Consider the following 138,269-nt stretch of genomic DNA (forward strand, 5'->3'; position numbering starts at 1 on the left):
TTTGCATCTTGCTTTACGTCGCCATGATCAGATATTAGAGAACTCATTTAGACTCGGCACATTGTCCCAACCGTACCATTGAGTAACTTGTTGCCATACTTAACGCGTAAATGTGCAGTCCTTCAAAAGATACTTAGTATTTTCATACGATATGGCGCACAGTTTGCAGCAATGGTCGTTTTGATCATCTATGCATCCCCTTTTCTCCAAATTGTCTATAGTAAGAAGCTTCCCTTGCATCGCCAACCAAGCAAATATTTTGCACTTTGGCTCTATCTTAACCGTCCAAATCGGTTGTGTTTGTAGATGCTTGACTGCCCCCATGAATTGGATTCTATATGTGCTTTTTGTGGTATACACCCCGTCCGGTGACCATTTCCACCTGATTTAATCCTCTGAAGCAGGGTCACACTCCACCCTCTGCGACGCGCTCCATAGGTCATTGAATTGTGCGAGTTCCTCATGAGTTGTTAAGTTGTGCAGGCTCCGAATCCAATTGACATCCTGTAGTTCTTTCTGCACTAATCTATGCTTTGTCTTTGCAAGCCTGAACAAGTCTGACGCAATTACTTTTGGGGTCGATCCATCAACCCAACTGTCGTGCCAAAACTTTGCCTTCTGGCCATTTTCGATGGTGACTACCGCGTATACCATGAATAAGTCCCAGTCTGTTTTGTCACATGACGCTTGAAGATGTTCCCATGCGCGTCTGTCCATTGGTACCACAACCATTTTACTCTCAAAGCTATTGCAAATTTTTCCAGCTCCAATATACCTAGACCTTCTAACTCTTTTTGCCTAGCTGTGGTGCTCCGATTTACCAGTGAATGTGCCCCGATAACCTTTTTTGGGACTTACCCTTCCAAAGAAAAGCTCTTCTAATACAATCAATCCTCTTGGCAAGCCATTCTATAGCGGGAACACTATAAGGTGATATGTCGGTTGTGTCGAGAGAACATATTTGACTAGAGTGTCTCTTCCCGCCAAGGAGAATAGTTTGCCTTTTCAGTTCGGAAGTCTACCTCCAAGCTTATCAATCAGTGGTTGTATGTCAAAAAAGTTGGTTTGTTTGCTTGCAAGAAAGAATGTTTACTGAACCAAAAAGAATCAAAGGTGAAAGAGTCATAATCTGATAGAGGTCCTACGCCTTAGAAGTAAATTCTATAGAACTATCCATAGAAAGACCTCTACGAAATCTTAATACATTCCGTCCTTCCATAATCTAATGGTACACGTGCAGGTGAGAGAAAATAGGAGGACATGTGCCCATTTGAGGTTAAAATATTTCCCCGATCAACTATTTGTTGCCAAGCAACCATTTACCTTGACTCTGAATTTGATTTCTCTTTTACAGTCTACAACACATGCAAACAACGAGAGCTCAGCTAGTAATCACCAAATTGCGATTAGACACGTACACTTGCACTCATCGCATCAGCCATATAGTACTCTCTCTGGTCATAAATACATTACTAGTCAGCTCTACAAAAGAAGTCAACGAATATCATCTCCATTTCAATTCTCACCAATCAGTCAACTATACACAACCATTCATTTCCCCCTTCTTTTTTGTTCAGTTTCCATGACTGCAAAAACTCTTAACCTGTGTTGCTTCCATGTACATCAAACTATATGGTGTAAAACGCATGTGCCCCTCTCCTCTATTCTTTCCTTGGAGAGAGAGGGCACCTGCATAAGAATCCCACAAAGAACTCGATCTGCCATTATTTTGTCGCTTGCATTTCTCATCGCCATTTCTGAATGAGCTGCTCGCAACGGATGCCAAGGAGACGGCTTGGCTTGTGCTCTAGCCTCTGACGAACGAGCCTGAGAACCACTTGGAGAGCAGGTGGTGTTTCAGTTTGATCACCAGTCTGAACACCACGTAGCACGGTATTTGCATGACCGCGGCAGCGAGGTACCTGCGCATGCCATCGAGATGCGAAATCTGTTAAAATTGCGATCGAATTCGACTGAGGATGGTGAAAAAGGTTGTGTGGAATCTATGAGAAATTGCTCTCATGATGAGTTAAGCGCCATTACCACAAAGGTGAAAAATTAGATGACAAGTCGAGGAATGGGTAAGGCCACCTGCCAACAAGTCACATGATGATGTTGGGTTAGTACAATGAAATGCAACAGTGCAAGGAGTACTCTTGGAACTGAAGCTGGAAAAATTACCAAATTGGAGATGCTGCATGGACAATCCATTGAAAAATGACGTAAAGAGCGGTCCAAAAGAAGAAGTACGCAATTCGGAACCAAGGGAAGAGCTGTAAAATCATGCAAAATTTGAAACGTCGTGAGCAAAAGCGTTCATGAACTTGGTTAAGTGATCATCAACAGTAGTCACTCGTGTGCTTACCAAGCTATTTAGAGCAGCTTCGCCAAGCAGGAAAACAGCATTAACTGAATGCATCCCTATCAGCAACTGTCAGAGGAGAATTAAGTGATCAATTAGCATCGATTTGGTCGAAATGTGAGATGCCATATGGGGATGACATGAAACATGTCCACTCACAAAGTTCATATTGTAATCTTTGATGGTAAGGAATGGGAAAATGATGAACCAAAACACACAGTCAGTTAGCATCACCGCGCCTGCATTTGTCTGTCAACAGTAAACAAGATATGAGACCTGTGTGGCTCAATAGTAGAAACATAAAAATAATCAATTTTGAATTAGTTGCTACTAATGGGATGGTAAAGTGTAGCCAACAGTATAGTCCAATCCTAATGGGGCTTATTCTGAAGCTATTCCCCCTAGGTTATCATCCATTCATCCTTGTAGTTATCAATTAATTCTTCTCAAAAAGCGAAAGGTAAGATTTCCACGTTGTCCTATGCCAGCTTAGGCAGACATTCAGTCACCATTTTGATACAGTTAGGCCTAGCAAATCAATCCAAAGGAAACAGGTTGCTTTTATTCTTGATGCCACCACTAAAAGAGTCAGCCCTACACTTCAGAAAAGGGGAAAAGTTGATTCAGCCCTTCAAGCAAGCAAGAAGATAGCATGATGCTGTAGAGATTAAACATTCGGAAGGGACCAGCAGCAATGCAGCTCATGTAGGAGGCTACAAGCCCTTGAGGTGTGACCAGACAAAGATGCTATGTGAGCACAGTATGAACACACTACTTTAGTCGTTAGCGCATGATGGTAACTACCCAGCACTAATAATTGCACCTGAAAAGAAAAATGAGACCCCTCCATGTATTCAACACCAAATCAGCAAATGTCAGTGTAGGCAAATCTGAAAAGGTTTCCAAGTGGATAATATTTGAAAGTATTTGGTGGTGTGGAATCCTCTTTTACCTGATAGATGATCTGGAGCAGGTACCCCCAGAACCCAGCAATCTCTCTGGAGCCATCTCCTTCGGCAAAGCTCGGCTTAGCAGCCGCGCCACGCGCAATGTAACTCCTGCCAAGCTCCATATCTGCCGTCGCCGCGGCGGCATTCTCATCGGCAAACTTGCTGCAGCCATAGATGGACAGCGCCGTGCCAAGCTGAATGAACAATTCACAGAACAATATTGTTTCAGATAAAGGTGGTGCAAAAGTCATTGACATGCATCATTGGAGTGAGAAATTCAGTGAAGAGATAAATTATTTGGTTGTGATTGTGAAAGAGGAAGGGCCTACCCCGAAGTAAACCGTCACCAGAATGAAGGTCCACCTGCGTGACAGACAGTTCAACAACCTCTTAGAGGAAGCTGGGGGTCAAGTACTACTTCTAAGAGCAGAGTTACAAAGTAGAAACACTAGTAGCTATTACATCTTTTGCAGAAAATTTCGGTGCTACCAACCAGTCACAATCTCAGGGTTTTTTAAAAAAAAGAAAAAAAAAAGAATGATACATATTTGTAAAATAAGATAATATCAAAAGGTAGGCGTTCATTTATAATTAGATTCATATCAGAAATGTTCAGGTTGAATGGAACAGAAAGTCTGCAGCCATTTAGTTGGAGTGGGTATTCTTACAACACTATCCACTTATCATGTATGAAGCATTGAGTAGCCTGGCCATACAAACAGAACTGCATAACCAACCCTCTGGCCACACAAAAGCGTTTCTTAATTGTAATACAGAAAAAAATCTACAGTGAGGCCCTTTTCCAATTGTTAAATTAAAGCAAAGCAGTACTTCACCTAAAAAAGTCTCTAAAATGTACTAAAAAATTGCACTGGTGATCCGTTTTAAAAAAATTGCACTGGTGAAGGGGGAAAACACAATAGATAGGGGTCGCTTGATGTGTAAGCCAACCAGCAAACTGTTGCTAGCCATCAATTGTGCACAGTAGTATAACAGAAAATGCAGTGAAATTGATTGATGGTTCCATTATTGTTTCCAAGAACCTTGCTCAAAACCAGTTGAAAACACCCTTTATTTCCCTAAAAAACTTGAAAATTTCAACAGAACAGAACAAATGCCAAACTTCTTGACCAAATTATTTTTTCATCAACAGAAAAAAGAACGCAATCTTTATCCAACTTTGCATCTACACCATCCAAACTAAAAAAAAAATCAAAACAAAAAAGGTAAGGGAAGACAGTAACAAGTCACTTACTGAGTGTAGTAGTAGAAGATGTTGCCACCATCGGAGATGACAATGACAATGAGCAGGCTGAGGAGGACGAAGAAGGAGATGAGTCTGTAGGCGAGCAGCCACGCCGGATGGATGTCCCGGAGGCACGGCCGCCACGCTTCGTCGTCGTATAGCACCCCGGGCCGCCTCCCCTTCCTGTCCCCCTCGCCGCCGCCTGCTCCCGCCGCCGCCGAGGACGATGCGCCGCTCGGCCGGCGCTCGGTGCCGGGGCCCTCGTGTCGCCATATGAGGTAGGCCGCGACGGACATGCATCCGAGCACCCAGAGCGCGCACAGCCCCACCCGCCAGTGCAGCCAGTAGCGCAGGTCCGTGGTGTCCGCCGTCGCCATCGGCTCATATGCCCGCGTCGAGGAGCCACCTGTCGTGAAACGCATGCCCAGCCGTTAGCCCTCGATCACCTCCCCCCTCTGCCCTGATCCCTCCAAGAACAGCAGCCTCTCGGAGCATGAACAACACACAGGCTCTGGTGTTCTTGGCCCCCCAACCAGAAGAATCGCTTCTTCCAGCAATGGCAATGCACAGAGCACACACACTTGAAACAGTAGCGCCCTATCCTATTCCTAGCTAGCAAGCGCTCAGATTCTTGTAGCTAAAGCAGAAGGAAATGCAAATGCAGGGACAGGAAGCGTATGCTTGCAGCCAGGCAGCCAACCGACGGCGAGCCCAGGGCACAAGGATTGCATGCAGGGGAGGCAAGGAAGGAGTGCATTGATGTGCAACAAACAAACAGAGGTGTGGCGATAGAAAGATGCCAAGCTTGGCGTCACGAGCTGTGCCTTCCCTTCCCTTCCCTCCTCTTCGCCGCGCTCTCGTTCTCCCGATCTCTTATCAAACAAGGCAAGCAACCAGGAAACAAACAAACAAGAAAGGAGCACGCCTGCCTGTCTGTATCAGAGGTTCAGAGCTAGGACTGACGCAGGAGCAGCAGCAGTGTGTGTATTGCTGTTACAGCGGAAGCTTGGCTGGGTGGCCAATGCGAGGAGGGGATGAAAGAGAGGGGAAGATGCTTGCACGCAACAAGGGGGGGAAAGCTACAAAAGCTAAACGGAGGGAGACCAACAGAGGTGAGGTGGGGGAATGAGATGCTTTGCTTCTTCCTCCTTTGGAGGGAAATCTCTCTAGTTTATATACATACACACATCATGAGGACACACTGCTTGGACACAACACGCATCTGATTTGTTTATCTGCTGTAGAATCTCCCTTGCCACAATCAACTTCTCTCTCTCTCTCTCTCTCTCGCCATTGTGGGACAGCGTAGCGTACAGTAAGCAGTAGCTTTTGGACTGACCGGAGTCAGCCAGCTCTCTCTCTCTCTCTCTCTCTCTCTCTCTCTCCTTGCATGGAACCAATGCTGCTTCTGTCCCCGTCAAATCCACGGTCACCCTGCACCGACACGGTCTGTGGGATTTCGTTTTCTGGCACACAACACAGCGCGTTTTTTCAAACCTTCACACTGTCCTGGTGGTGACTTGCACGGCTGTTTCAAGGAAAGAGAAGAGGGAACAGAAGTACTACATATGCCGTACATGTCTAAATACAAGATTACTCTGTAATGTGCAGTAAATCAGTTTCGGTGGCCAACAATTTTACTGAATTTCTTCACCGTAAAGTGTAAATATATCTTACATAAAAGATACGGATCAGTAGCTAGTTATTTGCTTTCATATGCTTATTCTTCAAAATGGCATGTCCCTGAATTTGCTGACATTTAGTTGCTATCTTGTAACTGATCCAACACGAACCGACTTCTAGCAGTTTTGCGACGAATCTAGGGGACAAGGTGATTTCTTGAACGTTTAGCAGAACAGGAAACCTTGCCGGCCAAGACTTGGAATATGCTCAAACCCAGATAAGACCACAGCCAAGCTAACCTACTCGATCTCTATCAGTAGCAGGAGAGAATAGAACGAGCATGCTGTCAAGAGAGAAGGGCTATGCAAGCATGATGATACTACCATTTGACAAAAACTCTACGTGATGCAAAAACTAGCATTAGCTAGGCTTAATGATGCAATTCTGACGAGGTTTTTTTAGTAACCTAGTGATCGAGTATCATATATAGATGGAGCCATGGAGAAAAGAGCAGGGGGAAGGGCAGGTGGCAAGCAGGACGACGGCCGCGATCGATGGTCCAATGAATGGCTTGTCCTCTTGCACTTTTGCTTGCACGCTGATGCATGCAGCATCTCTCATGTTCATCTATCTCACCATGGCAAGATGGAACAGCTAGAAGGATCAGAAAGGGTCGTTGCGGCATGATTCTTTGGTGACCCAGCTCATCGAACGGAAATTGTCACACGGAGCTGTTTGGTTTTCCCCCTCACAAAGCCAAACTAAAGTTGAGGTGATGCTAAGTAGTGTTTGATTTGATGTTTTGACGGACCAAAAATCGGGATAGTCATTTTAGACGCTAAAATCTTAACTAGATTTGCAAGAGCGTGGTCAAATTTTGTCCTTATCCAAACGGAAGCCAAATTTCCAAAGCGTGATCAAATTTTGGCTTAGCTTCTTGGAGGACAACAACCAAACAGCCCCATAACCTTACACACATAGCTTATTTGGACCATTCATTTACGTTCAGATTCGTGAGTAAGTGATGAGAATAAAAAATTTGATGAGTATAAAATATAAGGGATAAACGGCTAAAATAAACTATATATGCACAAATACATACGGCTTTACATTTCTACCTAGCTCATAGGCTTTTGAATCGGTTGCCACAAGATCGGCAAACAGATAGCTCACGGCTATGGTAATTAAGCAATTAGCCAAAAAGGGATTAGATTAAACGAGGTAGTACGATTAGGGCGCGTATCATGGTCATGATGAGTGACACAAGCCGATCTTTTTAGGGCGATGTGTTCATTAAGGGTTGGAGATTCTCTACGGCTGATGACTTTGTCATGGATCCCAATGTGTGCTTCATGATGCTATAGGACTGAGATAAACTAACATGTAAAGGCAAAGGCTAGTTGAAAGGCTGGAAGCAATCAATACAGCTTCATGTTCTTCAGCCAACACTTGCTCAAGATTAAATTCCACATATATTTCTCCCAAAAAAATTCCACATATATATCATGGCTAACTGGCTGATATATCGTGAGTTTTTTCATGATTATTTAAAAAAATTGTACAATATAAAACCTGTTTTAGGTAATTTAAAGCTTTCGTTCATTTTCATAAGTTAACTGTACAGTACAATAGTACCATGGAAAGCTGGAGGTGTCAGGGTCAAGAATTAATTTGCAATTTTCAGTGTTAGGAGTACTGAACAAATGGAAACTGGATACTACATTTTTCATTATGGATTGCACTCGATTAAGCTCCCCAACAAGCACATTCAACCGCTCAACACTCAAGAGTGAAAACAGTACTGTAACCTGACCAGGGCTTAGAGATGAGGCAACTAATCAGACCACAGAGGATCCTAGGTTCTAAAAAAAAGACACGTGTCTTACAAATCCTAACTATTTTTTTGCATGGACATAAAGAAACGTAGAAGAAGGTCAGACATCACTCTCCATAAATAAAGATCAAAGCGAAAAAAAATCTGAGAAACAAAGGGAGGGAAAAAAAGAGAGAAAGGCAAAAGGCATGCAAAGCAGCTCTCTGCTCAGTCAGCACTTCTTTCAGCGCGCCACTGCACATGACCTACCATAGAGCTGAAGTACGCATTGGCAGATATTTTGAACAAGACATGATCTCTTTGATCATTATTATTTTATTAAATTGTATTTACGAAATTTATTAAATTTATGATATTATAAAAGTATTTTTAAGACAAATCTACATATATAATTTTAAGTTTTCAAATTGAATATTTTGAAAGCTATTGTCAGTCAAATTTAAAAGTTTGATCGAATTATTTCTAAAACAACATATATTTATAACCAAAGCGAGTACTACTCCTACACGGTAGGAATTAACATACCATAACACTATATTAAGGTGGTATTAAAAAGAAAGTAGGAAGAAAACCATGTACGGAAACATGCACATGCAAAAAGTTGATAAAGTGCAATATTGTCACACACACTAATACTCCAATTTTTAAGGTCATCCTGACACAGACAGTGTGACATTCTGAAATCTAAAAATTGATCAGTAACTTTCTCACAAGAAAATTTGCATATAGATAAACAACAATAGAATAGACGAATTCGCAAAATAGGAAAGAAGAAACACAGTAGGTCAGATGGATGATGGATTGTGAAGGAATCTGGTACGGAGCACAGTGGCTACTGGCAGCAAAAAATCGATCCTGCTGGACCAAACGAAGATTAAAGGGAAGCATTATTGGATTATTGATGCAAGATGCTTCATTCATTCAGTTGGTGAGGCTACAGATATAAATTAAGAAGCGCATTGAAATGGGGAAGGTTTTCAGTTTGCCCCTGCCTGCATGCCACGGGAATGGAACGGGCAATGGCAGATAGGACAGCTTCGTCCGTATCCATGGCCATGGGATTGGGACGCAACTCAATGCTTCTACTGCTAGCTAGGCGTAGCAAGGAGAGTTCAGTGTCACAGCAGGGGAACCCCTCCAGCGGCGTCCTTTCTTTATTTTTTTCACAACTCCTAAATTTCAAACGTCCGCCTCTTTATTTTTCTACACCTCCTAAATTTTAGATACTTGAAATTTAGGAGACTTGCTCAGGGACGGTGTCTTTCTGACCACAGTTCCGACAGGGTTGATTAGGAGGACTTCGTTCGTCGCCAGGCTTAGAGAATATTCGGGGAGGAAGGTTGGCTTGACGACGGAGGACAGGCAGTGGACGGTGCTAGGGTGGGAGCGAGCGGATATGACTCGGTAGAGTCAGGTTAGTACAGCAAGGGGTGATGGCGGCGGGACAACTTTGTAGACGGGTGGAGGCGAGTGGGGGAGCGTGTTGCCAGCATGTCAGAGCAGACGAGTGTAGCGAAAATAGCCCTATTATGCTATGATTATGATTTTAGTGATTAATAACAATATAGTCAGTAGGACTAACATGTTTGTTAAAATATATGTTAGTAGAGTTCATTGATGCAATACATGAAGAAGTTACTATAGCTGTGCCAACATTGTATTGAATTGGAGAAGTTTGAGTAAGATTTGTCTCACCGAATGGTCCGGTGCTATGTGTATTTGAACTCACCGGAGTATACTTGTCAAATAGGAGAGAGGCCTGAATACATTACTATAAGGTCTGGTGTTTAAACAGAGTGCTCACCAGAGCAATTCTACACCTCCTAAATTTCAAACGTCCCCCTCTTTATTTTTCTACACCTCCTAAATTTTAGATACTTGAAATTTAGGAGACCTGCTCAGGGACGGTGTCTTTCCGACCACAGTTACGGCAGGGTTGATTAGGAGGACTTTGTTCGTCGCCAGGTTTAGAGAATGTTCAGGGAGGAAGGTTGGCTTGACGACGGAGGACAGCCAGTGGGCGGTGCTAGGGCGGGGGCGAGAGGAGACGACTCGACAGAGTCGGGTTAGTACGGCAGGGGGCGATGGCGGCGGGACACCTTCGGAGGCGGGTGGAGGCAAGCGGGGAAGCGTGTTGCCAACATGTCGGAGAAGACGAGTGTAGCGAAAATGATCTCATTAGGCTATGATTATGATTTTGTGATTAATAACAATATAGTCAGTAGGACTAACATGTTTGTCAAAAATATATGTTAGTAGTTCTCATGGATATAATACATAAAGAAGTCATCGTAGCTGGGACAATGTTACATTGAATTGGAGAAGTTCTAGAAAGATTTGTCTCACCGGATGGTCCGATGCTCTGTGTGTTTGAACTCACCAGAGTATACTTGTCAAATGAGAGAGATGCTTGAATACCTTACCGGAAGGTCTGGTGTTTAAGCAGAGTGCTCACCAGAGCAATTTTATTAGAGAACGTGTTGTGCTGAAGAATGAAAGTTAAGCCTCACCGGATAGTCCAGTGATCAGTGAGAGTTACACCGAAGCATTTCCGGAGAAAAGAAGAGAAGACTCAACCCACCGAATGGTCTGTTGTTGAGAAGGATAAATACACTGGAGCATTATTACCAGAGAATGATGTAACCGCTGAAGATTGAAGGTTCAACCCATCTGATGATCCGGTGTGAATGAAATGGACACCAGACAATATACAGAATAATGAACAGTGCAAAGAGGCAGAACAAAATTCAACGCATCGGATAGTCTGGTGTGAATGGAATGAACACTGGATAATACACCGGACAATAATATAGTGCAAAGAGGCAGAATGAAGTTCAACGCAACGGATGGTCCGGTGATTAAGTCTATGCACATCAGAGCATTATTTTCATAGAGGGTTATAAGGGCTCGGATGGCTGAAGTTAACTCATCAGATGGTCTAGTGATGAAGTGATTTGCACCAGATGTATACATCAGAGCAATTTACACAGAGAAGAAGGAAAGGTTCGGATGACTCAGGATAACTCACCGGATAATCCGGTGGTAGAGATGAAGTATACACCGAAGTGTATGGTGTTTAGAGAAGCTTGAGTGGGGTTTTAATAGCTAGTTTGTACTCACCGGATGATCGGGAGTTAGTACTATTGTTCTTGCTGGATCATCCGATGTTAACAACTTTTCAGAGCCGTTGGGTTAACGGCTATTGCGCAAGTTTGAGGCTATAAATACCCAATCACTCGACTATTTGAAGGTGTTGGAGTCCAAAGAAGTTCATGTATACGTGAGAAGACATTCAAGCCACCAAAGTGTTTAAAGTGATCATTCAATATAATTAAGCATACTATTAGAGAGTGATTAGTGCTTATAGACCTATAGAGAGTGTTGCTAGGTGATTGCTACCTAAAGAGGTGATTAATGAGTGATCCAACCGTGTACCAAGTGACATGCCGGCATCTTGGAATCTTGATGACTCACCGGTAAGCTTGCTGACCCTCCGACTTGGCGTGGAGCAGCGGTAAGACGATTATGCGGGGACGCGGAGACTCTAGCCTTGGTGGCTTAAGCTCCGAAGTGATCACGACAATAAGGAACGGAAGATAGGCTAGTAGTGAGACCTTGCCTTGTTCGCTCGATGGCTCATCCGGGTGGAAAATCTTGTCTTTGTAACTTGGTGGAGCCGTGACCGGTACCGATCGGGAGCATATCTTTGTAAAGCTTTAACGTGGACTAGAGTTAGTATTGATGCCATCGATGCCGCGGGAAAAATCTTTTATGCCGAATTTACTCTATCTATCTTATTTACATTTCCGCATTTACATTCTTGTAATTTACCTTTTTAAATATGTTACACACTAAATAAATTTAAAATATATTTAAATAGAAATTAATATAAATTTATCTTATATAGTTAAAATAGTTATAATTATCTTAATTCACCTATTCTGACCGATTCTTTCAACGAGACCTACAGTAAGGGATAAGAAAAACAGTAACACACTTCGAATGCCATTGAATTCGTCGCGGAACAAAAACTAAATTTCAGCATCACAGATAGCAACACTCTTATTTTCTTTCTCGTTACAGGGACAGCCAGCGCCGCTTTCGCTGCAGACCTGCAGTCGCTGCTGTCCCAACAGCTCCTGCGCATCGGAGGACGGGAAACGAGCACGAGGCCATGCAGGAGCAGGAGAGGATGAGAGAGTGGGACTGGGGTGCCTGTGCTCCACACTGCTCTGCATGGGGCTCCGTGCGGAGTGGGAAGCCCAATCACTCGCGCGCGAGTCCATCGGCCGGTGACCCCCACCCACGTGTACGGCCTCGATGCCTCCTGGATTAGCCCGAGGCTGAGCTGACCAAGTGTCTTTAATTTGCTCCGACCTCGTTCGTGCTCCGGGTTCTGGGTCCATAGCTGACGAAACTGATGATTATTGGGCAATAATGTTGGAACCTTCCATGTTCGATCAAGGTGATGCGATGCAAACGTCACAGATAAGTCCCTCACCTCACTGGTATAGCATCGATTAACTAGCATTTACTTTGTTGATTGTGCTAATTTTTTCCCCTTTCTTTTGGTTTATGGCATAGATATGTAGCATGCCTTGATTCTTAAAGTATGAACAATCATAGTGAGCCTGTGTCAGTGAGAAAACATAAGCGTTCCAACAATTTTGGCCAATTTGAAACTCGGAAAAGATTCTCCAAATTGAGGGTGTGTACGGTGGGATGATATTAGTTGTTTATAAAAGATACCGCATAGGAATTTAGATGATATGAATAAGAGAGGAGGAGAGAGATGTTTTCTAGTAATTAATAAACGGTCTATTAGACAGCTTGTTTGTCTTCTAAAGCACTGTATAGGTGGTTCTTGTTGTCTGGCATTACATGTAAGTCTTTTAGACAATTTTTATAGACTATTGACCATATAAGTTATTTTTAATACTATCTATAAATAATATGAATGTGATTTATAAACAACCGTTATTTAAACGTACTAGCTGGTAGGTAAGTTCTCATGGATCGTACATATGTTCTCATGGATCGGACCGCATCTATTATCCAATGAGAGGAACAAACATACTCGAGACACAAGGACAGTCCTACTACAGCAAAAGGTCCCAAGCTGAGACTAGTCTGTGATCTAGACACCCTGACTGCTGCTGAATAATCAGCAAATAGTTGGCTAGCTAGCCCTAGCCCAATAGCCAATAGTATCATCGCGAAAGAAAAAGAAAAGGAAAAAAGAAAAAAAAGAAAAGAAAAGAAAAGAAGAGACACTAGCCCAATAGCACAGTGCATGCATGCGACTGTGACAACGATAACAAATCTGTCTGTCTGTCCATCGATGGATTGATGGATAGGCCACCACTAAGCAAATGTGCTATTCACCCGCTAATCATGGATTGGATGTTTTGTCACATTCCCACGCATGTCAATGAGCTATAGATATATAGATCGAGAAGCTAAGGGTGCATAATGCACAAATGGCGCCAAAACGTCTGCACTGCATGCATGCAGGCATGGATGGACCATCTCCTCTCTCTCTCTCTCTCTCTCTCTCTCTCTCTCTCTCTCTCTCTCTCTCTGCATGCATGATTCGGCTGGTAACTTACGTGCCTCGTACCTTACCCGTTGTTACGGCCCAACGCCCGGGACGCCGGACCTACCCTGTCGCCCCCGGTGAATGAACCCTGAATGGTCGCCATCACGGGAGAGGGAGACCACAGCAAAAGGAACAAGAAATGCAAAATGGCTCCTTCCTGTCTGATGCAGAGTTTTTTATATTTTCAAATCACAAAAATTCAAATATATACATTCGTTTTGAAAAATTGTAGATGTAGACTCATGTCATCCGTTGGAAGAGCGGCATGTTTAAAAATAAAAAATTTGTTGCCTTCCAATTTTCTCAAAATTTAAAACACTATCGAAATAGTCATGAAAATTGTAAAACATTATGTAGTATAGAGGATGTTGTATCATCTAGCTCTCTAAAAATTTTCAACTCAAATAATTACTTGTGCAATGAGAAAAAAAAAAGGCACATTTCCGGATCTCTTTCCATGCATTGTGCAAAACCAAAGGAGAAAGCAATGTATTCCGGGAGAGTGGGGGGAGGGGGGGGGGGACCATGCATGCATGCGTGGCTGTATGTCGTCAATGGCGTGTTAGCGGCCATTTGGCGACAAAAAGATGATGCTTGTCATATTGGCTCTCAATCCAGGCTGTATGAATGAAGCACGTGACTGAACGGGGTTTGATTGCGATAATTTTGAATTCGTTTGGTGGCTGATCGACCAGCATGCATGGAAGAAATTCGGTGATGATGAATAATTGTGCTTTAATTTAGATTATGGATAAGACTAGCTGGAAGAATAATCTTTATAGTTTTTTTGACAATACTATCCAACTAGCGGTAAAGTTTTAAGCTTTAATACTAGCTGCTGAGTTGTAAGAGTCGAAAGAATAGAATCATCTTGCTACTTGGGGGTTAATTTCATGCTTTCTAGATCGATCCTGCTTTCAATTACTATCACTATAGCATCGTTTCTAGATAGAATTTTTTAGAGGTAGTCAAACTTAGTTCCATGAAATATTGGATCTAGAGCTATGAGTGAATTAATGGTATTTAATTGAGTTATCTAATTTTTATTTTGATCTTAAATTTTTTTGAACCACTTTATTTTATCATACTAATTTTAGATCCATTATGTACCTTGAAGTTAGAGTTATGCTAAACATCCCTATATATAGCAGTGTCATCATAGGCGAAAATATAAGTTAGTCTTATCCTGGTAAAAGAAAAGAAGAGACGAGCTAGATCACTACTCAGTGAGTCCTCGGTGAATACGCAGAGCGCGAGGACTGATCTGGTGCAAAAGGCGCATGATTTGGGGTGGCGATAGGCCGGCACCCACGCGCCCAAATCTGTCAAAGATCACAACAGGCTCCTCGTGCCACTCTGGCTGCCAGACAACCGGGGATGCAAGCCCGAGAAAGTAAGAATGGAAGAGACTGTGGTGGTACTGTACCTGCAAGCCTTCTCTTCTCCCAATGGAAGGATCGAAGGAGCACGCCAGCACGGGGAGAAGAAAGAATAGAGAAAGCTGACTGACTGAGTGGATAGATAATTGGGAATTGCTAGTGCTCATGTCCTCCTCCCCCTAGAGATTCTCCGCGGAAGAAGAGACAAACGCGGCTAGCCATGGCAGGCAATGGCCATGGGGTTGGGGACTTGGAGGAGGACCAAAGAAAGACGCGTGAATGGATGCGTGGAAGACGGTGCAGCGACAGCAGCAGTAGCTGCACTGGCATGCGAGCGCTGCGTGGTCTTGCGAGGATGTGCGGGCTCTGTCCTGGCATGTTTCTCCTCACCCTTGCTGCGAGCTCGACCTCCGGTAGTCCGGTTGACTTGCTTACATCATCTCTAATCGATTCTTGTTAGACTCTAATTTTTTTTTATCAAAGTATTTTCGTTTTTTTCAGTGTTTTAATAGTTTTTCTTCATAGTTTTCGTCACAGAAGGATTCTCAAAATCATTACGTCCAGAACAGGATTTACGAATCACTTAGAAGTAAAACTGTTGGAGATGAGGAAAAAAAAAATAGAAATGAAGAGAGGAATCGGGAAGGAAAATAAATGAAAGAAATACGGTAAGGATGATCTTATTTGTCGTATTGCATCCCACAAGGTTGCAGGAATTGACTGACGCGACCACATATTCTCTGGGAGTATAGTGTGGTCTATCTATCTTATAATCTTCCCCTGAATATAGTGAGTGCACAGCTCTGGTTTTCAACTCGTTTGGAAGGTAGCACTCGACTTGTAGGCAAGCGCAGTCGTCCGCAGAATCCGTGGTGGTTTCAGTCGATCTCTCGTAATCAGAGCACATCCATAGCCCATGAAGCGGGGGGGGGGGGGGGGGGTACTACCACTACAATACGTTGCATGCTTTTCTCTCCTAACCAGCTACGATCGTATGTACCTGTACGTGTGCCCCAAAAAACAAACTTTCAGCAAAGCAAGCAACAGCCTAAAATATTTTCAAATTTGTTTGTGTTCATTCGTTGCACAATTCATCGCACATGCGCCTAGCTACATCACTGTTTTTTTTTTTCAGTTTCTTGAGCTAGCACGGCTACTCTACACCGCGAGGTTAAACTTGGTCAGCCAGAAAGCAAGGACACTGGAAAAGGTAAAGGAAAAGGAGAAGCTGCCTATATAAATATGTACTGTATGAGCCATGAGCCCATGAGCATCGATCACGCCTCCCATTTTTGCCCAGGACTTGTCACTTCCTTCCTCACTTAGATTATTCACACTACGACCAGCATAAAAAAGAACAATCTAACCTTAACCCTCTGTAGCTAGTGAACAAATGAACTGAATTACTACTTGTATGATGCATGCAAGAGCATGATCATATTTTTCTGTGGCCGAGTCAACGTTTTTGTGCAGCCCATTTACAATGCGAAATCGTAGCCAGTTGCTTCTAGGCTCGTAGCAGGCCCATTTGTGAAGGAGTTTATTGGGTCGCTCAATTTGCTCGTAGCAAGCCCATTTACGCAAGTACGGGCTCGTCTGAGAAAAGAAGAAGAAAAGAAAAACTCAAACGAGTCTCAGAGCACTTCCAGAGGCGAGGCGTGAGGCGACTCGAGCGAAAGCGTCAGAGCATAAACGATTCAGCCAGCTCCCTCATCACCTCCGACGACGGCCTCCCGGCGTCGAAGGAGGAGGGTGGCCCGGCCTCCTCGTTTAGTAGCGTTTCTACTTTGTAGGTTAGCTTTGCTAAGTTAGGTCTTAAGTTGGTCAGTGGATTTAGTATGAGATTTACGGGTGCTTTTGTTGTTTTATGGCTCTCTAGCTATGTGAGGTATGTATGTGCCATGTATACGTATGTGTTTATGTATATATGTATATTATGTTGCATCTCTGTGATAGGGTGCGAGCTTCCAATTCAGGTCGATGACGTCGTCGGAGGCGCCAAGTCTCCCTTTCGAGTCATTGATGTGTTCGACGGCGTCGAATTCTTTTTTTGGCCGGTGAGTTTACCTGAAGTATTCATCATCTTCAATGCATCATGACTGTGGGATATTACTGTTAGTGGCTGAAAAATTTTATAGCCTTCAATGATCCCTCCTCGTCGGTGCAAAGTTCGGTGACGATGGATCAAAGATGAAGCTCGAGGCGCCGATGGTAGGACCTATGTTTTCTCTGTGTTTTTCTTTATCACAGGTTCTTACTTTGTAATATGTTTGCGCTACTGATCTAATAAAATCACCCATTCTAAAATAAAAACTCAAATGTATGGGCTACCTTCTCTAAACTTAGCGTGTATACTTTTGGAATTTTGTTATATTTTTTAAATCCAACTTGTCGCCTTTCTAACGGACGATATGGATATAGTTTTGTAAAATTTTAAAACATATACATATATTTGTAATTTTTAATCTAAAAATATAAAATAAAAGTTCTATATTTTTTAAGGCTGAAGCCCAATTAAACGGATCCTATGCATGTCGTCTTGCAGGCGATGGATTATCAAGTCTTTGTGAAACAAGCAGCAGGTGATGGAAGATTCAAGCAGGTGCCATGCACGGGCAGGCACGACGCAAGAACAAGGTTAACTCTGAATCACTCAACCAATCGACCAATCAACCAAACAGTCAGTCGATAACCAAGCCATTTCAAATAATCACTTGGCAGAAACCATCAATCATATCGGCATGCAAGAAGAGGTCAGTGAAGCAAATTAAGGCGCACAGGCACGATGGATTTCAAGGAACAGGCCACAGATCGGTAAAGAATTAGCAACGTATGCATCGAGATCCAAGCACAAGCTAAAATTTGCGGGAAAGCGTAGTAGTCGTGTGCACGTACCTCCAGGCAGTATCTCGGACTTCATACTGAACCCGCTCGGCGGCCGGCCGGCAGACCGGAGTCTTCTGAACCCGCTTGCGCCGCCGACGGAGAAAGCAAGAAGACGTACTGAGGAGGGAGAACGTCTCGCTCAATTGATCGACGAATCGAAACGAGATTATGAACAGGAGAAGGGAATAGCTACTACTACTAACTAGTGACGAACTGATGGATGGATCGATGATCCATGGTGCTAGCTACTTACCAAGCTACTCCGATCCAGCTGATTACCGGACCTCAGCTGTTGTGTTCAACACAGGCAGCCGCGGCAGAGGCGGCGGTGACGATCGATCGAGTTCGTTCCGCCGGGGACTGGGATGGGATGCTAATGCGGGAGGAGGAGGAAGGAAGGAGCGGCGGCGGCACCACATCCCTGTGAGGAAGGCACGGCACGGTTCGCGTGAGCGGTTCCTCCTTGCTGCGGAGTGCCTCGTTTTCCAGCAAGCCACATGCACGGGAACGGCATTTCGCGCTCTGGTTTTGCTGCAACCGTTTCTCCCTGCATGCATGCATGCGTTGCAGCAACAGCCCCTCTTGACAACTGGCCTGCCTTGGCCTCGCTACTTAAGAACATCTCTAATCATTTTTTTTTCGTTCTCTTCTTGATTTCTCTCTCCGTTTCTATTTCATTTATTTTTTCTCATCTTTAACGATTTCACTCGAAAGGATTCGTGAAGAAAAAGAGAATCTCATCTTAAAGAAAATGATCTTAAGCATCTGTTCATAACAGAAACCGTAAAGAGAAACTATTGGTATGTTAAAAAGAAAAAATCTATTTGTGAAGGGATTTATATCCCTGACGGGAATCTTAAAGATGGTCTTATAACTGGGGATACCACTTACTGTGCCGCGCTGCGTTTGGTGCTCACGAAATGCATCTGCCTGCCTCACTGCCTCTCGAGCTCACATGTACCGTGCCTCCATCCTTGCGTCATCCTCTTCTCTTCTCTTTTCCTTTTTTTTAAAAAAAAATCTTCGATAGCCACCAACCGGATTAGTGCATGCGACATGTTGCGAATATGAAATTATTCTGTGCATAGAAGCAATTTGCCTTGTTTTTTGTTTAAGAGAGAGGAAGTCAGTTTTTCTTTTTTAGTGGGAAGCCAGTTTTTTCTAGGGGAAGAGAGAGGAAGTCAGTTTTTTTTTCTTTTTTTAGGGGTGGCTTTGAGGCCAGATACTTGGCTGGACCCTTGCGGGTGGTTGATGTTTTTTCGTTGGCTGGAGTACCACGGTAGAGGTTCACTAGAGTGCTTATCGTGAAGTCACTGCTTGCTTAAGTGGTCGACGTCTCATGCTGTTTCAGCGTGGAAACCGGTAGTTTCAGCTCAAATAACCAGAGACTAGCATGAAAAATTAGTTGATCCATTGTACCTTAAGGCTCTTATACAATAGCATCATTATTCTCTCTTTAAACATCTATTTAAGCATACTTGTACTGTACATGCCATAAGACGCATAAGAGGGGACACCGCTAATTCGTGCGCTCGCGCGAGCAATCCAACTCGCACCCCCTCAGACAGCTCTTTTCTTTCATTTTTTAAAACCTTTTTACTCCGCATCTTCCTATTTTCATAAACTTTTTAAAAAACATTTCTATCAAAACTTTTAAGAAAAAAATTATCCATTACTTATGCTATTGTGGGGCACGCATGGACGCATGGTGCGTGCAGTCTGTTTAGGATCTTCGCATAAGAGGGATCCAGGCCGAACGAACTTCCTTGAGACGCTACTCAAGTTGGCCCCAAACCCACGAGACAGGGCCAGTCCTCTGGGCCCATCAGCAGTAGTGACGTGTCGCAGTGAGGGGAGGTGGAGTGACGTGGCAACTGGTGGAGGCGCTCTCCCAACTCCTCCTCACTTCCTTCCTTGTGCGCTTTAAGGCCCGTTTGGTTGAAAGGATTGGTTCAAAGAAATCTTTTAAACGTGTTAAAACGTAAAATGTTTCACTTTAAATTATTTGAGACGTTTTTTATTTTTAACACTACGAGAATAATCAACTAAAATAGCATTTTATCTGTTCTAATTCACTTTCATGTTATTTTTTTAAGAATCTATGTATAGAATTTCTGTCAAACATTTTTAGAAAATCGCTACAACTTAAAAAATACGTAATGATTTTCATACTATAAAAAACGTCCTGACTCCAGTCCTACAGACTATACTAAAACTCGTAGAAATTAATCATCTAATACCACTCAATCTCTACTATCCACCCTTAGAAATTCTATTCCCGCATTTCGTCTCTAGCTCGCGCGTCCATCTGCTCACACGTCAGCCGCCTCCCACAACTCTCGCTGACACCCGCATATGAGTGGATCCAATGATTAGTTAAGAAAGATTTATCATAAAAACGTTTTAAAAATCTAGACCAGAACGTTTTTGGAAGAAGTCCTAAATCACAAGCAACGCGACAATAAATTGCGGGATTCCCAACGCTCTCTCCGCGGACTTCCCGATCCAACCTCCCAACCCGGCGGCGAATCCGCTCCGGCGAGCTCGCCTTCGGTTTCCCAAGCCCCGCCCCGCCGCCTCCTCCCCCGCCCCCAAATCGCATTGCGGGTTTTAAGTTCCCGCTTCGTTTCGCCCCCCAACTCTTTCGTCTGCGTTATTGGAGCCGGGGATTGGGTTGATAAGGGTTGGATTTCTCTGGATCGGCTAGGACTCGTGCCCGATCGGAGCGCGGCGTCTCGGGGCAAGGGTAGCCTGCTGCGGCTTCCTCCTGGTATGGGGAAAATTTTCGAATTGTTTGATCGTTGTTCGCCTTGTTCCTCATAGTGATTGGAGGTGGGAATCGCTGTGATTTACCCCCCACTGCTTGTGTGTTCTTGGCTTGGCAGAGAGGAGCAGAATGGACGGGGAAAGGTTCGGGGTGGGTGGCCTCTTGGGTTCTTCGCCCGCGCCCTACCCCTCCAGCGCCATGGACAACCCCAATCCGAATCAGTTCTTTTTCGATGCCAAGTCCGCGCCGCTGCAGCTGTTCGGAAGCAGCACAGGTAAGATCGATGACCCGTTTGCTTACTCGTTCCTGCATTTGATCGGTGGCCTTGCCAGCGTGACCTTGCTGTAGAGCTAATTTTTCCTGAGTCCAACTATTTACTAGCAGATTTCTACGCGTAGACTACGCCAATTTGATGATTGGGTTTGCGTCCAGAAGGAAAACAAATTTGTGGATGACGAGTAGTGCAAATTTTAGTTGAGCCTCGACATTGTATTGCCAGAATGGAGCATTCGTTAGAGTTCTATGTCTTCATCAGAGTTCCGTTCAGTTATATCAGTATGAGCTAGTAATACATGTAATGCCAGCACAATTTCATCCCACACAAGTGATGATCAGAGTCATTTTGACATTTTAACAATGAAGACACTCTACTTGCTAGTAGTCATCGTATTATCCTGCGCTACCTTGCTTTACCATAGACTTGCACATTAGCATCTATAGCTTCAATGAAACTAGTTAACTGTACTATGTCTTATTGCCACATCACTAAATTCCCTTCCTATTTTTCTGATCGTAAACAGAAAAGTTATTTACCTTTGTTTAATTGCGAATGCAGTTCCCGCGGTTGGCCCTGCTGGTCACTGTAATCACACCGGAAACAACCACCTTTCTGTTATGAACCAAGCAAGAAATACAAACATTGATAGAGGGGATGAAAAACAGCTCAAGCTTCAGATGTCCTTGAACAACTATCATCAAGAGAAAGCTGATCGGTTAGCACAAGTTGGCAATCCAAGTGCTGTATCAACTGGTCTAAGGCTGTCCTATGAGGACGATGAGCGCAATTCTTCAATCACATCTGGTAGTGGAAGCATCTCCTCATTGCCTACCACGTTGTCTTTTGTTGATGATCTTAAGTCTGAAATGGACAAAGAAAACAAAGAGATTAGCTATTACTTGAGACATCAGGTAAATATTCAAGACACTATCATTCATTGACCAAATCTTATTTGTGGTGTTTGATGGGACATAAAGGTTGAAATATATCAGCTGATACTTGTTTATAAAAAGATTTTATTCTGTTATTCCATCTTGTGAGCACAACACCTAGCAGTATAATTCTGTTGGAATTGTTGGGTTATCCAAATATGTTGCTGTAGTTACATGTGGGCATTTGCGAAATATATTGGCAGGTTACAGGGTTTTGATTTTCCTCCTCTTGTCAAGTCCTACGCAGAAATTTCAATATCTGTTACTTCAGTAGGTTAGTAGCATGTTTTTTTTTATAATGTGCTGGCTCTCTATATTAGGGTCTGTTTTGTAGTACAAGTATATCACTTGGTTCTTATGTTCAAAGTAACTCCACCTTTGAATCATTAAGGTTTCTAGCGGTTATGTTTTTTTGCCTAAATCAATTGATTTTCATGTAACTCTCTTATTATCATGTGCCTGTAACTCCCTTATTATCATGTGCTAAGTGGAATTGCATGAACATTCTGCATTACTATGTGGCTCTTTTTCCCACAGGCGGAACAAATTGGTAAGCAAATGAATGAGGTGAGTCAGAGGCGGCTGATTTCATTTCTGGCAAATCTCGAACGAGCAGTAGGAAAGCAGCTGAGGGAGAAGGAACTCGAGGCGGAGGCCATGAACAGGAGGAGCAAGGAACTGAACGAGCAGATCAGACATGTTGCCATGGAAGTCCAGTCATGGCAGTCGGCAGCGCTGTACAACCAGTCAGTCGCCAACAGCCTGAAGAGCAGGCTCGTTCAAGTGGTAGCACAGAGTACCAACCTCACCAGAGAAGGCTCTGGTGATAGCGAAGAGGGGAACACAGCTTCCAGTCAGAACGCCAATGCTGCAGCCGGAGGCTTCTTCCAATCGAGCGTCCTTGGAAGCAGGGGCACAACCGTTGGGCTGGGGGCTTGCAGGTTGTGCGGGGGGAGGGAGTCATCGGTGCTGGTGATGCCGTGCCGCCACCTTTGTTTGTGTGTTGATTGCGAGAGGAATGCTGATGTGTGCCCTGTCTGCCGGTTTCCGATGAGTGGCAGTGTTGAGATCAACATGTCCTAACAACAATCATATGTACATTAAAGTGGACAGGCAGTATACTCAGTAACTTCACCCTCTCCCTCCTCTCCTTCTCTAGATAGTAAGCATCCTATTCCAACAGTGGTGTACATGTTAGCATGTTCTTCTTGAGAAGTTCTGGACTAAACCCAGCTGTAAAGTCACCTCACCCGTTTGTGGTTTCAGAAGCTAAAGGAAATCAGGTTTGCATCTTGCAGTCCATATGCTGATATGCATGCTAGTACATTGCACATTTTTCGTCGTGGTTTTACCAATAAGCATGGAGTGATGTACCATCAAATTATACCTTCGGTTGTACCGAAATTTGGTACCTCCCTAGTTATAATTTTATTTTTGGTAGCTGATGGTAAAAAGGCTCGTAAGCATGTCTCAGGTCTATAATAAAATGGTAAAAGGAAGTATCAGCTGTGGCCCTCTAGTCTAGTGTTTTGATATCACTTTGTTTAGCTCATGTTAGCACATCTGACTTGAGAGCTCAAATTTCATCAACACTGGGGGTAGCAACTAATGTCTTGTTTCTTTAGGTGCACAATTTGGGGATATAATGGTGAACCAGTTAATAGTTTAATTGTTTCCGAAAAGAAAATCGAAGTGCTGAGAAGCGAGAGGAATCTTGGTAGCTAGGATTGCAGTCGCGGCTGGAATAATGTGTGGAGCAAGCCCACCACCACACGCAATGCAATGTGGCAATCGCAGGGCAGGGGCAGGGGGGCCTTGTGCGAATGGACGGGTAGAGTGCATCTCAAGATGGCACCTGGACTGCAGATGCGTATGCACGCCGTATCTGGTTGATCCATGCTGCTTGGCAGTTGGCACCTGACGCAACAGGGCGTTGCAGCACGAAATGGCTAAATCTGGCATGACCTGATGCTTCGAACAAAAGCTCGGAAGGTAAGAAATGTTTTCAGCTCAACCAATTGGTGGATCTTGCGCAAAATTTAGGTGATATTATTTTTTTCATCCATCCACTTTTTTTTTTAAAAAAAAAAGATTTTTCATCCTATTTATATCTAGTAAGGAAGATAACAGGTACAAAACCCACGAGTAGTGCCTACACAATTTCATACCTGCAAGTTAATTTTTAAACCCGTGCCCGTATCCATTACCCGTTACGGGTAAAAAATGAAACCCAGGTCCGTCACCCGCTCATACCATGTACCTATGGGCAAGCCCATATGCCCGCTAACGACATAAAAGGTCCCTCGTATTCTAGTGAAAGGAGGATCGCTGCAAGCTCTTTATTAATGATTTTTCTTTACTTTTTTCGAAAACGACCCGCCACTCATCTCTCGTCTTGGCCTATAAATACCATCTCAAACTCCTTGTGATCCCATCAACTACTCATCTCTCCTTTTCTACTTGCTAGCCAATAACCATTTGCCCACTTCAAGAGATCAATTACATATTTCCATTTATGGATTAAGACGTCGAGAACTTGCGTGTATGATCATGGGTTCATGGGTGTGGTAACATTTTGGAAATGTCTTTAGAGAAATTAACGGGGAACATGTGAGATTTGCTAAGTGTAATATATGCAGCTATGAATTAGGTGATAGATCTTCAAATGGAACGGGATACTTGATGAAGCATATTAAATATTGTAAGCAAAATTATGGAGTTTCTAACAAAATCATGTAATTTTTGGAGCATAGTCATATGTTGTACTCTTTTTTTCTTTTAGTAGAAAGGTTTTTAAGGAGGCAACCAATCAATAAAGTTCTTTTTTTTTATTTTCTATATTTTTGATTTTTTTGAAATTTTGTAGCTATTATTTTTATTTTTTTTCTATTTTCAGAGTGCTCCGGGCTGAGTGTGCCTTCACCGTGCCGGCCCAGCCCGTCGTGCCGACCATGCCGTGAGCCGGCCCGGCACGACACTGTAAAAGATGGGACGAGGGCGCAGCACACGGGCCGACACGTTACGACCCGTTGCAGTAGTCAGACCTATCAGATCATGTCAAGATAGGCCTGTGCCAGACCGACTCAAGTGACCCATTTGATCATCTCTAGACGCAACCGAGCAGAGTACCATGTGCTCGGCTATATATATACACACACCTTGGTTTTTGTTTTGCCATCATTTGGTGGGTTCTCCAAAGGATTGAATTGAAGCAAATGAAGCCTACTAGCGAGTGATTGCAAGAATCCAGTTGAAGTTGGGCAATGGAGTGGCATTGTGGATCCGCAATCATGAACAGTTCATGGCACTCGCGCAATGCAGCCACCTGGTTTGGAGCATCAGCACTTAGACTTCACTTTTGGTTCGTGTGGTCCCTGAAAGAATACGCATGTCGTGGTCCCTGAAAGAATACGCATGTCGTACAGTCGTAGGCCATCAACATTCATAGAAAGGCAAAGCCAAACAAAAGTGCCCTTAAAGTCTTTTTGACCAAAAAGGGCTATTAGCTATGTATTCCTTGGTTGACATTAGTGCCTCCCCGGGGCGAAGCTATAGTAGCCCCGAGTGCACTTGCATAAAAAAAAAAAATCAGCTATTAGTAATTTAATTTTACTTTTTATACAACAATTATTTTCAAACATGTGCAATATCTAGATCTAAATATGTTAAACTGTGCATTCGGGTCTTTGGAGTTCTTGCTTCACCGCTGGTGCCTCCAACGGTGACAAGCAAGCTATGGAACAGACGGGCAACCCTTTTTTTTTTATCACAGTGTAATGTGCGAAATCTCATTGGCCACGCGACATTTCAGTGAGGTATCTCTCTTTGCTTCTAAAAAATGAAGATTATTGGCAATTAGTGAATTTATCAGAATAAATCTATGTGTGCACTATACGCCATCACAATCATGCAACGTAGCAATGCTTTCACGTCTTAAAATGTTATATGCTCTTGGACGTTATAGGCTCCACAAAGTTGGCCACGCGTATATTTTTTCGTGGTGTATATATCTCATCGAACTATTAGTATTTCCTTGCAAGAAATTAGCAATTAGAAATGGACACCATAAAATGATGGAAAATGCCAAGGGAAAGGGGTGCCTTCTTTTCTTTCCAGAGGATGAGTAAAGCATAAACCACACCTTGCTCTGTCGCTCACACACACAGTATTATTCACTTGCACTTCAAGTCCTCGTCCTCCTCGATCGTCCTCTCTCTCTCTCTCTCTCTCTCTCTCTCTCTCTCTCTCTCTCTCTCTCTCTCTCTCTCTCTCTCTCTCTGTGATCCATCTTCTCCTACCTTGTACTATAAATTTCTACACACTTGCAAGACAAGATATACGCATGCGCATGCACCCAATCACCTGCATGCCGCGCCATTAGACACCTTGTATAGACAACTGCAGAAGCTAACATCAACCAGGCGGTGCAATGGGAGCAGGGACAGGAAGAAGCACTAGAACCATGCTGTTCGTGGTGCTGGTGTTCGCGGCCGTGGCGAGGACGGCGGTGGTGGGCAGCGTCGGCGGCGATGGCGGTGGCGCTGGAACTGAGGATGCAGAGAGGTTCTTGAGGCTGTGGACAGACGGAGGTGGAGAAGCGGTGGATGATCTCTTGGAGGGGGATGAGGAAGATGATGATATGCAGGAGGATGACGACGAACAAATCTTGATGTGGGGGAGGGGGCCCGGCCGGTCGCCGACGGCGAGGAACGTGGTGAACGTCGACAGCTTCGGCGTAGCGGGGGACGGCAACGCCGACGACACCGAGGTGCGTGCGTTAATTAGTTGCTGCTGATCATCTCTGTATCTACACGTGCTTGGAGGGATTAAATTTCACCAAAATTCCCGGTTAATTTTAAGAATTTCAGAGAAAACGAAATATCTAATTTTGAAAAAAAAATTATGAATATGTGGGTTCCACGTAGTAGATAACGAAAAATGACTGAAATTTCGATAAATTTTTGTGATTTTCGACCGTTTCACTGATGAAAAAGAAAGTGTAAAATGAAATTCAAATCCCTGCGTGCTTGCATGAATCATCATAGTGCGTGGCACATGTCGAATGTCACGCGATGAGAAGGTCGGTGACAGTCAACAGTAACTTTTCAGAAGCGTTTCTAGTAGAGTTTAGATCTTTTTGACTCCCAAAGGTTCAACTCTCATACCTACATATCATTTTCTGGGGTGTCCTTTTCTCAAGAATACAAACAACTGATTAGAGCAGAACGGTCATCTGGTTACACAGTTTGATGCTTGTCTAATCAGTAGTACACTACTGAACAGAAATATGCCGGATTACCTCATGATACAAGAAAAGATGGGATTAGCCAAGTGGCGATTTATATCTGCTTAAAAGTCTCAATTTCTTTTGAAAACGAGATATAAAAATCTAGCCATCTGCGTGATGCATTCCAATTATGAGGCCTAGATAGGTACATACATTTCTCTTTAGTATATTTGTTCTGTGCTAGCGCGCCAAAGATGTCACCTATAACTGAGAGTTGAGGCCAAGGTTCAACAAACACGCAACTTATTTTTTTTCGCAAAAAAACTACATATGCTGTATGTTTGATATAGCTTGAGCACCAACTTGAGCGTTACTTCTGTCTGAATGATATTCTGAATCCTCCATTATACACCGAGTCGATTAGAAATGAGAGGGGAGATGAACATCTTGACGATGGCAACGTACAAAAGTAAGGATCTAGACGTTACGATTTCAGGAAGCCACACTTTGTGTGTGATGATGGGTCGATGAGTTAGGAAAGGTGGATCTGATGGCGATGCCTCCAGATACTCCCTCTGGCTGACAGTTGCTTAGCCTCATCACTCACTCGCGTTTTTTTTCTCATCCTTTCTCCTAAACTAGCAAGATAGCTCATAATAATAATTTGGCTAGTCTTGCTACAATATTTTTATCATGATAACATTTGATTAATTGTATTTTATATTGACTCTTTATTTAGATATTTATTTTTATAATAATTTATTTTTTCCTAAGATTATATTTGATATGTATCCTTCTTTTTTCTATTCTAATCCAATTTCAATTATTGTTTATTTTATTTTATTTAGACTCTTTATTAGATATTTTGCTTCTTAAACCGTATGGAAATCAAACTATTAATTTTTCATATTTTTTAATTCTAAATTTAGCTATTTCTTAATCGTATTTGATATGGACTATTTGATTTAATTTAAATCGTTAGATGTTCATAACAATGAGTGGTTTAAATTATTATTATTTATTAATGTGGTAATTTTATGATCTTGAGAGCGAATATGGTGACTCATTCACCCCTCAAATATTAAGATAATATATTATTCATCGTATTTAATATCGACTCTTTGATTTAATCTAAATTGTTAGAAGTTCATAACACGAAGAGGTTTACATACTTTTGTTTTTCTAATTAATGTGATAATTTTATGCCCTTGAGAACCAATATGATAGCTTATTTTTCTTTTCAAATATTAAGATAGTAGAAAATACGCGACAAATGATGCGTTCTTGCGTCGATGCGATGGATCAGTGTAACATGTCTGAGAAGCCTGGAGAGACTAGCACTGATGACTGATGCTGGTAAGATGTTGCTTGCTAGGCATTCTTGAGCGCTTGGAAGATGGCGTGTTCTCTGGACAACGCGGTGTTCTTGGTGCCCGGCGGCCGCCGCTACAAGGTCGGCGCGAGCAAGTTCATGGGGCCGTGCAAGGAGAGGATGATCATCCAGGTGAAGCCCAAAACAAAAACAAAAAATTCGGAGTTCAGAGGACAGGCTGGGTAGTAGCATGCAGTAATTCTTTTGCGTGCAGATTCAGGGGACAATCGTGGCGCCGGAGGAGCCGTCGGAGTGGGACCCTCGGAGCCCGCGGCTGTGGCTGCTATTCTCGGGGCTCGCCGACGCCCGCATCCAGGGCGGTGGCGTCATCGACGGCTCCGGTTCCAAGTGGTGGGCCAATTCCTGCAAGATCAACAAGTCCAACGTGAGTGCCCTGCTCGATCAGTCACTGATTCTTCAGAGCCAGAGCTCCATTATTGCTTGGCGTCACTGACTGACTGATCGTTTGCCCATGCATCCTGTTCTTGCCGGCGAGTTTGCGTGCAGCCCTGCAAACCTGCTCCAACGGTAAGCGCGAAAAGAACTCTCGTGGATCGATCAAGAATTCCGTTCGTGGCGTCGCAATCAAATCGAAGCTGATTCGGATGGCTGGTTGGTTGCAGGCCGTGACGATCGACTCGTGCAGGGGCGTGCGGGTGCGGAGCCTGCGCGTGCAGAACGCGCAGCAGATGCACTTCACGGTGTCCAGGTCGCGGGACGTGCGCGTCGCCGGGGTGCGCATCGAGGCGCCGGAGGACAGCCCCAACACCGACGGCATCCACGTCGCCGAGTCCACCGCCGTCACCATCCAGAGCTGCCGCATCGCCACCGGGGACGACTGCATCTCCGTCGTGAACGGGAGCTTCAACATCCGGATGAAGAACATCGACTGCGGCCCAGGCCACGGCATCAGGTGAGTCCAGTCTGCTCATGCATGCAGGGTGCTGTGCGTTGCTCTCGTGTCTGTGACGGGTGCATGAATGCTGCAGCATCGGGAGCCTGGGGAAGGACAACACGTTCGCGGCGGTGGAGAACGTGGCGCTGGACACGGCGAGGATCAGCCGGGCGCAGAACGGCGTCCGGATCAAGACGTGGCAGGGCGGCGCCGGCTACGTCCGGAACGTGCTCTTCTCCAACGTCGTCGTCGACGACGTGGACCACCCCATCATCATCGACCAGTTCTACTGCGACTCCAGGAACCCTTGCCACAACCAGGTCTGGTCTGGTTTGGTCTGATCATTCCCCTGTCTTCTCTAGAACTGTTCGCACGTGTCATCCGCTCACCAACGGTCCCTCTGTGTGCATGGATGGACGCAGACGTCGAACGTGAAGGTGAGCAAAGTGGTGTACCGCCACATCCGCGGCACGTCGCGGCGCGCGGAGGCGATCAAGTTCGCGTGCAGCGACGCCGTGCCCTGCAGCGAGATCGTGCTCAGCGACATCAACCTGCTGCTCGGCGACGGCGGCGGCGGCGGCGCGGGCGAGGTGCAGGCCGTCTGCAACTGCGCCATGGGCTTCAACGACGGCCGCGTTTTCCCCGCCGCCGACTGCCTCAGGAGCAGCACCTGCGGCGGCGCGCCCGATGACCACACCGACGAGGACGACGACCAGGGGAAAGTCGAGACCAAGGAGACGACCATCCTGCACACCGAGCTGTGAGCTGTATGTACTCAGCAATGGCCTTTTGACTCTGCTAGTCTGCTCAGTAATCTTGCAATCTTTTTGTGTGTACCCGAGAGGGACGTGTTGCGATCAAAAGCCGGTCGGTAAACGGGACACCGACCAGGGGTGGACGGTAAACGAAATACCGACCACCCCACGGGTGTTTCCGGGATGCCGAGGCGGCGGCCCAGGTGCTTCCGCGCGGCCCATTAGGATAGAACCCGGCTCGCTAATCTCCTCGGCTCGTTAGTTTCCTATCCCTCCAATCTAAGTATTACTCAAGGTAGTAGTGATGGTGACTGAGTCACTAGTTTCATTATCGCTATGATGTGAAGTTTAATCTACTACAATCTAGAGATGATGAGTTGTTGGTTTCAGTTCTCATTTGTAGGTTAATCTTTCTCGCTGGTGTGTTCGTCAATGTTGGTGTCCGCACTGAGGTTACAGCTAGAAGTGTCGGTTCGCTCCTTATCCGGTCCAAGATAACAATCGATGGCTGTTTTGCGTTGCTTGTTAGTTCAGTGATATTAAAGCTCATCTCTAATGGGTTGTTCCTTGTGTATAATTTTTTTAGCATCTTCATTTGAGGGAATGACTTCCGGCAACTACTTTAATGTATTTCTCTACCTAATTCCGACAGGACGATGCCATATGCGGATGGTTAAACCACTGGTGAAACATAGCTATGCGGATGGTTTAACCGTTGATGAAATAAAGCCTTTATTTGTATAATTATAAATGGTTGTAATTTTCATCTTCTATCAAAAAAATCTCAACCTGGTTCCTTAAAAGAACCCCGACCCAACTACTAACTACCAACGGACGGCTGAGATCTCCCCGACGTCGTGGGCGCACGGCTCCACGACGATCGGACGGTCGTGGACAAGCGACGCCGACCGCCAACAGTTTTTTCTGTGGCAGTGGCACGAGCACCGAAACGTTTTTTCTGCGTGGTGGCCGCCGCCGCCTCAGCGACGTGCGGCTTCTTCCTCCCCTCACCTTCCTTTCCGTTTCCCGTGACGTCACCAGCCACCACCACTCCGCCAAAGCCGCCTCCCTCTGGCCTCACCACAGCGCGCGTCCCAAGGCGGAGGAGAGGCGGGGGCAATGGCGGTGGTGGGCGTCCTCGCGCTGCAGGGCTCCTACAACGAGCACATGGCCGGTAGGTACCACCGACCGATTCCTTCTCATCTTGCGATGCTTGCGGGCGTTCTTGTTGTTCATTTGGCGCGGTGCGCGCGCGCGCGTGCAGCGCTGAGGAGGATCGGGGTGAGGGGGGTGGAGGTGCGCAAGCCGGAGCAGCTCCTCGGCATCGACTCGCTCATCATCCCCGGCGGCGAGAGCACCACCATGGCCAAGCTCGCCAACTACCACAACCTGGTGGGTGGGTCCTTCTCGTTCTGCTCTCCCTTGTTTTTTTCTCTTCGTGGATGATTGGTTCGTTGGTGACATCGCTCGTGGCTGTGTGTGTGTGCTCGGGTTTATTGGCAAAATCCAAGAGTTGGTTGTGTGCTGATATGGTTTTTGCTAACAGAGTTGGTGGTGGTCTCTCAAATGGGTCCATGAATCGTGATCTGATGCGATAGTTAATGGATGATGTAGATTGGATAGAAAAACACGAACTCACAAAATGATTGTTGAGTAGATAGGAGTAGATAAGGTACTTCCTGGTGTAGATAATCCAAAAAGGATCAAGTGGTGTAGTAGAAATTATTGGTTGCACAACCATGTTATCTGAAAGTAATTAACTTGATTCTGAGCAACTCACATTTGGTCAAGCTAGGATAAACATTGTTGTCAGCCAATCGATGTAAGCTATTCCTTATCGCAGGGAAAAAAACAATGGTTCCTTACATTGGTCAAAAGAAACGGTAGGAAAAATATACTAGTACGAAAGGACAACCATTTTGCAGATTTTCAATATTTATCCGCCTTACTTTAAAAGGTCCTCAAATCCTCAATAGAAACTGCGAGTATCCTTTTGCACCCACCTCCTGTGTAAGGAACAGGTGGTTGTAGCCTTGTGGGGGCAATGCTGGCTCCCTGTGATTAAGGAATTTTTTTATGTCCTTGGCTTCTCTTTGAGTATTTAGTTTACGTGCTCGGTGACCACCACATGTTCCCATGTAATTTGAAAAAACTGCTACTGAGTGAGATTGTTACTGTTAATTTGGCATCATATCTAGATTCGAACTATTTATATTTCAGTATATGCCTTATTAGTGGAGAGTGCCACTTCCTGAAATTCGTTATACCTGAGATTGTACATTTGCTACCTTCCTATTTACTTATGGCTTGCGAAATCTCACTTCCATCTGCCGTGCAGTTTCCTGCACTTCGAGAGTTTGTGGGTGGAGGAAAGCCTGTCTGGGGAACCTGTGCTGGGCTCATCTTTCTTGCAAAAAAAGCAGTAGGTGTGTGGGTCACCAAATTATAATTGCTTTGATATTTGGTTTTGTGAAAACCAGTTAACAGAATGTCATAATAGTTTAATTTACTTGCAGGGCAAAAAACAGGAGGCCAGGAACTTGTTGGAGGATTAGATTGTACTGTACACCGTAACTTTTTTGGGAGCCAGGTCAGTCTGAGGGCCATGTTGTCTGTTTGATGGCTAGATTAATTAGTTGGTCATGTTTAAAAGTTTTTGAGATAAATAAACACAAATGTGAACACCATGTTTGATTGCAAATTGTTTCTCTTGCAGCTTCAAAGCTTCGAGACAGAGCTTTCTGTGCCAAAGCTTGCGGAGAAGGAAGGAGGGAATGATACATGCCGCGGTGTATTTATTCGTGCACCTGCCATATTGGAAGTAGGTTCAGATGTTGAAATATTGGCTGATTGCCCTGTTCCCACCGACAGACCCAGCATCACAATATCATCTGGGGAGGGTGCTGAGGTTTGCATATTGCTCTCTTGACTATAATACTTGCAATGCTCTGCAAATGATGACATTCTGGTATCTTTCAAGCAAAATGGATTTGTAGGATGAGCATGATGGGCACTCGTTATTGCTTTGTCACGTTCATAGTTGCTGAGCCTGCTCTTACTAGTTGCCTGTAGTCCTTGAATGAGCAGTGAATGCGGTGTTTTGCTGTATATGTTTGCTCATGACGATATCTGAGAAAACAGTTCCAAGATGATGTCTATAATTAGATGAGGGCATGTTTACATGCAGTGTCCTGATACTTTAAGTGATCTCTGCCTTCTTGTGTAGTCTTTTGAAACATTTGAGTTGGTTTTGACACTTGACATGCTAATTCTAACTCATTGCAAATCAAATATTCAGAGTAATGAATACAGTGCACATTGGCTTCCTATTTGTTTGTTTAGGACATTACCGGTCTGCTTAAGCACCCGTTAGATGAACTTGCTTGTCACTGGTATTATCTTGTTCATTTGCTGCATGCCTGCACCATACCTGTTCGATTTTGGCTGACTTTATCCCTGTTGAAAAATGACGACATACTTATATTGCCAGTCTTGCAATAGTTTATTCCATATTCTGAGTTAGGGCTGTTTATCATCTGCCAACTGACCTGCAATACACTTGGCAGGAAGTAGTGTATTCCAAAGATCGAGTGATTGTTGCAGTACGGCAAGGGAACATCCTTGCCACCGCTTTCCACCCAGAATTGACATCAGACTCTAGATGGTAAGTGCATTCGTTCATACCATACCATGCACTTGTTCAGCATCTTAGCACTTTTGATGCGGACTCTGAAGCATATGCGCTATGCTCCTTTATAGGCATCGCTTCTTCTTGGACATGGATAAAGAATCTCATGCGAAGGCCTTCTCTGCGCTATCGTTATCGACATCTTCAAGAGATGCAGAAGACATGCCAAAGAATAAGCCTCTTGATCTGCCCATTTTTGAGTAACACTAGAAAGAAGACGGCCAGAACATTTGAATGAAAGAAGATGAAGAAACTGACTAATTTTTTAATCGTTCAGTTGGTGACAACAAAAAAACCTGTTAAGCATCTGTTATGCTCAGTCAAAATGTGTCATTGGTATCAAATTGTACCAATCAAAATAATGACGTTGTGTGTTGTACGAAAATCTTCAGATACAGCAAATGGCGTTCTGGAATTGTATTCTTGCTGTGCAAAGAAGTTGCTCATTTGAATATATTTCCCCCTTTTTCTACAGTTGAAAAAAAATTATGTCTCCATTTCGTACCACATGACATTCGTTTCTCTTCTTTTTATCTTCTTTTTATTTTGTGAGCTGCTTGTTAATTGAATTTAAATGTTTGCCAAATGAACAGATATCAAAGCACATAAGTGAAGGATATTATATTGGTGGTGTGAGTGTGTCTATGAGTTGTACTAATATTTATAAAAAAGATATTATACGGTTAAAATATTGTAAGTTTGTGCTTGAAAAGTGAAATGATTCGTTTAAATTCGCGCGATAAAAAGCCATAAAAACATCATAATGAGAATTGAGACTAGCTCACTTGATTAGAGTTAGAGGCTAACTGATCAGAATTCGAGACCCAGCTCTCACGCACAGCTTCTCGTAAGACTAGGGCATATTCTATAAAAACACCCTAATTTGCCACTGCTTACCTGTACTGTAGCATTAGTGTAAATAAAAGAAGCTCAAGGTCCTAGACCCAAAAAGCTCTCGCTCTTGGTCTCCCACCAAATACGAGCTCGAGTCCGTAACCCTAAACCACCAAAACCCTCGTCGCCTCCCCTCCCACCACACCACCCCTCGACGCGAGCACGCGCGGAAAGAGGGAGAAACCCCCACCCACGGCGATGGCGGCGTTGGCTAGGGTTTTCAGCGGGTCCCGGTTCCTCACGTCCTCGGCGGCGACGGGAGCCAAGAAGTCCGTTGGGGTGGCCGCGGGGGCGCAGGTGACCAAGGCGGATGCGACGGCGGCGAAGGCGAAACGCGGGATCATGCAGCCGGTGCCGGTATCCGACGCGCTGCGCAAGTTCGCCGGCGGCACCCCCGAGGTCTCCCGCGCCGGCGCCGTCAAGCTCGTCTGGGCCCACATCAAGGCCCATGGCCTCCAGGTGGTATCGCAAAGCCAGAACCACCGCTCCTCTCGTCGGTGGAGAGTACCTCTGGCTGTTTACTGCGCTGTAGCTGCTAATCTGGATTGTTTGCGCTGCTGGTTATGGCGATCCCGCACTTGTGCTGTACTAGATGATGTTGTATTTGGCTCGTTGGATTTGGGAAACCCCATTTTGGTGGGTTAGGTTAGGGTTTCGATTTGGCTAGCGATCCGATTGATAGGCTGGGGTTTGGGAGAAGGAAGTCTATTGGAGCTAGTGATAACGGATTTGGCGTGGGTAGGTATTTGGTAAAAGGTTGTTGTCATTTTGTGCCTTTTTGCTTTGGATGCAAGTGTGTTGGGAAGATGCCAAAAGGTTCAGGTCGACCTTTCTGGTTCAGAAGCTTTGGTGATCTCAGCAGTTCCTGGTTCATGTTTAAGAGCAAGTCTCTGATTCGTACCTGTGGTGTCCTAATTGGGTGTAGTTAGTCTGGGAAAAGACCTCCTCCAGGTGTAGCCAGTTCCCTTTCCTGATTCATTTGTTGTTCCATCTGTAGAATCCTTCTTTTAACTTTGCACACATAGTATGTCGCCCGATCTGCTAAGGCTGTTGAGGTGTACTTTTGTGTGTATTAGAAGATAACAAAGCAGGGCACATTGCTGTTCATTTTTGCCAGTTCAGATTCAATTCATTAGTTGAGCTACACCTTAAAAGCTGAACAGAGAAGCATAGTCTTTTCACAAATCTGTGGTTTTGCCATTCTAACATTAGAATTCAGACACTCGAGGGCAGTATGTTCTTGTGGAGTCATTATATGACATATCAAATGTGTTTTGTATGCTCTGACGGTTGCCTTATAAAGTACACAATAGATGCTTGTTTATCTGAATATTGTGCTTAACCGTGTATATTATTTATTATTGAGTTCCTATGACCTACTTTTCTGTATTTAAGTGTTTCTACAATAATTCCACTCTGCACTTGCAATTGTATTGACCACAGTATAAATTGTAAGAGTATGCCCTCTGAGTCTTTTAGTTGTTTATTTGCAGAGTACTCTGTAGCTTATGTACACTGGCAGCCACATTATACTAATGTGCTATAGACGTTTACAACAAACAGTTTGTGTCATGTACTGAGAAATCACTCTTCATGATTTGCAGAACCCAGCAAACAAAAGGGAGATCAACTGTGATGAGAAGCTCAAAAGCTTATTTGGTGGGAGGGATAAGATTGGGATGATGGAGGTCACCAAGTTACTGAGCCCTCACTTCGTGAAGAACTAACTAAAGCAGCAGTCAATGGAGCCAGCGATTGGGGTTTGCGGCTAAGATGTGTATCGGATAGCCTCTTTTGTGATCCATGTTAAGTCCAACTCCCACTAGGTAGTTAAGCCAAAGTCGTGTGGTGGCGTCGAGACTTCAGACTTGCTTCAGCATTTGGGTTCGGGGGTTCCGTGATGCTCCTGTAAAAAGGATTCCCATTGTTTCGTACTTTCGTTGTGTGTTGCTCCTGCAATCCTGCGAGGGCATCTGCATGCACATTGATGTGGGAAATGTTTAATCTACTAATTGCAGCTCTTCCTGGTCGTATATTCACGCTGATCTGGTTGCAGGGAGATGATTTGTGATTATGCATATGGTCACATGAGTGATATTGCATTCTGCTGAGTTTAACTCGGTTTGCCGCGTATTACATGCATGTTGACAATGATGGTGCTGCCCGGCTAAATGTCTTTTTTTCCTCCCAAAAAGGAGAGATTAACTGTTTGCTTGCATGCATATGTTCTGTGGCCGTGCTGACATTCTATATTTCTTGTCATCGCTGGATCAGCAGACCAGCTGCTTGCTTGCCTCTCGTTCTCTCTGTTACAAAATACCCCCTTTTTTGTGTTCCTCGTTCGAAAGCATCTGGTGAACCGACATGCAGAAGTTATAGAGGTGAATTATTCTCTGTACGTTTAGCGTTGTTGTACAGTAACAAATTCCAATGATCTATTAGATTTTGACAAACAGTTACGTTGTGTACAAAAATATTTGTATTACGCCAATGACCGATACTACAAAACATGGCATGACCAACAACACTACGCAACGTGGCATGACCGTCCGATTTCAGACCGTGAAAAAGGTCCCTTGGACGCAGCTCGACACAATTTCAGTTTCATCGTCGGTAGATAGCCCATGCATATATCAACTCAACTGAGAAGATGACGCATCCACTGCTTGAGGATTGCCGGAGAGCCATACCAGGGCCTCTGTTCATCATCAGAACCCACAGGAGAGTGGTAAACGCCGTCGAAGCTTATATTCAGTGCACCTTCAAGATGTGCTGACATTTCTGGTACAACACCATCGCCCCACACATCCGCACGGCCACAAACCTAGTTGAGAATTTAATGTCAGATGATTTTATTTTGCAATTGATTCACAAGGTTATACTTCTATTTCAACCGATTAATGGAGTCTCCCCTTCCATCGAAAAAGAAAGTATTTGTACCTGTTTGTACCCTTGTCCGATGAATCGGGCTCTCCATGTGGCGCCTGATGGAGTAGAATTGTCATTGGTACCGATCGTAACAGCTTCACCTACATCTGAAGCAGTGTCCACTGCAAGAATCTCATCTGGAGAGACTGCAGAGTTCCCCAGAAGAGAAGCACCTTGAATGTACCTGTCGAGACAATCTGAGATGGTATGATATATGAATGCCTTAGGTCATAAGACAAGGATGTCTTGCTGGTATCTGCGCCTGGCAAATTTGTTAACATGTCACAAAAAAAAAAGTGCTCTGCGGGACTAAACTTCAGGAGGAATTCGACAAGTTTAGTCAACCTAAGATCTACCAGCTTATTTTAGCCTAAATGCTCTTTATTTGGTGAAGCTCAAGCCTGACAGTAGCAACATTCCAGAACATTATAATAGGTTTGCTTTAGCAGTTTTGCATCATCAGGGAAACTAAATGCATTACAAATCATAACAAAGTTTAATAATAAGATCATTGCGGAAGCAGTATGCAGAACCTGAATCCTAGCCTGAAGAAAGGTACCTTCCAGCAATGCACACATATCTCAGTTCGGGTGTATAAACTGCTGGAGCGCAGTTCTTCTCGACGTAGTTCAGTAGTCCTCTTGTCTGGTCAATTACCCCAGGTACGCCCTTTGGAGGAGGCCTGATAATCAGAGAAAAGAACAGGCAAAAGGGGATGAAATCTAAGGAAAGTACGCTCTGAATTTCACTTTGACACTATTAATTTTTTTTCAAGATTTCTGACATGTTATCAAGTGATAATACTAATGTTGCAGAAGTTCGTAACATATCAAGTTTGATATAGAGTTAGATTATGTGCATGGTTCCACAGGTAGAAATGGGGTGAACACAGTTGAAGATCCTTAACCTAATAATATAGTCTAAATATATGAAATTAAAATCCGCATCCAAGTTCTTTTTAAGGCTGCAAGGGTAAAAGGCATATCCGCATGGTTGTAAGAACATAAATTTGGATGGGTAGGAGTTACAGAAAAGGCCAATGTTACGACCACAAGAAGTGTTAAGTTTATTTTCCTTAATTTGATATCTGCAAGGTAAGAAACAAAGATATTTTTTCGACAAGAAACCCAAAACTAAAACAGTAAGCCATAAGCTTACATTACTTTACTTCAAGGGTGAATTAGAAAAGGAAAATATCTCCACCACCGGGCTGCTAGTACAATTGCCAAACAAGCATTTTGATAGAAACCGTACAAGTGAGGCGTGCCGAGTGTGAGCAGTAAACTTATGTCAGAAGCCTCAAATTCTTCCATGTACACACGCGCAAGCCAGCCCCCGGCTGAATGCCCTATCAGTGATATCTTGCCGTCTGCAAATAGCAACCAGTTCAGAACTAAGACAAGTCTTCTTACTTCCACCACATTGACCGTCTTATTCTATGGTGTTCAGCAGCTTCACACTGGCATTAACGTTCAGAATTTAGTGGTAACTTCGAAGCATTGTACAGGCTTCAACAGCGTACTCCTAAATACCAAATAATTTCTCAAGAAAGACATGAACGCGATTTGTTTCTTAGGGTCTATTTAGAAGAGCTCGGAGCTATGAGTACACTGAGGGTAGTTATGTGAGACATCTTATTCCTATTTTAGACTAAAAATAGTGGCTTAAACCACTTTATTATAGCCTAAAACCTCAAATCTGACGTGTAGCCGGAAACTAGAGCTCTGTCGAACGGTGTCTTACTAGTAACCCCTAATCACTAGTGGATTAATTATGTTTCCATCAAAAGCTAACGAATTATTAGCAGACTTATGGTTGGACTGGGAAGACATAAACCTGGAGCGCACAGTTCCCTCGCTTGAGACACCGCTTCGTCCACCCTTTTCAGGTACCTGCAACGCAAGCAAGGTGTTCGGTGAAACGCCTCAACACTGACGGATAAGCATCGAGTTCGACGGAATGGTTACCAATCGAGGACGGGGCGGGGACGGAGTGTGCCCCGCCAGTAGTTGGCGTCGACGAGGCCGGCGGCGTTGCGGAGCCAGTCGGGCCTAGCGACCCGCGCCACGACGGCCGCCGGGAGGCCGTGGTCGTCCCGCAGCGTCGCCGCGAGCCGCGCGTAGTCGCCCGTGTTGTTCCCGAGGCCCTGCGCCACTACGACGACACACGCCGCGGGTCAAGCACGCATGCAGGCAAGGGATGAAGGCGCGCACGCGCGAGAAAGGGGAGGAGGGAGCAACTGGGAGGATGACGGCCGGGCGCGGGGAAGCCACCGTGGCGCCGGCGTCGGGGGCGGTGGCGCGCGGAGGCGGGAGGAGCGAGAGCATGGTCATGGCCCGGTGGCCGAGTGGAGTGGCGCGGCGTGCGCCTTTCGAAGCGATAGCGCCGCAGTGCACGCCTTCCTCTCCACCATCCACCGTTTGCCGCACCCGTGGCGGCTGTGACGACCAGTGATCGAACGCACGCGCTCGTGGCCGTTAGATCGCTAGTTGTGTGGCTTCGATTAAATTGCAACTCTTTTTTCTTCCGCACTGGCTAAATTTCAGATGCTTTACATTTAGGTTTGTTTGTTTCGGATCGTAAAAGCTGGATTGTGATTAAAATTTAAAATCTGAAATAAATAGCTGAATTGTAAAATTTGGATTATGATTATAATCCAAAAGCTGAAAAAAAAACTGATTTGAAAAGCTGGATTGTTACAGTCCAACACTTAGATTATAACAATCCAGCAATTCGTCTTTCATCAGATTATAACAATCCACAATTCAGTTTTTACGATTCAGATTTTACAATCCAGCTTTTACAATCTAAAATCTATAAGCTGCTTTTCACAATCTCTAGCTGAAACAAACATGATCTTAAAAGGTGCGGTCAGGCGACGGTACCAACGATGGTTTTTGGTGGAGGATTGATTGCAGGGAGCTTTTTTTGTCGGGCTTACAAGAGATAAGGGGACAAAGGCGTGCGTGAGGTGAGGCGGTGGGGCGTCGTTGGCTACAAGTGACAGAGGACGATCGATGAGTTAGTGCTAGGGTGGAGAGGTAAGGATGTTTGGTTAGCGCGGTAAAAGCAGGGTCAGAAATGGACGGAGGAGGGTCACAGTAGGAGCGACAGAGATTAAAGACGCTGTGAGCTGCCCATTCAACAGTTCACAATCTTCGTCTGATTTTTATTCAAATACATAAGCCTGTTTTTTTAGCATCGCTCTTTTTCTCCAAACCGGATTCCCCCGTTTCCACTCCAGAACGGAAATACTATTTGTGTGGCCGGAAGGTGCCTTAAGCCTCTGCCGAAGTGCGAATCGAACGCCGGCGTGTTGCCGAGTTCAACGTTCAGCCAGTGGTGCAGAGCACGACTAACCCCACCCAAAGGCCAAAGCTCGTCTCGTCCACCATCCATGGCTCGGCGCCGCGGCCACAGACGTCACCACCAGTAGATGGGGTCACTGCTGATGCCTCCAGCTCCCGTCCTCACGCCCAGGTACACTGAACCTGGACGCCTTTCCGACCCTTACCCGACTGATAAATACGGACACATCCATCCCCTCAACGACGGCCAAACAAGCAAGTGAAGCAACGCGGCTGCTCAAGAAGCTCTTCTTCTCCTTGTCCACTTGAGTCCGATCCTAGCTTCCATCTCGATCGAGCGAGGTCGAGTCTCAATGGCGCCCGCCATCTCCATCGGCATCGCCATGCCCGCGTCCGGCGGCGTCAAGAAGAGGAGCGTAGTTGGAGCGGCGGCCGAGGAGGCGGAGCTCCTGCGGCGGCGGAACGCCGAGCTGGAGCGGGAGGTGGCGGCGCTGCGCGCGGAGCTGGACGCGGCGCGGCGGCGCGCGGAGACGGCAGAGGAGGCCGAGGAGCGGCTCTGCGTGCAGCTGGGCGAGGCCGAGGTGGACGCCGTCGAGCTCGCGCGCGCCTACCAGGACCGCGTCGAGGAGCTCGCCAGGGAGCTCGCCGCCGCGCGCGCGCACAGCGTCCCGGCCAGATCCTATTAACAGCGGCAGGATGACTCAATTCAAGCGCATCTTGCGATGCACTGACTTCATCTTGGGTTCTTTAGCAAACAGAGGCATGTCACCCATATTGTACAAGTGTAGAGCTGGATCAAATAAATCGTACGGTATTACTACTCTTTCTCGCTGACCAATTGCATTCGATCATCAGTGAAATATTTTTAAAAAATTGCAAAGAAATTTGCACAGAATTATGTAGTGCCATTGGCATCTTGAAGCTCGCGATAGAGGCCACTCACATTCACGACGCTATGGATCTCATGTCCCACAAGTTGAGACCCACCTTTGTGTTCTGTTAGCCCTCCTCGAGGACCTCAACGGGGCGCTGATCTAACGGAATTTTTTAATATTATTATTTTATGTGTAAATTTTAAAAATAATATGCAAATAATGAAAATTACAAAAATAATATATAATCGCATCCTGGTCCGTGAGAAAGGGGTTAGGAAAAAAAAAGTTTTCGTGTGCCGAGGACTTGAAACAATCTTTTTTGAGCTCTGACCATGCGAAAATTTTCGCGTACTCAAACTTCGAAAATAGAGTTTTCACATCATGATATGAATTTGTTCGCATTCTAAGCACACAAAAACATTCCTTTTCAAGTCCTAACCACGAGAAAATATGATTTGCATGGTAGAAAATATTTTTAGCGCACAAAAATATTTTGCTTTTGCATTCTGCAAATTAACTTATTTGTTGTATAAAAAATCAGAAAATTTATTTAATATTATTGTATGCATGCAAAAACTATTCAGCGAAAATTTTATTTCAATCGCCTGGGATATTTATAATAGATGCTCTACCAAGTGCACATAGAATATTTACCCTTTCTCTGGGTATCAGGGCATGCCGCCTTGGCGTGCCAGGCTCTCTCTTGCTTCATTTCTCTTTATGCGTCACGTGCTTCAGCCTTTGCGCGGTTCTGCGCTGACTTCCTTATACGCTCCACCTCTTGCCGCTTAAGGTGTAGTTCCTCGTGGTGTCCTCGTACTCTCAGCATTCGTAAATTTGCCTCCACCACTGCATATTTATTTTAACCTAATGCTTCTGGTACTTATTTTGCTCAATATTCAGCTATTCTATGAAGTCACAGATAGGTGAAGGAGACTGGACAAATAAAAGAAGAGGGGATATTAGTAATAAAGTGCAAAAAAAGTATGAAAAGTGGCACCAGAGTGGTCTATACCACTATACCAGTGGATATTCATACGGTCCATATCGAGACGGGTTATACTAGTAGTTGGCACACATGAAGAAACATCTACCATAAGTGTAGGAGGTGTCCTGGGACTCACGAAGTCTACAAGAGTCGTCACAGAAACACATCGGTGTTTTGATCTCTTGGGGGATGAAAGTCCCTCAATGCTTCTTGGATGGGTTTGGCGGAGTTGATGAAGACATTACAATTGAGAAAGCTAAGGAAGAAGTGGTCTATCCATGGTTCAAGATGGGGCTATTTATGGTCGTTAGGGGCTGGTGTATGAACTGAGTACACGGGCATAGCTCGGAGCTGGAGGATGGAAAAATTACGCGCAAGGACAAATGAGCAGAGATTACTTATAAAAACTGGAAAAGTTGTGTCATTGATGATTGACAGAGATTCCCTGTGAAAACGTCGATAGACGGCATAGTCCTCGACGAATATGTCAAACACCAACTTCTTCCTCGTCATCTAAAATGTCGAGTCCCTGTAGCACAAGGTGGAGATCCCACGAACGGCAGATCAACAGAGCACCAAGTCAGAGGTGTATGATTCCCAAATGACCATCTCAAGCCACAGGTGGTTGAACTGCTCTATGAAAGCCTCGTATGTGGAACGAACTTGTACTCCCGCCCACTGTGGCTGCAAAATCATGGTTCCTCTAAGTTTGGAAATGACTGTTACACATACGAAATTTGCAGTTAGTTTGAAGGACGTACCCGTCGATGTGTCCAAAGTGAACCCATCGTTGGCTTGTTGATGTCGTCATCGCTGTACATGTCTGAGGTGTAGTGCATAGGCAGCACAAGGGGTCGTCTAACCTGAAATCGTTTGATTGACCACAACTAAAGTAGTAGAGGCATACCCGTAGAAAAGACCCTGGGCATGTCTTCACACATGCCTTGCATAAGCTGTGGTACGTAGCACCAAGAACTGCTGAACCCTAGGATACCTGACGAATGTCATCGACGTATGCGTTAGCAATAGCCCAGGCATAGGCTGTCCAACATGCATCCATAGTGTTGCCATGGGTAGATGTGAATATCACCTAACCGAACAACCATAGCAGGTAAGTCTCCAGGTGTTGAGCAACCTAATAATCCGTGGGGTCCTCGACCATTTCCTTCATCTATATAATACCATTCATTGTTAGTACCGATAATAAACTGACAAACCTTTTGCAATATGAAATTAAATACACAACTAAAAATTATTACTAACCTTGAACTGCTCCAGCCACTGTTTCTTCGACCCATGCTTCTAATTCGTTGCAATTGGTAACACATCCCCATCCAATGGCTCAGATAGAACTCCCTAGAACCTCTCGAACAAGTCCTGCTGCCAACCATGTGAAGTGATCGAAGGGTCGATCGCTTCACCAGAAATCAGTAACCTAGTGAGCATAGAGACGTCCTGCAATATGATTGTCATATCCCCAAATGGCATGTGAAACATGTGTGTCTCCAGCCTCCATCGGTCCACCAAAGCTGAAACCAGGGAATGGTCAAATAGTAACCCCAGTGACCGCTCCTCGTGGTCATCGTCGTTTCCACCCTCTACCGTCTGATGCGGACCCATGGCCTCATCTGTAGCATGCACCATCGGTGCAAGAGGAAAAAGTTTCGTGCGGTCTAACCTACAATACAAGACTTGAGTAGTTAAGATACAAAATGAAATATTGCTGTAGGGAAATTGAAATGTTTGTACAACCTGCTGAACCACCGAGGGTGAAGTCGCCAAGCCCTAAGAGGCACACGCATCGTCAACACAGGAACATACGTAGTGCCACACGTAGCCTGTAAGAAGTCGTGGTGACGCTGGTCCAAAGAACGGTCTAGAAGCTCGTACGATGCCTCCATCGCTGCAAATAATACACATATTTTATACCGATGATGTTACACAAATAATGTACAATGCGAAATACACATTAAAAATTGCAAATATCGAACACAACTATTACGCATAAATTATCACATAGTTCTTACATCAGAAACATTAGTACACAAATAATACAACTTAGTTCTCACATCACGAACATCAGTAGTACACTTAATTCCTATATAGAATATCCATCGTGGTCCGCCTTGGGCCCGTGCATTGCTTGTCCTCCACGGACACCTCTCCCACGTCGAGCACCAGTATATGGCCCTGCTCCAACATTGCCACGGTTAGACTGTAGGCAATCCTTTGCCTTATGACCAAACTCATCATACTCAATACACCTCCTCAGGCCCACCAACCTCAGCTTCATCCATGTCGTTGCGAATACACCTAGTCTGCAGTCGATCACCTTTCCCATACGAATGTCCAAGCAGCATCATAGGGGTAGATATATTGGTATATCTCTATCGTAAACTGTGAAGTCACCATATGCACTGAATCTATGAAACTCCTTAGTCCATGTTTAAACCATATTTTTCTTCAAGTAAAATTGTGACACATATAGTAAAGTTCCTACACCCACTTGTCACAATGCATCCAGCACGTGAGAACAGGGGACGTGAAAATGTTTAGGTTTGTTACAGGTGCATTAGAACCATCCATTAAAAACTTGTCCTACGTTCACCTCATGAGTAACAATCCTAGTATCGCTCTCCACCCCTCCTTTTGATCTCAGGGTTATCTTGAAATAGTGCTCATTGACGCCCATGCTACGAACCATGTGTTCCACTGCCTTCTCGTTTTTCTTTTGCAAGTGTGCCATCATTAGGCTGGCATACGGTGTATGCATTGTTGTATAGTGAATAACATCAGTAGCATGCCTCTTTTGGTAGTACATGATAATATCGTACAATATGCCCTCAACGATTACAACAAGAGGAAGTCCACACAACACTCTAATGATCCAATTGTAAACCTCTGCTATATTGGTCGTCATAACACCATACCTACCAAAATGCATCAAAACAAATATTTATCAACTTTTGAACATACTAGTTCATCCTACACATCAAAATAGCTTACGAATAACACATACCTAGCACCTCCGGTGTCGTAGAGCAAGGTCCACTTCTCCTCTGGCTCTGTCTCAATCCAGTGTGAGAAACATTTGATATTTCTTGCCGACCTTCTTCTCACATTATGAGGGTCAATGCTTGCTCCAAGAGGTGGTAGCGCCTCCGGTATAGTGTCATCATCAGTAGGCGTATTCTTATTCCTCTCATGGATGTGCGTCCTTGTGCACTTATCCAATTCATTTCATAAAGGATCAAACTTGTGACTTTGGTTCTGATTGCACAAGCTCTTAAACATGTCCATCAATACCTTGTTCTTGAATTGTTTGTAGAAATTTACTCCCATGTGACGCATGCACCTATGGTTCTGCAGGTCAGGCCATGAGAATGGCTCACTTGAATCCTCTTGCAATGTCTTTATAATAGATAAGATCCCAGCATGCCAGTTGTGTATAATACAAACATTGGATCGATCATGGACATTGAGAGGGGGCTTCCAAGCATATTTAACTCCAAACCTGTCAGGTCACTTACTGCTCTATTACTTATTTCTGTGCTTTCAATCATTTCAATTAGAGCACCCACAAGTTGGTTAACTTTGCTTGTCATATTACTTACATTTCATTCTCCTTGTTTGATTTCATTTTATCAGTTATCCACCTCCAAGGGAGAAATGTGCAGGCCATCATGCACAAACCAATACAAGTATCGTGGCTCCAAGACGAAGCTTCTTCTCTGCAACCTGGCATGCTACAAGGCTGTCCAGGGAAAGTGATGGGGGAAGCAAACATGATGAATTTGCCTAATGTGATTCAACCGTGACCGTAGGTAGGCTGGTAAATTGTATGTCAACATGGCCAACTATCTGATGCATTAATTTGATCTTTGAATGCATTTTGATTCTTAGATCATGGAAAACATTTTGACATAATTGCTCATTAGTGCTTAAAGCTGGGATCTGTATCAAGCATGCACTGCGATATAGTTGCCAGAATCAAACAGATCTATGTGGAAAAAAGATCAAAAATAAGTTGTTCGTTTTATTATGTCATGACCAAAATGTTTTAGGTGCTGCAGATCATTTTGGGTTATGAACTTGATCGATGGCTGACCAACATTACGTGGGCATTTTTCTTTGTGAACATCAATTGCATATTACCTTGTTTGATCTTCAATAGCGAAGTGCATAGTAGTACCATGTTTCTATTTGAATTGACATACAGATCAACAAACCATCTTAATCTATGGTGAGGACACATTCATCAATATATTTTGATTAGCTGTAATGAATTATATGAGAAATCAAATAGTTGGGTGTAAGATTTTGGGATTGTTGCAATGCATGGAAATCTTACTAGTTATATTAAAAGGAGGAACTTTTTGCTTAACAACATAATATGCTTAACAACAACTAGCTAAGAAAGACCATCAACATGCTATGCGTTTTGCAGTTCTACAAAAGCTGTTCTCTATGTCCTCCTTGATCTTGTATACGCAGGGATGCAAGTTTTATATTTTTTAAGTTATTAGGTTGACTCAGAACTAAAAAAATAAACTAGGGATTCACTCGCAACTATTTAAGTTAAAAAAATAATAAACTAAGTAGTGAACTAGAACTACCTATTAGATACCTACTTGCATCCCTATGTATACGACTTGTGTTCATAAAAGGGCTTCATTTTAGAAGGTTATCTGATTATGTTCCTTTCAAATATTCCACGTAGATGTTAGATGTTTCAACAAGCTTTTCATTATCTTAACTTGGACAATGCAATAACTTTTGCTCTAGGTCCAAAGCAAAAACTATCATCTCATCGATTTGGAAACGGGCCTGGCCCATCAGTAGTTTGAGCCTGTTACTACTTTTCACTTGCCCCACCAAGGACAAGCATTCCAGGCTTCCAGTCTGAACCCATTTAGACACCAGGGTTTCGGCCCAGCCATGTACACTTGCGACAATTGTTTCGCCCCTGTTGCACTTACCATTTACACATCTCATACCATCACATGCCTTCACTGAACCATGTTTTTGTCAGTAGGAACAAAAAGTATCGAAGTGAAATAGAACAAATACATAAACCAAAATTTGTCCTCTCCTCTAGAGACTTTTTTTTTTTTTTTTTGCATTCCGCATCTTGAACAGTGAACGCTGAGACGATGATAAGGCAATGCTGTTTTCTACCATACAACGAAGCATTGCGATTCCATGAACAATCTTGCTAAACTACCTGCGTTGTTCACGCCTATCGCAACATGTGGTATGCTATCTTTCGTAGTGCAGGCTATAAACAGCTTCGACAGCGCCTGCTGAATGGGGAGTAGAAAGACACAAATAACTGACATGTGGGAATCGATTGCCAGTGTAATCGAACTTAGCAATAATCAGGCAGCAAATAAGATTATCCGCCACTTGCTTCAACACTGGCTGAATTCCAAAACCAAGCTCCTTTCTTCCACTATTGGGCAGACATTGCCAAAGAAATTCAACCTTCTCCGTTCTGGGGAGCCTCCCCTGTGGACAAAATCAATTACACAGTTATGGATGCATGATCCTCCGTAGTACAGCTTAGCCATAACTAGAAATTGCATAAGTCAAAGACTCGAACAGATAAGTGGCTCAGCCATGAATACTATTAGGAAGTTAAAAAGTGACAACTGACACTAACCGTGCATACACTTGACAAAGCTACAAAGCTCTGAAAAGCAAACGTCTCTCTGCAGGAGTGGATGTTGCAGACGGTACACAAAGAATGAGGCGTGATGACGGTCAGGATCATTCCTAGGCTTTGTTGTGTCAAGGATCCGAGCGTACATCTCACCATCAAGACATGGAAGAGCGCTCTCTATACATAGAGACAGCCCATGGTCCCATGCTACATTCATTACCTGCGTGGTTTTTGTGTGTAGCTACATTAGACCAAGGGAACAGATGAAACATGCAATTGCAAACATGTCTGGAAAGAATTTAAAACATCTCACCTGCCAGGTTAAACCTTCTGGATCCGCAGATGCTTCATCATTCTCCTGAACTGTAAATTCTGGTCCATAACAAACAAGCTTAAGAACTACAGAATGCTTCTTGAGCATTTTGAAAACTGGAGAGTATCCATCTCTGTTTGTAGGATTATAGAATCCTGCTGTAAGCTCTGCAGCGTGGCTTGCAGTTCTGTACCACCAATATATAGAGGGAATCTGATGAAAGAAATGCGCCTTGTTATGGAACAGACAAACAGGCAAACAAAGGTTGCAAAATGTGTGGAACAACTGCGCTGGACTTATAAATGCAGTATATTAGAAGCTTTTAATGTGATAACAGGTAAAGCATCAGGTTCACGCACGCTGATGATTTCACAAGTTTGCTCAAGACTAACAGATTCAGCTTCTTTTCAGTCTGTGAACTAGTTCCATTAACAGTTCCCTCCAATCTAATGAATAGCAATCTAAATAGCTACTAAAGATAAATATTTCTTGAGGAATTAGTACAAGTAGAATGGTGTTTTAGAGTCCAAACAATAACTCTAAGGACCAGCACTACGCACCTTGACAACTATTTCCGCTCCATCAAATGCAAGAGTAGCAAGCGAGAGCACCTGATCCACGTGATCTATGAGGACCCCAGAATACCATTTAAGAAAAAACCTTCCATAGTAGCTGTCATAATCTCCCCCGTCACGAAAAAAGCCAGTTTCATGTGGTCTTGAATTATAATATCCAGCATTGTCAGGTCCACGGGCCCAAAACAAATGTCCCCGTGATAGTGCTGATTGCCGTAGGTTCTTTTGCATGTACCTGTCGTAACACTGCCAACGATACAAATCAACAAAAGAAATGCAGCCGATGTATTTGATAGAAAATGATGATGTCGTATGCAGGCAGCACTATTATGCATCAAAGATATAATCTCACTCTTTCGGATTCTTGTAGTAACCCAAGAGTTAAATTCCAGTCATACCCCAAGCAGTATACAATAATTAATAAATCAGAAAAACAGAGACAGAGTGGTATTATATAGCCACCAAATCTGTTGCAGTCTTCAATAACCCGTTTTTGAGCATGAAATGTGGTTTTCTGACATGTTTTAAGAAATTTATTGGGAGGTACACTTTTTTATCCTAACGCCAGAACTCAAAGTTCCTTGTAAGCCACAACAGCTTAAGCACACCCCATGCTCACCATGGTGATGCAACACAAGCCACATTGGTATTCAATAATTATGACACATACTGAATGCTAATAGACTTTGTTCAAGGCAGAAAGAAACCCTACTTATACGACAATGAAACCTTGCAAAATACTAGTGTTCATACTTCTTATGTATAATTTATAGAATGAAGAGGTTCCAAAGGGGGAAAATGAAACTGGCACATTATTCCTGAAAGAACTCCCTAGCAAATTTAAACGTGGAATTTAAGTGCAAGTAAATACCTGAAACTCACCAATACCAGGATATCTCCATCCCATTCTTTCTGGGCATGAAGGGTATCTTAGCTCCCCTGAAGCACCCAATCCAATTTCGATAGCAGAAATAAGACCCTCTTCAGATAAGTTCCTGAATTCCATATGGAAGCTCCTCATGAAATCAAAATAGACCTGTAGACAATCCCATTAAGCCTCGGTATACTAGTTCTTCCTTCAATTAGAGTATGACATAAAGAAAAGATGAATAGAAGGTATCATAAAAGCTTAATGTAAGTAGAGTGGCCGCTCCTATTTCTTATAATAATTAATAAATACAGATGCTAAGGAAAACAACAAAGAAGAGAGAAGAAAATTTACCAAGGATGACCCAATACCTCAATGCCGGTTCGCCCTCGAAGGACCCGTTCTTTGTCAATTCCCCAGGAAAGGCATTCGGTATTTCTCCTACCTTCACGATCCGTGAAAAATATATCTTGGTTCTCTTTTGCAATTTCCATGATCCACTTTGGGAGAGAGATTAAAGCATCACCAGATCCAGCCTCTCCAGACCCATGAAATGACAATAAAACCTTGAAGACGTTGTTGAAGAATACTCATTAGTCAATGTAAGTCAGGTCTGATAAAAAGGAGAAACGGGAAAGTTTACCAAACTTTTTGAAGGATGTTAAATATTCTGCAGCATTGAATGATTCTTTTAATTGAAAATACATCATATAAACTCAGAAAAGGGCTAGATATGTTATTTCCTTGACTTTGGAGGTCATAATTATTAGGAAAACTCTTATTACACTAGGAGAATTAAAGTCCCGTATGTTTTCATAGTTTGTTTGGAATTCGACCGTATATAGGTGTTAGGACATCAAGCATAGACTGCCAATGATACAACCAATTATCTTTAACAATATCTGGACGCCTTCTGTCCAGATAGATGCTTTATATATCCAAGTAAACTTCAGTATCAGTCCTAATAAAACAGTAGATTTAGACAGGTGTGCCTAACCTGAACTTTCAGCTTGAACTCTTTAATTATACCAAAAAGGTCCCTGTAGCCAGACCACTCATACTTGCGAGGAGTCCAGGCTTCCACAATCCCCCACCAACAATCAACAACAACCCCATCCACATTCAAAGACTTCAGATGCCTTAGTTCAGTGCGTACAGCCTCTGGCTCAACCAATTGGCAGTGACTATTGATAATACCCATCTGCAGCAAACAGGAACACCGCTCAGGTAGGGTATGATGGATAGGTCATAAATATGGAAATTTTGAGAATATATGGATGACAGAAAAGTAATGCTGGCCTTCCCAGTTCTCATGATTTAATTTAAAGGCATATGAACTGAACAAGGATGGAGCTACATATGAGATACTGGCGAGCCAGCTTAATAGGGACCTTATGAACTTTGGTGCTACATTACAAACTCAAGCTACACATCTATCTGGGCACAGGATAAGTCACAACCAGCAGCAATAACAGTAAAAATAATTCAGACCTCTGGCCACGCAATATACAAGAAGTCTCCAACTATTTTATATATTGAAAATGATCAGAAAAGTAAACAAATTGACACATCAGATTATCATATTACTATATTAGACATCAAATCAAGAAGTTTGCCAGGAACTTACAGGCAGAGAGGCATAGACTGGTATATATGGAGTTCTGGTGTAATCACCCGCCAGCACTGTTGATGATCTCAATAACTGCTACAGATTGAACAATCAGAGAAACACTGTCAGTCTAGTCTAGTCTCTAAAAATGGTAGGGTACTACAGAAATTATTGTATGATGTTGCAAGCTGGAACTAGAACATTGTGAATGCTAATATGGCCACAACTGTGGTTGACAAATGAGAGGACACATAGACCTTGAGTTATATAAAGAACAATAGACCTTGAGTTCCTAATAGCAGGAATGCAGGATGAAATGAAATTTGATTTTATCGTTTTATGTCAAATCAACTATTATTTTCTAGTGACATACTGACATGTGAGATATACTTGAGGTACAAAAGCTGTTACTTGAGTTACACAAAAGAGGATGTTGAGCTTCTCGTAATGGCAAGTACTGTAGAGGCCATACATCAGCATAATGGGCTTATTCAAACGCAAGATGTAGCTCACCTGATCATTGTCCATACTATGCAGAGAATTGGCCGAACTTGAATTCCCGTAGTTCTCGTTTTTTATGCTTTGCTCTGCCACCACAACTGAGTCCAACGACGATGGTGACAGACTATCATCTGTATGTAGGACAGAAGCCTGAGAATCTAATGGTGTTCCAATGGCATAACTGTTCAGAGTGTTCGTCAATGTTGGGGTTTCCACAGAAGTAACATGAAACGTTCCCTGCTACCAATAACACGGACAATGATCCGTTAGGATAGCATTGGTAAAGCTTTCTTGCAAAACCTATGCACTGGCGTAGCATAGGAAACTAATAGAATGCTAGAATGAACATCCGGAAAGTGCAATTCTTAGTGATTAGGAAGTCAAAAGTAAACTAAAAATTGCAAGCATCTAAGTAACAGAAGCGAAGAAGAAGAGTTGAGAGGGTGCACGGACCAACTGGGGAGGAGGGGAGAGTGCTTGGGGCGAGGAGCGGAAGGTGGTGCCGTCGGGGTGTACGGTCCACCCGGCGGCGCGGGCGAGGGCGGCGAGGACGTCGTTCATGTCGGCGCGGGCGGGGAGCGGGAAGTTGCCGTGCTGCCGCAGCCCGGCGAGCATGCGGCTGGTGATGGCGCGCCGGTGTCGCTCCCTCAGCTTCGTGCGCTCCTTCTCCCTCTCGCGCTCCCGCTCTCCGCGCCGCCGCGGGGGAGTCGCCCCGGCGGAGTGGGCGGGGGCGGTGGAGGAGGCGAAGCCGCGCGGGCGGCGGTGCGGCGGCGGGGGAGGCGAGGCGGTCGCCTCCTCGTCCCGCGGCGGTGGGTGCGGGTACTTCATGCTCATGGCTCGCCGCCACCGGCGCCGATCTGCGGCCGCGAGCGAGAGGCACAGCAGCCGCTGGTGCGACTGATGAGTGGAAGTGGACTTCAGCTGCAGTTTGACAACTACTGTAGTGGATCCATTTGCCACGTGTTCCCAAATCGTGGCCGTTGGTTTCCAATCTAACGACATTTTTTAATTTATACCATTATAAATATCATGATTTTAAATTATACTATTACATTTTCAGTATTTAGAAAAATATTATTATAATTCTCCTAAAATTAGATCATGTCATTACGAATTTTATAAAATTAAATTTTATACTTATAAATCTTCTAAGATTGGATCTATACTATTCCAAATTTCTTAAAATTGGATCTATATTATTACAAAATGAGCTGAGACTAAGATAATGATATGGATGCAATTTTTAAAAAAATTATAATGATATTTTTTAAATACAGAAAGTGCACTGACATATTTCAAAAATGTAATATTTATAATGGCATAAATTAAAAAAAAACTTTATCGTATCATGGGAGAGGAGAGAGCACGGCTTCTGTCAGTTCTGCGGAGACCTGCATCTTCACGGATGCTGCGCGCCTCTTTCCACTCTCAGATGCTTCTGAACATGCTAAGAAGCTTCCAGAACCTTCCACGCCTGCGCCGCAGGTCCCGCCGCGCTTCACTTCTCCTCCACCGTTTCTACACCCGCGCACCGCCGCACCGTACCGGCGACATCGTCCGGTGGAACTCCGCCATCACCGCGCACCTCCGCTCCGGCAGGGTGGGCGCCGCGCGCCGCCTGTTCGACGAAATGCCCGAGCGGAACGTGTTCACGTGGAACTGCATGATCTCCGGCCTCGTCAGGAACCGGATGCTCGCCGACGCCCGCAGGGTGTTCGACGCGATGCCGGTGAGGAACTCCGTCTCGTGGGCCGCGCTGCTCACCGGCTACGCGCGGTGCGGGAGGGTGGCCGAGGCCAGGGAGCTGTTCGACCGGATGACTGACCGGAATGTGGTTTCCTGGAACGCGATGATATCAGGCTACGTGCGCAATGGGATGGTCAACAGGGCACGTGAGCTGTTCGACGTGATGCCATCAAGGGATGACATTTCGTGGCTGACAATGATCTCCGGGTATATGAAAAGGAAGCACGTCCGTGAAGCAAGGGAGCTCTTTGACCATGCACCTTCGCCATCGACTTCAGTGTGCAACTCTTTGCTGTCAGGTTATGCTGAACATGGTTTCCTGAAAGATGCAGAGGAGCTGTTTTGTCGGATGCACAGACGGGACCTTGTTTCTTGGAATGTCATGATCACAGGCTATACGCGGGCTGGGATGATGGAGGTTGCACAGAGTCTCTTTGATGAGATGCCTGAAAAGGACACAGTGTCTTGGACAACCATTGTCCGCGGGTATTTGCAGAATGGAGATGTCGATGCTGCATGGAAGGTGTTCCAGGACATGCCTGACCGTGACGTCCTTGCTTGGAACACAATGATGGGTGGTTTCGTAATGAGTGAGAGGTTGGATGATGCGTTGAGATTGTTTGCTGACATGCCTGATAGGGATCCAGTATCATGGAATATAATCTTGCAGGGGTACGTCCAACGAGGGGACATGGATAGTGCAAATACCTTGTTTAGGAGAATGCCAGAGAAAAACGAGACATCATGGAATACTCTGATCTCTGGGCACAAAGATGAAGGAGCACTAAGTTTGCTGTCAGAAATGATCCGAGGAGGATACAAACCGGACCAGGCCACTTGGAGCGTTGTTATTTCTATCTGCGCCTCTCTTGTTGCCCTCGGATGCGGAAGAATGGTGCACGTTTGCACAATCAAAACCGGTTTTGAGCATGATGCTTTGGTGATGAGCTCATTGATATCTATGTACTCCAAGTGTGGGCTAATCATTGAAGCTTCCCAAGTTTTCCAGTTGATTTTGCAACGGGACACTGTGACATGGAATGCCATGATTGCGACATATGCTTATCACGGTCTGGCTGCTGAAGCTCTTGAACTCTTTGACAGGATGACTAAAGATGGATTTAACCCAGATCATGCAACTTTTCTGAGTGTGTTGTCTGCTTGTGCACACAAAGGCTATCTATATGAAGGTTGCCACTATCTTAGAAGTATGCAAGAAGATTGGAACTTGATTCCAAGATCTGATCACTATTCGTGCATGGTTGATCTCTTAGGAAGATCAGGTTTTATACACCAGGCTTATGATTTTACCAGCAAAATCCCTTCTGATCTTCAAATAAATGCATGGGAGACACTGTTTAGCGCATGCAATGCTCATGGGGATATCCAGCTTGGAGAACTTGTAGCAAAAAATGTTCTTCAGTCTAGACCTTCTGATGGAGGAATGTATACACTGTTGTCAAACGTATATGCTGCCAAAGAGATGTGGAGCAGTGCTGCCAGTGTTAGAGGTCTCATGAAAGAGAGGGGATTGAAGAAGGAGACAGGGTGTAGTTGGATTGAGCTGAAGGGGGATGTTGTTTCCTTCTCATCGAATGATAATGCACATCCTATGATTGAGCAGATATGCCGAGAAGTTGATAATATTTCTGTCTTGATAGAAGAGGCAAGTTGAAGGGCAACATCCTTTGATCTACCATCCTTTGATTTGGTTGTCAAAAGGAATTCAGATGGTGTCTTTGAGATCATTAACAACCTTCATGACTTCAAACAATGATATATGGTTGAAGCCAGGAATGCCCAAATTGGAAGTCCTTTAAAGAACTACGAGGTGCTGGTCTGCTAGAGCTCATTCAATTCTTTTGTGGAGATTCCTTCAAGGTCGTAATCAAGAAATTCAAAACAGCATCATTGTAACTTCCTTTGAAACCTTGGCTGGTGGCCATGGTTGAGAGTGTGAGGCAAGGTGAGGTACTGGACCCTTAAACTGTCAATAAACAGTATCCTTTCAATTTTCTTTCCAGTTAACAGTTGTTCTTTTTTCTGATAAGCTGCTACGTGCAAAAAATACTAAAATTACATCCCAAATCAAGATCTTTAAAATATGCAGGGTAGGGGAAAAGTCTACTTCTTATGAACCAGCAGCAGCATGTTCACACAATACATGTAACTGTCATACAGACAAGATATTCCCCACCACAGCAACTGGAGACCACACAGTAAGGCCCCACAAACAGATTCCTACTCAATTTTTCCTTTAATATTAGCACACATCCTTCTCTTTCTCTAACCCCCTCTCCCTCTCCCTCTCCCTCTCCCCACCCCAGTCCTCACGAACATATCCATCCATCTCAGGCTTCAATGGCCATGACAACCAGTTATGGCTCCATCGCCAACCCTCCAGTTACCTTCAAAACTTCCCTTCCCAATAAACAAGTACACTGTCCGAAACAAACGATATCTTTTGTTCTTTCATCTTTGTTCACTCTTAGTTTCTAACCTTTTCATTCTTTTTCTTGATCTTTTGAAGGCCTTGAATTGGACACCTGCTACAATCAGCAATGGCAATGGTGGTATGTTCACTATGGCAAACAGAAATTTGAGAATTGGGTTCCAAGTTCGTGCTGTCACTGGAGACTGGGGCTCTCGCAATGTGTCTGATGTGAAGTTCCCAAGTGATTACACGGAACTTCTAGTGCAGGTAATTTGTGGGGGAAGTTATTTCTTGAAAATTTCTTGCTTTACGGGGTGTGCTCGAAACTCTATCCTGTGATGTACTCATGCACTGCCAGTTTTGCATGCTTATCTTAGTCGATTTGCATGTATGTGACTTTTTGCCAGAACTCAACAGGAGATAGGGTCCCCACCCGAACTTTTCATTTATAACTTTTGGCTCAAGTATGTGAACTTCACTTTTCAACTGTAATCAAGATGAACTCACACATCAAATAGTCGAAGGCCAAAACTTTTGTCAGTTGTGGTGGAATGATGAATATATTAGTGATGCCATGCACATTTCAGTTAATCTTTTCTTCTAAAAATGGCTACTTCGCTTTACTGTATTTGCCTAGATCATCACAGCAACAAGGTATGCATTATCTTGCGTGTTACATGTTTAATGTTGTTCTAGATGGGAAAACAAGATACAGCTTTTTGATGCAGAATTCTTTGCACATATTTCGAACTATTCCATTCTCTGTTGCAAAGTTACTGCTGTGGATAGTTGTTAGAGAGAAGGGGCAGTTGAAATTCCTTCCCTGCCCCCGGGATCTTGACACAATACAATCATAAGGGGGTAATGTGGTCCTTTCCCCCTTCTACCTGAGCAATACTAATATGGGGGTTATGACTGCCTAAACACTCCGCCGTACATCATTTAAACATCCAAGGGCTGGGGTAACTTCCCCAACAGAATAACACCCAGCCACCCAGAGAAGCCTGAAAGCATGTTGGATGCTACCTTTTGACTAAAAGCTACGTAAATCTCATTTGCATTTAATTGTACCTTTTATCTGACAGCATTTATTCGTACTTTTGGTCATGCTTATTTTGAAAAGAAACTAGATAATTGGATGGCTAATGGGATATACTTGTATTGATTTCAGGCTAAAGAAGCTGCTGAATCAGCTTTTAAGGATGGAAAGCAGCTACTGGTCAGCCTCAATCTGATCATCGAATTGGCTTCTTTTTTTGTGTCAAAGGGATTATGATGTAATATATTACAGGAAATTGAGTTCCCTACAGCTGGACTACAAACTGTACCAGGTTCGACATATATGACCTTTTTGTATACTTACTCCCTCTGATTCCAAACATAAGTCATTTTATACTTGTGCACAGGAACTAAGAAAGTATTGAAATGACTTTATTGCCCTGCAATTATTACACATTGCAAAAGATACCTCATATTCATGAGAGGTGATATCATTCAATTAGCAAGGACATAAGGTACAAAAAATGTGAACAAGTGCCTAGACGCTCTATGATGACTTACATCTAAAGATGAGTAGGAAAGTCTAAAACGATTTATATTTGGAATCGGAGGGAGTACCTTGCTATAAGTTTTACTTCAGGTGAAAAATGCTCTAGTTTGCTTGTATTCTTGCTTTTAGGTGATGGCGAAGGAGGAAATGAGATGACTGGAAGCATGCTTCTCATTAGAGAATTTTGTGATCGCTTTGTACCTGCAGAGAAAGTTACTCGAACCAGAATTGTATGTCCATGTTAGGATTTCCTAGTCGTTAGGATATATATATACTGGCTTGCTAACAATTATTGCCTCATTTAGAAATACTGAAATAGCAAAAAGCAGAGTTAATGCATGGTTTGTATTCGGCAATTTTTCTGAGGGATTAGTGCAAATTGGTGTACTTATTATGCTCAAGTGTTATCAACTGAAAGTCTGAAACTCCTGGTTGATTCTATTGTTCCTATTTCTCATGTTTCAGTTCTTTCCTGAGGCAAATGAGGTTACCTTTGCAAGACAGTCAGCCTTTGAAGGATGTTCATTGAAGCTAGATTATCTAACAAAACCATCCTTATTCGAAGATTTTGGTTTTACAACAAAGGTCAAAATGGCAGACCGTGTGAAACCAGAAGATGAGACATTCCTTGTGGCTTATCCATACTTCAATGTCAATGGTTTGCATTGCTCTTTCACTTAAATTTGAGCTACCCTCCATTAGTAATATGATGGTGATGTTTTACAGAAATGCTTGTGGTCGAAGAGCTTTACAAGGAAGCAGTTGTTGGCACCAACCGGAAACTGATAGTATTCAATGGAGAACTAGATCGAATAAGAAGTGGATGTATCCTTCTTCTGTATATATGGACGTTCTCTTCTGCATTATTTTTATCTTTTGTCAAATAAGTTAATTAGAATGATGTTTGCTGCCTATCTAAACCAGGTTGTCCTACATAACCTATTATGGTAACATTTTGCATTGAAAGGCACTTTTCTCAATAGAAAATATTTTGTGCTGGCTACACTTAAAAATGTATGCTTGTGAACCCTAATTAGTAATCACTTTTTTATGTTACTCTACTTCCTTGACAAGCAAAGACTATCCATCATTCTTCTACCCAAAACTAGCAGAGCTTTCCAAAACATTTCTCCCAAAGCTGGAGACAGTTTACTATATTCACAATTTCAAGGGACTCAAAGGGGGAACACTTTTCAGGTTTGCATTCTGATCTGTGCTTGTTTCATATGCTTTATGCCTTTATATACCGAATTTTGTTAATGTCATTCTGGGATTAGTCAAAATCACTAGTAGTGAAATGTTAATTCTTGTGACGTTCAAAATTTTACTCTGAAAGGCCTCATCTGTCATATACTTCACAGAGGATCCTACTTATGTTGCTAACTGTAATTCAGACTTAAAACAAATTTGACTTCGTAATACGATTTTGTGATGGAACGAAGACCAAATCTTTTTTGTAACTAAGCCACCTAAACATCTTATTATGCCAAACAATGTTATATATATGGCAGGTGTTACCCTGGACCTTGGAAGGTCCTGAGAAAAGCATCGTCTGGCAGCTACATCTGCTTGCATCAACAAGAGGAAATGCCGTCATTGAAGGAAGTTGCCCTCGACATTCTTCCTTCTGCCTAGCCAGGATCTTTCAAGAGTTACATCTCAATAAAAAGTTGACAAAAAAAGGCATAAACTATTACATGCAAAATGATTCATGGAATTTTTTTGAACTCCATGCGCCCATAGGACCATTCCTCAACTGCTTTGGTTTATACTTCTGCACCGAATGAGTGGATGGTGCTGACTAGTCTGATGAGGTTTCAGGGTTGTGCTTTTCCACTTGCTACTATGAGTGGTACATGCATGCAGAGGCGGCAGAGCTAAAACTTGTAGGTAGCTGTTAATTAGAAGTTACATCTCAATATAAAACCAATTAAAAAAAAGAGCCTTTAACTGTTATCCGTGCAGTACATGATGCATTTTTGCTGTACATGTATAGGATGGTAGGATGGATACGGATGCTCCTATAGCTCCATTGCTTCGACTAAGTTGGTCTACGTTTCTGCATCAGGCGAGTGCTCCATCTAGGGTGCATTTGCACCGTCAGAAAATCGTCCATGAAGCATTGTGCCTGTGCTCCTTCTATCTGCTGTTTGCCGGACTCTCTCAGGCTTATCCACAGCGAAGGGTCAATAAAATGGATCTCCACCACGCCCCGGAGTCCAGTGATGTTGTCAGCAGCTATATATGGACCTGCGTGATGCATCGGCTGAAAGTTCGGCAATGTGTTCGGGTTTCACTGCTTCGATTTTCTCGTACAGCTGATATGCCCTACGCTGGGTGGTTTGTTCTTTTAGGAGCTCCACATTTCCCAGTCGCTCATGTTGTCGTGATGCATCTTAGCCATAATCTTGACATTGTATAGCGAGAGCATGTACCTGTGCTAGCCTTGCAGTAGTGCTAGTTTGTATGTGGTCGGTTGTTGATTAGTGAAGCACGGAGACGTGCTGTGTATTAGTTGGATCATGCATGGAGTGCCTAGAGACTAGGTAGTGTAGTTAGTGGCGTAGATGTGTGAGCTAAGTATAAATGTGGCACTTGAGTCAAGAGTATAGGTGTGGTCAACGGCGAATGGTTGCGGGCCTGTCGTGTGGCTGCCAAGAGTTAGTGGTGTGAGTTCATTTTGTAGTAGCCGGCGGCAGGTTGCAGAGGAGTAATGTTGGGGCTGCCAAAAGAGTTTCGGAGTGAGTCTCCATATGTACATGTGTGTGTGTGTTTGTGCTATGCGTGTTAGTGTCAAACACGTGAGAGTGTGAGAAGGAGTTGATCGAGTGGATTAGCTCCAATAATTGACATCAGAGTTGCGTTGAGGTCCTGCGATAGGGATGCCTCGACAAGCTATGAGGTCCGCGACACCGTCGAGGGAGCGGTTCAACGGAAGTGCCCAGCGTGATGTTGGCGAGAGCTACAGCCGGCAACTGGTGGTGCAGCGTGTCATCAAGGAGGTTGGGGGAGCGGTCGTCTACCCCTTGTTGATACGGAGGCATACAAGGTGACGACGGAGGTTTGGGTGGCCATCGCAAGGTTGGTTGTGTGCCAACATCGCAAGTGACGTGCGCACCAGCGGAAAGGTGATATGGCTCGACGACAAGGAGAGTAGCAGTGACACACCAACGACAGACTCCATGAGAAGTGGAGGATGCAGGTGGTGGCAAACTCCATATGGAATGGAGGCCTGTGTAGGTGGCTAAGGCTATCGTCGTAAGAAGGGTTGACGTGAAGCCGATGGTGAGCACAAGACCAGTCGGTGTGATACCGATAAGGGTGCGTGTGTCACGCAAGTTGTTGTTGCGTGTGGCAACAGGAGGCCGTTGTTTGCGGCAAGACGATGTGGTGATCGGCGCTGTGAAGGCGTCATCTAGGAAGCTACTGTGTGTGGCTACAAGCAAGGTGCAGTGTTCCGCAATGGTGAGTTGGAGCAAGTCAAGATTAGGGGGGGGGGGGATGTTAACCATAATCTTGACATGGTATAGTGAGAGCACGTGCCCGTGCTAGCCTTGCAGTAGTGCTAGTTTGCATGTGGTCGGTTGTTGATTAGTGGAGCATCTCATGAGGAGACGTGGTGTGTGTTAATTGGATCATGCATGGAGTGCCTAGAGACTAGGTAGTGCAGTTAGTGGCGTAGATGTGTGAGCTAAGTATAAATGTGGCACTTGAGGCAAGAGTATAGGTGTTGTCGACGGTGAATGGCTGAGAGCCTACCATTCGGCTCCAAGAGTTAGTGTGATGTGAGTCGATTTTGTAGTGGTCGGTTGCAGGTTGCAGAGGAGTACTGTCAGGGCTACTGAAAGAGTTTTGGAGTGAGTCTCCATATGTATATGTGTGTGTGCGTCTGCCAGAGAGAAACAAGGAAAGAAGAGCATGTGTGTGTGTGTTTGTACTATGTGTGTTAGTGTCAAACACGTGAGAGTGTGAGAAGGAGTTGATTGAGTAGATTAGCTCCAATAATTGCATTAGAGTTGCGTTAAGGTCCTACGATAGAGATGCCTCGACGAGCTGCGAGGTCTGTGACTCCACCGAGGGAGCGGTTCGACAGAAGTGCCCAGCGCGATGCCGGCGAGAGCTACAGTCGGCAGCTGGTGGTGCAGCGTGTCATCAACAAGGTTGGGGGCGCGATCGTCTACCCCTTTTTGACACGGAGGCATACAAGGTTACGACGGAGGTCCGGGTGGCCATGGTGAGGTTGGCTATGTGCCAACATCGCAAGTAATGTGCGCACCAGCGGGAAGGTGATATGGCTCGGCAACAAGGAGAGCAGTAGTGACACACCAATAACAGACTCCATGAGAAGTGAAGGTCGTAGGTGGTGGCAAACTCCATATGAGATGGAGGCATGTGTAGGTGGCCAAGGCTATCGTCGCAAGAAGGGTCGGCGTGAAGCCGATGGTGAGCACAAGACTAGTCGTTGTGATACCGATAATGGTGCATGTATCACGCAAGTTGTTGTTGCATGTGGCAACAGGAGACCGTTGTTTGCGGCAAGACAATGTGGTGATCGACGCTGTGAAGGCGTCATCTAGGAAGCTACTGTGTGTGACTACAAGCAAGGTGCAGTGTTTCGCAATGGTGAGTTGGAGCAAGTCAAGATTAGAGGGAAAATGTAAGCCATAATCTTAACATTGTATAGCGAGAGCACGTGCCTGTGCTAGCCTTGCAGTAGTGCTAGTTTGCATGTGGTCGGTTGTTGATTAGTGGAGCACGTCTTGAGGAGACGTGGTGTGTGTTAGTTGGATCATGCATGGAGTGTCTAGAGACTAGGTAGTGTAGTTAGTGGTGTAGATGTGTGAGCTGAGTATAAATGTGGCACTTGAGGCAAGAGTATAGGTGTGGTCGATAGCGAATGGCTGCGAGCCTGTCGTGTGGCTGCCAAGAGTTAGTGTGGTGTGAGTCCATTTTGTAGTGGCCAGCGGTAGGTTGCGGAGGAGTACTGCTGGGGCTGCCGAAAGAGTTTTGGAATGAGTCTCCATACGTGCATGTGTGCGTGCGTCCACCAGAGAAGCAAGGAAAGAAGAGCATGTGTGTGCGTGTGTTTGTGCTATGCATGTCAGTATCAAACACGTGAGAGTGTGAGAAGGAGTTGATCTAGTGGATTAGCTCCAACAATGCCTTCCACACCTAATTTTTTTTTTTTGAATAGGAAGCTTTATTAACTCCTGTCGTTATATTTAGGCGATACAACCGCACAAGAGTTTTTTCTCGATTTTTGCATAATAAAGATGCACACATCCTAGGTATAAAACACACCAAAAACACATAGATAAAAGATAAAGTATAGCTAAACAAGCTGGAATCTGATCCCCTCCGGTATGGTTATTATGTTTAAGCTTGGATGCGGAGTCTAGACTGTCATTCAAACCGGATGAAGGATTTCGTAGCCACTTTCTCCAAACGAGTGCATGACGAAGTAACCAGCTCACGATGCTATTGCTATTGTAGCATAAACCACGAACAGAATTAGTATGTATAAGTAAAAATAACCTACAAAAGAGATAATGATTTTTCTTATTAAAGACTATTATTCCTGTATAGCTAAATGGACCAACAAAAAGTGGCCGTTGTTGTCAGTATATTTGCTTTCAAATTTTTACTAAGATCATCAAATCAATCCCAAACATATTTGGTGCATTTCGTGGTCGGTAAAGCTTTGAGTCTACTTGGACTATAAGCCATGCATAACGTGCAAAGCGACAATTAAAGAAAATATACTTAATTGTCTTCGATTTGTGACAAAAGCAACACTTCTGATCACCTACCCATTGTCTTTTACTTAGGTTGTATTTTGTTAATAAAACTCCTTTGTGTATATACCAAAGGAAAATTTTAATTTTTAGTGACATTTTTAATTTCCACAATTAGCTTTTTTGGATTGGCTTGCACCTTGCACCAGTACCCTATAAGAGAATTGAATGAAAACTTTCCAAATTGATTTAAACTCTATCTAATTTCGCCTGGTTCCTCGGTCAAATACAATGTTATTAAACACAGCTGCCTTGTGTGTACTTGCATATATAGAACAAGAAGCTAAATAAGAGAAATTTCATTCCTCTCAAAAAGAAAAAAAAGAAAAGGCAAAAAAGCAGCTAAACATGAGCAGTAAGTTACCGGGTGTTCACTGTTCAGATGATGGGGCCTACGGGTTCCCGGTGCCTCCCATGCCTAAGCTCAGACACGTAGAGACAGGAATATATTGAGCTGAATACTGAATCAGATGTAACACAGACTGGGCAGCAGGAAGAAAAAAAAATCTCTCTCTGCTGCAGTTATGAATGCCATCAGCCTGCCATGAGCTAATACACTCGCTCACTGCCACTGTACTCGAGCTCTTCAAGGCGAGCAATATACTCACCTTGTCTTTGTGATTTGTGTTCCTTGTTATCGACAAAAATTTAAAATTAGATAATATATATATGAGTGTATTTGTTGAAATAGACAATATGTTATCATATTTATAAATTTAATATATATATTCGGCGTATCCTTTACTAAAAATAGATTTTCGGTAGACCATACATTGAAAAAACTATATTCGGCATACCGTATGCTGAATACGGCACTGTAGCCCATATTCGACACACACGGTTGATATTCGGCATATGGTGTGTCGAATATATGTTATATTGTCATATTCGGCACACGGTGTGCCGAATATGATCGGATCTACGGTTTTTCGGCGTACAGTGTACAAAAATTTTATTTTCAGTAAATAACGTGCCGAACACGAATGCTAAAATTGTAAATACGATAATATATTGTCTATTTCAGTAAATACGTTTATATATGTTGTTTAATTTTGAATTTTTGCCCCTTTGGCCTTGTGCTGTGACAGGACGTTTATACCCTGCCGGCCGGCCTTTGCAGTCTTGCAGAGTGAAGGCAAACAAGTTTCCTTTAATTTCTCATGGTCGACCGACCTTGGGTGTTCATGGCCTTGCTCATCTTGGTGATGGGATGCTCCTCCTCTCCCTGGAGCTATGAATCGAACGAGTTGCGAGACACTAATAAGTTACACGACTATCTTGTTTGTTTCACGTACAAAACCATGTTCAAAAATCTTTTGTTCAGATTTGGTCTTATCTGTTTGGCTACGACATTGATGCACACATATTCTTTTGTCTAACATTTCAATTTGAAATCTGAAACCGTCAAACCAAAACCAAAACATTAGCCCTAACCAACACCCAGCACACACTCAAGGCATGGTTTCCGCCAGGGGTATTTCAGACAATTCGTCCTCCAGCTACAATTGGGGCCACCTGCCAGAGACCCGCTGCTTCTCTGCCGAGCACCTTCGCAAACCAACTGCTTTCGACAGTCTCCATCTCGCCCAAGCAGGGCTCGTGGAAACTCACAATTTTGGCCCTTGCGCGCATCATTTGTGTAGAAACAAGCAAGCTAAACAGGGGCGGCAAGTAAACCAGTGCTGCCAGTGGCCTGGCGGTGGCAGAAATTTTAGCTAGCAGGGCCGAACTTGTATCTTAGAAATTAAAAAGGCACTCGGCGTTTAAAACAAGTAATGGTTCAAATCACATTTAATTTCACAAGATCTATGTAAAAAAATAGCAACAATACAGAACACGTATAAAGTCAGTAAGTTTTATTAAGACAGATTCGTAATGCTTGAACCACTCATTAGATGCCCTAAAACTCTTGAGAATTAAGAAAAAAATATATGAATTCAGATGCTAGTCACAAATAGTACCTATAACATACAAGATAACATAAAAAATCAAGTATAAATAGTTACAGAAATAACACATCAATACAATACTTATCCTTTAATACTTATCATAGATGAGCAGATGTCTAGAACTTTACATCAAACGACCGATACTACACTATATCAATTGTGATTTGGAGGCGTCAGTGGGGGAGGATAGGACATTGGGCGTAGGGGATCGGGTGGCATCGGGTAGGGTAGTGTCTGAGCTCCTCTCCATTGCCGCTGAGCAATCGGTGGCTTGATGCTGCGCTAGCGTCACCTACTCACGGGATGGATGGGATCATGACCTCACAGGAGTCACCCTCACCGCCTCACGGGAGAACGGGATCACGGACACAGAACGCCAGATGGGCTCGACCACTCGGGGATCAAGCTGTCATGGTGTCAGGTGGACCAGCCGCCAACGGACCACGGATGGACGCCGGCATGTCGTGCCGCACTGCCACTACTGACTAATGTCCTACTCGATCTAAGGAGCACACTACAGCTGTACGTGGACCACTCGGGAGTTGACAAGCAATTTAGGCCACTCCAAAACGTTGGATGTATGGACTGGGCAACTCAAGCCCACAAGGAGGAGGCTGGACCAAGACAATGAGCAGAGTATTTTAGGTTTGGCTCAGAGACCCAGGGCGGCCGCCCCTGCTTACCCCTGTAGTGGGTCCGCCCTAGGAGCTAGCTCTGCCTGTGTGCTTCAGAAGATGGGTCGCTACCGTGGTGCTCTACAGATTCCTGGTGCCTCCCATGCCTAAACTCTGATGCAGAGAGACGAAGAACGAGACGGGCACTGAAACAGAAGCAAGCAAGCAGGGTGGGAAGAAATGTTCTATCATTCCTGTGAAGAGCATGTAGCTTTTGAAGCATCAGCCATCTGCTATTTATAGCCGGACCTGGCCTTGAGGCAGCAGGTCCAGAGCAACGTGATTTTATTTCGTCGTTCTTTTTCTTCTTAGAAATGGGGAAATTCAGGTTCTTTGCAATGCGTGCAACTTTTGACGCTTCAGGCATCTCGTATTTATAACTGTTTGGGCAGGTACATAACAACTCAAATTTGATTTCACGGAGAAAATCAAGTTGTCGCAATTATTCAGGAGCGGGATCATGAAGCCTTTTCAAGTGCAGCAGCATCAGCATGTGCTCCCCGCCGCATGCATGTCAAGCTCTGCATTCTGAGTGCATTGCTTCAGTTATCAATATTGTCGACCTACCACGAGCTATGCTACGTGCCACTCGTCGGCTCGTCGCTCAAGCTCTACGGCGCACGTCCTACCTAGGTCATAGGTGCCATACCCTGGCAGCGCAGCAATGAAGAAGTACATGAACTCGACCAAGAACCCGGCTGCTGGGATCATCTTCCATGGCACATCATTCCGCGAGCGCGGCGTCGCCGGCCAGGTGAACCGAACGCTGACAAACGTCGACGACGCGTCAGGAAGGTACAGGGTGGATGTTTGCTTGCCCGGCGGCGGCGTGGCTGAGGTGTCTCCTTCCATTCCGTGCTGGAGTTTCGCAGGACGGTGAGGCCGAGTTGGGACGCTGGCGAGCCGAAGCACGTAGAGGGGAGCTTGAAATGGGTCTGAAGCATCAGCGGAAGTACCACCGCATATCCATGTGTACGCCGAGTTCCTGATGCCTCCTAAGCCTACAACTGCACCAAGGCACGCAGCAAGCATGCCAGACAAAGCCAAGCCTTTTTCCATGGTAGTTGCATATATTCAACCTCTGGATTCTGGAGCAGCATGCATGCTGATATGGTATACCTATAGGCTGGCTATATATGTATATACTTGGGTGTTGATTATTTTTTTGAACACGTGTCCGGTTTATAGAAGTGGGTCACTACGTGAAAAAATAATTTAAGACATTTCGCACTTATCACTTCGAACACGTCATTAATAAAAGATCATTAATGATGAATTATAACTATAATCCGTCATTAATGACAAAATATTAGTGAATATATGTAATTACCCGTCACTAATACGGATCGTAATCTTAACTCACGACTAATAACTGATAAATATTTTTCGTGTTTTTTATAAAAAAATTTAAAAATATATTGTTTTCACCCGAGCATCTCAATGTAGGCCCATCGTATATACCCACAAGCCACACTATTTTTCACACTGTTTTCAGTTTACGTTCCGAAATGGGCAACCTCCCTCTCGCTCGTGTAGCCCCTTATTACCTCTCTTATCACATATTTGTAATAGAAATCGGACATTTTATTCTTTTAACCTTCTTTGTCAAAGGATATTAGTGACAGGTTCGAACTGTGATCCATCACTAATGACTGAAAATTAGTAACGGATCATAATCTTGATCCGTCACTAATGACTGATTTTATCAAATTTCGTCAAAGGTTATAATTTTACATATAATTTTTTTCTTCATCCAAATTTATATTAATATTTTATGAATTTCTTAATATCTCATGCAAACTACCGCAATTTGATATGTGACCTGGAGTGCTTTCGGTAAAATGGGTATAACTTTTGCATACGAACTCTAATTTTGATATTTTTTTACTCTACAGTCATCTATAGAAAGAGTTACATCCGTTTCTCTCCCACTATGTCGGGTTCGAAAAAAAAATGCAAGGCCAAATTCGGCCTGGAAGATTGAATTCTTGCCCCTGAAGTTTCTGTACCGTTTTCAAAACTCTTGCCCTCTGAAGTTTCTGTACCGTTTTTGAAACATGCGTTTATGTCCATAACCTTTATCCCTTACATCAAATTTGAGCAGAAATGTACAATAATTCCTATTCTAATGTTAGTGAGGTGAAAAAAATAAAAGAAAAATAAAAAATTGTAAATAGCCTATTGCATTGCATCTATTCTAAAATGAAATGCTATGTAAATCTAATTAGTTTGACTTTCTTTCTTCAGATATTGGTAGTCTTAACTAATCAAAAGAAACAACAATGAATCCAATCTAATCGATTAAAAAGAATAATAATGAATAATTAGGATAAAATAAATAATCAATTCCAATCTAATTAATCAAAATTAACAACAATGAGTATCTTAAGTGTTTGGCAAATTCTAGGTGTTACGAGTATAACATACGACTCTATATTTTTTCTTTTTTTTCTTTACAACCTTGTTTCATTTTCCATTTAGTGTTTCCAAGGTAAAAAGTTAAGAGAAAATAAAAAAAATGTCGTCATTAACGACGGGTCACAACTTGATATGTTACTAATAATTGACCTAGGATAATCTGTCAATAATGAGTTGGTCATTAGTAACAGATCATAATTAGATCCGTCACTATTGTAATCAGTGATGGATCATGTTACGACCCGTCACTAATAATCACTAATTAGTAACGAGTCTATGTCAGGTCCGGATCAGATGGTATATTAGTGGCATGTTGTAGTGGGATCGTCACTAATTCCGTGTCTCGTTTATCTATTTTTTATGTAATGAGTCCTGATTATAAGCACACACAATAGTGATGGGCACAATATAATGCAAACATTAACGAACACGAAAATTCCACTAGGGTATGCGGATGCATGGTTTATTATGATTATTTATTTGTGTTGAGATTTCTATTGAAAGAACAGGTCAGAGAATCAACGAATTGATGAGTATTAAATGGGAGAGATAAATAGCTAAGCTGTAGGTGTACAAGAACATGTAGAATTGCATTTCCTATCGGTGCCCCCATGAAGGGCGGCAGAGCTCGACATGTGCACAGCACTGCTGCAGCCATTTACACTAATTGGAGTGCATATATTATTACTACGGTCCTACTTGTGTTATACTTCAAAGTCCTAAGCATGAAAAATCAAGTCTTAAGCATTCACCTAGCTACTAATTCAGTCCTCGTTGCGATCTTGGCTTCACAAAATGTTGCTCAAATTAGATCCACCAGCATGAATGGTGAGCGCCTCGTACAGATAGTCTGATTCACCAAGAATTAAAGCTTGGCAAAGGCAACTTCCATGAGGGTTGGCCAAATTGTCCAAGAAAGGGACAGTCGAGATCAAAGTGGATCAAATGCAGATCAGTGGCTGAATGGAACTTTGAGTTGTTGCAAATCGACAAGGCGATATACGCATGGGAACACGGAATTTCTGGCAGGGATTAAAACTTTGTTGAAATTTCGGCAAAATTTTACAAATTTTGGGAATTTCGAAGAGGAATTTCTTTCACCGAAATTTCAACGTAATTTTATGAATTGTGGTCTTTTTGTCGGTGAACGGAAAAAAATTGTAAAACAAAATTGAAATCCCTGATTTCCTGTGCCTCCCAAGCCTAAGCGCAAGGCTAAACATGCCGAAATGTGAGCCCGACCCCGACCGGAAGCAGGAATTCTAGTGCAACAAATTAGAGGGATAATTAAATTGATCTTGGCAGCTCCATAGCGACATGCATGACATTAAGCTTTCCAGATCAGTAGAATAGACTCATACTCTTAGTTAGTTATTGCGATATCTATAAAAAAGAAATCTATGTTTACCGTATCGAACAATAATTTAGTAATTTTGAGCACTTTAAATTCCTTTATCTTTTTTATGAAAAGGAGAGAGATGTGATTCCGGGCTGTTGCACCTGCTTGACATGATGCTGCATATGATCATATTCTTGAACCAGTTTAATTTCCTTTGGATCATCTTATTGGCAACAATAATTAGTGAAACAATGTATGGTAGCCAGGGCGGAGTCGAAAAAGCAAGAGGCCGAGAACACTTCAATTTTGAACAAAACTCTACAAAATCGTAAGGGTCCTTAATTGGCTCCTACTATTCTCTCCATGTCTCTGCCGCTATTTGTAGCCACGGTACAATCCGTCCATGGCCATTGCAAACAGATCTCAGCTACAGACATCAGTCCAGCCAATCTGAATTACACGTATGATTGTATGAGGCAGATGTTTTTCTTTTTTTCTTTTTGACGAAGAATGTAAGGCAGAGATCTTGAGATCCAAATAATTAGGAAGCACATATGCATGCAGTGTAAATGTTTAGCAGAGAAGTATATAAGAAGGATATATAAAAAGGTTCAGGCATCACGGTTCTGCCTTATTACAGCAAGGTTAAAAACTAAACAAATCGTTGCCGCTAAAAACGCCCCAGGCAAAACAGCAACTTCAGAGCATTGCATTGCTTGACCGCATTGTTACCGCAAGAACAGTAGCAGGAAGTTTTTTCATAATAAAAAACAAGTGACGCCTACTTCTTATTCCTTCTATTAGGTTAGCAAGATTGGATATTCTTGAAACAAAAAAGAAGTGCTCTTTGATGCACGCCCTGCTATAAAGGAGCTCTTTCCTGCACTCTCTGCAATTTAAAGGGCATCACGACCTAACAAAACCGACACAAGTTGTAGCATGTACTATATGCCTTGGTTGCAATTTGAGCTCCTTCCAGATTTGGTGTTACACCGCTATGTTTCCCTCCTCATATCGGTCCGGGTTAACATAACCGACAAAATTGGATTACAAAGAAACTTTTCTTTAATCTTCGTAAATGATCTCAGCCCATCAAAAATGTCCCAGCACTCTCTAAATTTCTAGCTAGTTGCTGAACGGACGGAGATGCGCATCCACTACCACGAACTCTATTGCACCAGCTTTTTCAGAGACGAAACTATGTGTTCCAGATGAACCGCGCAAATGAGCAGAGTCAGATCACAAGCCCGTGCTGATAGACTCGTCCCAAGGAAGCAGTCTACAAGGAAAGACTCGTGAAGAAGCGTAGGGTTTGTTTAGTTGGTTAAATCAACCCATACATATACGGGTCGTGCGGGATCTCAGCAAGTTCAGCTATTTGATTCATTGAATCATACTATTCTATTTAGGATGAGATGGTTCAGATTATTAAGAATATATCGAGAAGATGTACCGAGCCATGCAGTAAAATCGACCGAACAATCACGTACATGTTCTGTTAACTCCACTAATTACTTGCTATTAGTGATGATTAGTGATTATTAATGATTTTTAGTTAAACATTAGTTACAATTAGATATTATTAACCATGACTAATTATTATTGTGATTATTTAGTGATGATTATTGACAACTTAAATTATGATTAACTAGAATTAGTAATGATCAGTACTAATTAGCATAGTTTATTGATAATAACAAATATAAAAATTAAAGTGCATAGACTTTTAAATAACTAAACATATTCTCGTATCATCCAATATATCTAACTAAACACATTCTCGTATCATCTCATACATCTCCAAATAAACTACTTGTATCATCTCATCCAGGACCATTCTATCGAGGCACACCTTGTACAGGATCATCCCATCATATTTAACTTTGTCCAACCAACCAAACGTCACCTTAGGTGGAGGCACCATCTCAGCTTGCAGTGCACGCCGAGGTCCTGATGCCTCCTATGCCCATCAAGCGCAGCAAGCATGCGAACCAAAGCCAAGCCTTCCATGGTAGGAGCATTGTGGCACTGCACCTACATGTATGTATGAGTATATTCAACTTGTGGAGCAGCATGCATGGCCTCCCTATATATACACACATTTGGGTCCTGATTTTGAGCACAAAAACATAAGTCACGAGGACAATATGCATCCATCTGTGCTGCATGTAGGGGCAGTAAAACTCAACATGTGCATAGTACTGCTACAGCTATTTACGCTAACGTGTACTAACATTTGGAGTGCATTCATCTCTCTACGGTACTGCTTGTGTTATACTGCAAAGTTCTAAGCTGGTGCTGTGTGTCTCTACATAGTTTATGTAATGTCACTTTACTTTCAGGTGTGTAGGCTGTAGAGAGGCATTGCATCTTTCACTTTGCTTCTCGGGTTGTAAAAACTCTCCTCTCTCTTAAAAAAAAGAAACTGGTGCTATGTTACTGATGCTGGATGGCAATCAGCTAAATTGAAGTCATTGCGTAAGCATACTGGCAGAAGTAAGATACCAATAGTATTCACATATATGTTATATTATTATTTAAGAGAAAAAAGAGCTATCACATTCGCTCTTAAGATCACGAATTATCATGTTAATCAGGAAAAAAAATTTAAATCACTTATTGTTATTAACATCTAACCTTCTAGATTAAACAAAAAAGGCACATATCAAATACGATTAATAAATAGCTAAATTTGAAAACTAAAGAGTTGATATCAAATACAATTAATAAATACATAAATTTGAAATTAAAAATTATGAAAAATTAGCCATCCGGTTTGGGAAGCAAAATATATAAATAAAGAGTCCAAATAAAATAAAATTAATAATGATTAAAATTGGGGTTAGAATAGAAAAAAGATCCATATCAAATATAGTCTTATAAAAAATCAAAGTATTATAGAAATCAAATACCTAAATAAAGAGTCCATGTAAAATGTAATTAATCAATAGCTAAAATTCGTAATAAAATATAATGAAAATATTTTAAAATTCTTACTAAGATAATAGATTAAGAAGCATTGTGTAGCTCAAGGTCGTCACATCAAGCAGGCAAGACAAATATATTCTGATTTTGGTTGGATTGCCTACACCTGATGCACGATTTTGATAGTTAATCAAAACATATATAAATTGAACCAATACGTGTATACGATTCGGATACAAGTTTGGATCATAAATAATTTTCTTTTCCACTAACATAATGTTTATTCTTCTGCTAATTTTATATGTTTTGTAACTAAATGATACTAATCTTGTAAAAAACTAAAGAGACTAATTTTTAATCAAAGATTATCATGATAAAATATTACAACGAGGCTAGCTACGCTATTAGCACGGGTCGGCTTGCTAATTGGATTATATTCATTGTTAATCATGTTCCTATTCTCATCAGTCCCATAACTCATCATCAGACAAATTAGCTGTATGACAACCAAATTGGCCTGCATGCCTAACTGAGATTTCATTCCAACCGTTCAATGGGGTTCAGGCCTTGCCCAGTCATCCATTAATCTATCATCGGCAAATCGCACATATAGGCAACATTTAGATGAATTCTCTTTCTGCAAAGTTGCAGCAGTAGTATATACTAGCTTAAGCAAAAAAAATGCTCAAATTTAAAAAAGCAACAGCGGGAACTTAACTGTGAGCACCTCATAGAACACCATGCGGCACAACCAGCCTCTATGAGGCTAGCTGGTAGCAGAAGATGAGCTCTGCATTGTATACTAAGAAAGGGAGAAGGATCTAGTTTCTAGTAGTAGTACATGCATGCCCTTGAAGACCCATTCACTTCGATCTTCATGTTTGTTGATGCTCGACAATGCCGCTTCTGTGCAAGAACACTGTCGCTGCCATATACTACAATGGTGTTGGAGCCATGTTTCCATGGCCCGCCTGGAATACAGATTTAGTTGGAAATGGATGGATTTTTGCACTGGTTAGCAGTATTGTGGTGTGTATCGATTTCCCAATGCCTCCTAAACCTAACGAAACTGCATGCATGTGAGCCAACATGGAGCAGCAAACTAGACCTCGCCGATAGCTGTTGCACATAACAACATAACACATGATAGCTGTCGCATGGTATTTAAATTGGATCCCGGCGCGCCTCTGTGTCTCCTATTTACTTACCGATGCACTTCTGCAATGAAGAGTTAGTAGTACTATGTTTGTTTGGGTACTTTGAATGGGTGTACATTCATGCATGCCCTGCTCTCTGCAAATATTAGGTTTCATAACTAGCTCAGCCTCAGCCTCCAAGGCATAGATGTAAGCTCATGGGTCCAATACCAAATTGCAACCACGAACATATTCAACAGAAAAGAAATCATGTAACATTCACATAATGAAAACCATTCATTGTTAATTCAGGACGTATTACCGGCAAAAAGGATGATGAAAAACTGCTGGCTCGATCGACCCATTCTCTCAAATGTTAAGAAAATTACATGGCCTGGTAAATCACTATTTGTTATTTAACAATCCAATGGCCAGGAGCATGAATGTTGCGTATGGTTCTGAGCAGTTGTTTTTCTGTTTCCGGTGCGTCTTAGATTCTAAAGCAAGATGGAGTTGTAATTACTCTGGTTCCTTCTTATTGAAATATGTGCATTGCACGTTCTCGGAGAAAGAAGAAGGTACTACATAGGTGGAATGCGTTACTATATATCACGGTCCTGTTGCTAGTTTGTGTTATGTGCTTATGGCTAACCCATTGCTGTTACTGATGCGTGAAGGATGTGGCAACCAATGTCGCCTGCTTATTAAGCTGAAGTCACTCTAGCCCCTCACAGATCAGAGTTCGCAATTACTCATCCATTAGTATACAGTTGATCGATCTCATGCTATTCCATGGATGTAGACATAACCAAAGTTTCTTTGACTTCGTGAGCCCGTCAAAGCTTTCTTCGTCCTGCGCCTGAAGGAGCTGTCCGAGTTTGGGATGACAAGACTTCCGACACGACATCAACGCAAATGCATCATGTTTCCTGTGAGATTGATGTCCCTTTGGAACGTAACCAAACACACCCTAAATTCTTGTTGCCTCCCAAGCCCTAAGGTGAAACCAAACGATCCATTTCAGTAGTACCGTGGCACACTATGCCTACACACATATACTTATATATAGGAGCGTGTTCAATTTGTAAAGAAGTTTGCATGATCTGTTTGTATATTTTGGGTCCTACACACACCATATTTCTCTCTCTTTTATTTTTCGAGAAGGGGTTGAGTTTAATTTTCTCTCTTTGGCATTTGGCAATAATATGGGTACAACTACAATAATGTGGCCATCAATGGGGCATAAGACACAACTGTTCAGCAGAGCTCGACCTCTGCAAACTGATATATACAATGATTTACTACACTAAGCTTGTATTAGGAGTGTATATTTGGAGTACATTATTACTACGGTCTTGCTTGTGTCTTTTTAGAATGTGCAATGCATGTATTTCATTAAGAAAGATTAGATAAAATAAAAAAAGCCACACAAGACGTCCACACATTCACACCCAACGCTAGTGGCGGAGCAAGCGGAGGCTCGAGGGGGTGCTGATTCTCTCCTTCTTCCATCTTCTCCTACATCACCTTCACTTACTAAAGAAGCTATATGAGAAGTTGTAAGCTCGTAGGGGTGCTACAGCACTCCCAGCACCCACTAGATCCGCCCCTGCCCAACGCTGTTCGACGAACACAAAAATTTCACTAGGGCATGCGGGTGGTACAGGATCTGAGCAGGTTCAGCTGTTTGGTTCATTGAATCATACTATTCTATTCAGGATGAGATGATTTAGATTTTTAGAATATACAAGAAGATGATGTACTGAGTCGTGCGGCAAAATCGGTTGAACGACCCGTATATGTTCTGTTAACTCTGCTAATTAGTTGCTATTAGTGATTATTAGTGGTTATTAAGGATTTTTAGTTAAACATTAGTTACAATTAGATGTTATTAACCATAACTAATTATTATTGTGGGTATTTAGTGATGATTATTGACAACTTAAATTATGATTAACTGGAATTAGTAATGATTAGTACTAATCAGCATAGTTTATCGATAATAACAAATATAAAAATTAAAGTACATGACTTTTAAACAACTAAACATGTTTTCGTATCATCCAATACATCCAATCAAACATATTCATGTACCATCTCATACATCTCCAATTACCTGTATTATCTCATTCAGGACCATTCCGTCTAAGAGCACCTCATACATGACAATCTCATCTTGTTCAACTTCGTCTAACCAACCAAACGTTACCTTAGGCAGAGGCACCATCTCAGCTTGAAGTGCACCCCGAAGTCCTGATGCCTCCTATGCCCATCAAGCGCAGCAAGCATGCGAACCAAAGCCAACCCTTCCATGGTAGGAGCATTGTGGCACTGCACCTACATGTATGTATGAGTATATTCAACTTGTGGAGCAGCATGCATGGCCTCCCTATATATACACACATTTGGGTCCTGATTTTGAGCACAAAAACATAAGTCACGAGGACAATATGCATCCATCTGTGCTGCATGTAGGGGCAGTAAAACTCAACATGTGCATAGTACTGCTACAGCTATTTACGCTAACGTGTACTAACATTTGGAGTGCATTCATCTCTCTACGGTACTGCTTGTGTTATACTGCAAAGTTCTAAGCTGGTGATGTGTGTCTCTACATAGTTTATGTAATGTCACTTTACTTTCAGGTGTGTAGGCTGTAGAGAGGCATTGCATCTTTCACTTTGCTTCTCGGGTTGTAAAAACTCTCCTCTCTCTTAAAAAAAAGAAACTGGTGCTATGTTACTGATGCTGGATGGCAATCAGCTAAATTGAAGTCATTGCGTAAGCATACTGGCAGAAGTAAGATACCAATAGTATTCACATATATATTATATTATTATTTAAGAGAAAAAAGAGCTATCACGTTCGCTCTTAAGATCACGGATTACCATGTTAATCATGAAAAAAAATTTAGATCACTTATTGTTATTAACATCTAACCGTCTAGATTAAACCAAAAAAACACATATCAAATACGATTAATAAACAGCTAAATTCGAAAACTAAAGAGTCGATATCAAATACGATTAATAAATACATAAATTTGAAATTAAAAATTATGAAAATTTAGCGGTTCGATTTCCATATAGTTTGGGAAGCAAAATATATAAATAAAGAGTCCAAATAAAATAAAATTAATAATGATTAAAATTGGGGTTAAAATAGAAAAAAGATCCATATCAAATATAGTCTTATAAAAAATCAAAGTATTATAGAAATCAAATACCTAAATAAAGAGTCCATGTAAAATATAATTAATCAATAGCTAAAATTTGTAATAAAAAATAATGAAAATATTTTAAAATTCTTACTAAGATAATAGATTAAAAAGCATCGTGTAGCTCAAGGTCGTCATATCAAGCAGGCAAGACAAATATATTTTGATTTTGGTTGGATTGCCTACACCTGATGCACGATTTTGATAGTTAATCAAAACATATCTAAATCGAACCAATACGTATATACGATTCAGATACAAGTTTGGAGCATAAATAATTTTTTTTCCACTAACATAATGTTTATTCTTCTGCTAATTGTATATGTTTTGTAACTAAATGACACTAATCTCGTAAAAAACTAAAGGGACTAATTTTTAATCAAAGATTATCATGATAAAATATTACAGCGAGGCTAGCCACGCTATTAGCGTGGATCGGCTTACTAATTGGATTATATTCATTGTTAATCCTGTTCCTGTTCTCATCAGCCGCATAACTCATCATCAGACAAATTAGCTGTATGACAACCAAATTGATCTGCATGCCTAACTGAGATTTCATTCCAACCGTTCAATGGGGTTCAGGCCTTGCCCAGTCATCCATTAATCTATCATCGGCAAATCGCACATATAGTCAACATTTAGATGAATTCTCTTGCTGCAAAGTTGCAGCAGTAGTATATACTAGCTTAAGCAAAAAAAATGCTCAAATTTAAAAAAGCAACAGCGGGAACTTAACTGTGAGCACCTCATAGAACACGGTGCGGCACAAGCAGCCTCTATGAGGCTAGCTAGTAACAAAAGATGAGCTCTGCATTGTATACTAAGAAAGAGAGAAGGATCTAGTTTCTAATAGTAGTACATGCATGCCCTCGAAGACCCATTCACTTCGATCTTCATGTTTGTTGATGCTCGACAATGCCGCTTCTGTGTAAGAACACTGTCGCTGCCATATACTACAATGGTGTTGGAACCATGCTTCCATGGCCCGCCTGGAATACAGATTTAGTTGGAAATGGATGGATTTTTGCACTGGTTAACAGTATTGTGGTGTGTATCGATTTCCCAATGCCTCCTAAACCTAACGAACCTGCATGCATGTGAGCCAACATGGAGCAGCAAACTAGACCTCGCCGATAGCTGTTGCACATAACAACTGTCGCATGGTATTTAAATTGGATCCCGGCGCGCCTCTGTGTCTCCTATTTACTTACCGATGCACTTCTGCAATGAAGAGTTAGTAGTATTATGTTTGTTTGGGTGCTTTGAATGGGTGTACATTCATGCATGCCCTGCTCTCTGCAAACATTAGGTTTCATAACTAGCTCAGCCTCAGCCTCCAAGGCATAGATGTAAGCTCATGGGTCCAATACCAAATTGCAACCACGAAAATATTCAACAGAAAAGAAATCATGTAACATTCACATAATGAAAACCATTCATTGTTAATTCAGGACCTATTACCGGCAAAAAGGATGATGAAAAACTGCTGGCTCGATCGACCCGTTCTCTCAAATGTTAAGAAAATTACATGGTCTGGTAAATCACTATTTGTTATTTAACAATCCAATGGCCAGGAGCATGAATGTTGCGTATGGTTCTGAGCAGTTGTTTTTCTGTTTCCGGTGCGTCTTAGTTTCTAAAGCAAGGTTGTAATTACTCTGGTTCCTTCTTATTGAAATATGTGCATTGCACGTTCTCGGAGAAAGAAGAAGGTACTACATAGCTGGAATGCGTTAGTATCACGGTCCTGCTGCTAGTTTGTGTTATGTGCTTATGGCTAAGCCATTGCTGTTACTGATGCGTGAAGGATGTGGCAACCAATTTCGCCTGCTTATTAAACTGAAGTCACTTTAGCCCCTCAGAGATCAGAGTTCGCAATTACTCATCCATTAGTATACAGTCTGTTTGTATATTTTGGGACCCATACACACACACACACTATATTTCTCTCTCTTTTATTTTTCTAGAATGGGTTGAGTTTAATTTTCTCTCTTTCGCATTCGGCAATAATAGGGGTACAACTACAGTAATATGCCCATCAATGGGGCATAAGACACAGCTGTTCAGCAGAACTCGACCTCTGCACACTGCTATATACAATGATTTACTACACTAAGCTTGTATTAGGAGTGTATATTTGGAGTACATTATTACTACGGTCTTGCTTGTGTTTTTTTAGAATGTGCAATGCATGTATTTCACTAAGAAAGATTAGATAAAATAAAAGAAAGCCACACAAGACGTCCACACATTCACACCCAGCGCTGTCCGGTTACAAAGCGATAACCAGCAGCACGAAATATGGTCGATATTGCAGGAAAAACTAGCAAAACTACTACTACTGTAACCCATCCGGCAAAACTGGCATCCCGGCCTGTTGCCATCTCACTGCCTCTTCTCCGATCAACTCCACGTTGGGCGCTCTGTCCTCTGAAAATTCCTGCGTTGCTCTTGCTCCAAATCATCAAGTGATCAAAATGACCAGTGAGTCGAACGCGCGGTGACGCGCCTTCGGTACGCCCCCCCCCCCCCCCCCCTTTCTGCAACGCAGCCACCGATCTGCGAGGGAGGTCTCCTCGGCTGGCACCATGTATGCTGGTCCTGCTTGTGTTATGCTCCAACCAAATTGATGCTGAAACTGGTGCTGGATGACAACCAAACTACTCGTCTGCATAAGCTGAGTTCACACCAGGGTTCAGTGGAGTTCATATCTCACCAAATCATCGTCCACAGACCTACCAAAATGTCCTAGCTGCAAAACTGAGGGACATGCCAGCAACACATACACTACATGGGCATGCTGCTCTGATGGTCAATCAACGAACCATGGTAATGGCAGATCTTAAACCAGCTCTAGCTGAGTACTTAGTCCTCCCTCCTATCCTAGCTTAAGAGTAAATACTCAAACTTAGAGATTTATTGGTATAAATTTCCACGGTGTGTGCTTCATACAACACGGAAAGCAAGCTGAACTCATGCAACAATCAGTTATAGTTATAGATCGCCAAAATTGTCCTAGACTGGGAACAACACAGAAACCAAGCTGAATTCATGCAACAATCGGTTATAGATCGCCAAAATTGTCCTAGACTGGGAGGATAATTTGTTCCACGCTTGAAGAATACCTTACAATAAACAAGTAGCCATGGTACAGTCCAGGATGATGACATAGAGTTTTGAGTGATGGAATCTCTGTCACCTTGTAAACGCAATTTGGAACCAGTTTCTTTTTTTAGATTTTGGGAGACAATGAGATTAGCCTAAACTATATATGTTTGTGTGTATTTTTCGGCTTAAAGCCAGGCTTCTTTTCTTCTTATTCCAAGATCTATTGAAAAGCTTGCGACGGCGATGGCATGGAAAGACGATTTGCGAACGTTCAGCAGAGGCACCATATCTGATCGCAGTGCACGCCGAGTCCCTGATGCCTCCTAAGCCCACCAAGTGCAGCAAGCATGCGAAATAAAGCCAAAGCCTTCCATGGTAGTAGCATTGTGGCATTACAGTGCTACACCTACATATATGTATGTGTATATATATTCAACCTCTGGATTCTGGAGCAGCATGCATGATATGGTATCCCTATATACGTATATACTGATTATGAGCACTGAAGTGTAAGTTATGATAACAGTATATATAATGCATCCATCAGTGCTGCATGCAGGCAGGGGCGGCAGAGCTCAACATATGCACACTGCACAGTGCTGCAGCCATTTACGCTAGCTTGTACTAACATTTGGAGTGCATTATCACTACGGTACTCCTGCTTGTGTTACACTCCAAAGTACAAATAAGCCGGCGCCGTGTTACTGAGATGCGTGATGGTTGGCAATCAATTTGGCCTGATTAATACAAGTAGAGTTCATTGCTAAAGTTAAAAGGAATTATCCCAGTCTTAATCGTTCAGCTCGCTACTAATTCAGTTCTCATTGCAATCTTTGCTTCAGAGAGTTTTGCTCAAATTTAGATCCATCAGCAGGAAGTTGTTACACGGTGAGCACCTCATACAAATAGTCAGAATGCCAGATGCAGCAAGAAAGAAAGCTTGGCAAAGGCAACTGCAATGAGGATTGCCAGCCAAATTGTCCAAGAACGGGACAGTAGAGATCAAATGCAGATCAATGGCACAATGGCTGCGAGTCAGAGTCATGTGTGGAACATTGACTTGCTGAGATCCACAAGGCACTATGAGCATGGTAACACCAAAATTTTCCGATGCCTCGCAGGCCTAAGCGCAAGCATATACGTGGATCGAGATGTGAGCCTGAAAATGGGAGGTGAAAAGTATATTAAGTTGGCCTTTGGCAGCGCGCCATGTATGATAGCATTCAGCTCCCAGAGTAAGATATATATACTCCTATGGAATAGAATCCTATTTTATTTGCATCTCCAAAACAAAATTCTACGATACCTTCTCGAACATTTGGTAATTTTGAGCCATCAAATTCATTTATCTTCTTTCTGAAAAGAAAATGTGATTCTTGATGGTTGCACCTGCTTAGCCCCAGCTGCGGAGCTCAACATGAGCACTACATTTTATGAGAATAGGGGACACAAGAGGCTCATAAAAAATGCTGTACTATATTTCTCTCTTAAAAAAAACGAAGCTGGCGACGAAGAAGAGAAAGACCAGAGAAACCTAATGACTTAGTAAGTCATCTTGTTGGCAACAACACTAATAGTCTTAAACAAATGTATGGTAGCGAGGGCAGAGCCAATAGAAGACGAGAGTGGGACCAAAATATATGTTTTTTGTTGACAAAAAGGTCAAACAATATGGTTAAAACTCAACCAAATTAACATAATCAAGGGTCCATGCCTCTTATCATTCTAGCCTTTGTCTCTCCGCTTCAGCGCAATCAATCCACAGCGCAATTAAGGCACGAGACTAGCTAGACACCACTCTAGGCAGTTGCCCTGGGCTATCCCTACAACGTCATTTCAAAACAAAATAATCCTGGCGATAGTTAAGCCTGTCGGACCTAGGCGATCCAGTCAGCGACATTTCAAAACTAGGAGTGTTAGGAAGACACAGACATGCATCTTGATTCTGCTACGATTTGGTTATTCCCAATTCCTTCCAAGCCTAAGCACAGGTCGGGCACATGGGCATGGGTCGGGTAAGCCGAATCAGGTCTTAGATCGGGTACAGATCAGGAAACCTGAATTAAGTCTAAGGTCGGACACGGTCCTACATCGCCCACACCTAACCCGATCTGTTGCCATCTCTAGAAATGTGTGGTAGCTGCTAAGATGAACAACGAGGCAATAGAGCCTTGCACACACTATCATGTACTTCGTTCTGCATCTGCGAACTACTAGCACTATGCAAACACTCAACTTGTAGAGCAGCTGCATATGGCGTTCCTATTTATTTGTATCCAATACCTCTCTGCCTCGGGAGTTGGGACATATGTGAGCTTTCAGTAGCTCGGACATGGAAGGAAATTCTATAAGACACGATCTCACATAAAGATCCCCTCTTATACATGCCACATGTCCTCCTCCTTACTCTCAGTTGCACGTGATAGCTATTGGATCAAGAAAGTACAGTATAGATCAGGATCTCATAGAGATCTTTCGGTAAAGTGTCTCATAAAATTTCCTTCCCTCGGACACGGTGGACTACTACCATATACATCTCACTTTTTGTTTATAAGAGGGTCCATGTCATTGTACTACATACTGCATGCAATGCAGAGATCTTGGGATCCAAATATTTAGAAAGCACATATACATGCAGTGTGCATGTTCAATAGAAAAGTATATAAGGATATATAAAAAGGTTCAGGCATCACGGTTCTGCCTTATTACAGCAAAATAACAACTTCAGAACATTGCTTCACTGCCTTATTACAGCAAGGTTCAAAAGTTGTTTAACATTGTAGGGGCTTAACAAATGTAAATTGATAAAAACAGATATTTGCGCGGGGTTTTCAACTAGTTTAAGCTAGAAGATGATATGTACAGAAAGGCCCAGCGCTAAAGCCAGGCCGAGAAAAGAAAAAGACCGAAACAAATAAAAGGTAGAGAGCTTGAAATTCTTTCTCCTGTCTTTTCTCCTCTCCTTTCCTGAATGCTTAAGAGTAGAACTTGAAATTCCTGGCGTCATGGATGATCTGCCGCAGTCCTCCAACGGGGGAGACGAGCATGAGCAGCACTCCGATGGCGATGCAGAAAATGTTGATGAGCCATGTCAGGCCGTACTTCTTGGGCTTTTTCAGCATGAGCCAGATGATGCACGGGATGAAGTATGTCGTGGGCGCGAAGCCGAAGCCTCCGAAGAAGCCGAGCAAGCCGTCGAAGAAGGGGAACGTCATGGCGACGAACATGGTCGCCAGGACGTAGGCGGAGCGGGCTACGAAACGGAGCCGGAACCCCGGGGTAAACCTGTGCTTCTTGACGAGCACGGTCTCGATCATGTCGAACACCGGCATGGCGTACACCTGGTAGCTGCCGACGACGTGCACGGCGACCATGAGGTTGGCGGCGGCGACGAGCCACCGCGGCTTCTCGAGGCTGATGAGCACGTTGGGGTTGACGGAGTTGCCGAAGGCGTAGTACCCGGTGAAGGCGACGGTGAAGTAGCAGAGCGCGACGAGGCCGTAGGCCACCACCACCCCGCGCCACATGGGCTTCTTCGACGGCTGCTCCGGGGTGGACGGGATGGTGGCCTGGATCTCCAGCACCACGTTGTGCCCCGCGTACGCGAACGCCACGGCGCCGAGCGCGTTCAGGACGCCGAACACCTTCCCCGCCGTGGTGGGGGCCCTGAGCCCGTAGTCGACGGCGGCCGTGGCGTGGGCTCCCTTGGCCGCCGACGTGAAGAAGGCGATCATGGAGTAGGCGAGCGACATGACGGCCGCGGCGGCGGAGACGGCGGAGATGGAGTTGAAGTTGGGGAACTGCGAGAGCGGGATGTGGGCGGCGGCGAAGATCATGATCCAGAAGGTGAGGCGGATGTCCTTGCAGCGGCCGTTGCAGATGAGGTCGTAAACCTTCTTGAGCGACTGGCCGCCGGTGACCATGTAGACGATGTCGGTGCCAACCTCGACGATGAGCTGCTGCGGCACGATGATCCAGAGCCCCAGCTTCTCCCCGAACGCGTGCTGCCCGAGCTCGTGGTAGCGGTCGAAGCGCTTCCCGGGCACCATCTCGTGCATCTCCACCATCTGCCACAGCGTGTAGAGCGTGATGCCGAACGAGCCCACGATCACCACCGTGCCGAAGCCCCACCCGAGCTGCGACATGGCGAACGGGAGGCCGAGCACGCCGGCGCCTACCATGGCCGTGACGTTGTGGAAGGCCGAGTAGTACCACTTGGCGTTGCGCGAGGACGTGATCGGGAGCCAGTCGTCGAGGTTCACGTTCTTGAGCCGCTCCTCCTGCTTCCGCTCCTTCACCGTCTCCACGTACTCCTCCATCAGATCCGGTGTCGACGACGCCATCCTCTTCTGATGTCAGCCGTACGTCGCCGGGAGAGGCCGGCCGGGTCGCGTCGCGCACGTCGACGATCCTAGTGCTTGACACGCGCGCAGCTGGCTAGCTAGTCGTCCGATCGGTTTGTCTGAACGTCGTCGATCTGTTGCGGAAAGCGGGCGGGTGCCGCGCATATTTATGGCCCGCCGGCGCCAACGAGGTTCGCTTCGGTTTACAGAGACGACCCAGACTCGACGACAAACAATACTTCGATCCGAGGACGGATCGGCTATCCGTATCCGTGTGCGACTCGGAAATACTACCACTAGTCTACGAACAACTGATCGAGGCCACGGGCAAATCGGAAACAAATCGCCTTGCCGCATTTGCAACAATCGTCCGCTTCCTCTGTTCCTCTCCAACCTGGTATTTACACACCATACAAAAAACTAGAAGGTGTGACTAATTAAACCATAACACTACCATATTTTATCGGAATATAGCTACATCGACAAGTACATCTACACATATGCCATTTTTAATACTTCCTTTGATTTGCTTTAAAATTGATACATCAAAATATGCATCCGGTGCAGGTGCAGATAGTAGGTGGGTGCAGGTAAAGATGGCCAAATGGGCCAATCGGGCCGGCCCGGCACGGGCCCATCTCGGCACGGCCCGAAATCGGCACGGCCCGATTGGCCCATTTACTGTTACGGGCCGTGCCGTGCCGGCCCGCGTGCCGAGCCGTCGGCCCACGGCACGGCCCAACTGTCACCGTGCCGTGCCGGGCCGGCCCACGGCACGGTCGGCACGATGGGCCCGGCCGGCACGATGGGCCCGTTCGGCACGATGGGCCCGTTCGGCACGGTGGAGGCACGATAGGCCCGTTTGGCACGACGGGCCCGATCGGCACGGTGGAGGCACGACGGGCCAGGTCGGCACGGGAAGGCACGACGGGCCCGGCCGGCACGGGAAGGCACGACGGGCCCGGCCGGCACGGTGGAGGCACGTTGGGCCCGTCAGCACTCAAAAAAATAGGAAAAAAATCAAAAATAATAGCTAAAAAATCAAAAAAACAATAAAAAATATGGAAAATAAATACATAACATCTTTATTGATTGGTTGCCTCGTTAAAAACCTTTCTACTAGAAGGAAAAAAGAGTACAACCAATGATTATGCTCCGAAAATTACATGGTTTCATTAGAAACCCCAGAATTTTGCTTGCAATTTTTCATATGCTTCCTCAAGTGTCCCGTTCCATGTGAAGATCTGGCACCTATTTCTATACTGCATATATTACACTTAGCAAATCTTACCTGTTCCCCGTTAATTTCTTTGAAGACCTTTTCAAAATGTTGCCACACTTGAGACCATACACCTGAGTTCTCGGCGCCTTGATCCATGAATTGAAATATGGAATTAGTTTCTTGATGTGAAGTGAATACTGGCTACTTGGCTAGCAAATAGGAAAAGAGAGATGGGTGGGCAGGGTGGAGTTTGAGATGGAGTAGATGGTATTTATAGGGATGAGAGGAGAGGTAGGTGGGGGTGGGGCCGCGGGGGGTATTTTAAAAAAATAAACAAAAAACATGAATAAAAAAACTTAGAAATAATAGGGGCACATGATTAATTCTAAAAATGAGCTTTATTGATAGGTTGCCTCATTAAAAACCTTTCTAGCAAAGGAAAAAAGAGTACAACCTAGCTCAGAAAATTTAAAATTACATGTTCTCATCAGCATCTAGATACAAATTTTGGAATGATTCTTCAAGCTCAGTATTTTCTGCAGTGTGTTGCATTCGTGCTTCAGCTTGTTCCCAATCCTTTACTATGGTGAGTATTTCAACCATCTCACTTGACAGATTTGTTCTTCTCTCTTCGATTATCCTTCCTGTAAGACTGAAGGCAGCCTCAGAAGAAACTGTAGATACAGGAACCGTTAACAAATCTCGCGCTAACAGTGAAAGAACTGGATAATTCGTCTTGTGCTCATGCCACCATTGCAGTATGTTGAAGTTTTCTTGTTCGTGGCTGATAACGTCACTGTCGATGAAGGTAGTTAGCTCCCCTCCGGATGTTGGAATTCCGGTGCCCGTAGACGATCGTGACGAAGAGTCTGAACTTCTTGATGAAGAACCTGCACCAAATATTTTTCCCCACGTTGTCGTCTTCTTACTTGTTGTGGGTGCTAGTGGAGGTCGTTGCAGGCGAACTCCGCCATACTTTGTTTCATATTTACTATAAACTTCGAATAACTTAGAACGAACATTAGTATAATAATTAGAATAATCATGGCCAAGAGCATCACCTAGAATTGCGAGAACTCTACAGAAAGCTGCAATTTTAGCTCTAGGATCTAAAATAAAGGCAAAAGCGTATAACAAAGGAATTTCTTTCCAATACTTTAAGAATTTAGATTTCATAGGAACTACACAATCTCTTAAAAGATTGTCATTTTCATAGTTGTTTAAATGAGTAGCAATTTCAACAATATTATGCACTACTAAACAAGATGTTGGATAATAAACTCCTGATAAACTCACAGTTGAATCATAAAAAAATTCAAGAAACTCCAGTATCCTTTCAGCAACATACCAATGCGCTTCCGTGAGTAAAGTTTGACCCCCATGCTGATGGTAATGTGTATGAATAAACACACCAAATGTGCTCTTATATGGTATCAAATTTTTAAGCATCAAGAAAGTAGAGTTCCATCTCACCGGCATGTCCAGAGCAAACTTACGTGGACGCACACCCATTGCAACACAATACTGTTTATATGCTGCAATTCGTTGGTTAGAGGAGTTCACAAAAGATATTGCAGTACGAAAATCTTCTAAGTATCGCGATAACCTCTTCAAACCGGATTTTACTATAAGATTGATAATATGACAAGCACAACGTTGATGTAACAAGAAAGATTCAGCATAGGTACTAAACAACGGAGTAAGAATATCCATTGCTCTAGAATTTGCACCGGCATTATCTAAAGTGATAGAAAATATTTTATTCGTGAGGCCAAAGTCTGCAACTACTTGAGATATTTTTTCAGCAATATTTTCACCGGTATGCGCGTTGTCAATCAAGCGAAAACCTATTATTCTCTTTTCTAATTCCCAATCATTATTAACAAAATGAGCAACCACACTAAGATAATCCTCTCTAGCCCTACCTGCCCATATGTCCGAGGTCAAAGCAACTGAAAATGTACATGTTTGCAACATTTCTTTAAGTTTGCTACGACACGTATTGTAGTATTTTACCATATCCCTACTAGTTGTCTGTCTAGAAACATGCGTGAACCTAGGATTATGAGCTTGCTTAATGTAATCTTCAAATGCAGCAGACTCACCGATATTGAGTGGTAGATCCGCTCTTGCAATGAAGCGACATAGCTCTTTTCGAGCATTGGCAGAGTCGTACTCCCAATGATGAACAGAGCCGTCGGGGTTGTACTGCAACACCGTCTGCTTCATGGCTGCTCCACTCTTTCGCTTGCAACTTATGGCGTGCCTCTTCAAGTGCCCCGTTCCACCCGAGGGCTTTGCAGATAATTCATTTTTACAAATATAACACTTAGCATACCTGACACTTACCCCATCTTTCTCTTTGTAGATCCTTTCAAAGTCTTGCCAAACATCGGAAGTACCGGCTCTTGATCTTTTAGACCCGCTGCTTGCTAATGTGTGCGCACTTGTAGAGCCTGACGATGGCACTCCTGCTGCATCACCTGGATCTGGATGTGAACCAACCGGAGGTTCACCGTCGGGTCCATCATCACCTGCAGCACTAGTATCAAAGGGGCCGTAGTCCCCTGTGAGTCCTTGGAGAAAAAAATCATGATCTATGGATGTATCATGATCACCGGCATCCATGATCAATGTCGAATGACACTACAAAAATTGCAAATATTCAGAGTTAGAAATAATCAAATAATAAAACTAATAATAAAATAAGACTCAACAACGATGCAAAAAAATCACCAAGATTTCTTCAACTTCAAGATAGCAAATCAGCAGGATGACGATTTTGGAATTGCTCGGATTTTTTTGCAATAATTCAAACTAATTTTGCCAAATTATCGCTAATTCTCACGAACTTTGAGACAAGAATGAGAGGAGGAAACAAGAGAGAAAATGGTGTTGCTGGTGTGGAATGGAAGGGCAAGGTGCTCCTCTATTTATAGGTGAAAAATGGTGATTTTTGCAATTTTTTTCGAATTTTTTGGAGCTCAAACGGTCACAAAACGGCTATAAAATTCAAAAATATCGGGTTAACGGGTTAAACGGGCCGTTCCCGGCCCGTTTAACCCGTTAACCCGCGTGCCCCCGCCGGCCCATCGTGCCCCACGTGCCGGCCGGGCCGTGCCCCCCCGCGGTGGGCCGTGCCGTGCCGTGCCGGCCCGGCCGTGCCGTGGGCCGCCGCGTGCCGAGCCGGCACGGTGGGCCGTGCCGTGCCGGGCCGACCGTGCCGTGATGGGCCGGCCGTGCCGTGATGGGCCGCCGCGTGCCGTGCCGGCCCGGCCCGGCCGTGCCTCCTGGGCCAACCGTGCCTGAGCCGGGCCGTGCCGGGCCGTGCCGTGCCCGTGCCGCCCGTGGGCCGGGCCGTGCCGTGCCGGCCCGTCTCAGCCGGGCCGTGCCGTGCCGGCCCGCCGTGCCGCGCGCTCGGCCCAGGCACGGCCCGTGGCCTCGTGCCGTGCCGGCCCGGCCCATCTCGGCTCGGGCCGGGCCGTGCCTGGGCCGTGCCTACAGTTCCGTGCCTCGGGCCGGCCCAATAAGCACGGCCCATTTGGCCATCTTTAGGTGCAGGCTTCTCTCTCTCCGGAGTGATACGCTTCTTGGCACCAGTGACACCAAAGAAACAACATCTGAAGTCATAATTATTGAAGCACTTTGCTCTGATAGAGTACCTCTGAAGAACGGCAGTATTGCGGCTCTTCAACTTCATTGGGTGACGCAAGATGCACGTACTGCAAACCAAGTCGACACCTGCAGGGGATGGAAAGCCGGGTAAGTCATTTGTTCCGAATGCAGCCGTAAACACAGCACTTCAAGTTGAAGTTAGCCATCCTCACACATCACATGGAAGTAATCCATCGTTTGTGCTTGTACGCAGAGAGAGTATGGAAACTGAACAACGAACTTGACTGTAACTTACAGATTTGGAAGTTGAGAGGTCCATATTCCTGATGCCTCGCAAGCCTAGTTGAACTTGGAAGAGAAGAAAACATGTTAAGTTTTATGGTGATACGAGTTCGCTAGCTGGTATATATCGAGCGCTGTGGGGTGAAGATGAACTAGTTACATACATACCTACATGCTGTGCTACATTATTGCACTGTGCAACTTAGTGCTACATCGCAACAAGGACTATCTTGTATATTTGTCAATTTTTACTGTATATATAGACTATACATATCTGCTCGCAAAGCTTTCCGCTCTTCTATCCACTGACTGAATTTTAAAAGTACGAAAAGGAACTGTACTTTTTTTAAAAAGTACGAAAAGGAACTGTCTCCAGCAAATGCATGTATACACTAGAGTAGCTGCCAGTGCAGTGCCTCTGCTCTCTTAACTCTGTGTATTTACCACAACGTACTCTTGATTTGTTCAAAACATGACCTGGTGCAGGAGAGGGTTAGGAAAATTCCCGTTAGTTCTTACACACACATAGCTTATTAGAACCATTTATTTATGTTGATATTTGTGTTAGAGAGGTAGGTGAAAAAATTATAGGGTACATTTTCGAAAAGATACTATGGTAAATTTTCGAGGCGTCAAACATATGTTCTTGTCAGCTGTCTGAAGAAATATCAGGTCCTCCTTGCATTCATATTTTTCTTTGGTTGGTTTCTCATAATAAGCTGCTTAATGGAGACAATTTGAGCAAAAGACAACATGTAGCTAATCAGAAATGTTTGTTCTGTGATGAGCATGAAATTATTGATTAACCATGTGTTTTTTGAGTGTGTGGTTGCTTCTACTCTTGAGTTGAAATTTCAGCCATTTTGGGAATCAATGTTGGTCACAGTTTTGAGTCTATAGCTCGATGGTGGTTGAGTATTGATAAGAATAAGCATGTCAAGATGATTTTGTGCTGTCACTATGTGGTGTTAGATGACTTTAGGCCCGTTGAACCTTGAATTTTCTGATCGATTTCGGTACTTTTGGTGATCGAAGATTGCTGACCATCGCCGGCGACCCCCTTCGGCAATCTCCAATGACACCATGCGAAGCTACATCAACGGACAGATCATGGCACACGTGTTGGTTCTCGTGTCACTTTTTTTCTTTCTCTTCTCCCATATAATAAAAGATCATAAATTTGAATAATGTATCTATTTTTATTATTTATTGTAGTCCTCCAACCTCCTGTCTCATTACCGGCTACGAATATGTGATTCGTTTTACTAATTAAAATAAAAAAATCAGAGGAAAAATAGCAGACAATCTCCTTTTTCTTTTTCGATCTTATCTGAAATAAAACTACAACATCACTCTCAACGTATTCGTTCGGTAATACTCCTATAACTCATCCACATCTCTATACTTAAGTTTATACTTGATATTACTACGTCCAATATTTATATTTTCGCATGTCAGAAAAGATACGGTCCACCATGGATCGACACCGTACCGTGAGAGAGACAAGTGTTTTTAGATTTATGCTATTATAAATATTATGGTTTTAAATATGTCAGTACACTTTTGATATTTATAAATATGATATTATAAATCTAATGCAATTAGATCTATGTTATTACCTTACTCTCCGAGCAATTGGTATAGATCTAATTTTATAAGATTTGTAATAGTATTGATCTAATTTCAGTATTGATCTAATTTGGTATGATCTAATTTCAAAAGATTCATAATAAAATGGATCTAATTTTATGAGATTTATAATAACATCTTTTTAAATGAAAGTGCAGTGGTATATTTCAAAACAGAGATATTTATAATAGCATAAATTAAAAAAAAACAAACGCAACAAAACAAACCAAAAGCGGAAACGCGCACGCACCCAACAAAAACTAGAAAATACGTACGCCTCCTCCTGGTCGTTTAGCTTGGCTTCTCCTCCCCGATTTGCGGCGTCTCCGGGAGCCTCCAGTTGCGCTGCTAGACGGAATCTTTCTGCTGCTACTTTCGTAGCTGCTCTGGCGACACCGTGTCTGTGTCCCCCGCGCTCCCGCTGATGTCTCTTTTTCTTCGCAATTTTTTTTTTTCAAAAAGGAACGGTAAGAGGCTTGCCGATCATATATTAGGAAGGAAAAAGCTAAAAGAATTAAAAAGATCTCAGGATAACACACGGTATGGAAGAAACAAACAAAGTCAGAGTGGCCCACACTCGCCCCCCCCCCCCCAGCTAGAAGGGAGGCTAGGAACGCTTCAAACAGCGAAACCGATCATCCACGACCGAGCGCCTTTAAAGGAAGCACAAATAACCATCTACACTAAGAGGAAGAGGCGAGAGCTATCCGATGTTGATCAATCTGTTTCTTGAGCCTGAACGCCACGTCTGTCACTGATAGCTGCTTGTTTTCAAAGGTTCTCCGATCCCTTTCCTTTCATATATTCCACCAAAAAAAGATGACAACGCCGTCGAATAACGTACGGTGAGTTCGTGCCACCTTCCTACGAACCAATTGCCACCATCTGTTGATTGATAAATGCTCATCCATGTCCGAAAAATCTTGAAGGTTCAACCAAGAGGTGATCACCTTCCACACCTCTTGAGTATACGGGCAATCTTTGCAGAGATGCTGCGGAGTCTCATTTTCAATTCGGCAAAGCTTACATATTGGATCATGGGGCCATCCCCTCTTTGCAAGGTTATTTGCTGTTAGAACTTTTTGATGCAGGAGTAGCCACGCGAAAACTTTGCATTTGGACTCCGTTTTTGCCTTCCAAATTTGCATCATCACCGGTTTCCTTCTGCTACCTTTAAACTGGATTTTGTAGGCGCTTTGTGCTGTGTATTCACCGTCGACTGTCCACCTTCAAGAGATTGCGTCTTGCACTTCAGGGTCGAGCACGACATTCTGAAGTTTTCCCCCACAGAAGCACAAATTGATGGAGCTCATCCGTTGTTGTAAGATGATCAAGGTTTGCAATCCAGACTTGGTTTGTCAAGGCCTTAAATACAGAAAAGTTTTTCCTTTTTGATTTGTCAAATAATGCCGGTGCAATATTTCTAGGGCCTGCCCTCTAACCAAGTTGAATACCAGAAAAAAGCCTTTCTTTCGTTGCCCACCGTAACCCTTGTCGCAATTTTTTTTTGTTCATTTTTGCTCGGTGAGTCCGTTTCTGTAGACTGTAGTACGGTTTCGCTCGCTCACCGAGACTGGATTTCGAGGCATTTTTTGGCCTCAAATTTGCCTACCAATTTGAGGCGGAATTAGAGGGCTCCGTTCGCTTAATTTTGCAAGGATTTAGAGGCGCCTGTGTGAGATTGGTGGGAAATGGGAGCTTCAGGGACGCAATTAGGGAGAAAAGAGGGCCGCGGGAGTTTCGCACGTTCGGTGCGCGTTTCAGGAAAATAAACAAATGGGTGACAATTTTTTGTAGGTACTAGCAGCAGATAGGAGGCTCTTTTCCCCACTCGCAGCCAATTCGTGATGTGGGAGAACAATGTCGGTTTAGTGGGGGCACTGGGGGTGAGCTCAATTTCTCTTTTTATATATGATTTTAGTATCTTTAGGAACTTAATTCCGTGAATCATGGACGAGATTCACCGAAATAGATGGTGTTTCTTCAGTTCTGAACTCTGAATGGAGTTTAATTATCAGTAACTTGCGTCAAGTTGGATTCAGCTGCTGCTGGCTACCGGGCAGTGACAACTGATCGATAGTATGCCAGATAGCAAACAAACTTTAGCTCGATTCCTGATTGTGAGGAATATGTGTGTTTCTTATATGGCCTTTGTGAACTGAAGATCAGTATCAACTTGTTCAAGATGTTAATACTGCTGTGTTTAGATGTCTCGTTTTAAGTTTAAACTTGATGTACTATTCCTGCCCATAGTCTCACCTGATAAGTTCTGAATTAGGCAGCTGGTTACAAGGAAGTAATGGAGTGGCGGGGTGCTGATATTTTCTACTACTTCCCAATGTGAACGGAACTTTTACAATGGCCCCTGGAAGCAGCATTGTGAGTTTGTGACTGTGGAGATGATGGGCTTTCTGAGGCACTTGGTGGTATTAGGCTTGATAGGGTTCCTAAATGTAAACCGTGGTCTACATCACTAGCCAATGATGCATTATCATCACTGATTGGCTTGAATGATTTGCTCGAATTTCCAGTGTGTACAAACTCAATGCGCCCACCTATAATTCAGGTTCCCGTGCTGATGACTTATCTTCTGCTCCTTTTAATCCATTGGCAGAAGCAGATCCTTTAATAATCACAATATACATTGTGTTCTTTGATATGCTAATGTAATTTTTTTTGCCATATCTAATCAATGGTAATTCACAAGTTTTGTTAGCCATGCTAACTCAATTCTGTTGCATCTTTGTGTTTATCATGTTGTCCATTACAATTCTAGACTCCACTTATCAAAATAATTCTGAATTTCCATATGTTGATTATAGAACAGGAATGCAGAGAGCAGGTTCTTGGTTTCCTATGTATGTTTATGTCAGTGCATATGTAATTTGGAGTCAATCCTTATGCCATCTCTTAGAATTTGGGGTGGCCTTGACTATCAACAAGTTCATAACTTTTATTGCTTTTCATTAGAAGTTAAAACACTTTCATGTTTTTTCAGTTTGCTTTCTGTGTAGACCACATGCACATAATGTTGTCTGTGCTTCTGTTTCTTTTATCCTTCCACATTTTCATGGTCTTAATGGATTAATTTTATTGTTCTAAATAAAGATAACTTTACTATGGTCACTCAATTACTCGATTTAGTGATGATATTCAGATATTGTGTAAAAAATAAAATCAAAACAACAGTTTAGATCGTGTAATTTAAAACATCAGTTTCAACTGTCTTTGGCTATAGAAATGAACACAGAAATTGAGATAGGTGATAATCCACTAGTTCCTTGTCCTTCTTGCAGTGCCCAAATGATCACCAATTTCCTCTAGCTGCAAGCACAGGGTAGACAATCATTGCCCTACTTGTCGCCAGGAACTGGGAAATATCAGATACTTGGCTCTTGAAAAGGTGGCAGAGCAACTTCAGTTCCATGCAAATACCGAAGCATGGGATGTACCGAGATTCATCCTTGCAAGAACAGACTCAAGCATGAGGAGCTGTGCAGGTTCAGGCCGTACAATTGTCCATATGCAGGTTCAGAATGTCTGATCACAGGTGATGTCCCGATGCGAGAGGGTGCTGCCGTTGCGCGGATGTGGGCACGTGGGGCGGGGCGTGCCGGCGAAATCGGGCAGTGGCTAACAATGCGATTTGTGTGCAAGAATAAAGAACATGTGTGTTGTTGTATTTTCGTTGTTCTTCAAGGTCCTTTTTTGTAAACACAGGGGTGTATTTTCAGCCTTCGCAAAAAAAAAAGCCACGGAGAAACTTGTCAGAAAAGCATTTTTTTATCTTAACTTCAAAGTACAAGTTGTAGTATCCAAGTTGTTGTATCTGAACTCACGTGTATACTTATACCACATGTACGTATTTACTCACACACTTCTCTATGCATGGCTATGATCCAGAGCCTATACTCACACCCACACGCCTACCTTCGAGAGATGGTCCGAACGCTAGTAACCAGTGCGTGTGAGAGGTAACGATTTCATTCCGGGGACAGGCTCCGGCGAGACACCAGCGTTGAGCCGAGCGCTCGTGGGCAGGGACCGAAACGATCGATCCTTCCGCCCGTTCTCTGTCAGAAAAGTATCGTTGTCCCGCTGCTGTGCAAAACTCGATTTTGATGTCCCGGCACTGCAGTGCTTGTCTGAAAAGCCTTGTTGTTAGAAGATGGTGAGAGGCCAGGCCAGGATGGGGCACGCGATCTCAAGGTGGTCCGGAAGGCCTAGAAGCGCATGGGCTTCCTGGCCAGCAGCAGCAACGTGACCAGGACAGGCGGCATCTTCAATTTTCACGTGCTGCCGTGCACCGGGTGCTGCCGGTGTCAGCGCGTAGTACTATGCAGGGTAAGTGGTACAAGCCACAAGGCCACAAAGGGCAAGGAACACTGTAGTTTGAGGACACAGAGATGCTACATGCTAGTGCACTAGTATCTTTTTTTTATTCTGATTGGTTAATCACGATCACGTTCAAGCACATTGTAATTCGTCCATGGTATGATCGACCAATTCTGCAAGGCTAATTTCCAAGCTTAGATAAACAATGACTTAAATAGTTGCAATCCCCAACTCAACAAAGACGCTTTGGCCGAGTGGTTAAGGCGTGTGCCTGCTAAGTACATGGGGTTTCCCCGCGAGAGTTCGAATCTCTCAGGCGTCGTCCGTTTTTCATTTTTCTCCTTGCCGTCAAACTGCAGCAGTACCATCAGGCACTAGTTCATTTTCATAGCGCTCTTTTTTAAACCAACAATATTGAAAATTAAATGTATTCTTTCTAGCAAAAAGGAGATGTACTCTTCTTCTTTTTATTTCTTCTTTTCAATTTATAAGCATAACACTCGGCCATGAAGAGAAGAAAGTTGCAATATTTTTTTGCAGTTGTGAGCAATCATAACCTTTTTTTTTATTGGCAACCAACAATCAGCATAACGATCATGTGCAGCAGCCCTCAAGTTTACACACAAGAAAAGGATACATATCATCCAGTCCAACACTATACAAAACATCGGAGAAAGATGCGAGTTCCTGCCGGATGAGTTGGCTCATACGAACACAAACAATGGAACGCCATCTGCTTGCAGCCACACCAAGAAAGCACCAAAGAATGCATGCACTGGAGCTTATTCTTGTGGGCTTGTGGCAGATAAACGGATGATAGTGGCAGGAAGCGTCAATTGGTTGAGGTATTGAGGTCACTGCACAAACAGAACAGACATTTTAGAATTGAGCTACATAGTTCTTAAGTTTGTACCACAAGGCAATCGCTGACTTCACACGGCATATAACGCCAGATGTGGTTCACCGCACAGTGCGTCGTAACAGAGCAAATTACTGGCACTGGGTAGATATAGCATGCCATGGTTAAATTAATATTGAAATGATTAATAGTAATAACATATCTTGGACTTGCAATAAGCTATGCCAGGTGCAAGCAAAGGATAATGGACGTGGTAATAAAGAAAAAGGGAGTTCAAATGTGTGCACAGAATGATATAGGACCTTCTGTTGAATTAGATGGACGGGCCAGCAACTGAAGTTGCATGACCCGTTTCTTGCAACTGCTTCAGTGTGGATGCAAGCCAGTCAAGCCCATCGTATAGGCCCTCACCACGGAGTGCGCAGGTCCCCTGTATATGCCATATTCTGTTTCTGAGGTCATGCAATCCCAGTCCTTCGCTCACCTCTTCTGGGCTCATTGCACCTCTCTGCGTGAAGAAGAAAAGGTATCAGTCTGGGAGTGTCACTCGATCGCTGCTCATTTGAACCTTTCATAAATCTGAAAGACATCAACACAACAGATGGAAACTTCCACTTGTCAATTAGCCATATCAAATTTCATAGAATTATTTTTTACTCAAAAAACTTCATGAGAGCAGAATAATTTTTAATAGTTCCTGCACAGCATGGTCTATACATTGACCGTTTTCTGAAAGCAAATACTCTGATGCCTCTCTAATATGCACAGGGTAAAGTTTGTAATTTATAAGGTAAATTTATCCTACAAAAATCTCACACGTAAGCAACACAGAAGATATTGGATACCACATAACCTTGCAAAGAAAACTGGATACGCCACAACAGACAAATTGTTAAAAATGAATATGTGATGACATACTCATTGATCAGAAGGAAAATTCAAAAGATACACTAGCAGTCACATGTGAATAAGGTCATAAAGAAGCGGCTACGCAAGTAGCCATTATCACTCCAAATTCTTGGTTTAACTTACCAGGTCCTGTTTGTTTGCGAATACTAAGATTATGCTGTTTGCCATCAAAGGGTCCTTGATAATGGTCTGGAAGGATAAAAGAATGCATGTTAGTAGGACCTCGTGTCATCAAAAACACAAAAGGAGCCGGAAGTCCTAAAGTGATGGAGAATTGGAGATAGTATGAAATATGTAACCTGAAATTCTTGCCTCGCATTTCCAATCCTTTCTCTGTCCAAAGAATCAACGACATAGATCTGCAACAAATCGAAAGCGGAAACACAACCTTAGCAAGAAGACTAAATGCTCTTCACTTATGTTCAGTGTGCCAATTTACTAAGTTCACCTATGCAATTTTTTTCAAAATGTGCTTAGATTGAGACTATATATACATGCTATGGTTTGGATATTAATTACAAGGGAAGATGAGCAATGTGCAAGTCAATATCAAAGAAAGAATTGAGAAAGATTAGAACTTAAAAGGGCCAAACAGACATAATGAGAAGCTAGGCATGTGTCTATAGACTTCCATGTAATAGTTATTACCAGTGCATCAGAATTACTGAGGTACATCTTCCACAGTGTCCTGAGTTTTTCTTGCCCGCCAACATCCCAAACAGTGAATACCACATTCTTATACTGAACCTTCTCAACATTAAAACCTGCAGGGGAGAAATTATGTTACCAATCAATTGATGGAGAAATGAGGATTGCAACCAAGTCCAAAAGAACAAAAGGAGAAAATTGCACCAGCGGTACAACAACTTGCATGGTGGGTGCACCTAGGTCATACAGCTTGGAAATTGCTCAAACAGGTCTCTAAACTTGATTTGTGGGTGCATTTGATGACGCGGACTGGTCCAAGGTGGCTAGTGATGCCTAAGTTGCGCTGATTAACCATCCACGGTGGTTTTGGATCACATGAGGCACGTTCACAAAAGCTTAGGCAACATGTTTCTCTATAAATACCCCCTGCTAACCATTTCTTTCTCAGTTGTTGGGCCTTTCCATCCGTTCCCCTTTGCAAGCGCACGCAGTAAAGCGATTCAAGCTGCCGTGCTCTTCGCACCCGGTTCCCCGGCTCGGAGCTCAATTACTAGCTCTGCCAGGTTCATCTCCATCACCTCAGACGACAGTCTTTATCTATCAGTGGCCATTGGAGCTGCACCAGGACATCGACTCATGCTTTCACATGTGGACTTGGATGAGAGTTTGAGACTAGGACAGACGCCATTCATTGGAAGACAGCATGAGAGTCTTTCTTCTGCAGCTGGTAGGCAAATTGAAGTAATGGACGAAGGACAGGTGCCATTGCTTCCTTCGTACCTGATTGCGTCGAGTGGACGAAAAATAGGTGTCTGACGGTATCAGAGACTAGATTGCTGAGGCACTCATCTTCCCCACTTCCCGTCGACAAGCGCCGCCGATGGCAACTACATGTGCCGCAGCATGGTGCATTAGGTTCATGCGATAGGAGGTAAGAGAGAAATAAAGAAAAAAAACCTACTACACGAAAAGTACGAGGGCCTAATTTGCAAATCAGATGCATGACATCATGTCGCAGTTGCGTGTGCAGCCTAGATGGCACCATGTATTGTTCGTTTGTCACTTTGGACTTGTCCATGTCACCAAATGTACTCATAAATCAAGTTTAGTGACCCGTTTGAACAATTTTCAAGTTATATGACCAAACTGCACCCATCGTGCAAGCTGTTGTACCCCCAATGCATTGGAGATAAATAAGTAAATAAATAATGATATGGGTCACCTACCCACTGTAGGGACTGTTGAAAGAACCTCTCCCATGTGCAGCCTGTACAATATTGTTGTTTTACCAGCTGCATCCAGACCAAGCATCACAACCTTGACGAGGGTAATCACATTATTAGTGACAGATTCAGATAACCATTGATCAAAAAAAAATTTACAGAAGTGATGGAGGATGATGTGATGATGAAGACTTGATGGAATAAGCCATTGGGTTAAGGCGGATAACGGACAACTATATTTAACTAAAATCACTAGATCGCTAGGTTACGGCTCATTTCTCAACTCTATTTTGGCCTTCAGAAAATTAGCTGGGTTGGAAGCCAACTCACAGTAGACGATACTATCTATTGCTAATGTACATTATAGAGTGCTATCTCAATCCACTTTATCTCGAAATTCCCACAACACTGCAAGGATGATCTTAGTGAAATTCAAGGTAGAATGGCCATCGAAATCATTTAAGGGATATTGCCACACCAATTGCTCAATCGGTTAATAGATTGCAGAAAATCGTCAATGAATTTGGACGACAAGAATCTCTGAATTAGTATCTCTGAATTAGTAACCAAGCACTGAATTCTTGGGGTGCAAGAGGGTCGACCCTCTAGTCCTCTACCCTCTCTAGTTAGTTAGAAATGCACTAAAAACTTACTTTCTAGTCCATTTTGTGGATCCCTTATACAAACAAATAAAGTAAAGTGGGTCAAAGAGTACCCTAAGGTTCACCTATTTGCACCCCTACTGAATTGGATAGACTTCTGCGCAGCACAGTTGATAACTGAACTTAAAGAGACGTCGAATCATCAATAGAACCCTAAATAACGGATCCCCGGTCACACGCCACTCCTTAATACAAACCAAGAACTCGGATCAAAGCTTCACCGTGGAACAGCATATCAGCCAGTAAGCCAACAACCCATATGAGCCCACATTCTTGCGCAGTACCAGACCAAGTAACATCCAGATTTTAGACGAACCATTCCAGCAGGGCAGACCTAATACAGTTCAACTCAAAGCAATAACCTAACGCTGTGAAGGTTCAAGAATCAGACCGCACCACGCCTGGAGGTTTCAAGAACCTGCTTACATGAGCAAGCAAAGCAACCGAACCAAGAAAAGGCGGAAGAAGGGCAGTGAGGATAAGATTATTACCCTCATCTCCTTGGTGGAGAAGAAGGAATCGAAGAGCCTGCGCAGAGCCTGCCCCATCCCCCCGCTTCTTGCCTAGCAGCTGTTGCTCTCTGCGGCCGCCTGCCTCCCTCTCTCTCTCTCTCTCTCTCTCTCTCTCTCTCTCTCTCTCTCTCTTGTTCTCTTGTTCGGCAATGGAGTGGATCGCGGGAGCCAGGACGAAGCAGGGGCAGGGTACGGTCCAGTGGTTGGGTTGGGTTGGTTTGGTGAGAGGAAGCAGAGATCGCCAGTGGTGGCGTCCATTGTTTTCCTTCTTGGCTGCTGGGTTGGTCTCTCTGGCACGAGACCCACGAAAATGACAACGCACGCGGCATTAGAATTCTTTGCCTGCCTTGGTGTTTCTGCTGGTGTGAGGTAGCCAAGCCAGTATTCCTGCTCTTTTCTTTGTGAATATCGAGTCGTTGTAGTCCAATCTATTTATCTTCATTCGAGTCTACATTTAATGTGTACTTATATTTTCATAAGATTTAATTTTAAAAGAAGTAGTAGTGGGTATGTTGAGTGGTCAAAGTGTGTATTCATGCTATATGAAGTTATGACTTTAATCTTTTTTAGATGTGAGGTAGAATGTTCCTATATAGATGTGTATGGACGTAATTGTGATATAAGTGCATATGTGTATTCGACTTGTATCTAAAATTATATATGTATAGCACATGATCTACAGTAAGTATGATTATTTTAACTCGATTAAATTCATTTGTCTAACTTGATCCACATTTATTAAGTCTAACTAATGAAGTGTCGGTAACTTACAACGAAAATCATATTTTAGCACAAATAAACAAATATTATGGAACATTAATGTAGATCGGCAAAATATGACATCAAGAGCGACCTATTGAACTAAGTGGGTGTAGAGCAACTTATCAGTAGACCGTCCCACTCTATATATATCAGTAGAAAGAATAAAAAACCAAAGATACTTATTCATTACAGACATAATGTAATCTAGATGAACGATAATTATGAGACATGACATAGCCAAACAACCTCATGCCATATAGCTATGTCCTCAGCTGCAATAAAACTTCAAATCAATAGAGCCAACTAAACTCAATAGAAAAACACATTTTAATCTCATGAGCAAAAATTTGAGAAGAAATAGATCATCCATCATACTCTAATAGTCAATCCATCAATTTACGTAAAAGTAACTATTGTTTCGTCAGGTTGTTAAAATCTATCGTTACCTTCTCACCTTGTCACCCCTCACTTTTATGAGAACCAAACCAAAATTCAGCAACAAGCACAATAATAAAAAAAAAATTGCCGCTACTGGATCAGCCTTACAGTCCACCAACTTATATTTGTCTACACAATATCTACACTAGAAAGAAGCAATTTACCACAAATAAAATAATTAAGTTATTTCATACAGAATAATCTAATTAAATGAACTCCATGTCATATTAAATGGATGAGAAAACAGAAACTCTCAATTTTTGCCAACTATACAAACCTATTAATGGTAAACTGATCTATGCTAGACTTCAGAATATCCATTACTGACAACTGGACTAAAGACACACTCATATAAACTAACTTTTGATAACTTCATACATCTTTGAGTCTATATACCGATATTCGACATTAGTTGCCGTTTTTGATGGGTCTCGTATCTGATTTGGTGAAACCAACATAGAGGGAAACACCAAGATCGTCCTTGCTTTTTTTTTTCCACGTGGGAACTGAGAGCTTGATTGTTATGTTCAAACTTGTGTGTTGAAGAATCTTAAGAGGCTCAGGTCCATTTTGAGTCTACGGATTTGACGAGTTCAAACTTGTGTGATGCAAATCCTTGCAATGGCAGGGGATAAATACCGACGATTTGACATGCATCTTCACAGATCCTATGTTGAGAAGATCAATCCGTCGCTAATCATGTCGTCTTTGAAATTAAGCGTAACTAGGCTACAATTTCTTATGGTAAACCGTATCTTGTGTACACATTTTAAAACCAAACATACCTGAGCGGTACGGAGAATCGCACATCCCCTTTTTTAATCCTTAAACACCCCAAAACTAAAATATCAATATTCGGAAAAATAAAATAAAGAGAGAAGGAAAGTCCCAAACATCCCCACGGCTCCCACAGCGAATCAATCCGCAGTTCGGCAGGCCTCCCCGCGAAATCAGCCGGCTCCATTGCAGATTCACGGCGAAAGGCGGGATTTTGAGGCGGGGGGCAGTTCTTGCAGGGGTTATATCGCGCAATCCCTCTAGCTTGACAGCAGTTTGAAGCCCCAGGTAGCATTTTTGTTCTCCTCTTGGCTCAACGTTTCTGCATCCTGTGGATTTCGGGCTGCAAACGGCGTAATCTGGTCCTGAAGAGGTGAAAGGCGCCGTTTTGCCGCTTACTAATTTGAGGATAAATGATTGGATGCTGCAGTTTCTTGTGGAGAGGCGTTGAGAAGGTGGGCACTTCTGCCGCGTTTCTCGTGTGGATTTCATCGGTTTTCTGGGCGCTGTTGGCTAGAATCCGTTGTGACATTGGCTGTGGAGACGGAAGGTAGGATCACGCGTGTTCTTTTCTTCTCTTTTTTTGTGTGAGGAGGGTAATGGGGATAGATAGAGTTATTTCATCTCGGTTTCCTTGATTTGATCGATCTCCTGGTGATTCTTGTGAAGCATATTCCGAAAGTTGGAAGGATCGCTCGATATAATCGAAGACACTGGAGTTCCCAAAAGATTTATGAATTGGGGCTTCTGAAGATTCGGAGTCAGGAGAATTGATGATCTAGTGTTAGGGGTTTATTGCACATTTGTGATTTCCTGACTGGGAAAGCAAGAATGGGAATGGACTACTACAATATCCTCAAGGTGGATCGCAATGCCACCTTGGAGGACCTCAAGAAGTCGTATCGGTGGCTTGCGAGAACGTTGCATCCCGACAAGAATCCGACTTGAGGCGCTGAAGCTGAGGCAAAGTTCAAGCAGATAACTGAGGCCTATGAGGCAAGTGAATTTTGCACATCTTTTTTCCTTGCAATGTGTTGCATTTTAGGAAGTTTATGTTTGATTATTTCACCATTCCAGAAAGAAAATGATAGTTGTTTGCCATTTTTGCGTAAATCTGATGGTGATGCGCTGCATGTGGAAATATTTGACTACCACTGGTTTGAAATGGTGAAGTCTTTGGTTATTGTAAATTACAACTTCCGTAAGTTGAAAGTGTATCTTACTCATTGTCTGATCGTAACCTTAGCATGTAGTATAGTGATGAAACATAGTATTGCTGCATATGGGGTTTCTTACAGTTGTTGTGATGCAAAATTCATTTACTTTAGATTTCATTGTTGAAATGCACGAGTGCAAGAACTACAACTGCTTTCCTTCTTTCTTTCTTGGGTCACTGGCACATTGGCTTACTTGTACTGCATTATCGTTATTTTACTTTCAACCATATCGTGGATTACTGCAAATATACATGATTAATGTGTGTAACATACTTCCAGGGCCAAGAATGCATCAGTTATGCAAAATCTGTTTCCTCTTTTCTCTTTTCAGTGTCTCTGTAGTCTAATTTTTTTCTTCAAGTGCCGCATTGCTTATTTGTTTTACTCTGGCCAACTCTGGTTAATGGACTCAGGCACCAAGTGATTCAGAACAGCGTGCAATTTATGACCAATACGGTGAAGAAGGCTGGAAGGGGATGCCTCCACCTGGTTCACAGAGCCGGACCTCCACAGCTGCTGGCTCAAGTGGTCCAGGTAATTTCAGGTACAATCCTAGTGGTGCAGATGATTTCTTTGCTGAGTTCATGACAAGCAACAAGGCTTACTCCTTCGACAAAGACCGAGCGTGATTCCAGCCAAGATCACACTGGACCTCGGCAAGGAACAGTACAAGCCAGCTAGAGTGAAGCTTCTTCTGGTCCACAGAAGGAGAGCAGTGCCAGTACAAGCCAGGTAGAAGAGCCACTGCCCGTGGAAAAAAAAATTTAGTATGCACCCTTGTGGAGTTGTACAATGGAACCAAAAGGAAGATGAAGATCACTAGGAATGTCGCAAAGCCAGATGGGTACGTTGTCTTACTTTTCTTATATTCCTAAATTTCCGTAGTAATGCATTGTTCCCTAGTGTGGTGTTTTTTTTCCTTTTTGCTGCATTAGAGTCTGGAATAATGTGCGAATAATTAATGAGGCTTAGAAATGCGAGCCGGTATTGGACACTATTTTGCTGGCATAAATTTCTTTGTTTCCAAATAGTGTTATGTATTCTACTATTGCATCATCATGGAATTTAAAGTGCAACAAAATGGTAACAGATGCTGTGCTAATTGATACTCCCTCCGGTCATCTAAAGATGACGTTTTGGACAGGAATTCAGCTATTAAAGTAAGGGTACTTTTACTCTTATACCCCTATTTACTTTGAGGCACATGTTCCAGGGAAGAAACAAATACAAATCGCTCCATCTTCATGGTTCCTTCCTTCGCAGTGCGAGTACATGATTAATTAGGGGCAGAAAGGACCATTTGCTCCTTATTTTCCCTCAGCGACATGTTTTCATGTACTTTAGCCAAAATGCCCCAGCGTCAAGTATTATCGACTGGAGGGAGTATTTGTTTTCTATCTTCTGTTTGCATAGCACAATAGCAAGTCCACTGGGTATTCTTTGTTTTCCTTTTTCTTTTTGGTAAGATGTATGCTATAACGTGTAGATTTGAATTAGTCATGAAAGGCTAAGACTTAAATGCATACATGGCGTTTGAATTGAACATCTGTCCCCAGTACCTCTTTTCTTTTCCCTGGCATACATGCATGTTTTACAGGAACTTGTAAACATGGAACATTCACCTCAATGAGTACTCTGTTTTCCACACTGTTTTTCATTACCTTCTGTCAAATCCTCTGACCATTCCAAAATGGAGTCGTGGGAAGTGATATTGAAGTATTTGGTAGCAAGGACATGGCTAATGTTACCTGAACTCTGAAAATTGTTAACCCGGATGAGCTTACTGGCTGATGAATACAAAATGTGGTTTGATTTGACATGAAAACCATTTCTGGAGGAAAATCATGCCACTTTGACAGTTCACTTGGCATCCTAGTTGTACACTTCTTGCTTCTTGATGGAGTTCTACATGCCACATTCCTTTTTTTTGTTGAATTGCATGGCAGCATGATTAGCTAGAGATATTAGGGTCCGTTTGCTATTACATTTACTAAGAAGAATAGAAAGTATGTTGCCTTTCTTAGTTTCCATCCGTATCTCATCATGCAGAAAAGAAGTTGAAACAGAGGTCTTGGCAGTTGAAGTGTTCCCTGGATGGAAAAAGGGAACCAAGATTACATTTCCCAACAAAGGTGACAAGCTGCATGGCCAGTTGGGACAGGACCTGACCTTCGTCCTCGATGTGAAGCCCCACGATGTGTACAGTCTCGAAGGAAACAACCTTCTAGTAAAACAGGAGATCCCTCTAGTGGATGCTCTCGCTGGGACGGCGATAAACCTCAGAACCCTTGATGGCCGGAATCTGCCTGTGAGGGTGGAGAAAGTGGTGCGCCCTGGGTACCAAGTGGTGCTCGAGAACGAAGGTTGGCCGATCAGGAAGGAACTGGGGAAGAAGGGGAAGTTGGTGATCAAGTTTGACGTGACCTTCCCGGCGAGGTTAACGTCGTCACAGCGGGCAGCCATCAGGCGAATCATGGGTGGCTAACCGGAGAAGAGAAAGAGAAAGAGAAGGTGCAATGCATTGTTACATAGAGAAGAAACAATGGCTATCTTGGCCCTAGACAGATAGTTGGCAGTCAGTCAGATAGGCGTCTCCATGGTTACAATGGCCCGTTATTGATTCTATCAATTTGCTCTTGTTAATTGTATGTGACCTAGATTTTTGCCTTTTGTGGATCAGTAGAAAAGGTGAGTAGTTAATATTGAGCATAGTGTAAGCTGATTTTTTTATTTATTTGTAGGCTCAGGAAGCCTTCCCTACTTGTGTTGGGTAAAGCTTAAGCTTGAAGTTCTGTCTGAAGTCATTTTTCTTATGGGACGATGTATTTTGTTAAATATTGTGGATTGAAAAGGAAGGGAAAGAAACGAAGAGAAATCATTTTTGCAATTTCACTTCCTCTTCCGGCTGCTACTATGATCATTTGGAACTTGTGATACCCAAAGAATCCATGACGTTTGGAAGCCAAACTTTTCATGTTCTTGTCGTCTCCACTCTCCAGTGAAATTTCTGCAAAAGTGCATGTGTTCCAAACGCGCCCTAAACTTAGGAAAGAGCGCTTTCAAATCGCTTCCGAATTGAGTACATGTAATCATGCGGGGATATTCTGCTGTTATCATTTGATTTCCCGAGTAGAAATAATTAAACTAGAAATTTACTTATCCAAATATCCCGTAGAGGACGCAGTTTGCAATTAAGGTATTGTTTGGTAGAGCTCTAACTCTAAGAATTTTTGGAACATATTCCTAACTCTAGAAATTTATAAAGCTGAAGCTAAAGGTATACTAGAGATGTTTAAGTGAGTCATTTTTTTACATTCTAGATTAAAAATAGATACTTAAACTATTTTATATTAACTTATGAACATTAGATCCAAAACCCTACTTTAAGAGACTATTTGTTCTCACCTCAGGAAACCAAGCTAAAAATTGGTCATGCTAAAATTAGGATTATATTAAAATTTAACTATATTAAGGGTTTGTTTGTTTGAACTTCTGCTTTTAAGCTTTTCTGAAAAGCTGTGCTTTTGGCTTGTCTGAAAAGCTGTTTTTGGAAATAGGCTGTTAGCTTCTACAATAAATTTTTGGTTTCTCAGCACATAGCTTCTCAGAAAAGCACATCTCAGTGAGCTTCTTAGCTTTAGTTCATTTTCCTCAGAAACAGACTTCTAGCTTCTCCAGAAACCATTTCTCCAGAACCCCGTTTGTTTTAACTTCTGGTTTCTAACAGTAGTAGAAGCAGAAGCAGAAGAAAGAAACAAATAGGGCCTAAGTAGTGTTTGGCTTAAGGCAAAGTCACAATTTTGACAGGTCAAAAATCGAGGCGGCTATTTTAGATATCAAAATCTTGTTTAGTTTTGCTATAGAAATTTTTTTGACTTGACAAATTTTTCGAAACATAACTAAATTTTATTCTTAAACATTAAATTTCTTAACCAAATTTTAACTTTATTTATTGAAGTCAACAACCAAACAGCCCTGAATACGGCCAAAAGCCCAAAAACCCCCAAAACCCAGCACCCCCTCCGCTTCGTAAGCCCAACAGTCCACCACCACCCCACTCCACCACTTCCCGTCGCACGCGCACGTCCGCCGCCTCCGACGCCGGCGCCGGCGAGAGGAGGGGACCACAGCGATGGACGGCGGCCTCGATGGCGAGTGGGAGGACGAGAGCTTCCTGGAAGAGCTCTTCCGCGCGCAGGACGAGGCCGTCGCCTCCCACAACCCTAACCCCACTCCTACTCCCACTCCGGCCCCCGCCCCCGTCACCCATGACCCCGCCGCCGCCGCTCCCATCTCATACCTCCCCGCCGCCACTTCGTACCCTTCCCCCGCGCTCCGCTTCTCCCCTCCGCGGGAGCTCACCCAGCGCCCGCCCCTCCCCCTGCCGCCCGCCGCGGCCAGCTACGATGAGGCGATGGCTATGGTCGGCCGCGACTTTTCCCCTCCGCGCGAGCTCTCCCAACGACCGGCGGTTGAGGATAGCGACTGCGCAATCGTCGTGGTGTCTGGCCCCGCTGGCGGCGACCGCTTCATGAGTACTGGTGGCGGCGTGGGCGCCAAGAGGGGGAGGGAAGCGAGGGAGGTCGAGAGGCTCAAGGTGATTTCTCTACGTGCGGAGCTGTTCATTTGGCTATCTGCATTTGTGGTCTATTGACGCTTTTGATCTTGCTTTCTGCAGAGGGAGCTGAACCGTGTCTCCAAGCAAATGAATGACTTGGTGCATACCTTATATTATCATCACTGGCCGTATTCTGTATTTCTGTAAATTTTATGAGCTGTGCATTTTGCTCAACCTTATTTGAAGTTACATTGAGATGAAGACTGGGGCTGGTGGAAAACTCTGTTGATATGTCAATTAGTGGGTATTGCTATAAGTTGACTTGTATGATCGGCACGAGGTGATCCGTTGCAATCTTGTATGCAGAAAAATGAATGCACTGAGCTGAGAAAGGACAGAACTAGGAAAGATCTTCAGATCAAGGCTAAAGAAGCGGAAATTCAAAATCTCAAAAAGGCAAACTTGTAAGCGTACTGTTGTTTTTTAGTAAATTCACACTATTTCACTCACCATGATGCTGAAGGTCAGCTAAACATATACGGGTCGTGCATTTCATCTGTATATGAAGAGTTTGAACATGACCAGACTAACTGGTTCTGACTAATGGACCATCCTGAATAGTGGGGGTGGTTTTTGAAATATTAGTTGATGCAAATATCTTGCTTACTGCATTTTAGTTCATTTCCCATACTGTTGACACTTCTTTTTTGTGTGTGTGTATTTAGGGACTTTGCTGGCAAAGATGTTTGTGGCGCAGGGATGGACATTGATCAGTCTGTTCATGTCCCTGCAAACGGGGCTTTGCATGCTGTTGGTTCTTGGGCATCCACAAGAACAAACAAGTCAAATCGTAAAGTTAAGGAGGGTGATTCCTTTCGAGAAGATTTGTGTTTGAAGCAAAGACATCAAACTGATTTGCCTGAGGCCTTGGAACTGAAGCATCGCACCATGATTGATAACAGTAAGATTTTCAGCATTTTGAAGCTGATATTCTTTTCTTACCCACAACCTTTTAATCTTATTGGTGATTTTATTTCCTAATGAACAGCAACAAGTACCTCTGGAGGAGTATCTTTGGAGGTGATACACCTAGTTTATTGCATCTCTTTATGTCATATCATGCCAAAAGATTGCATAAATGATCTCTTCTGCTGTGGATGGTAGGAAAGTGCCCACCTTCAACCAAGAAGCATGAAGTGCCAGGAAATTAAGGCGATAGGAGTCCAGACAGATAATACATTGAACAGCGAACATCTTGACTACAAGAAAGTACTGGTCGAGCGTATCTCTAGCAATCTACGTGCAATCTGGGGCATGCCGACTAACAGTTTGTCGGGTAGGAATCTGATCTCAAAGATCATTGTTTCTTGCTCAGAAGAAATTTTGGCACTTCTCCAGTGTACCAGATTGACAGACGAGTGTGGTACCTCTTCTGAAGCAAGATCCTCCATGGATGAAGCTATTTCCGAAGTATATGACATGTTCATTAAGGTAAGGATTATATCAAAAATACCTTGCATTTCTCTGCCACAGCTTGCACTAACATGCATTTCGAGGGTGGAATGCTAACTTTCTAATTTAATTTGAATCTTAATTGCAAAAGTAAAGACTACTGAGTACTGACACAGCAGTGGATGATCTGCTGTTTTCTCTTCTTTTTTTTCTGTCCTGTACCAGCATTGGTATACAATTTGTATTGAACAAACAATATGATCTATATATCTTGAACATTTTCATTCACCATCTGAATACGGAACACCGCATCTGGTTTGGAACTAATTGGGATGTTTACCTTCCAATTTGTCCTTCCATGTTGCTTTTTAATCAAGCGATTTCAGTTGACGTAATAATATCTCATAAGGTCAATGTTTCTGTTCTTTTCCTGCAGATGAGTAGTGAGAAGATACCAATACAAACCTTTCTTGAAGCATTGCTAAATCTTTGTTCTTTTGATAATGTAAGAACTGGTAATCCGAGTTTCTTTGCCATTTTTTTCATAGCAGTACTTACCATTTTGCCATTTGTACTATCATTTAACTGCCACTTCATGGATATGTGATGTTCTTCCTCATTGATAAATAAGAATAGATGTGGCAGCACTCGAGTATGAACTAGTAGTTTTAATTAGCTTTACACTGATATGCTTTTGTTCCTCAGAGTTAGTTTTTTTTGTTAATGATCAAAATTAGTTGGAATTTTCTTATTGTGGTTTCCAATGTATTTTTAGCCATTGCAGGAAAGGAAAATGATGGTTTTTATGTGATTACTAATGAACACCATGTTACTTTCCACTAAGTTTCATTTTAAACATGTACTCCCTTCGGTCACGGAAACATGACGTTTTGGATAGCGACATAGTCTTCAACACACAACTTTGACCACTAATTTCTACTAGAAAATGTTTATGAAATCCAATTTAATTAAATAGTATGAACATACTTTTCAAGACAAATCTACATATAATTAGCATGTTTTGGATCTAAATATTTAGAGAGATATTGGTAGTCAAAGTTTCAAAAAAATTGACAGAATGTATATCCAAAGCGACAAATTTTCGTACCGGAGGGGTATTTATTTTTGAAGAGTGAAGATCGTAGCCAGCCCAGACCCAGCAAGAACTAACAAGGAACCTGCACAAAAGCTATGTGCAAGCCTAATTGCAGGTTGCAGCAAGTTTTGGAGCAGTGCTGTACCTTTTAGCCTCTTTTTTTTTTTGCATGGTGTACCTTTTAGCCTGTTGATTTATTCATGAAGAACAAAAGAGCAGCCGGTTCATTAATGTAGACAAAATGTTAGTGGTAATAACAAACTGCTTCCACTATTCACTTTTTGAAACATAACTATAACTTTACTCATCACTGCATGGCATTTGTTTGAGTCCATCACCCAATTGGATTTACAGTCACTACTGCATTTAAGTAATAGTGATGAGTCAATGCACTCATTATATTCTGTACGTCGTTGTGTTTGTTTATTCTTTTGCGTTTGCTGTGGATTGTGGATGCTAAAGTGGGTGATGCTGTCATCCTTTTTTCATTACTCAAGTCCTTTGACTGTAGTTTATGATATGCATTTGACCTGTTCTGTATTTCAGGCTGCTATAGTCGGTAGAACTTTGCGGATATTGCACAGAGTCTTGCAACCCTTGTTGAATTATGGAACCAAGTCTAACGGACGGTATGTTCTCCTTTATCGAATACATTTCCGGCTACCAGGATAGCTGTATTTCACAATTGTAAGGTAACATGGTGCTTAGGTTTAGTACTGAACTCAAGCACTTGCCATATCGTGTACAGCAGTGGTTTCTACAAAAATTTCAATAATCCTTTGCTATCTGGTTCTCCCAAATTAACTGCATCAGATATCTAATTAATGCCTTGTCTCTAATCCTAGAATTTTTTCTTTCTAAACATGACCTGTTAAGTGATCAGTACTGCTTCAAGTACTATGTGGTTATCCGTTGTATTTGGCAAAGGCAAATGTACCAATCGTTGTATATTGGATAAATGAAATAAAGTAGTAGCCAGGGGGAGGTAAACATAAACTAAAGTAGTATATTGATTTAATCTTGTGCCTTTTCAGTCTGTCCATATTTCTCTTTCTGCTTCTGTTTTTATTATTTTTAGGAGAGTGGAATGGGGGTGTGGTTTGTAAATGACACCTACCAGTTAATACGTTTTTTTACATTGAATACAGTGCTACTCAAGGGTGGCTTGCATAATTGTTTCTTCTCCTTTTTTTCAAGTTTATAATTGTAGGTTCCCATGCTTATGAACTTTAATTTGATTTTTCTCAGTGTATCCTCAGGAACAATGTTTCTGTTGAACCATATGTTAATATGCACATGGAGAACAATCGCAATGACAGTTCCACTTTGCTGACTACGCCTGATGCTGAAAATCTATTGAGGCGACATAATATGTCTCTTCCTTTTACTTTCTGGAGTTCAGTCTTCACCCAAATGCTTCAAATCGGGGCCAAGCATTCAGAAGAGAGCATTCGTGTTGATGCATTATCCATAATGATTCTAATTGTAAGAACAACTGATCCCATTGAGGAACGCCAAAAGTAAGCAAGCATGCGAACAGTGCTTCCTTTCTTTAGTTGGCAATGTTGTATGCTAATGATATTGTACTGCTACTTTCAGATTCGCGTTTACTTCTGTAATGGAAAGATTGCATCGGCTATTGCAGAAAGAAAATGGATCGCTTGTGAAGAAGCATTCTGTGCGTCTACTGTTCTTGCTTTTGAATTGTAAGTCCTTGTGCTTATATATTTTATTGTCTATATTAGCTTTAGAACTGAAGATGTTACATTGCAAGAACTGTTCTTGCGAGGCGAATGCTACAATGTATGCATTATGTGGAGTAGCTATTTTATTGGTACTTATACAACAACAATAACAACAAAGCCTTTTAGTCCCAAGCAAGTTGGGGTAGGCTAGAGTTGAAACCCATTATTTTTTATTTGATATTTTTGGCGTTCCATGGTCTCCGGTATGTAATTTCTATCATTACTTTTTATGGATTCAATTCAATAATATTATGAAAGTATTTTTTTAACGAGAATACTAGTAATATACTTTTCATCTAGCCAATTTATATGGTTTTGAATATATTGATGGTCAAACTTTAGAAAATTTGTCATCATGGATTCAAGGACATCTAATAAAAAAGAACTGAGGGAATACTTTTTTATTCCCCAAGTTTTTATCTATGTCAGGAAACATAAATGCTCCAGACAGTCCCATACTTGCATTGAATGTGTACAAAAAGCTCATCTGGTCCTTGGGGACTCCCCATTCTTCGTAAGACCATCCTTAACCATATTCCCTTCATTTCGTTCCCTTCCTGATTCCGCTCCCCGATCCCGTTCCCTTTATTTTCTCTCATCTCCAACAGCTTCCCTTAGAAGGGATTCGTGAAGGGAAAGGAGAGAGAATCCCGTTATGGAGGGAATGACCTTGAGAATCCCTTTGTGACGGAAATCGTGAAGTGAAACCGTTAGAGTGTTGAAGGGAACGAAAATCCCTTCACGAAGGAATTCTCATCCGCGAATGGACTCCCTTGGGGATGATCTAAGGGGAATTGGTTGTTGTATGTCTATTTTGAGATCTTGTTTTTTCATGGTTACTGTTTACTGTTGGTGTTTGTCGTGTAAACAGTATTTCAAAACGACAGTCTTTTAAAAAAAGGCCCCAAGGACCAAAAAGAGATTCTGGTTTTGCCATGTTGTTCTATTGGTTTACTGGAAGTATTGGACTAAACAATTTTATTTTCCATTTCAAATACATCTTTAACAAGGCATAAACAGTATATGTTTGTGTTACTTTGCCTGCCTTTTATGCTTGCAATTGCAACCTAATCTTGTTCCTGGTAGGCCCAGCAATATTGAAGTTGCTATGTAGTGGAGGCAAAGATGGTTCTGAACAGATGGAGTCAGAAGGAATAAAAAACGATAGATCAAAGCAAGCTGTGAGCTCAGTTCTTGAGGATTTATCCGAGTGTTTGACTTGTGAGGCAACATGTTCTCTGGTATGCTCCTTTGTTTTTTTAGTTATTCAGGCTGAAAAGTTACATTTAGGTATTTAGCTAGATTCTATTTGTTATATTGAAACCCTTAAAAGACTAACCTGCATGGATTGAACATAAAATGTTTTTTTACCTGTCATCAATAAAGAAAAAGCACCGCATGGTGTTCCCTTGAGGTGTCTTCTAGCTAGAGACAGTTCATGTTCAGCATAACCTCATAACTTGTATTATTTCATTTTACTTCCAAAACTGAAGAATTATATTTCAGGGGATTGAACTTTGTCGGCTTGTTATCATTCTGTTAGCCTATATAGCTTCCAGTGGCAAATTGGGATATGAAGTGCTTTTAGGTCCAGTGACTGCCCGTGGCACCAATTTCTTAGAGCTGATCATGGAAGTCCTTGCATCACAGATGCATTATGAAACACTGGAGTTATTAAAGGAAAGGTAATCCTTAAACTTTTCTGTTCCAATCTGTGCATTCCCAACTAGTTAGATCATAACGCGATTGATTGAATGTGGACATAGCAAGTATCGCATGAATATAGCAATTAGGAAATGGTAGCCGCATCTAAGCCAGTACGTTCTGCCCCTTTCTGTTTGCTACTTCAAAATTTTAAAATATTCTACACCAGCTGCAAAAAGTTTGTCAAGTAAAGCTGCACTCTGTTAATTGTATGTCTGGCACATCATGTTAAATGCTAGGGTCTATGCAATTTCACTGAAATTTGGATACTGCAGATACATAGTTCTCTTATATGAATCACCTGAAGCTGCACTTTACAAAGTAACTAACATATGAAGTTGTTACAAGAACCATTATTTTATTTGAAGGCTGAACAGTTCCCACAAAATTGCTTCATCAATTAAAAGCATGATCATGTCCATTATTTTATTTGTGTTGTTGAATCAGTATTCTGAAATCACCCATGAAAAACTGCTACACTATTTGCTACTAACGCAAAATGGTTTCCTGTAGGTGTTTACTGATGAGAGAAGCTCTTATCCTTCTAAACCGACTGGCATCACACGCTAACTTTTCAAAACCAACTTTGGAAGTTCTGACAAGCAGCAAGTTATGTGCAACCTTGACAATTGATGTTGCGAACCGGTTGCCCCAGACCCAGATGGCCAATGATCTTGCTGAATTGGCCCAAAAGTTCCGGTTGCGAGTGTACGGTTTCCTGGAGGAGAAACCTTTGACAGCTGATGGTTCCAATCCAAACGCTTCGCGCAAGATTTCCAATTTCCAGGAACAGCAAAATTCGTCAGTTGACCGTTCCATTCCCAGGTAGCTGGGACAATAACATGGACAGCAAATGAGGCGTATGTCGCTAGTTGCTTGGGATATGTTGGTTCTCTTTCCATACTAACCGTACGATCTTACCTTTCTGGGTTCGACCGGCTTGGCTGGGGCGAGTAGATAGCTTTTGGCTGGTGGTGTATAGAGTTGCTTCCTCGCCATTTTGGATAAATGGTAGTTCTACGGCAAGGCAATGGAAATGTATATCAGACTTCTCTGTAACAGCCCAAAATTCAAATCCAATATAAATGACTTTAGAAATATCTAGAAACAGCTCATAGATTTTCTCCTGTTTTTATTGTCCATTTTGGATTTTCTACATATCAAAAATGCATTTAGCAAACCTCCTTGAGCATGACAAAAATCAATGTGTAAAATGGCAAATCAATAAATCACAAAATTGTGCCAAAGAGCCCCTGGAACACCATAATAATTACGGTGAATTTTCCATAGATTTTGGAGGAAGTTTTATTTGAGTCCAACAAGTAAAACAAAAACGAAAATAAAAACTAAATCCTTAACTCTTCGTGGGCCCATCTCTCTTCTTCCTTCCCCTCCCTTTTAAACTCGGTAGGCGTGCCCCTGGTCCCGCACGTCAGCCACACGTGCGCGCCCGCGGCCCATTTGCCAGGGCCATCTCCCTCCTCTTGTTGTCCCTCGCTCTCCTCCCTCTCGCGCGCGTGCCCACGAGAGCGCCATAGCCGGCCCTCCTAGCTCACAGACCGTCATCGACGCGCGTCTCCACGCACAGCTGCGCTCCTGCCTCCTCTCTCCTGCTTGCCTTCGCGCCGAAGGCAACGCGGGCGGGCAAACCGCGTAGACGCGTCCCCGAGCGCCACCGCCACCTTTTGAAGGTAGACGCGTAGACGCAACTTTCCAAGGTAAGCATTTGAAATCTAAGTCAAGCTCGACGGGGAACGTCTCACCACTGAAGACGTAGCACCATTTTCCCCACAGACTCTGTGCACCATCAGGGATAAAACGGAACGGAAAATTTCCGGACCGACCGACCCCGTTTTTCATTTTTCCCGATCATTTCCGTTTTGTTCGGAGCTTACCCGAAATCGGGCGGAAATCGGAGTGAGAAATCCGAGTTGAAAATAATTTGGGCCTTTTTCCGTCTGATTTGTCGGAGTACCATATTTGATCGGAATTTCCGAATTTCTCCGAGTAGCCCATACCCTAGAACATGGCTTGGCCCATCCACTTCTTCTCGTGGCCTGGTGGCCGCCATGGAGCCTGCGCAGCCGCATCTCCACACTCCGCCGCCGCCGCCCGTTGCCACCTCGCTGCCTCCACATGCCGCCACCCTTATGGATCCAAGCCTCGAACCTCTTGTGACTTATATGTTATAGATATATCATTCTCGTATATGGCTAATGGATTTACTGCATGGCTATATGGGCACGTTGCTTTAGTTGTCTACACTATATAAGACTACATAACTTGCTACCTGATTGTCCCTTTTCCATATATTACAATTTTGTACGAGGATCAAGATATAACAAGTGATTCAGATATGATGAATGAAGAGGATGAGCTGTAGGGTGAGACCGACAATGAAGCAAGAATGTTGTTTTGCTGTCCATCATAGTATTAGTGTGTTGTCGGATTGAGACTTGATACTTATGCTATTGTATCTTATATGGTCGAGTTAAGATTTATTCAAATACTCAAGTTATGACTTGTGTAGTTGTATGGATGAGTTACAAGTTACGTCGTTGTATGCTTGAGTTAAGACTTAAACGTATCTCGTTGGTTGTATGGAGATTTGCCGTTAGAGTCATGTTATATGGGGTGGTGTTTCCGATCTAAACTATCGGTTCCCGACTATAACTAACATGTTTCTGTTCCGATGACTCCATTTTCGAAGTTTCTGATATCTCAGATATTGTAATCGTTTCTGGCATTATCGTTTTCGATTTCGATTTCGAGAACAAATGTGAAAGTGATTTAGGACATTTTTCGATCATTTCTGGCTGTTTTCATCCCTATGCGCCATGCGTGTAGGAACAGAAAGGGCTGCCTCGGTCGTCGTCGCCCTCCGATGCTCGTCGCTTATGGCTGACCTTCTATCGACGACCTTAAACAGTAGCTATTCTCTAAAACAGTAAGTGTACTTCGTTGAATACCTCGCACTTACAGAACCGTTAATAGGCCAAGAATCAGCGCGCTCCTAGGGCACAAGGTACTGTAGCTACTGTAGCCCCATCATCCGATGCTCATCCTGCGTTCCCGAGTCGCCCTCCTAAATCCTCCAAAGCTACTTGCACACGTGCCCTAACGAAGGCTCCTGAAGCCCGCCAATTCTGTGGTCCTCCTCAATAACCTCCACGTTCGCTCTGCCCCCACTTTACCAGATCGAGCCGCCAAAGCCGCCTCCCGACGGGAGAGGCCCCACAAAGCAGGAAGGGGAGCATACGAGAGCTTGTGGGCGGGTGAGAGAGAGAGAGAGAGACGCACACAAATTGGTGGCGAAGACAGCAGCTCCGGCGCGGGGGCAGCATATCTTGACTCCGACGTGGACAGGCAACCCATTTTCGCATTCAATTTGGGTGGTAGAGCCTTGGGGCGAGCGCGGATTTGGGGCACAAACGCCATGACATGGGAGATCAAGAAAGAGGAGCTTAGGGAGAGCCGTTCGATTTAGGGAAAGAGAGAGAAAGAGAGCAACGGCTCAAGCAGCGTGGGTCGGGCAGCCAGCTCAAGCAGTAGAGATGGCGGCGCTCTCGGGTGGAGGAGGAGAGGACCGAGAGAGGCGGTGGCGTCTGAAAAAGATGACGAACAGGAGCTGGCTGGGACTCACTCAAGTGTAGTAGGAGAAAAAGAACAAGCCGGGTCGAAGTGAAAGGAATGGACCATTGCAGCCCATAACTAAAAGAGCCGGTATTTTCTCTTCTTTTTTTCCTTTCCTTTTCTTTTTTTCCCTTTTTCTTTTTTCTTTTCTTTTACTTACTCCTCTAGGAGCTCTCAGCCCCTATAATTAGCAAAAGATTATGAGATTCTCTAATATTTTGAATGCAACTCATACAGTGTATTTTTCAATGAATGAAAGGATGAAATACTATGTCTATAAGCTTTCTATTTTCAGAATTATATAGCTCAAGATGCTTGATTAACTCTGTCATATCTTTCGAGCCTTCCTTGGATTATGTAATACTAATATGATTTTAACAGTACCGTACAGTTGTACCAATTACAATGTATATTAGCACTTGATGCTATCAATGTATATTATATCTCATGTACCGGCGTAGCAAAGCGCGCCAATCTGCCTAGTTGTTCTATTAAGCTGCAGTCGATTGAACAATATTAGGTGAGTTTCTTTCTTTTTTTTAATTCCTTCGTTACAAACTAATTCAAGAACAGCAACGAGGGCACATAAACACGCCGTTAGTTCCAAGAAGCAAGTCTGATTTTATCTAGGCTTGCATGCTTTTTTTTTTTCCAGTTAGATCCGGCAGAATCGATAGATGATACTGCTTGGTGAAAATAATAGCCAGCTGAGGAAGTAGAATTACATAAACGAATCTTTTCTTTCCCTTTTTTGTTCAACAATATTTAAGGAAATAAATAGCAATGCCGTGAGCTAAACATGCTGTGGTTGCATAAGCGATACTTAAGGCTCATTCCCAGGCTGGGCATCAGAATCAGGTCTCTTCTTGTGGCCGCCATCGCCGTCATTCTGTTAATTCATGTCAGGAATCGAATCACTGGTTGCCCCCAGCTTTTCCTGCAAATTATCAAATATCCATTGAGGCTAACAATATCTATTGTGGAAAACGAACATATCTGCAAAGCACAATCACTACAGCAACATGCAGAATAGTACAAGTTTCTGCTATGAAAATGTGTAACTGTGTAAATGAGAATCTGAGATAGTACAAGTGTCTAACTGAGAATACAAGATTATACTATGAACAAAATAAATGATCAGGGACTATATACTGTTAGCTACCTTGAGGGAAGCATTCTTTGAAAGTAGCTGTTCATACTCCTTTCTGATCCGTTCAAGCTCAGCCCTAAGAGAAGAGTTTTCCGACCTTAAAGATTCAGCATGCTGACCAAGCTCTTCACACTCAGCCTGGAATAATTTAGAATCAGGTAGTATTACAATGCTTCGGAAAAAATTTCTTGGAACCTGAAAGAGGATAGCAAGTCCATTTAACAGAACTTCAGCATGGGCATTACGTGATACCTGCTTGCGCAGCCGGGACCTGCGTGCTGATTCTCGGTTCGACTGCTTTCTTTTCTGCTTCTTAAGTTCCCTTTCATCCTGAATATTGCCAAGGTACAATTACAGCTCACGGTCATTAACTTTTCCTATATTAATGTATACACAAAAGCACTAAGGAAATAAAGCAGCATTGAAGCTCAGTATCCATTTTAGTATGTTACGCTTGCCAAGCACTATCAAGCGCAACAAGATCGACCAAAACTTCACATAGCATTTCAAAAGGTGATATCATGCCTATCCCAATTCACTAAATACATAAATCTAAAATTCATGCTGGGCCCCTTATGGCTTGCCACTAACTTAATTTTTCTTTTGTTTAATGGATGGTGTTCCAAAGTCCAAACGAACCCACTAAATTTTCAGCTGAAAATATAAAATAAAACAATAGGCCATCAAATAGTTTGGCTCAGTGGAGTAATACAAATTTATTATTTAGAGCTACACTATCAGCACGGTATACAAAGAAAACCAGTACTCTGTTATACAAAGCATCAAAACTATAGCAAACATAAACAGCACATGTCAATCTTCAAAGATCAAAATTTAGTATAAATACAATTCATAAGGTAAAGCAAACACATGCCGTCGGACTTATACCCATTGGTCTCCTCGAGTTGATCCAGCTGGTGCTTTGCCATGTATTGCAGGGACAGCTGCAGAACCGGGAGCAATCCAGTAGTCCACTCCTATATTCAAGTTAGTTGTGGAGCCAGGAACTCCACCAACCATTGCACCCGGTTGTATCGTTCCCTGTGATGCTGAATAAAATATGCCATTCTGAGAACTGATTGCATATTGATAGAATACATCCTCCATCTTACGCAAACAAATATCCAATTCTATTGGTCTTTATCATGAAATCAGAAACAAGTCCTCAGATGCCTACCGTCTTCCTTTCCATCATTTTCCTTTGAATGTGAGTCCTGCCACAGCAAAATTACTTAGGAGTCCAAAAGAAGCATTATGTAAGAAAGAGAACTAGAGATCAATCTCACATTTTGGGAATTGGCATCACTTCCTTCACTCTCACTCTCACTTCCACTCTCACTGCAGGTAAAGGTTACCTGGTGATTAGGTTGCGGATGAACTACAGAAATTTGTAACTCATGACACATGGCTAACAAATAAAAACCTGTGGGAGGTAATCCCATTGGCAGATGGACCAGATGTTCTGCCAGGCTCACTTTTCCCTGAAATTATTATCAGAAGCCTAATTTCAGTTGCCATGCTCCAATTAGCATTGATATTAACCTTGAACACTACTAACCATTCATTTCTGGAGCACTCGGCGCAGCTCCCTGAAAGACATATTTCAGAATTACATGAAACAGTGGTGAACAAAAGGGAAAAACGCAGTGGATTACTTACAGGGGTTTCAGCATTTCCATTTGTTGGCATAGGATAATGATTAAATGGATGCATACCCTGCCAATTAGTTATTCATTCGTACAAAATATGTCAGTAAAGCTGAATACAAGGGTGCGAGTACAAAGCTAACATTGTAGATTAAATTTGTCAGGCATAAAATGTGCATACAGGAGGTGTAGAGGGATGGGCATATACTGTTCCAGGTGGATACATCACATAAGGTGGTGGTGGCGTCCCATAAGGTGGCACCATGGGCTGCAATTAAGGAATATTGTTTTGGATTCACATACGAAAAGCACATGCACCCACATGATGTATAACACATATAAATACAGAATAACAGCAATTTACAGAAGGTGCCTAAGTTTTATCCCCTTTTTCTCCTCAGGGAAAATGCTCAACGTTTCCTAATGCACTTCCGCTACCTGATTTCACTATAAAACAAGAAACCTTAAGTTTTAAGGTGGCTAAATGCCTAAATCTGTTTTTTTAAACATCAAGTCATTAGTACATTCAGAAAACCTTCCTTGGTATGTCACTGTATATATCTGGTTAGACGTTCAATTGCACTAATGGCCGGACACAGTAAGTGCTCAAGGGGAGGAAAAAAAAGGAACATTTAGCAAGGCATTCAGGTGGGCGACCCCACTGGAATCTAACAAACATATTCATCTAACAAGTCATAATGAGTAATATATCAGCAATTGGACAATAATAGAAGAGTAAGGTTCCCATGAAGCAGTCGCTCAAAAAAAAAAAGGTTCCCAGGTAGCACAAATCTCCTTCTTTGCCGGTTTTGTTGTAAGTTCGATATAGAATAGTGGAGAAAAGGGGAGGGCAAAGTTTCAGATATAAGGGGCACCTGAGCTCCCCACATGTAGGGATGAGCTTGTGGATTTGCAGCAACAGGATGGGGAAAGAACCCATGTGGTGGAATTGCTGAGTAGGCCTACCAAGATTTTTAAAAATGAGAGATAAAGGAAAGGAAAATTACTTGATAAAAATAAGGTCCAGAAAAGGAAACCTGTAAGTCTGTCTTAATTAGTAAAAGCATATTTTTTACGGAATAACCTGAAAGCTGGGCCATTCAGGGTAAACTGAAGCTGTTGTGCCGGATGTAGTGGCTGGAGCTTGATCCTGATAATAGAAAGGTAACAAATGCCAGAAGGAGTAAAAAAACATATCAAGTTTGTTACAAAGTAGAAACCAGAATTTTTTGTTTTGATCTAAATGGATATTTCGTTCTGTCAGTGGAAGGAGCTAGTCTATGTAACTAGAATAAAGTTAGGCAGAACATCTTGCAGCAGTGCAGTCCAAGCCATTCAAATGCTGCTTAAACAGATATATGCACTTATGCTTCAATATCAATAGCAAGATTGCATTAACACCAAAGGCACGAATTTGACTTGAAATAGTTCTTCAGCCATATAATCTGAGAAAAGCAGAATGTGTACTTCTATTCTTTAGTCCATAACAGCATTAATTCATACCATATCATACTTATTCGACATGTTTTCTTAATTTGGCTGCAGCACAATCACCAGTATTCTAAAAAAATCATCATCGTACCCAGTAAGTACCCTAAGGCTATTGCACTAGAAAAAAAATCAACCTTTATCTCTTTAGGCAAACAATAAAAGCAAAATTAAGCACTGAAATGTCATTTCAAAATGTAAAGATGTCTGATCATTGTTCAAATACTTGTTCTGATGACTTTGATGCCTTCGAAGGTGTGCTAGGATCATTGCTTCCCATCGGTTGACCCACAATGCTTCTAGCCAATCAGCCTCCCCAGTCAGTGAATTGCAACCCGAATACCAATAACTTGACGTCTTGAACAGATGAAAATGAAAGACTTCCTGTTGAACCCCAAAAAAAAACATTGAGTGGCAAGAAATTTTATAAAAAAACAAAGATATGCCAGAAAGGAAGACGTAAAGGAAAGTGTGTCGGCGCAAGAGTGCTCGATCAGTGACCTCCTACGCTCGAGAATTTCCACAAGCACAAATTCTCGCTCGATTTGTTCATGTCCAATTGGACAGTAAGGAAGATACACAGAGGGAGTTGGGGGAAAAATCAAAATTACGAGCACTCTACACGCATTACTCAGCAGAATCCACTCTAACAGTAAGCACAAACGAATTCTCGATCCCATCTGCCCCAGTGAAGGACACGGAGCCACGCTTATTCACTTAACACCACAGGATTAAGAACTCAATGACTAGCTAGCTGTCCGCAGCACAGACACGCGGACGCAATGCAAGAGAAGCGCCAGATAATCCAACAGAAAGCGTGGGCCATATCAGTCCTCTCACCGGTCCCAGGCGGGCGCACAGCTCGCCGGAGAGGACAGAAGCGGCAAGGACCGCGGAGGCTGGCGCCCGGCTCCCACAGAGATCACCTGTCAAATGCAGCGGCGGATGGGGCTCCTGAGGCGAGCGGGTCCGCCGGCAGCGAGGACGCCTAGGCGGAGGGCGAGGTGATGGGTTTGGAGGGCGGCGAGAAGAGTCGACGGGAGGGAGGGAGGGAGGGAGGAAGAGATGGATGGCTGCGCGTCGCGTGGACCGGGTTCTCGGTGGACCGTAGGCGGAGGGGACCGCTGCGGATGTGGGGCCCACGGAGGGCGATGATGCTTGGGGCCGGACATGTGAAAAAAAATTCTATGCAGATGTGCAGCACTGGCTTTACTTAGATGGTCGTCGTATAATTATAATATAGATCTTAAAAAGTGATGGATAAGATTTACTTAATACTAATTATTTATGTTAAATTAATAAGAATGCAGAATAATTTTTTATTTAAATAAAATTTATCATTTTAAAATCTACTTTAAGGACCGATTCAGCTCTATAGACGATGCATATAATTTTTTTTCCCGGGTAGGGACCTCTGTGGATGTCTGAGCCAGAAGCTGCCCGCAATTGGTAGGCGGATGGATAGGCTGGCTGGCCCACCTGATCGACGCAGCAAGCCACAGCCGTCTCTGCAGCCTTTGGCGGCTAGTCATATCTTCTAGAATTATAAATTATTTTTGACATGATATCTTCTCCATCAAATAATTAAGATTGAAAAACTGGCGGTATGTATACTATTTTATTTATTATGGAAAAAACTGTGGGTGCAATTGCAAATATATGTTTGCACACACACCCTTTTAAGCTTCTGTAGACCTTTTGATTGGTTTGGAAGCTACTGTCGGGTACCATTTTTTCTTTGAGATGACAGATAGTAGTGTACAATTGGCCATATGGTATGTTAAAATTCACGAAATGGAAAGAAAAGGAACACACGTACCGTTCACCAGGTTCAGTATGTAGAACTCTGCATATATGGACACACAAACACAATTGCAATTTGCAAATATAAGTTTACACAGACCCTTTTAATCTGTCATAGAACTCTTTGATTGCTTATGTAATCCAACAATTGCTATATAAATGAGAAATAGTGTACCGTCGGTTTCCTTTTTTCTGAGATGATAATAAATAATAGCGTACCATTGGCCATGTGGCGTGTCCAAAATTGAAGAATGAAAAGGAAAGGAACCATGCACACAAGTCACCAGTCTGTCAGTTCAATAGAGCTTCCGCATAAATGAATAGCTTAATCAACAACATCTCATGCAAGTATTCAGTGGCTCTGTTTGCAAGTACATTACCACTTCTACATTTCTAGCAGTAGCTGATTTACTTCTGTTCAACAATGTACAGCTACTAGTGGTACAAGTGATCTGAACCATCATAAGACCAAGCATACCCCACCACACTGAATGAAGAATGATGCGTTAGCCATGAACTCTACATCCACTCCAGGGGGGCTTCAAGATAGAGAAAGCAGGTCATACACTCCTGTGCGTCTTTGGCCAACACGAAGCATCAACCTTGAAACGACAGGATGCTAGAACACTACAACTCAAGCTTACATTTCACTCACACCCACCGCAGTTGACCTTGGTATTCCAAGCTATGACGGATGCTGCCATCAACGGCAACTATCTGCTTTCTTAACGCGAGAGCGGCTGGCTTCGTATTGTATTTCACATGAAACCTTCCCACTGGACTTGCATCGTTGTTCATTGAGCTTTCTGGAACAACCTCGTCCAAGAACTCATCAGCTACATCGCCGTCTTTATCAATCCTCAGCCTCCTTGTATACCACCTAAAGCCCTGGTTGAATAAACACAGGACCAAGAGAACATTATACTGACTATTTTCGAAGTTCAAATAAAAGGGATGAAGCAGTACAATCTCAGGCAATTGACCACACTGTAGAAATTTTCCATTTTACTCAAAACACAAAAGAACATACTGAAAGCACAAACATCCATGAAGAAGAAGAAAACACTTGTTTGGTATGATCATTGCAGCTTGATGCAAGACATGAACATGCTACACTGGAATAAAAGGCCCATCATGCCATATCATACTATTACAGAAAAAAAAACTGCTGTGATGAGTGATGACCATGTACTTAAAAACTTAAAAGTGACTAGACATGTGGCACTGAATTTGTTAGGTAAACTGGTATATGGATACTTGTTGACATATCAACATAAAAATGTGCTACAACTATCTTTTTATTTAAGATATCAACTCTGCAGAAAAGGTTTACTCAATTTGTAACAAAGGAGAACTAATATAATTAAAGCCCGAATGTGGAATATCAATTTTGCTAGTTTTATTACCTACAACTTTTCTTTTGGGTTTCATCTCCATAAGAGTGGCTGGGTTTTTTATGTTGGCTCATCAAGCCTATCACAACCCTCCTCCTTAACCCGGGCTTGGGACCGGCTATGTTGGTACATTTTTATCATTATTATTTTCTTATCAACTTTTTAGTTGGATCTTGTGGGTTTCATCTCTAGCCCACCCCAGCTTGCTTGGGACAAAGGCTTTGTTGTTGTTGTTGTTACCTAAAAGAGCAACCACATGTTCTACTGAATAGCGAATGCATGTGTGGTAGGTAAAGATGGCAATTTTGCTAGTTTTATGACCTACAAGAATAGAACTGTGTTTGCAACGGGTTTACGGTACAGAAAACGTTAATGGATGTAGAATTTTTTTTCAAAATACGTGAAGGAAATTCAATGTGGAGTCTACACAAGGAGAGAGTTATAATTTGTAAAGCGTCACCAACAATTGTTTAGGAATCAACTAACTAGCAGAAAACGCAACACATCATAATGCCAAACCAAAAGGTCTGGTTTCACCAAACACCTCATTTTTGCAACCAAGTTGGACTTCACAAATAACTCATGTCCCGGAAAGGCATTGGTGACTTTAAGCTTTAAAGTCTGAGTTAATACAAATGCATACCAAAGTAAAGATATACCTGATGGCTCTTATCTAAATATGACAATGCAAATCATAACGTCACTGCCCAGATAATTAATCAACCATCTCAAACCATCCTTTTGTGAACGCTTTACTAGTCATTAACATAGACCTTAGCCAATGAATCATTGGTCAGGTCACAAGTACCAGAATCTGATTCCATGAGAATAAGCAACATAACCACAACAGATCTAATGATGACTTGATTGGACCAAATTGATGAGTAGGAGAACCAACTAGAGCCTAGCTGCAGCAAAATTCTAGATGTGCCTAGCAGCAAAGAGTGACATCAAATACCAAAAATTAAAGCAGCTAGACTCATATGTTAATTACTGCATCCAGGTATTGCCATTGCTTGGTAATATAGTTCAGAGATAGCCAGAGTACAATAGAGGGGCAATCAGATGGAAAGAGAAATTACTGAGAGTAAATTATATTGCAAAATATACTTTATCAATCAAAGGAATTCATAGGTTAAGAGTCATACGCCATGCCCTCCAATGTTCGGAACTACTGGTATCTAATGTCCATGTAGTTCAAAGTGATCTTTTGTATGCCTCCTCATGCAACCCATAGATAACACCATTTGCTACCTTCTAGTGGCAGAAGCTTGCAGTCAAACCCTTTCATCATCTTTGAATGCACAAGAGAACACTAACTGAAGATGATACGGTCTGACAAAGGTTGTCCCCATTGCTTATCGTTTGTGTTAGGTCGTTCCTACTAAAATTTATCTAAGGTAATTTGTCTTTACTACATTTCTCCTAGCCCATCCTCCACAACTGCTAGGTACAAGGTAGTGACTCCAAGTCTCTGCCTATCAAATGACATGTAGCATTGTTTCCCATTCTGTTGTGTCTTCCTTTGACATAACAAGAAAAATTATCTGTGTACTACTGAATGTTAACAAAATTCTCGATTTGCCACTGAAAAAATCATAATCCCTTCCATGCCACCAATTTAGTTTTATCATCCCCTAAGTGGCACACAGGGATGAAAAAATAAGTTTTTTCATCCCCTGCGTGCCACTGCCGTCAACTCCGTTATGACGGCAATGGCACACGAGGAAAGGAAAAAAGTAAGTGATGACATGGAAGGGGCCATGATTTTTTTAGTGGCAAATCGAGAATTTCGTTATCATTTAGTGATACATAGGGAATTATCTCCAACAAGAAACTGTTATGAAGAGCATCAATGTGCTAACCAAATGCCTAGGAATCACCATGATCATCATATAACTAACAAGAAAGAAACATCTGTTGGTGCTGGACTAACTCTTCATCATCAGATTTGGGTCCAGAATCCACATCCACAGAAGGCACAAGCATCCAACAAACACAGCATCTGGAGCTACTACTGCCACCCCAAAGTACCAAATTCTAAGAAGCTGCTATTGTGTCAAATTTGACAGAGAAGAGAGTATCCTAAACCTAAATTTTGCATAAGCACGTCGAGCAAACCATGGAACAAAGCTAAGGACTAAGAATTGGCGTAGCTGAGACTAAAAAGAATTGGCACAACCGAGACTAAAAAGAATTGGCATAACAGAGACAAGATTAGACAACCAGTTTACTATAGCACCATCTACGAGCAGTGTATGCGATTCTCTAAAAAAAAAGGAGATCTTTCAGCACATAAATCCAAGCATTGAGCTACTGCATGAACTCCCATCGCAATTCAGGGGAGCCATCCCACCAAGGTCGCTCCTTCAAGCAATCGGATACTAGTAGAAAGATCGCACGAAAAGAGGGCCTTTCCATGAACCAGATCCCATTGACTCTAGAGCACAACTACAGCTGATGGTATCGTTGACTCGTTGCATAGGGGAAAAGCAATTTCGCTACCTGCACGCCGCCGTCCCCCTGGGGGCAAGGCACCATCACGGGCCCGGGCCCCGTCCGCTCGACGGCGACGGGCACCTGGACGCTAAACCCCCGCCTTGTCCCCTGCACCCCGGCGGCGGCTTCCGCAGCAGCCGCCGCCCTATCCTGCAGAACTTCGGCCGCCGCAGCGGCGTCAGGGTGGTCGGCGTCGTCCCGGGAGATGCCGAGGAGGCCGGCGATCCGGCGGAGGAACCTCATCGGCAGCGAGGTCACCTTCTCCTGGAGGCGGATTGATCCGATGGCGGTTGGATGGAAATGTCAATGGCCCGCCGACGCGATGAGAGATAGAGAGAGAGAGAGAGAGAGAGAGATGTGTATCCGACGGCGGCGTGGTGGCAGAAGAGGAGCAAACTGCAAAGGGAACTTCGTGTTGTTTCGTTGCTTGGCAGTTTCTTCTTATTTTATACTCCATTTTCTTTTGTTATCTTTACCTTATGTTTTTACTCCCACGTGGACACGGTGAAAGAAAGTGCGATATAGCGAATATTCGGAGACACAGAGAGGGGGGGGGGGGGTGAGTATGGATGGGCAAATAGTGTGTTTCGTTTCTTCATTTTTTTATTCTGATCCAGTGAATGTGTAGAATTTAAAAAATATACTTATTTGACTTTATAGATTGGTCAGTCAGATACAGTCTTATGCAACCGGATCTACTTATCAGTATTATAAATTATCTTCATACAAATAATTAATTACAATCTTAATTTGTGTATCTACTCATATGATCTTATATTCGGTAAACTAAATAAAAATTGAGTTCAGTCTGTTCAGATAGATACAAATAATTAAACATTTTTTTTTATAAATATTCTTCACTCTATATATTTCTTATCAACCTGTTTATACGATGCAGCTCGACAAAACCTCGTTCGAAAAACTAAACACACCCCAACCTACCAACAAATGGATGGTAATTATTGATTAAGTTCAATTGAAATCCATCTTCCTTATGCAAAATCCACCCTCCAACTGTCAATGCAATTTTGCACGCCACCGGTGAGGGTAGGGTTCAAGGGGCTTCACCAGGTGTTGTTGGAGGGAGAAGAGCAATAAGCAATGGCTGGTTAGAGACGGGTTAGCGAGCCGCCATAGATGGAGACCGAGGGCAGGTGGAGGCGGGTCTAGCAGGAGTGAGGCCAGCAGTGCAGAGGAGCAAGAAGAGGCTGTGAGCCATTCAAAGACTCACAGTGGTCGAGTGTCTTGTTCTTTTTCATTTTTCACTTGGCTAACAAATAGCATCTCTCATATTGTCCATACGTTAAGCTGTCTATTTAGAATTGTTTAATTCTTACAGGAGTCATCTCTATGCAATAAGTTTTGTCACTGATTCTCTATATCATGACAATAAGGATAGAACAACTTTTACTCATAGAAACTCGACTTTATTCTCCAATTATGCCACAATGTCTTTCAGCAAATAAGTTGGTAAACCGTGACATGTAACCATGCCCGTCACTTTATTCCTTTCTATATGTATACATGTAGTGATGGACTCAAAACTAAAATGACTAGGTATCCTACCTATTAGGCTATAGGTTCGAATATCCTACATGTTAAAGTATAGTGTCATATGAATCTAGTATATATAATAGATCAACAAAAAATGACAAATGTTAGTAAACAGTGACATACAACCATGCACATCACTTTATTCCTCTCTACATATAAATATTTAGTGGCAGAATCAAAACTAAAATAATTGGGTGTCCTATCTATTATACTAGAGATTTGGACACCCTATTTATTAAACTATAGGATATTCTATAGACCTAATATATATAATTGATTACTGAAAAACAAAAAAATAACCGATATCATGTGCACCCTACCTTCAACTTGTATCAAGCTCGGTATCCATCCATACACATAAAAATCTAGATGCTTTACTTCTTAGTTAACCACAAACATCTATAGCATACTCCAACACTCTCTCACTCTCTCACTCTCTCTCTCTCTCTCTCTCTCACACACACACACACACACTATATATATATATATATATATATATATAGGACACCTATTCTATACTCCTAGAAGTATGTACTCCCACATGCAATATACCGTCTAAACAAATACTTTATACTCTTTTATCATTTTTAGTATACTCTAATACTAATTCTAAGATACTCCAATATGAGTTGTATGAAAAAAAATTCAATGTTAACCTTTCATTTTTACTATATACTCTTTTTTATACATAAAAGAAGTATATACGCAAATTATGATAAAAATCATGGAATTTCATAAAAATTTTTGTGGGATTTCTATTGTAGTATCTTATAATTACTAATGAAATATATTTAAAGTGATAAAGAAGTATAACACACGTATAAAAATGGTATATAAGAGGTGGGAGTACATACACCTAGAAGTACATACTAGTAATGGTGATTCGATATATGGTGTACATATATTAGCGATTAATGGTATTAGTTGGTGATGGGGATGGACCTCCCTTGCGCCTTGCGGTTGTTGTCCTTGGCCACGGTGACGGTGAGCACGCCGCTCTCGAGCGACGCCTGCACGCTGTCGGTGTTGGCGTTGGCCGGCAGCCGCACGGTGCGCACGAACCGCTCGGCGCCCCGCTCCACGCGGTGCCAGCGGTCGCCCTTGACCTCGGCGGCGCGCTGCCGCTTCCCGCTGATCTTGAGCACCTTCTCCTCCTCCACCTCCACATTCACCTCGTCGCGGCGCACCCCGGGGAGGTCCGCCATGAACACGTGCGCCGTCGGCGTCTCCTTCCAGTCCATGCTCGCCGTCGCGAATGGCGGCAGGCCCAGCGCCGGCGCCGCGAACGCCGTCAGAGAGATGGCGTCCATGAACGGCTCCAGGATGTCGATGTTCACCGGCTCGGCCTCCGTGCCTCCGTCGCCATCGCCGCCGCCGCCGCCGCCGCCGCCGGCGGTGCGCTTCTGACTATGCTTGCGGCCCAGCATGCTAGTGATCATCGACATGCTTAGCTTAGCTACCTTGAGCGTGCTCACTGCTCAGTGCTCACTAACTACTTAGCTTGTCTTGTGTGTGCTCACCATGATGTTGAGCTAGCTAGCTTGTCTATTTATAGACGCGTGAAGGAATTAACACTTGGTTGGTGTATACGACATCATGCAAATATACCCCTCGCATCACAAATACTTAACTTTTTGAATAAGATCTGATCAATTTTTTAAAAATTTAACTATCAACGATTTTTAAAATATTTAGTTTAGAAACATGAAAATCATATGCGTAGATTTAACTCAAAAAATACTTTCATACTTTATAAATTTCTTAGATTTTATAAATATATTATTATAAAAAATAGTGATCAAAAATACATATCGAAGATCATGCCATGTTCAAAATGTTAAATATTTTTTTATCAGAGGGAATATATGATCTAGCTTCTAGGAGCTTGTATACCTCTTGTGTGACGGCGACGAGAGATTCTCGTGAAAGCTAGCTTATATTCCCTTAATTGGTAGCTTAAGTTTTCGGATGAGTTTTTGTTTTCCCTGATACCTGAGTTCAATACTAAATTAGTTAGTAGCCGATGAAGCTCTTGAGTTCAAGACCTGATTAATTAACACGAGTTGAAGGAAAAAGAGTTTTTTTTCCTGTTTTAGAAAAGTTTGGGGATTCTCACTGGACAGTAATGCTACAGCTACGTAATGAAAATCATATGTGTAGTTTGAAAAGTGCTTTCATACTTCATAAATTTATTGAATTTTATAAATATATTATTATAGAAAATAATAATCAAAAATATATATTGGCGATCATATCATATCCCAAACGTCAAATATTTTTAGAAAGAGAATATAATCTAGCTTCTAGGAGCTTGTATACCTCTTGCGTGACAGCGACGAGAGATTCTCGCGAAAGTTAACTTCTATTCCCTTAATTGGTAGCTTAAGTTTTCGGATGAGTTTTTGTTTTCCCTTAGTACCTGAGTTCAATACTAAATTGGTTAGTAGCAGATGAAGCTCTTGAGTTCAAGACCTGATTAATTAACACGAGTTGAAGGAAAAAGAGTTTTTTTTCCTGTTTTAGAAAAGTTTGGGGATTCTCACTGGACAGTAATGCTACAGCTACGTAATGAAAATCATATGTGTAGTTTGAAAAGTGCTTTCATACTTCATAAATTTATTGAATTTTATAAATATATTATTATAGAAAATAATGATCAAAAATATATATTGGCGATCATATCATATCCCAAACGTCAAATATTTTTGGAAAGAGAATATAATCTAGCTTCTAGGAGCTTGTATACCTCTTGCGTGACAGCGACGAGAGATTCTCGCGAAAGTTAACTTCTATTCCCTTAATTGGTAGCTTAAGTTTTCGGATGAGTTTTTGTTTTCCCTTAGTACCTGAGTTCAATACTAAATTGGTTAGTAGCAGATGAAGCTCTTGAGTTCAAGACCTGATTAATTAACACGAGTTGAAGAAAAAAGATTTTTTTTTTCTTGTTTTAGGAAAGTTTGAGGGCTCTCCCTTCGAGACTAAATAGAGAGCGCTCTCTATTTAGATTTTCCGTCTTCTCAATAGCCGTAGATTTTGGTAACTAGTTGGTGAATGCATGATCTTCTAGGAGCTTGCGTACCTGAAGGACCAGGAATGTATATTGTTATTTTCCATTTTGAATCGATGGGAGCATATCAACCTAGGTGCCCAACAAGATATGCGGCCTGTGACTGAGAATAGGAGGATTCGCTATTCGATTGCTACTTGCACTGAGATGGGAATTTCTAAAGTGCCCATTGCGCATCAGACTGTCTGTATGAAGATCGGTCATGCGATCATGTTTTTTAGATACAGGGTGATTTTATTCTATTAGCAATAAGCAAAGTACAATCAGAAACCTAAAAGAATACAACAATAAGTCCTGATCAGCATCACTAGAAGCTTCTCCAAACATCGCTGCCAAGCTGGATCGAATGAGCCAATGCTGATACCTCCTCTATTAACGAGATACGGCCATTCAAGGCCATTAGATTTTTTAAACCACCATGAGCAACACAAATAGTTATTAGACTGCTGAATGAATTGAGCAACATATCAGACGGAGTAACATACACAGAAAACTTTTAAAGAAAGTAGAAGCAATGACACCACCAGATACCAATATGATAAAGCCAACAGATCGAAGAACAAAAGATCCTCCCATAAAAAAACAAAATACCAGTGAATCTAGTCTAAACCCACTGAGAAACATAACCACCTAGCATTACAAAAACAACACAAATTATAAACTGAACTATAAAATAGTATTGAACATGGGGCCAGACCACCCTCCTTCTCCGCCGGGAGGATGTCGGAGGCGAGGGGGCCGGCTATATCGCCGCCGAGTCGGCTCTCTGGAACGCTGGAGAGTCCGTCATGCAATCATGTAGTCGTGCCTACTGCTTTTGATCCACGTTTGATGTTCTAGAAGATACGAAATCAAATCAGGATAGTTGCATTGGGCCAGAAAAACTATTTGATGGACCCGTCAACCCACTACGATTGTCCCATGAACGTGCAACTAGCTGAGTATGAAAATGCAACAATTTGAAACAGCAGAGTGAAACTAAAAGGCATCTGATTTCTCAATTCTCATACAGCAACTCCTGTACTAACTTGTTCGTTATCCAATCTGATGTGATGTTTATCCGAGCATTGGTTAAACTTGCAGAGCTGCAACAATTTCCCTCTGCGCTACATTATTACAGGACACATTAGACGTCTGTTCTGGGCGAAAATTCGGTGGGGTGATAATCTTCAAGTTCCAAAAAGCAGTATACATCTTTGCCTAAAAAGAAGGCACAAATCCTTACGCCATCAGCTGAGCAATGTCCTTGCGAAAAACGCTCTCCATCAGATCCTTCCTCTTCGCGGTGACTGATGGGAACGACGAGTAGGTAATGCGCCTGCACTGGCTGCTCACGCTGATTCTGTTGGGCTGGGTCATTGTAGGCAGCACGGGGAAGGACTTTGGTCGAATGTTCAAGCGTGAGAACAGCATCTTTCCACTGGAATCGCGCGGAGAAGCTTTGGAGGTGGTCTTCTGAGCTCCTGCAGTCCTGCTGGTGCTTGAAAGATGTCTGAATTGCTCTGAGCTGCCATTTGACAGGCCTGGAGGACGGGGGCGAATCTCTGCCGATGGCTTCATGCGATCAAGCCAACGAAGGATCGTGTTTCCAAGGTTCCGACCAACTTCTAGGTCCCTCTGCTGAATGTTCTTGTGCACTGACACTGCAACATTAAAGACATCCCGTGTTCGCCTGCAGAACACAGAGGATAAGAAGGGATCAATCTTGATAGCATGGAAAAATAAATGACACAAGCTGTATCTGGTCATATAAAATGCATTGTAATCATTCGCCATTGCAAGTGCTAAGATTGGCTAGTTCCTTTTCAGGATCTCCAAAAGAAATAAAAAAAGAATGGAACAGATGTGTGTGCCTCTCAAAGCTGCCAATACTTAATCCTTAAGAGTGTCAAAATGAACTGGATTTGTGTACAGGATAGCATTAATAGTTCACCCAATATAAGTGCAAAGTTGGTAAAATGGGAATATGGGTATTGGCAAGCCACCAGTGAAGGACATGGCACAAGTGTCAAATGCCCAGAGGTACAATTGCTCAATTAAGACTATTAGCATGGCATTCATCAGCAAAATGCACAAATATACCGTGACCAAGGTTTTCATATAGGGACAGAGCAGAAGCCTATATTGGCAATCAGTTGGTACACGAAAAGGGAATGTGACACTGATAATTTGGTCCCAGAGTTGAGGACAAAAAAAAAAGGTACATGACAAGATATGCAAAACGATATGAAGTCTCTTAGAGTCAGTCAACTGATTAAAGTGCCATCTAAGATGACCCAAACCAGAAAAATTACAAGTCTGAGAATAAGTATGCAAAATGCAGGTTCAGCTCATTCAGTGATGCACAGCTGTGTGTCAACAGCAACGAAGGTAGAAAGTAAATGTGTGAGCTTTTAAAATGCTGGCCAAACTAAATCAAATTTCAAGCTAGAAATGCAGGATCAAATTAATAGGAAACTTCCATGTCACAATGTACCAGCAAACTCCAGTACAGCATCTGCTCAATCTCTCTAAATAGCGGGGATCCTGCCTATTTGCATGTCTTGGGTATGAATATGAAGCCATGTATCTTTTCATAACTGAGTAGTGAGTACCAGTGGCGGAGCTTCAACAAAAATTAAGGGGGGGCCAGTTCAAAAGATTCATCAACAAACTTATGTAAAAAACTAATTTATTACTTGATAAATACATGTTTACTGTGCATTACTAAGTATTTTTTAAAAGATAAGGAGGGGCCAAGGCCCCCCTTGGTCTCCATTAAGCTCCGCCAGTGGTGAGTACCACACCATTGCAAGAATTATGGATGAGAAGCATAGATTTAACAGGGACCGAGTGGGATAGAATACAAGAAGTCAAGAATGCTCTGAGCAATTCCTTACAGAAACAGAAAATAAATTTCATTTGTTATGCGTCTCTCATGACTACTTCAACAAGATCAATACGGAACACAACGAATTGTATCGCAGCTGTGAAGATGTAAAAGACAAAGCTATCCTACAAAAACAAGGGATGCTCGAGTAATGGTGCAAAACTACATATCATTGGCATTATTCCCTCCCCTGCGCGTGTAAGGTTGCCCGAGTTAAAGTTGCCTCCACTCCAGGCAAAGTAAGAGGTATCCAAAAATCAAGTAGTCAACTGGAGGTATAATGATATTATGGTACCGTCACGGCTGTGTAACACTAGAAGCTCAATGGCCGCACAAGATGACAGCTCTACTCGTCGATTTCTGAGGACGCTCCTGACCGACCGGAAGCCGTTTTTTAGTCTGGTGTACTAACTACAACTAACGCATCGCTGAAAATCTGCACTGTCACGGCGCCACAGGATTAAGCAGAAACACAGAGAGCAATAACCCAGGCATTGCTAGAGGTAGCGTCACAGTCAGCAAGCCACCGCGCAGGTAGTGGCTTTTGAGACCCTGAGCCATCACCTCCCTCTTTCGGTTGGGTTGGACTTTGCATCGACCTCATGGCAAGCCCCAAGGAATGAATCGGAAATAGCTTCCTGAAGCGCACGGCGAATGGATTTAGGGGGGGGGGGGGGGGGACGAAATGGGAATAGGAAAGAGGAGCATGCAATTGATACCTGTGGACGAAGCCCCGGATCCTAGGGCGGTTGGGCGGGATGAGGCGGCGCTGGATGCGGAGCGCGAGGCGGTAGGTTCGCCTGAGACCCAGGAAGTAGGCGGTGATCGCCGTCAGCTCCCACAGCACCATCTCGAAATCCTGTCGCCCTCCTCCCTTGTCCTATTAGAACGAGCGAACCGACCCGCCCGTCCCGCCCCGCCAGTGACGGAATCCCCACCGACGGGGCAACAGCTGGCGGCGCCGGCGGAGGGGGAGAGGGTTTTAAGGGAGGCGGCGGTGGCGGAATTTTCGGTAATGGAAAGGGTTGTGTTGGAAGGGGGAGGCGGGGGGCGCATCTACTTCTAGTATCACCGAGAAGATGCCGTGTCTTGCAGGAGGGGTTTGTGTCTGGTCCCACCTGCAAGAGAGAGAGAGAGAGACAGGGGGAGAGAGATCCGAATGCGATCGATGCATTGTCCTCCTTGCTGGCTGACTTGCTCTGTCCGTGCGCTGCTGGGTGACCTCACTGGCTATGTCAGCATCAGATTGTAGTTGGACCCAAATTTAAGCCGAATTCAAAGAGTTTGTTTGGTCCAAATTCCCCTCCCTGTTCGACTAGGCATGTTCTTGCTGGGGGAGAATACTTAGGACGTGTTAGGCTGATCCGGTGAATAAATATAATTCCAATGAGAAACATATTTGGATGCTCATATCCACTATTCCAGCCTGACTTATTGGATACAAATATACGATATCATACTGGTTCGAGAATAACCGCAAACTAACCCGATGAATAAGCCTATTTGTTTATATCAGAAAATCATTTTCATATAGCAACTAATTATAATTTTAATTCTTACATCCGCTCATACATCTCAAATTAAATCAACCAAACATAAAATCAACTTAACATGTTTAAACAGATACAACTAAACAAACACTTCTTTTTATCAATAACTCCACTTAACCTACTTTACCTTAACCTATTTATAGGTTACAACTCCACAAAACCTCAAACCAAACACACCCTTACTGTATCTCGTTGCTTCTCAGTTCAGTTCTCCAGTCTAAAACTCTGAACCCGTCAACAAGAATAGGCCCAGCTGGGCTGCCTATTTGTGTGCTTGTTGGGCCACATTTTGGACTGCTCATTATTTGGTAGCCCAACTACCTAGCTTGCTTACATCAAGCCTCACGCACATTAGATACTATAAAAGCAGCGCGCCTTCCCGACCAGTCAGGCCGTCCACGTCAGCGAAAATCGTTTCAGCCGTCCGATGCGCATCGTGCAGCCCTCATTGCGCGCGGAGCGCTCTGCTTCGCGCCCAGCTAGTGCGGTCCACGCGTCAGCTGCCTGATTCGCCTCGGTAAAATATCTTCTTCCGGAAGGCTCGATGCCCCATCGCTCCCTTCTCCGCCTCGTCTCCCTCGCCCGAGCGCCGCTCCACCCCCCCTCCCCTCCTCCTCACGCAATCGCCGCCGCCTCCCCTCCCATGGCAGCCCCGCTCAGCCACCTCCCTCCCGGTGGCGCTTTGCACATGCTGGCGCCACCACATTTTCGCGGTGCATCAGCCCTCACGGTGCCATCCTCTCCTCCCCACACCGCACCGCCGCTGCTGCTCCCGTGTGGCCGCCTCGCCTGACCGCCTCCCTTCCGGCAGAGCGGTGCGCCTGCCAGCGCCATACCCTTTCGGCGCTGCGCCGCCCGTACCGGATTGTCAGCTCCTCCCATGTCGAATTCTTCCACTGCCAAGGCCACTAACAAACGTCCACATGCCGTTGCCCGTTGCTGCTCCCCTCCGTCTTATGCATCTTTTTTTTAAAGGACACCTCCTGTGCATCCTTGACAGCTATGGATTTTGCTTTGGTGGC

General features: G+C 43.0%; 16 protein-coding genes, 1 non-coding gene and 2 pseudogenes across 37 annotated transcripts; 10 read left to right on the top strand and 9 right to left on the bottom strand.

Annotated features, from left to right (window-relative positions):
* Positions 1 to 1,494: 1,494 nt before the first annotated feature.
* Positions 1,495 to 5,800, bottom strand: LOC133922732 (uncharacterized). Its single transcript, XM_062368187.1, has 8 exons — positions 4,568 to 5,800; positions 3,642 to 3,675; positions 3,315 to 3,506; positions 2,522 to 2,611; positions 2,366 to 2,431; positions 2,182 to 2,273; positions 2,044 to 2,091; positions 1,495 to 1,922 (listed from the first exon to the last, which is right to left on the bottom strand). The coding sequence occupies exons 1-8, from the start codon at positions 4,978 to 4,980 to the stop codon at positions 1,808 to 1,810; spliced, it is 1,050 nt and encodes a 349-aa protein (XP_062224171.1). The 5' UTR covers positions 4,981 to 5,800; the 3' UTR covers positions 1,495 to 1,807.
* Positions 5,801 to 20,292: 14,492 nt separating this feature from the next.
* On the top strand, positions 20,293 to 23,145 carry LOC133922734 (BOI-related E3 ubiquitin-protein ligase 1-like). The gene is made up of 4 exons (XM_062368189.1): positions 20,293 to 20,649; positions 20,765 to 20,920; positions 21,482 to 21,834; positions 22,393 to 23,145. The coding sequence occupies exons 2-4, from the start codon at positions 20,776 to 20,778 to the stop codon at positions 22,936 to 22,938; spliced, it is 1,044 nt and encodes a 347-aa protein (XP_062224173.1). The 5' UTR covers positions 20,293 to 20,649; positions 20,765 to 20,775; the 3' UTR covers positions 22,939 to 23,145.
* Positions 23,146 to 25,996: 2,851 nt separating this feature from the next.
* On the top strand, positions 25,997 to 30,430 carry LOC133922735 (probable polygalacturonase At1g80170). The gene is made up of 7 exons (XM_062368190.1): positions 25,997 to 26,623; positions 28,458 to 28,586; positions 28,669 to 28,839; positions 28,962 to 28,982; positions 29,078 to 29,367; positions 29,444 to 29,669; positions 29,772 to 30,430. The coding sequence occupies exons 1-7, from the start codon at positions 26,285 to 26,287 to the stop codon at positions 30,111 to 30,113; spliced, it is 1,518 nt and encodes a 505-aa protein (XP_062224174.1). The 5' UTR covers positions 25,997 to 26,284; the 3' UTR covers positions 30,114 to 30,430.
* Positions 30,431 to 31,083: 653 nt separating this feature from the next.
* LOC133922737 (probable pyridoxal 5'-phosphate synthase subunit PDX2) lies at positions 31,084 to 34,266 on the top strand. Its single transcript, XM_062368193.1, has 7 exons — positions 31,084 to 31,278; positions 31,369 to 31,496; positions 32,443 to 32,530; positions 32,621 to 32,694; positions 32,821 to 33,012; positions 33,671 to 33,768; positions 33,864 to 34,266. Exons 1-7 carry the CDS (start codon positions 31,224 to 31,226, stop codon positions 33,994 to 33,996), a joined length of 768 nt encoding a protein of 255 aa, XP_062224177.1. The 5' UTR covers positions 31,084 to 31,223; the 3' UTR covers positions 33,997 to 34,266.
* Positions 34,267 to 34,705: 439 nt separating this feature from the next.
* Positions 34,706 to 36,706, top strand: LOC133922738 (upstream activation factor subunit UAF30-like). The gene is made up of 2 exons (XM_062368194.1): positions 34,706 to 35,145; positions 36,291 to 36,706. The coding sequence occupies exons 1-2, from the start codon at positions 34,885 to 34,887 to the stop codon at positions 36,411 to 36,413; spliced, it is 384 nt and encodes a 127-aa protein (XP_062224178.1). The 5' UTR covers positions 34,706 to 34,884; the 3' UTR covers positions 36,414 to 36,706.
* A 335-nt stretch (positions 36,707 to 37,041) lies between these two features.
* LOC133922736 (uncharacterized) lies at positions 37,042 to 40,116 on the bottom strand. Of its 2 annotated transcripts, none has more exons than XM_062368191.1 (7): positions 39,855 to 40,116; positions 39,582 to 39,760; positions 39,451 to 39,506; positions 38,869 to 38,983; positions 38,170 to 38,296; positions 37,627 to 37,794; positions 37,042 to 37,510 (listed from the first exon to the last, which is right to left on the bottom strand). In XM_062368191.1, exons 1-7 carry the CDS (start codon positions 39,945 to 39,947, stop codon positions 37,325 to 37,327), a joined length of 924 nt encoding a protein of 307 aa, XP_062224175.1. In that variant the 5' UTR covers positions 39,948 to 40,116; the 3' UTR covers positions 37,042 to 37,324. The 2 variants fall into 2 exon arrangements, with proteins under 2 accessions (XP_062224175.1, XP_062224176.1); XM_062368192.1 differs by having other exon boundaries at positions 39,582 to 39,768; positions 39,855 to 40,115.
* A 1,031-nt stretch (positions 40,117 to 41,147) lies between these two features.
* Positions 41,148 to 41,744, top strand: LOC133920719 (protein RESPONSE TO LOW SULFUR 1-like). The gene has a single exon (XM_062365318.1). The coding sequence runs from the start codon at positions 41,276 to 41,278 to the stop codon at positions 41,606 to 41,608; it is 333 nt and encodes a 110-aa protein (XP_062221302.1). The 5' UTR covers positions 41,148 to 41,275; the 3' UTR covers positions 41,609 to 41,744.
* Positions 41,745 to 47,766: 6,022 nt separating this feature from the next.
* LOC133922739 (beta-amylase 8-like) lies at positions 47,767 to 53,224 on the bottom strand. 2 transcript variants are annotated; one of them, XM_062368196.1, is made up of 10 exons: positions 52,767 to 53,224; positions 52,326 to 52,550; positions 51,831 to 51,905; positions 51,201 to 51,404; positions 50,575 to 50,769; positions 50,207 to 50,371; positions 49,321 to 49,581; positions 48,761 to 48,973; positions 48,448 to 48,667; positions 47,767 to 48,293 (listed from the first exon to the last, which is right to left on the bottom strand). In XM_062368196.1, the coding sequence occupies exons 1-10, from the start codon at positions 53,145 to 53,147 to the stop codon at positions 48,265 to 48,267; spliced, it is 1,968 nt and encodes a 655-aa protein (XP_062224180.1). In that variant the 5' UTR covers positions 53,148 to 53,224; the 3' UTR covers positions 47,767 to 48,264. The 2 variants fall into 2 exon arrangements, with proteins under 2 accessions (XP_062224180.1, XP_062224179.1); XM_062368195.1 differs by having other exon boundaries at positions 51,831 to 51,908.
* Positions 53,225 to 53,634: 410 nt separating this feature from the next.
* Positions 53,635 to 60,677, top strand: LOC133922741 (protein LPA3-like). Of its 14 annotated transcripts, XM_062368202.1 has the most exons (10): positions 55,748 to 56,025; positions 56,170 to 56,278; positions 56,590 to 56,760; positions 57,665 to 57,712; positions 57,785 to 57,824; positions 58,172 to 58,272; positions 58,508 to 58,700; positions 58,769 to 58,867; positions 59,122 to 59,239; positions 60,111 to 60,677. In XM_062368202.1, the coding sequence occupies exons 3-10, from the start codon at positions 56,635 to 56,637 to the stop codon at positions 60,298 to 60,300; spliced, it is 915 nt and encodes a 304-aa protein (XP_062224186.1). In that variant the 5' UTR covers positions 55,748 to 56,025; positions 56,170 to 56,278; positions 56,590 to 56,634; the 3' UTR covers positions 60,301 to 60,677. The 14 variants fall into 14 exon arrangements, 9 of the variants coding, with proteins under 9 accessions (XP_062224186.1, XP_062224189.1, XP_062224187.1 ...); XM_062368205.1 differs by lacking the exon at positions 56,170 to 56,278; XM_062368203.1 differs by lacking the exon at positions 55,748 to 56,025 and having other exon boundaries at positions 56,057 to 56,278.
* A 22,904-nt stretch (positions 60,678 to 83,581) lies between these two features.
* Positions 83,582 to 84,925, bottom strand: LOC133920720 (lysine histidine transporter 2-like). The gene has a single exon (XM_062365319.1). The coding sequence runs from the start codon at positions 84,923 to 84,925 to the stop codon at positions 83,582 to 83,584; it is 1,344 nt and encodes a 447-aa protein (XP_062221303.1).
* Positions 84,926 to 93,197: 8,272 nt separating this feature from the next.
* Positions 93,198 to 95,426, top strand: LOC133920721 (E3 ubiquitin-protein ligase SINAT2-like; annotated as a pseudogene).
* Positions 95,427 to 96,272: 846 nt separating this feature from the next.
* On the top strand, positions 96,273 to 96,354 carry TRNAS-GCU (transfer RNA serine (anticodon GCU)). The gene has a single exon. It is a non-coding gene; the product is annotated as a tRNA-Ser (tRNA).
* Positions 96,355 to 96,572: 218 nt separating this feature from the next.
* Positions 96,573 to 101,143, bottom strand: LOC133922743 (uncharacterized). 2 transcript variants are annotated; one of them, XM_062368206.1, is made up of 7 exons: positions 100,825 to 101,139; positions 99,675 to 99,765; positions 98,449 to 98,564; positions 98,100 to 98,159; positions 97,924 to 97,989; positions 97,194 to 97,399; positions 96,573 to 96,889 (listed from the first exon to the last, which is right to left on the bottom strand). In XM_062368206.1, exons 1-6 carry the CDS (start codon positions 100,879 to 100,881, stop codon positions 97,205 to 97,207), a joined length of 585 nt encoding a protein of 194 aa, XP_062224190.1. In that variant the 5' UTR covers positions 100,882 to 101,139; the 3' UTR covers positions 96,573 to 96,889; positions 97,194 to 97,204. The 2 variants fall into 2 exon arrangements, with proteins under 2 accessions (XP_062224190.1, XP_062224191.1); XM_062368207.1 differs by lacking the exon at positions 96,573 to 96,889 and having other exon boundaries at positions 97,332 to 97,470; positions 100,825 to 101,143.
* Positions 101,144 to 102,753: 1,610 nt separating this feature from the next.
* On the top strand, positions 102,754 to 106,926 carry LOC133922744 (uncharacterized; annotated as a pseudogene).
* Positions 106,927 to 108,039: 1,113 nt separating this feature from the next.
* Positions 108,040 to 115,707, top strand: LOC133922745 (protein SENSITIVE TO UV 2). Of its 2 annotated transcripts, XM_062368209.1 has the most exons (13): positions 108,040 to 108,636; positions 108,718 to 108,756; positions 108,964 to 109,061; positions 109,323 to 109,558; positions 109,646 to 109,677; positions 109,762 to 110,088; positions 110,486 to 110,554; positions 111,692 to 111,774; positions 112,405 to 112,665; positions 112,745 to 112,851; positions 113,977 to 114,131; positions 114,397 to 114,575; positions 115,108 to 115,707. In XM_062368209.1, exons 1-13 carry the CDS (start codon positions 108,172 to 108,174, stop codon positions 115,421 to 115,423), a joined length of 2,367 nt encoding a protein of 788 aa, XP_062224193.1. In that variant the 5' UTR covers positions 108,040 to 108,171; the 3' UTR covers positions 115,424 to 115,707. The 2 variants fall into 2 exon arrangements, with proteins under 2 accessions (XP_062224193.1, XP_062224194.1); XM_062368210.1 differs by lacking the exons at positions 109,323 to 109,558; positions 109,646 to 109,677 and having other exon boundaries at positions 109,845 to 110,088.
* Positions 115,708 to 118,914: 3,207 nt separating this feature from the next.
* LOC133922746 (transcription factor HBP-1a-like) lies at positions 118,915 to 123,690 on the bottom strand. Of its 4 annotated transcripts, none has more exons than XM_062368213.1 (14): positions 123,438 to 123,688; positions 122,738 to 122,895; positions 122,108 to 122,173; positions 121,899 to 121,985; positions 121,205 to 121,291; positions 121,037 to 121,093; positions 120,936 to 120,966; positions 120,801 to 120,858; positions 120,664 to 120,715; positions 120,555 to 120,591; positions 120,266 to 120,426; positions 119,630 to 119,707; positions 119,390 to 119,515; positions 118,915 to 119,164 (listed from the first exon to the last, which is right to left on the bottom strand). In XM_062368213.1, the coding sequence occupies exons 2-14, from the start codon at positions 122,789 to 122,791 to the stop codon at positions 119,120 to 119,122; spliced, it is 939 nt and encodes a 312-aa protein (XP_062224197.1). In that variant the 5' UTR covers positions 122,792 to 122,895; positions 123,438 to 123,688; the 3' UTR covers positions 118,915 to 119,119. The 4 variants fall into 4 exon arrangements, with proteins under 4 accessions (XP_062224197.1, XP_062224195.1, XP_062224196.1 ...); XM_062368211.1 differs by having other exon boundaries at positions 123,352 to 123,688; XM_062368212.1 differs by lacking the exon at positions 123,438 to 123,688 and adding an exon at positions 123,013 to 123,283.
* A 913-nt stretch (positions 123,691 to 124,603) lies between these two features.
* On the bottom strand, positions 124,604 to 128,682 carry LOC133922747 (uncharacterized). Its single transcript, XM_062368215.1, has 2 exons — positions 128,214 to 128,682; positions 124,604 to 125,202 (listed from the first exon to the last, which is right to left on the bottom strand). Exons 1-2 carry the CDS (start codon positions 128,448 to 128,450, stop codon positions 124,966 to 124,968), a joined length of 474 nt encoding a protein of 157 aa, XP_062224199.1. The 5' UTR covers positions 128,451 to 128,682; the 3' UTR covers positions 124,604 to 124,965.
* Positions 128,683 to 130,113: 1,431 nt separating this feature from the next.
* LOC133922748 (18.9 kDa heat shock protein-like) lies at positions 130,114 to 131,300 on the bottom strand. The gene has a single exon (XM_062368216.1). It carries the CDS (start codon positions 131,204 to 131,206, stop codon positions 130,682 to 130,684), a length of 525 nt encoding a protein of 174 aa, XP_062224200.1. The 5' UTR covers positions 131,207 to 131,300; the 3' UTR covers positions 130,114 to 130,681.
* A 2,501-nt stretch (positions 131,301 to 133,801) lies between these two features.
* LOC133922750 (uncharacterized) lies at positions 133,802 to 136,746 on the bottom strand. The gene is made up of 2 exons (XM_062368217.1): positions 136,417 to 136,746; positions 133,802 to 134,500 (listed from the first exon to the last, which is right to left on the bottom strand). Exons 1-2 carry the CDS (start codon positions 136,545 to 136,547, stop codon positions 134,050 to 134,052), a joined length of 582 nt encoding a protein of 193 aa, XP_062224201.1. The 5' UTR covers positions 136,548 to 136,746; the 3' UTR covers positions 133,802 to 134,049.
* Between the last annotated feature and the right edge of the window lie 1,523 nt (positions 136,747 to 138,269).

This window comes from Phragmites australis, chromosome 6 (assembly GCF_958298935.1).
Source record: "Phragmites australis chromosome 6, lpPhrAust1.1, whole genome shotgun sequence".
NCBI lineage: Eukaryota > Viridiplantae > Streptophyta > Magnoliopsida > Poales > Poaceae > Phragmites > Phragmites australis.

Bases quoted from the DNA above. Each gene is read 5' to 3' on its own strand.
- LOC133922732 (XM_062368187.1), bottom strand. From the start codon at position 4,980: ATGCGTTTCACGACAGGTGGCTCCTCGACGCGGGCATATGAGCCGATG. The intron at 2,432-2,521 runs GTGAGTGGACAT...CTCCTCTGACAG, and splicing joins AAGATTACAATATGAACTTT to TTGCTGATAGGGATGCATTC. The intron at 1,923-2,043 runs GTAATGGCGCTT...TGGCATGCGCAG, and splicing joins TCTAATTTTTCACCTTTGTG to GTACCTCGCTGCCGCGGTCA.
- LOC133922734 (XM_062368189.1), top strand. From the start codon at position 20,776: ATGGACGGGGAAAGGTTCGGGGTGGGTGGCCTCTTGGGTTCTTCGCCC. The intron at 20,921-21,481 runs GTAAGATCGATG...TTGCGAATGCAG, and splicing joins GCTGTTCGGAAGCAGCACAG to TTCCCGCGGTTGGCCCTGCT. The intron at 21,835-22,392 runs GTAAATATTCAA...TTTTTCCCACAG, and splicing joins GCTATTACTTGAGACATCAG to GCGGAACAAATTGGTAAGCA.
- LOC133922735 (XM_062368190.1), top strand. From the start codon at position 26,285: ATGGGAGCAGGGACAGGAAGAAGCACTAGAACCATGCTGTTCGTGGTG. The intron at 29,368-29,443 runs GTGAGTCCAGTC...TGAATGCTGCAG, and splicing joins GGCCCAGGCCACGGCATCAG to CATCGGGAGCCTGGGGAAGG. The intron at 29,670-29,771 runs GTCTGGTCTGGT...GGATGGACGCAG, and splicing joins GGAACCCTTGCCACAACCAG to ACGTCGAACGTGAAGGTGAG.
- LOC133922737 (XM_062368193.1), top strand. From the start codon at position 31,224: ATGGCGGTGGTGGGCGTCCTCGCGCTGCAGGGCTCCTACAACGAGCAC. The intron at 31,279-31,368 runs GTAGGTACCACC...GCGCGCGTGCAG, and splicing joins CTACAACGAGCACATGGCCG to CGCTGAGGAGGATCGGGGTG. The intron at 32,695-32,820 runs GTCAGTCTGAGG...TTTCTCTTGCAG, and splicing joins GTAACTTTTTTGGGAGCCAG to CTTCAAAGCTTCGAGACAGA.
- LOC133922738 (XM_062368194.1), top strand. From the start codon at position 34,885: ATGGCGGCGTTGGCTAGGGTTTTCAGCGGGTCCCGGTTCCTCACGTCC. The intron at 35,146-36,290 runs GTGGTATCGCAA...CATGATTTGCAG, and splicing joins TCAAGGCCCATGGCCTCCAG to AACCCAGCAAACAAAAGGGA.
- LOC133922736 (XM_062368191.1), bottom strand. From the start codon at position 39,947: ATGACCATGCTCTCGCTCCTCCCGCCTCCGCGCGCCACCGCCCCCGAC. The intron at 39,761-39,854 runs GTTGCTCCCTCC...GTAGTGGCGCAG, and splicing joins GCCCGGCCGTCATCCTCCCA to GGCCTCGGGAACAACACGGG. The intron at 37,511-37,626 runs GTACAAATACTT...ATTCTCAACTAG, and splicing joins TCGGACAAGGGTACAAACAG to GTTTGTGGCCGTGCGGATGT.
- LOC133920719 (XM_062365318.1), top strand. From the start codon at position 41,276: ATGGCGCCCGCCATCTCCATCGGCATCGCCATGCCCGCGTCCGGCGGC.
- LOC133922739 (XM_062368195.1), bottom strand. From the start codon at position 53,147: ATGAGCATGAAGTACCCGCACCCACCGCCGCGGGACGAGGAGGCGACC. The intron at 50,372-50,574 runs GTATTGGGTCAT...GATTGTCTACAG, and splicing joins GAGGGCGAACCGGCATTGAG to GTCTATTTTGATTTCATGAG. The intron at 48,668-48,760 runs GTGAGATGTTTT...AAAACCACGCAG, and splicing joins CAGAAGGTTTAACCTGGCAG to GTAATGAATGTAGCATGGGA.
- LOC133922741 (XM_062368197.1), top strand. From the start codon at position 56,421: ATGGCCATGACAACCAGTTATGGCTCCATCGCCAACCCTCCAGTTACC. The intron at 57,713-57,784 runs GTCAGCCTCAAT...AATATATTACAG, and splicing joins AGGATGGAAAGCAGCTACTG to GAAATTGAGTTCCCTACAGC. The intron at 59,240-60,110 runs GTTTGCATTCTG...TTTCTGCATCAG, and splicing joins AAAGGGGGAACACTTTTCAG to GCGAGTGCTCCATCTAGGGT.
- LOC133920720 (XM_062365319.1), bottom strand. From the start codon at position 84,925: ATGGAGGAGTACGTGGAGACGGTGAAGGAGCGGAAGCAGGAGGAGCGG.
- LOC133922743 (XM_062368206.1), bottom strand. From the start codon at position 100,881: ATGGGGCAGGCTCTGCGCAGGCTCTTCGATTCCTTCTTCTCCACCAAG. The intron at 97,990-98,099 runs GTTACATATTTC...TTATCCTTCCAG, and splicing joins ATGCGAGGCAAGAATTTCAG to ACCATTATCAAGGACCCTTT. The intron at 97,400-97,923 runs GTAAGTTAAACC...TTCTTCACGCAG, and splicing joins TCGCAAACAAACAGGACCTG to AGAGGTGCAATGAGCCCAGA.
- LOC133922745 (XM_062368209.1), top strand. From the start codon at position 108,172: ATGGACGGCGGCCTCGATGGCGAGTGGGAGGACGAGAGCTTCCTGGAA. The intron at 108,757-108,963 runs GTGCATACCTTA...TCTTGTATGCAG, and splicing joins CCAAGCAAATGAATGACTTG to AAAAATGAATGCACTGAGCT. The intron at 114,576-115,107 runs GTAATCCTTAAA...GGTTTCCTGTAG, and splicing joins CTGGAGTTATTAAAGGAAAG to GTGTTTACTGATGAGAGAAG.
- LOC133922746 (XM_062368213.1), bottom strand. From the start codon at position 122,791: ATGGGAAGCAATGATCCTAGCACACCTTCGAAGGCATCAAAGTCATCA. The intron at 121,986-122,107 runs GTTATTCCGTAA...AAATCTTGGTAG, and splicing joins CTGAATGGCCCAGCTTTCAG to GCCTACTCAGCAATTCCACC. The intron at 120,716-120,800 runs GTTTTTATTTGT...CTTTACCTGCAG, and splicing joins AATGGGATTACCTCCCACAG to TGAGAGTGGAAGTGAGAGTG.
- LOC133922747 (XM_062368215.1), bottom strand. From the start codon at position 128,450: ATGAGGTTCCTCCGCCGGATCGCCGGCCTCCTCGGCATCTCCCGGGAC. The intron at 125,203-128,213 runs GTAGCGAAATTG...TTATTCAACCAG, and splicing joins AGGGGGACGGCGGCGTGCAG to GGCTTTAGGTGGTATACAAG.
- LOC133922748 (XM_062368216.1), bottom strand. From the start codon at position 131,206: ATGTCGATGATCACTAGCATGCTGGGCCGCAAGCATAGTCAGAAGCGC.
- LOC133922750 (XM_062368217.1), bottom strand. From the start codon at position 136,547: ATGGTGCTGTGGGAGCTGACGGCGATCACCGCCTACTTCCTGGGTCTC. The intron at 134,501-136,416 runs GTATCAATTGCA...TGTGTTCTGCAG, and splicing joins ATCCGGGGCTTCGTCCACAG to GCGAACACGGGATGTCTTTA.